The sequence below is a fragment of the Erpetoichthys calabaricus genome, chromosome 3 (genome assembly GCF_900747795.2).
Source record: "Erpetoichthys calabaricus chromosome 3, fErpCal1.3, whole genome shotgun sequence".
In the NCBI taxonomy this organism is placed as follows: Eukaryota; Metazoa; Chordata; class Cladistia; order Polypteriformes; family Polypteridae; genus Erpetoichthys; species Erpetoichthys calabaricus.
This window is the reverse complement of record NC_041396.2, coordinates 219,786,062-219,907,957: the sequence shown is the minus strand read 5'-3', so window position 1 is coordinate 219,907,957 and position 121,896 is coordinate 219,786,062. Positions and strand designations below refer to the sequence as shown.

The window sequence follows — 121,896 nt, the reverse complement described above, 5'->3', positions numbered from 1 at the left end:
ATATTAGATAAAAGGAATCTGAGAGAACACATAACATGTTTGCTTAAATCTATATAAGTTACCTAATAAATAAAGTTATCCAACTGGCACTATATGAAAAAGTACCGGTAATTGCACTTAATAGCTGATTTTGCTGCCTTTGCCTGCCTTGCTTGCAACCAAAGTTTTTAGTTATTCATAGATTTTAGGCAATTTAAACACAGTACAATAATTCACTGTTACATACATTTGCATTATTCTTAATGTTGTTATTAGTATTCAAAAAGCTACCTCCCGTGTATTTTTTTCAAATTGAATTAGCTGTATGACTATAACAATACTTTTTTGTGTTGCCAAAGGATTTATAATATATTAAAAGCTTATATAGTCTCTATTCATGCTGTAGCTATCAAGGGGCTAAACTATTTGTTTTTCTCTAATAGTGTTTCATTTGTTTATTTTGATTATTATTTTTATTATTAAAATTATTATTAGCATTTCTGGGTCATTTATTTCATCAGATGTTTTAGGAAAGTCTCTGTTTTCCCACAACTTTGTAAATGAGAACGTTGATTCACGAAATTACTAAATAAATAGATTATCCATTGAGAATAATTGGAAAAAATATGTAATTGATGACTGCAGTGGGTTGGCACCCTGCCCGGGATTGGTTCCTGCCTTGTGCCCTGTGTTGGCTGGGATTGACTCCAGCAGACGCCCGTGACCCTGTGTTCGGATTCAGCAGGTTGGATGATGGATGGATGGATGTAATTGATGATCTCATAAAAATGTTATTTATTTATTTATTGACTTAGACGACAAAAATAGAAAGCCATCATTTTTCATATTTAGCATAATGTGGTACAGAGATATACACAGTATGTATAAACAGGTATGTAATTTGCTGCAATTTGCTTTTCTTTTCTTCATGATGTTTCAAAATATATATTTATCAGCCCTATCAAAAATATTAATAAAATTACAATCAGAATGATTGATTGTGGAAAAATTAAAGAAGTTTGGTTAGTTATTAGATATTTAATGATATTCAAAGATATTGTCACTTTGCCGAACTGTGAGTATAATATTTCTTTTGCTAATCAATAACTGTTAAATCAGATCTTCTATGTATCTTCATTAATCTCATCTAACACAGGCTATAATAGAATCTAATTTAAGCTGACACTTAATACAATCTCTGTTAATATAAGCACCAGAGACCTGGGCGTTGATCCCAATAGCCATGGTGTTTGCAGAATGTGCATATTCTACCCACAACAGTTTGGAGTTCTTTGTCTTTCCTTCACTTTGAAAAGACATGCATTTTAGGTTGTTTGATGACTAACTTACATTAAGATTTGTTTTCTGCCTTATATTCAATGCTCCCTGTGACTGTGAACTGCAAAATGCAGATTCAGAAAATAGATAGAGGCCCAGTAATTATTATTGCATAAGCAGATAAAGTGCAGAATCATTAAAATTTCTCACTTATTTAGTAGCTGGAAATAAACTGTTTTCTATGCATTTATTCAACAATGCAGGCATATCATGGCTGATTGGAAGTTATTTAGAGTTTTAAATATGAAGGATTATCTCATACAGTTCAATTACTTTCTTGCAGGAAACGAAAGAAAATCAGATTCCTTCCATACTTCAAAATAAGGGCATTCTTGAAACTAAAAATAAGGCTGCCTGCAATGAAATGTCAATGTAGACTGAAATATGCCATATCAGTTTAGGAAACAAGGCCAATTTAAAAGACACATTGTGGGGTTGTTGTGTAAAGACTTACCATTGCCTTTTGGGTGATAAGTCTCACTATTTAGTGTCAATTTCAGCCAGAAGAATTGAGTGAAGTGAAGGAAATTACACATTTAAAACAGAATAGGCAATAAATGTTTTATCAGTAAGTCTTGCAAGTCTGCAAACATAAGGGCAGGACTACTAGAGCCAGAGACAATCTTTGTTTGTGTTAACTGTTTTTTTTTCTGCACAAAGATAAAATCTCTAGTATTGTTCCAAACAGGCAGGATTTCCCACAAGAACATGGTTCAATATAAGGTTTGCTGTTTCTTGAAGCTCACAGTACACAGAAAGTGTGGAGGCTTGCAGATGTTCTACCTTTGACTTGAGGATGCAATATTTTGTGGGATTTGTGAGCATCTTGTTGTTATTCCCACAGAGATCTCGTAATGAAGCCCTGTGTCCAAAGAGATGTGTTTGTGACAGTACAAAATCAGTTCAGTGCTACAGTATTTCTGCGGTACCACTGGGGATACCACTGGATGTGCGAAAACTGAATCTAGGCCATAACAACATTAAGGAATTAAAGGTAAGTCAGAGTTCTCTTAAATCAGATACAACAAACCTTTTTAACAAAGAATTTTTGTATAGCAATAATAATGCTAGTACCACACAATTACAAATAAGAATACAGAAAAAAATATTAGTAGCCATGAAATTTTTTATCTGTTCATATGGACTATAGCTGTCTTATTCAGCAGTTAGAACAAGTAAATGTTATATGACAATAAATACATATTGTATGTGCACTTATAGTTAAATCCTACTTAATCCTATTCAGAATTGTATGGGACACTAGGCAGAAACAAGCATTGGATAAGGTGCTAGTCCATTACAGGGACTGCTTATACACACGTCTACAGCCACACTTAGTCATTTTGAAATATGATAGGAGAACTGGAGGAAATCCAACATTAAGAACAAATGGGCACTTTGTCACCCAGGAATAAAATAAAAGTTCTCTTTTTAAATTATTAAAGGAGAAACAGAAAAAAACTCTTCTTTTAATTTTTTATAGTTTTTATCTTTGGTTGGCTATTAGAAAACTAAGCTAATCCATTTCTATTTTGCATTAGGTGTTCAGTAGAAGAAAAACAAGGCTGCACTGCATTCATTAGTACAACCGCTATTTTTTTTTAAAGAAATTAATTTGACATGCAGTGTTTTCTGGAAAAGGATAGTTTTATTCTTTTAGGGTAATATGCAGCACATAGTATTATTTCAGATTATATAATATTCCACTTTGCCACAATACAATTGCAATATACTGTCACAAATGCTAAAGAAACTTTGCTGAGGGGTGTAACTGTAAACCTACTTTTGCCCACCCATGTGTATTATATATATATATATATATATATATACTGTATACAGTATATATGTATATATGTGTGTATACATATATATGCGTATATATATATATATATATATATATATATATATATATATACATATATATATTGCATTCTTAGTTCGGAATCGTAATCTGATTATTTAGGTGGTTACCTATCAGTCAGCAGACATCTGCCACATCCTTTTAGTTGCGAGAAGCAGCTCATATATATGTGACACAGTATCTGTCAAACATTACAAAGAATACACAACACACACACATATATATATATATATATATATATATATATATATATATATATATGGTTGAAAAATAGTTTACTGTCAAATAAATGCAAAGAGTACACGACACGTGTTTCACCCTCATTCTGGGCTCATCAGGTGTACACACTCCACTGCACTCCCTCTCGGGAATCGAACCTCGGACGTCAGCATCAGAGGCGATGCCCCTAACGTTGCGCCACGGCGTGTGGTTCGTTTATTTGACAGCATGTAGATCGGGGTAATTACATTCATGGCATTCGTAGTCTGTGTCACAATCTGATTGTATGGGTGGTTACCTACCAGGTAACGCTTGTGGTTGGCCAGCAATCTGCTAACATCCGCCACGGTGCCCTCAGTTTGTGAGGAGCAGATCATAGAATGGTTGAAAAATAGTTTACTGTCAAATATATACATACACACACACATATATATATATATATATATATATATATATATATATATATATATATATATATATATATATATATATATATATATATATATATATATACTGTATATACCCTGACCTGATCTATATATTTAGGGTTTACATATTTTATGTAGTATGCTTTTGCTCTACTGGGTAGCAGTATATAAGTGTGACAAATAAACCCCACACAGACATGAAGATGACACAATGACCATGGTAGTCCCAGTCTTCTGGAACAGTACAGATGTAACACTAAACACTCTCTTAGTTAATCAATTATTTTTCTCAAAGTAAAAGGTAATAAAGATAGAAAATGTCATATATGGACTTAAAGAGATACTTAAATAGTAAAGGAACGTCTTAAATGAGGCTGTTTATAGAGAAAGGATCTTATACTGGTGGTTAGAGAGCTACTCCGCATACCTGAACTACCAGAAGACAAAAATACCCTTGAAGAAGTTATTTAAAATGCTCCAAAATGAGAAATGAGCCTATGGAGATTATCATCTGGAAGTTGGCAATCAAAGTGGAACTATTGTAAATGCTTGACTTCCTTGCTAGGCTGTTTATTTAAATAAGAGAATAGATGCAATGGCTCTGTATACTACCAGAGTAAAAGTTAACTTTGTGGAACTGGTATTTTGTAGAATCATCTCTTAGTCTCTGAAGTAATCCCATTATGTTGTTTAATGGCCACTACCTAGTCAGGCTAAATGAGGATATAGATTTAGAAGGTGATTTTTGGCAAAAAGCATCAATGGACAGGGATATAGAGAGGACAGAGTAATAGAGAAGAAAGAAGGTGAAAGGAAGTTTGCTGGTGTCATTCTCAGGAGGAGATACACCCTTTGTATTGGATCACAGATGCTTTCTTTTGTTTTATTTGGTTGATCCTTTATTGCTTCATTTTAATTATAACTCTGTGACGATACGGGTTCTGCTCCATGTTCCCATCGGCTGTTAGGGAGCCCTTGAACCCAACACCGTCGGTAATGTCACCGATGAGCTAGACAGTGAGGCAATAACAATGAGCAAGGGGATGGTTTAAAGTGCTAAGTGCTTTTATTTACAACAAATCTAAAACAGTGTTCAAAGTAAAGTGCTGTGCAGTTCATTCAATAAATAAATAAATAATCCAAAAACATGTGGAGGTTAAAATCAATAAACAAACTCTTCTAAAAACCACGAGGTAAAATGTCACAGGAATTAATATGTTAAAACCAAAAGCCCGGTGTCTTCTGTTTCCATGGCGGCTCCCCTGCTACACCCATCTAGACTGCTCTACAGGAGAGTCGCCTACCTGCAGGATCTGCCCTTCACTCAGGTCCGGTAGCCCTCCGACCCTTGGCTTCGTCAGGCTCCCAACCAGACCAAGACTTTGGACCATTCCCCAGTGGCCAAGGCGCTCACACTGAGGCTACACCAGTCCAAAGCCTCATCGACTCCCGCTGCCTTCTATGGTCAGTCGACTTCTCCACTCGTCACTCCAGCTCCTAAATCGCTCTGCTGGAGTGACTACTTTCTCAGCCCCACTGAGTGTCGGCCAAACACTCCCCTCATGGGCTCTCCTCCCAGCTGCCTGCTTTCTCCCTCGCTCGTTCTCCTTCTTCCTCACACTGGCTCTCTCCACCTGCTTCCTGTCTTCTCCTACTACCTCCCATTCTCTCTTTCCTTCTTTTCTTTTTCTCCCTCCTTTAACCTGCTCGCGCTTCTCTATATATGCAGAGAGGACATGGCAGCTGCAGCCCATTAGCCACAGGAACGATCACGGATGTGGGCAGTCCCTCACCTGTGCACTTAGGTGAGAAACGCCCACACCGCAGATCGCCCTGCGGCTCGCTACAGTCACCACGCCCCCTCGCTACGCCGCGAGCGCGGCGATTATTTATTTAAAACAAAACGGTCTTTGCTGGAAGAGCTGTGGACCCATAACACCACAAACTCCTTTAATTCTTTATTTAATACAGCCACATTTTCTAAAAGGAAATGTAATGTCCGCTGTAGATTGCCTGATACTTTTGGAGTTTTAAGTCAGTCAGAGCAGGATCCTGTATCTTGGCTCATGTGAGGGAAATCCTATAAAGACATAAAATCAATGCAGACACAAAAATCTGGAGTGGAGGAGTGCAACCATCCATTTTAATGTAAATATGATGTCATTTTTTTCTGAATGATCAAATACAGATTCTTGTTTATGCAATGTATAAATCAGCTGTAACACATGCTTATTTTGGATGTACAATGAACAACAGAGTACCTGGAAAAGAATTATGCAGACCTGAAAAGAACCTGCAAATGCCACATAGATATGTGTGTTATAATAGAATGAAAATATACTCTGGAGGCAACTTTTCAATGTTACTTAAATCCTTTCATGATCTGTCTCTTTAAAAATCCATCCACCAATATCCTGAAGTTGCTTATTCCTTTAGAGGGTCACTGTGAGCTAGAACCCTTCCTGAAAACAGCAGATGCAAAATAGGAATTAACAGTGTACAGTATCTGGCTCCGGGCGGCACGGTGGCGCAGTGGGTAGCGCTGCTGCCTCGCAGTTGGGAGATCTGGGGACCTGGGTTCGATTCCCGGGTCCTCCCTGCGTGGAGTTTGCATGTTCTCCCCGTGTCTGCGTGGGTTTCCTCCGGGCGCTCCGGTTTCCTCCCACAGTCCAAAGACATGCAGGTTAGGTGGATTGGCGATTCTAAATTGGCCCTAGTGTGTGCTTGGTGTGTGGGTGTGTTTGTGTGTGTCCTGCGGTGGGTTGGCACCCTGCCCAGGATTGTTTCCTGCCTTGTGCCCTGTGTTGGCTGGGATTGGCTCCAGCAGACCCCCGTGACCCTGTGTTCGGATTCAGTGGGTTGGAAAATGGATGGATGGATGGAGTATCTGGCTCCAGTTCATCATAATGCACTCTGATGCACACACCAACACTAAACCATACCAGGACAATTTAAAGTCACAAGTTAAATTGATGTGCACATGAGCTATCTGTAACAGAGCAAGACAGACACTGAGAGAACATGGTAAATTAATATATACTAGCCAACTCGCGGCATAGCATACACCGCATAATTATTTATTGATGGGTGAACACTTCCTGAAAGACACAGTTATCCAAATGGGTTGGGTTTGAGGATACGACTATGAGTGAATGAAAAGATGGAACTCTGGAGAAAGCAACATACACTTGTCCGTGACTGAAAGCTGGTTTTGACAGATACAGGCATATCTTTTTGAAAGTTTGGCCCTGTACCTTATTAATTGTCATTGCAAAGGCCAATCTAACAGGAAATTGTCTGCGTGTAAAAGTAAAAGGCAAATTTGAATCTGATGGGGTCAGGGATATCTCTAAAGTGAATGGTGATAGTAGCCTGAAGCATTTGGGACATTGCCACAATTTCTGCCTTGCCACCATAAACTCCGGAAGTATTCTTGTAGTCAGCGTATTGTTGAGCAGACTGTATGACTATGCTTCCGTGACTAAGAACAACGCTCTGTCTTGCGTACCCCATGATTTTAGAGTTGGCGGGCGGGGCTCTGTCGTGCGTACCCCATGCGCACTGCGTGCTCATGCCTTGAGAGCGAGGGTGGACACAGGAGGAGGGTTAGAGTTGGCGTGCGTATCCCATGGTCGGGCGACTTGGTGGATTATATATAGAAAAGCAGCCGGAACCGAAAAGAACAATGAAAAGTCAACATGGCTCAGAGGTGCATGTGGACTGTAGCAGAGACGAAAGCGACTGAGGTGGTGTTTGGTGAGGTGTTGCGTGCGGGCACATGAGCAGGCAGTGTGCATGCCTCGAGAGTGAGGGTGGACACAGGAGGAGGGTTAGAGTTGGCGGGCGGGGCTCTGTCGTGCGTATCCCATGGTCTTAGAGTTGGCAGATAGAGGCATGTCTTTTTGAAAGTTTTGCCCTGTACCTTATTAATTGTCATTGCAAAGGCTAATCTAACAGGAAATTGTCTGCATGTAAAAGTAAAAGGCAAATTTGAATCTGATGGGGTCAGGAAATTGTCTGCATGTAAAAGTAAAAGGCAAATTTGAATCTGATGGGGTCAGGGAAATCTGGGGAATAAGGACAGTTTCTGAGGTAGCAGCTGCGGTAGTTTTACACTCCAGTACATTGCGGTGAATGCTGGTAACAGTCAGGCAGGCGGGCAAGCCAACAAAAACACTATGCTCTTAGTATGGTATGAATCAGGTTTTTGTAGACAAAAGTTTTCCCTGTTCCTGCAGGACCATCTAAGAAGCAGCATGTTTGTTGCGGATGGGAATCGCTGTATGCAGCGTGTAAAACAGTTTGCGAGGGTGGACGCGGTCATGCGTATCCCATGACGCGGGAGGAGGGTTAGAGTTGGCGGGCGGGGCTCTGTCATGCGTATCCCATGGTCTTAGAGTTGGTGGGCAGGGCTCTGTGAGTTGGCGGGCGTGGCTCTGTCGTGCGTATCCCATGGTCTCTGTCTTGCGTGCGTCTTGCAGCTGCTTAGTGAATTATTGGTGGGCGGGGCTCTCTGTCTTGCGTGCTATGGTCGGCTGCTTAGTGAATTATATATATAGATTTTAGAATATAATATATAGAATTTACTGTAGTGCTAGAAGTTGTGCTACCATGCTTATTAAAAATGAGACAAAATTAGGCTAAATGTTAAGTTATAAACCAAAAAAAAGCCAAAATTATACTTATCACATCTAGGGCTTCCTTGCTTGCACTTTCCCTCTTTCCATAGTGGGAAACATACATACAGGAAATAGATAAGGGGATGGTTAATTAATTCTTTAGTCATTTATTTTCCATATAAATTTTCTGGATATGGTAAGAAGTTTCATATGGAAGGACTACCAATAACAATCAGTTAAACTTAGCAAAACCCTTTCCACATCCTTCTGCATTTCCTGTAATAGATACTCCGACCTCTGCGCCTACACATTTGACTATTTAAAGTTTGTATACAGTTGTTAATATATACCAAGGAAGTATAAGACATTTGTTTGTGCCTGTCACCTATGCCTATCAAAAACAAAATTATTTTCAAAATTCTTATGTTATATTGCCCATGTAAAAATATGCCATGTCGTTTTCTAAGGGTTGTGGTTGGAGCCTCAATTTCTCATTTAGCATAAGGCACAAGGTAGGAACAAATTCTGGACAGGGTGCCAGTCTATTGCAGGGAAAACACACACAAACATACACACACACACACACACACTAGGGCCAATTTATTGCCCTAAGCTGCACCATTGTACTGACCTCTTGTAAAATATTAAACTTCTTATTCATGTTTTCTTGCATTTTGAAAATGTCTACCAACCCCCCTAGTTTTAATTTCAATTAGTTGATGTTACTTTTTACTAAGGGAAAAAAATATTTTCTTGAAATGTTTTGAGCATGCAAAATTAAAAAGAGAACTGAAATTATGAGTACAATTTCTACCCTACATAAAAAGGTTCCAAATCCTATATATACTTATTTTCTTCTAGATACAGTGCCAGCTAGTAAATAATTTATTTTTAATGTAGCTTATGCATACTTATTTCACTATATCAGACAAGCAAATGTCAAACAGAAAACCTTGTCTATGCCTTTTGTTCCTCTGTCAGAATTTTAAAAATGTGATAGCAATGCTTCAATTTTTTTTAACTTTGCTAAGAACACTGTAATTCAACTCCCACTCCATTCACTGTAAATGGTTGCTTGGCTTGGAGGATATTGCCAGTGTCAAAAGGCATCACCAAATTGGCACTAAACACTAAAAAGCATAATGGTTAAGAAAATATGTCTGTGCGTGCTAATGTGGAAAGATGGGAGCTGTAAGGGGATTGTAAACTTTTATTCATAATGCCATGAAAGTGAAGGGTCATTAAACATGGAAAAATTGAGGGCTGGGGGAAGAGAGGAAGAGGCTGGCACCCTAAGAAGAAGCATGCAGTGTTTCCTCATAATGCTAAAAGAGGACAGCCAAGGTGACTCACCTCAACAAACAGTTGGAGTTCAAGTCTTTGAATGTAGTCCCAGAGAGGCAGTAGGTGCCATGGGTTGTTATTCCTTTTTTACTTTGAGTTGTCTGTAGTCTGCTTTATTTTGTATGATAAACACACAAGTTTAATGTTTTTGGTTCACTTGAAATTATGCAAGGTGTGGAGAGAAATGATATCTCCTTTGGTTGAATGGTTCTTTATATTTTTCTTTAGATAGATAGATAGATAGATAGATAGATAGATAGATAGATAGATAGATAGATAGATAGATAGATAGATAGATAGATAGATAGATAGATAGATAGATAGATAGATAGATAGATAGATAGATAGATAGATAGATAGATAGATAGATAGATAGATAGATAGATGCCGTGTTTTATTATTTTAAGAAAAAGATGTTTTTAAGTAAATCATACAGAAAACAAATAGGATGATTCCATCATCCAGTAAATTGCTGTCTGGGTTTAGGGTACACTACAAATGGCTGGTACTTGAATGAACCCAAACTTCTGGGTTTGCCTCTGTTCATACAGCTGATGTGATGGAAGGGGCAGGACTTCTAAGCTCATTCTGAAATTGATGTCACTTCTCCTCCCACACCTCATCTTCTACCCTATGAAGGGGAAAGGAGATCACGTGAGCAATTGAGTCACCCTTTCCTCTTCAACCAGGTTCCTTTTTTTCATATGGATCTGAAAGCATTTCGTTAATGTAGGTTATAAAGGCAAATTGCTGTAAGTACTGTATAAAGGAGCCAGAGTAGCATTTTCTGAAACACTTCTGATGAATAATTTGTTGGCTGAAAATACTGAAAATAGGATGTACAGCATTGTCATAATGACCCTCAGTTTTCTCTTCATTCTCTCCTCTCCTACTACCAGTAACAGATTGAAAGTGTGTCCCATAACTCAGCTTACCCTCTTGATCAGCTTGTTGATTTGGTAAGTTGCAGACAATTCTATCTGCACACAGAAACAAAGTTCTCAACCAGAGCCCAATACTGTTTCATCTTCTTTGTCAATACATCTAAAAGGGCAGAATCATCAGAGAATTTTTGAAAGTGACATGACCTACTGTTAAATTTACCGTCTGAGATGTACAGGGAGAAAAGAAAATGAGACAGGAGAGATCTTTGTGTTTCTCCAGTGTTGTTCACATCCAATTCTGGGACACAGTGCTTGAACTCCAGATAGTCCATTATTCAGGACACCATAGTCTCATTCACCTGTATATCTCCACACTTACCCCTTAGCAGAAATGGCTGGATGCAAGCAATGTTGAATGCGAAAAGTGAGTATAACCAATGGAAGTTGTTGACTTTTCCAACATATTTCCACAGCCAAACAGTAGATCTTCATGCATACATTGCCTACAGATAAAGCTTAAATACTTAAATAACAACCCAAAAAATTGTCTTTCCAATACTTTATTCAACAAAATATCAATAGATGTAATGGTCTACTGGGGAAAAAAAGTATACCCTTGTCCACAGAACCTGGTATTGTCCCCTTTAGTAGAAACAACTTCTTGTAGGTATTTTGCATAACTAACTAACATTCTCTGACATCATCTTGGTGACAAATTTGACCACTTCTCCTTTTAAAGTTCTTTGGAGGATTTGCTAATGTGCTTCAGATCATTATCATACTGGAAGGTCCATTTCCAGTTCAACCTCAAGTTTTAGACAGATGGCCTCATATTCTCCTCAAGCACACTTTGATATGATGCAGAATTCGTATGTAGTTGACTCGATGACTGTTAGCAGCAAAGAAACCAAAAACCATAACATCTCCATGATCATGCTTCACAGTTGGTATGAGGTTTTTCTCTTGAACTGAGGTCCTAGCCTTGGCCTAGATATTCAATGGCAAACTTTAGTTATGCTCTGATGTTGTTTCTGAACAACAAAGAGTTTTTCCTAGCACACTTTGTATGCAGGTCAAACTTGTGCAGTCTCTTTCTGATTGTAGTTACATGCACTTTAATAAATATAGTATTTTTGCAAGAGTTACTTGCAGATCCCACAATGAAATTTTGGGGTTCTTGAAGAATTCTTTTAGTATCAAATGGGACAGTTCGTGGGCTGATTTTGTTGGGCTGGCCAGTCCTGGGCAAATTAGCAGTTATTTGAAATCAATGCCACTTGAAAATGATTTTCCTTTCATTGAAATGAATGATTTCAAAAAAACTGTTGATCTTTTTAAATCCTTTGCCAGACTCATAGGCATAGGCAAATGAAGTCCATGGTTCCAAAATAGCAGGTAGCCTAAGAAATGAAATCCATGTTCAAAATATATACTTTCAATTAAAGACAGACTGAAAATGTTATTTTTATTTCAATCTGAAAACAAAAGCAAGCCAAAAAAATGAAAATGATTAATACTTAAGTTAAAAACATTCCTAAAGTTGTAACCCCAGTTTTAGTCAAAGTCAAAAGCTGAAAAATATACCTATTCACAATTTACTCTTTCACTTTAATATATGATTAAAACCACATAGTCTCCATTGGAAAGGAGGAGCACCTTCCTAAAATGCTTAGACGAAAGTAGGTAGTCTGCAGGACTACCTACAACACAGCACCAAAAGTCTCAAGAACTGTAATACAGAGCTACACAACTTAATAAACTATTACAAGGGCATGTGTTGTAAATATACTGTAATGTAATTTATTTGTATTGTAACAGATTAGTATATTTGTTCAGTTTTGCACTAAAGTTTTATAACCATTCTAAATATGTCCATATCAAACACACAGCCTGTTTAACATATTTTAAAAATCAGATCATTGCTACTTAAAATCTATATAAATAAAATAAAATCACAAAGGTATAAAGAAAATCTGTGCTTAATAGCAGAACATAGCACAGCGGTTAACACTCTGTTCATAAAAATCAAGATCACTTTTTGTTAGTAGTAAGGACTCTCTCTTTAATTTGCTGGAAACTGGCAGTGTGTCACCACACTTGCAGAGACAAGAGAGTAATTCTATATTGCTGTGGTCCTGCCACCACTTGCCAGCAGTACCTTACACTACTTACAGTATATATAAACAGCTCAAAAATTAATTTTCATGGTCAGAGGCAAAAACCCATAAATTGAAAATGCCAAAATACAAATCTTGAAGAATAGAAAACATTTTACCCCTTTCTTTGCAGACTGATATCAACTTGCATGTAGTAACACTGGTTCATTCCTACATATAGCATGTTAATATACAGTTGATCTGAGCTTTCTTTCAGCAAAGGACATCTAAATCTATTCACTCCATTTAAATACTGTAGAATGGTTTTACGGAATGTCACTGAGTTGTTACTTCCTTCATGACAGCACCCCAGTGCTCTTGGTGCTTTTAATCCTAAAATCCCTTTTAAGTCATTTTGTCAGTGAAGTCATCAATCAGATGTTTATGGGCTGATTCTGTTTTATCTGGCAAAGGCTTGTGGGAGCTGGAACATACTCTGGCAATAACCTTTTAAGAGTATGAACTATCCTTACACAAGTACATTTGTATGCTTTTCCCTCTACCTGCATAATGGTTGCTGATTTAACTGACTATACTGGTAGGAGGGGCTATCCTTCAGAATTAAATGAATGTTTGTGTTTAGTCTCCTTTTGGTTACTACATGGTCATATAAAGAAAGAATAGATTTATTTTCATATATAAATATGTAATGTATTTATTTGTATATAAATACAGTATGTAAGTAGTATCACGCTGCAGTATTCTATTGTGGCTTGGCACCACCAAAACATCTAGCTGGCCTTATCTGACTTATCCATGTGATAAGAAAAGGTACACCTCATTTACTTGATCTTTACTTGAAGTGTGAGTTTAGAAAGTGGGGTGGGGGGCACATACTTGGTTATGATAGGTACATTCTAGCTGTAGTACACATTAAGGCAAAAGGAATTTACTATAGAATGAATCCAGATGACACTGCTTATGATCGATCAGAGACATTGCATAGTTTTGATATTCAAACACTTCTTTGTGCATAAACAAAGGCTAAAACACACAATGTCGCTGTCAATCTATCTGTTACATAAACATAATTCTATTGAACCTAACAGATCATCATCCATCTGTCCATCCATTATCCAACCTGCTATATCCTAACACAGGGTCACGGGGGTCTGCTGGAGCCAATCCCAGCCAACACAGGGTGCAAGGCTGGATCAAACCCCAGGCAGGGTGCTGTTTATATCCATTATATTTAATAACATGAGAAACAGTCTACAGAAGATCTGCCACACCTATTTCAAGAAAATAAAAATATGAGTTTTGTAGGAAGATTGTAGGAACTGCTGCTTGTCAGTATCAGCTTTATCCATAAAAGGTCAATCCAGGTGGCAGACTACAATGTTGCTTATTCAAAGCATTGACACATCTTCTGATCCTAAACTACCTGCTTAGCCTTGTTGTCCTCCAGTTGTAGAAATATGAAAGCAATTGTTTTGTACATGTTAAGTGTCATCAGATAAAAGCATCCACAAAATTAATTCATGCAAATGCATTATAATATTTACCTGCTATTTTGTCACTTGAAGGGGATCAAATTAAACATTGCAGTTATTTATACATGTATATTTTATTCATGCTGCATTTACATGGCAGTATGTATATGTAAATGCATGAATATATGAATGTTTTTATTTATTTTTACAGAAATCTGGGTATGCTGGCCTGGAAGCACTTGAAGAAATAATTTTATCCTCATGTGGAATAGAAGCAATTGAGAGCAACACCTTTAAATCCCAATGTAATCTAAAGGTACTGGATCTAGTGAAGAATAAATTAAAGCATGTTCCTCGAGCCCTTCCACAAAGCCTTGAAATCCTAAAACTAGGGAACAACAGAATCCAAGTCTTACATGATTCTCATTTAGAAGGACTAAAAAAGCTCAGAGTTCTTGACCTACAAAACAATCTTCTTTCTATTATAAGACCCAGCTCTCTTTCATCTCTTGTCAGACTTGAAGTCCTTTATCTGAATGGCAATAACATAGAGTCCATATCTGGTCCCTTCAGGCTACCTCGGCTTAGCAGGCTGAACCTTGAAAATAACAAGTTGTCTTTTATTCAATCAAATGCCTTTAACTTTTTACATACCATTCAAGTGTTAAGTCTGTCTGGAAACCAGCTGGTCAAAGTTCCACAAGATCTCCCTCCAACACTTTTGTCATTGAATTTGGATCAAAATCAGATCAGGGGGTTAAAGGGTAGAGATATCAATCATTTGAAAATGCTCTCTCATCTGTCTCTTTCTTACAACAGACTGTCATCCATTGAGTGTGACCTTTCTCTGCCAAACCTCACTATCCTGCAGCTTTCAGGAAACCAAATCAAAATTATACCCTGCAAGCTTCCTGCTGGACTTGAAAAGCTTGATTGCAGTCATAATCTTATTCAGGAAGTAACCATTTCAGGACTCTCAGGCCTCGGGCAGCTGAAACATCTCTTCCTGGAGAATAATGTCATTCATCATATTGAAGCTGGAGCTCTTAAAAATTGTGTGAAATTGACAGATTTGGCGCTAGAACAGAATCGACTTACAGCTATTCCTCTTGGGTAAGATTTTGCACCTTTAAACAAATGTTCTATCTGAAAGTCAGAATTCAGACCACATGTACTATGCATAAACAGTATAAAAATTAAAAATAAGTTGCAGAACTGCTAGTATCCTTAGAACTAGGTGATTTCAGTCACAATGTACTCTTGATAAATAATTTAAAATATCATTTTCCTATTTCTTCCTGTTTCTACACCCAGAGATTTGCAGAACTGTAAAGTTCCTGTTGTGTGTACTTGTCACTGATTCTTTGATATTCCCTTTCTGTCTAGTATTTTCCAGTAACTTAGTTTTCATACTTCTTAGTGGTGTGAGCAAACTTTATGTAAATATTTGTCTTATGGGATGTCTGTTACAAAGTGAAACGACCAGTGACAAACCACATATATTGAGAGTACTTGTGCAAATTCCACACAGAGCATAAATAGATTAGGAGTCAAACCCAGTTCCATGGAGATAAGTACTGACTAATGTGTACTTGTTGCCCAGATTCTGTTCAATTACATTATTATTACATAATACCTTTCCTACTGGATAAACTCTGAACAGTACACACACACACATACAGTATATATATAAATATTAAATATAATATAATAATATAAATATTATTTCTGCTGAAACCCAAGACCTTATGCAACATACACACATTCATTAATTCATTAATAAACATGCTGTATCACATTGGTCACCATAGCAGTCCGCATTATTGACTAGTCTCTAGTTTTCATAATCTAGTACCTTTCTATTCCTTTCTCACTAAAGAACTAGACAAATCTTTTTAACATTTTCATGATGAAAAAAATGCAGTATAGAAAATCCTATATTACCTCAAGAGTCATGAATGATTGTTAGCATCAGTATACACTTTGTGATTACTGATATTCTATGTACACGATCACAATGAACTTTACTTTCTTTTTATCACTGCTGCTCACAGTCATGCTTTAAACTGTGGAAGGAAATAGTGTAGCTCAAAGGTCTTTATAAATAATAAAAGAAAATTTATATTAATTAATCCCTAGTCTGTAATGAGATTAAATAGTTAAATATTATCTAAGTTTTATGCCAAATTCTACAAGATGTGATGCTGCAGTTATTATTATAGCAGTAGTATCCTTCAACCTTTCAAACATCAAAATAGGCTGTCAAGTACTTTGGCCAGATCGTAGCAGAATACCAGAATGAGAAAACAAAGACAAAGTTATTAGAAACTGGAAAAAACGATAGCAAAAGAACATGGAAAATCCACATAGAAGGTGTCTCTGCCATATTTTAAACACATGTCTCAGCTCTATATGGTGGTAATGCTGTATTTCCACATAAAATATCCAGATATGGTGGACTCCAATATAACCACCACTTCAGAGCAGCGAGCATGTTCCCCTTTTCCAATGCAGTCTCAGATTCTATCAGGGCAATTAAGTCCCCTATCAGCAATATAAAATCTAGCCCTCATAACTGGTTGAGCTAAAAGAGAACTTCCCTAGATTGAACAACATCTTTAGTATATTTTCTAACTCTGCAACATGCTTACTCACTTGAGTCCTTTTGTAAAGATGTCCTCTTTATCTAGAGGCCAGAGGTCATGAAAATGACAGCCTTTATATATTATCGTGCCATGACTCTTTGCATTCATATCATAAATGTATATTATTGGGTTTAATGTCCCTGATTTCAGGGAAAACCCAGTAGGTGGCCATTTAGAGATGAATACTGAAGCCAAAAGCATAATTTCCTAAGAAATCCTCACATTTTGGGGATGTCTAATCCATTGATTCAAACTAACCATCAGATGATGATTGACAATTCAGCACCTCTTTTCAGCAAAGTGTTCAGAATATACAGCCTCATCTCTCAAGACACATACAGTAAAGATGCTTAACTCCAACATTTTCTTCTCTTATTTAGAGTATTATGTTTTCTTGTGTTTGAAAATAACATTCATGAAGCACAATTCATGACTTGTACAAAAGACCACAAAATGTAGAGTCAGTAGGCATTACCTGTTTGACCACTTCACACATCTTACCCAAGAATGAATGATGTTGGTTGGTTGCATTGGCTAAATTTATAATAAGTTATTACCCCCGTGCCTTTCTCATTTTAGCCAATCTTCCTCTCCAATACCTGGCCTACTAGAAGCTTTTTTGATTTCCACAGAAGCCTTGTATTTATCATTTTGTATTTATCAAAATGAGCAGCTTCAGAATAGGAGAAAACTAACCACAATAAAAATATCTGGTTCCAGTGTTAAAGTTTGGTGTAGTAGTACATCTGACTATATGTGGCCAGCACTTTTTTTTCCTTGGATAAGTTTGTTCTGTGCCATACAGATGGTGCCCAATTGCTAAGATGCAAGTTTCCAAAAATATATTCATTCCATTGAGTTCATCCCTTTACTAAATCTTTATGTTTCCCCCTGTATATGATCACAGGGATTTTTGACTTCCCTTGTCTTATTGGTTAAATATTGCTACCTACCTTCCTTGAGACATCCCTCCTTTTCAGGGGATAGTCTCACACACACATACTCAGACGTTCACACATTAGGAGCCAATTTAGAGTCACCAATAAGCCTAAAATATGGGACTTTGTGATGTTTGAGCAAGCCAAAATACAAAAAAACATGAAACCTTCCCATATACAATGACCACAATGGACAACCAACCTAGTCTGTCCAAACTGGAGACATGCCAGTGTTAGAGTCATCAATTAACTTAAATACTTATCTTATTGACAATTGAGCAAAGTCAAATGATCAGATAAAAATTCCCACAAACAAACTGAGAGAGCATATACAAATTCCAAACAGAACACAAACAGATTCGGATTCAAACCCATTTCCTTGGAATTGGGAGTCATAAATACTGACCCCTGTGCCACTGTTTCACAAATTCTGTTCAATTATATTTTTTACTATATAACATTCTTCCCAATGTATCGACTAGGAACACTAAAAACATTTTTGAAAATATAATTCTGCTAAAACTTAAAATGTTATTAAGTTTATTCACATATACCAGTATGTAAATGCACACATGCTTATACTGTATAAACGTGTTGTTCAGGTTTACCAGAACAGTCCAGATTATTGACTAGTCTCAAAATTATTGGGAGCAAAATGGCATGATCCAGAATTCAGCAACTTTAAATTCCTTTCTCTCGAACTACTAAGACAATATTTTATCATTTTCATGCAGAAAAATTACATTGTTTTTTTAAATCCTAGATTTTTTAAAGAGTTATAAAGGAACCTGATTTTTAGAGTAATTATAAACTTTGTGATTACTGTTGTTTCCTAGGCTTCCCGAGACACTTGTTAGATTGGATCTGAAAGGAAATAACATTGCATTTATCTCAGAGGAAGAGGTGAAGAATCTCCAGAAGCTGCAGATGTTGAATTTGCGAAATAACAGCCTGTCATCTCTAAGCAAAGCAGCCGTGGACCTGCTGTCTAGATTACGAAGGGTCTACCTAGATGGCAATCCATGGAACTGCAGTTGTGACCTCCTGAAAGTTGAAAGATTGTTGTTAGCTAGGCAAGTTGAAATACCCAGTGGGCTGTGCAGTGAGGCCAGCCGAAGTCAACAAGAATACAAGAAGATTTCTGTAACACCCTTGACTGGGTGCCAAGACGACATGGAAAAAACAGCCGAAGGCGGTAAAGACGAGAGAAAGATGGATAAAGATAATGAACCGATAGAAACAGAGGATTACTATGATTATGATTGACCGTGAGCACAAATGAGTTCCCATATGACATTAACAGATAAGCTTTTCAGATGACCTCTGATACTTTAAGCTGGTAATTCTGGCTGACAGACCATGACTATATAATTTACTGTAAGGGAATGGTGCATGTGTATTTATTGTCTTTATCAAATAAAAAACTAATTGTTCCTTTCCTTGTTTTTAAGAAATATAGAGAGAGGTAAACACCATCAATTGTACCACAATGAAAGATTTGTGTAATTTATGAATGCATCGGTACAGCAAAATGAACATAATAATTAAAAAGATACTATAAATGCAGGAAACATAATCTCCTACAAAATATTATTTATGTTTTTGTTCTAGTATTAAGTCATATTCAGAGAAAGGTTAATCTTCAGAAATTCCATCTTTACAAGTCCACCTTGTTAATTAGATCTGCAAAAATAAAATATTTTGCCTTTTTCATAGTGGCTTAGGTACAAAGTCGTAAATAATGTTTCATTAGAGTGGCAGAATGTGATTGTGAATGTGAGTGCTGGTCTCTCTTCCTTATTTTATTTATAGTCAAAATATGCAGATACATCTGACATACAGTATATTTAAAATGTGGTGGAGAATATTTATGCAACACAGCAAGTGTTGCTGATGCTGTGCTCCTTAAATGGTACAATTTTCAGACTAGTGTAAAATACAGTGTATTAAATAAAATATTTAATAATGTCATATAAAACACCCAATAATTGAAATCCTCACTGTCACCCTGACGTAAATTAAGATGAGATAAGATATTTAAAATTGATGTTATTTACTATATTATAAAGTAATATCGTAAACTGGTATGGTGCTGCATCCCTCAAGTAAATGACGGATGAAATCACAATAGTATGTATTTAACTAGTTTTTGCAACACCAACAATAAAAGACGATGTTTCAGTTTACTTTCCTTTTTTGTTAATTTTTTGTCTTGGAGGGAACAGGGATGCAGTGTTTAGTACTTCTGACTGATAGCTACAAGACACAAAACTTAAATTCAGCCAGGTTTTTTCTTATTTGCAGTTAACTGCAGTATGTATGTTCTCCCTGTATTTATGTGGGTTTTTCTCCAGGTACTCTCATTTTCCTCCCATATTTCAAAGACATACTCATTAGCATAATTGGTTGCTCTATACTGGTCCTGTATAAGCAGATATGATGGTCTGGTGTTCATGGATGTTTCCTGCCTTTCACCTTATGCTGTTAGGCTAGGCTCAGGCTTCCTTGACGCTGATATGAATTAAGTAGGGTTGATAATGTATGAATTTAGCATTTACTATTGTAATGTTGATTCAATACGAACAATTATCAATGAAAACAATTTTGGAAGTAAAGGTATTGTTTTTGGTGAAAAGCTTTCTGTTGGCTTAGGAAAAAACTACAAAATTCTTGTTGATAAGTCTGACAGCCAGAGAGAAGCATGTGGTGATAGTAATGGTGAATATCATTAAGGTAGAGCAGAAGGAACAGCACTGCTGGAGAAAGTACTGTATGTTCCTGTAGGGACACTTGGCAGGCACAGCAGCCTGAGATAGAGAAGTTTGATTTGGGCAAAACATTTCCCTGGTTTCCCCGGTATGTTAGTGAATACATTTGTTGCCCTGATTACTTCTACTAAGGAATAAGTTGAGGGCAAGGAGGGAATGGCAGAAGTGGTGTAGAGGATACACTGCAGAGGTGGTGATAGCTCCTGGCTGTTTGAGGATACACTGCTACAGAGGGATAACTATCATACTGTGGTGGACCTCAAACAATATATGCAGTTGTAAAGCAACATAATAGGCCTGGCCCTTCAAGGACTGCAGAAGGCTGAGGGGTGCATCTGTCTCAGGTGCTTTTAGAGGTTTAGAGATTCTAGCTTGGTGGCCCTGTAACAATTCCAAGACTAGACCAGAAGTGACTTCAGGTGGGAGTTCTAACCTAGTCTAACCCCAACACTTTACTGAGCTTGTAGTCAAAATATCTGAGCACAGGCTTGTTTGGTGGAACAGAGATGCCAGGTCATTCACAGAGAGCAAAAGAGAGAAAGACATGGGAGGAAGGTTTGGGAGTGCTTTATGGTGCTTTAGTATCAAACCTCCCCAGTAGGTAAAGAGGGCGACAGACCTACAGCATGTAAGAAGATCCAGAGAGCAACGTATTTTGGTTTGGTTGGTTTATATTGCTCTCTCTCTCTCCAATTGTTATATTTTATCTTTCCTTTTGTCTAATAAAGACATTTTTTTCAGTTCTGGCCTCCTTGACGTTATGCTGAGATAAGGGCTTAACAACAGTGCCACCTGTTGTCCACAACTTAAATAAACATTGTTAATGAAGATACTGTGATTTCCTGTTTTTTAATTTGCCAGTTATCCAGTTATGGTCATATCATTCCTGCAATCAAACCAGCAAAATTGGGCTAACCAACTGCTTTTACAAAGACAATAGAATAAGTCTCACAAGCACTCACTTGATTGTATGACTGATGAATGCACAGTAAGCACACTCTTATGCGCTTTAGCAGTACTACAATCATCCTGAAGTCACCATGATCTCACCCTGTCAGTTACTGCCTTTCTATGTTGAACTTTATTTGCAATTCTAAAGTGTAAGTTGTAAATGTAACAGACATTAAAATCAAATCATTTGCACTCCTGAAATTTTACTTGTTAGGCCCATTCAAGTTGACAAAAGCAAAAAGCACCTACAGACAACAGGTTTAAAATTGTCTCAGAATAATTCAGGAACACATCATTTAAACACAAAACTTTGATAAATACTTTTAGCAGTATGACAAAAGGTTTTAACCTATACAGCTTCACCATACTTTTGAAGAAACTCTTCACAACTAAATGTTTACTTCAATGCCCCTGATGTTTTTTTGTTAAATGCCATATGGTACTGGGTGGAAAGTATATGAGGTCCAGTTTGTGTGGGTCTTTAAATTGAATGATTTATTGTAAGGGTTGCGTGTTAACTTGTGTCTGTCATCAGTTGAGGTGATTTCTAGTTTTTTCTACATTGTCTCCTGGAGCACACTTGTCAAGTTATTCACATCAGTTATCATAAAAATGTTACCACTGCTTCAAGGTGTAATGGAGTGTGCTTATTGTTTTCATGAAATAGTACACATACAGTATTTAGGAAAATGCGCCAAAACAGGTTGTACATCAATGGAGGCACTGTTCAGCAATGGTTAGTGCTATTACATTTGATCTCTGTAGATCTGATTCAAGTCTGGGTTCAGTTGCTGTCTGTGTGGTGGTTGTACATTTCCTACTGATCAACTGCTGTTTCTCAATGTACACCTGCTCTACCCAGCATCCTCGAGATTTGCATGTTTACTTTATTGGCAACTGTACTGTAAATTGGCCCAGTGGGAGTGAGTGTGTAGTAGTGCAGCAGCGAACAAAGCTCACTTGTAATTTAGCCTTTCATACTTTAGAATGCTGCATCATGCCTGGCAACCCACTTAAACTTTCTTGAACCTTTTAAACGTTACTGCAGAACAGTGTTGACCTCTGACAGGATTAACACAAGAAAGTTACCATGCCTACTACTGTTCTATGTTCTGTTTTGCACTTGTGTGGCTCTGTGTCCTCCGTGGCAGATACTTGGCTCGAGAGTGCTTAAATTCTCTAAATGATAACAGAAATGTCCTGTCATGGTTCAGTGGGTTCTATAGTTGAATCATTCTGTTTATCTCTTAAATAATATTTTGTAAATATTATTGATTTTACTTTTTTGTGTTGTATATTTTGAGGAACATTTTCTGTATTGATAATTTTGTATTTATTATTTTTTTTGGAGACTTGTTCTTTAATGCTGTAGCTGGGTAACCATCTCCACTGACATTTAAGGTAAAGCAGCTAAGGATTATTGGGGATTATTCCTAATTATTTTCATTGTACTTCTTGTTTTGTTTTTTAGATTTCCTGGATTTTTGACCCCTGCTCTTGACTGAAGGTTCGGTTATTATTTAGTGATTATTGGATTTGTTGGCTTTTTGGCAAAATGTATTTTTGCAATCCTTTTTGAATCCTACAATAAATCTTTAAATACAAATTAACTTTGTGTTGTTCTATATTCAAACTTGAAATCTTATGATTTTCCTCTCTGTATTTTATGGACATTTTGAACTTTTGTTATTTATAAGCCTGATTTCCCAAGTTCTGGAGCCTGCCATTTCTATTGGGGTTAAGCTGCCTGTGGTGAGGCCTAATGTGGTGGAGTCACACCAGGCCTGCACACATTTTTGAGCCTTTGTATGACAGGATCATAACATATCCAAAGTAACCAACCTTTTCGGTACTAATTATGCACTTTTGTACATTGAGTTTAACCACTGAAACATACCATAAAAGATTTTGTTGTATTCCTATTTGGTCTCTCCATGATTAAAATAATGCACATCTGCTGTTAATGTATTGTGGCCTTCATAAGCTTCTGGTGGAAATTATCTTGGTGCTGTTTGCTGTGTCAATGTCATGGTTCAGCCAGCATTTTCACCCTGGCTGGTGTTCAAAGTGGTCTCCCTTGTTTTGTTTTTTTGTTTACTTTTATATAATTTATACATATTAATGTTTTATTAATACTTTATTTATTATATCTGTTTTTCTATGTGTGACTTGGTAAAGTGGAAAGGCCTTTGTTATGTCCCTTGTGCTTTGTGGGTGGCTCCCCAAAAGATGGAGCCACCTGCCAGTCACCGCCAAGAACAGCCTTCAATCCTGTTTTAGGGAGGGCCTCCCATAGTTTCTTGTGGTTCATTGAACGTTTTTGTGAATATCAGTGTTTTTGTTATTGCTTTTGAATTTCTGGATTTTTGAACCCATGCTCTGTTTTTGACCCTGTCTTTGGATTTCATATTGGGACTGTTATTTGCTATTTTGAGCCTCTGATCTGTTTCGACCACTGCCTTTGGATTCTGTATTGGGACTTTGTTTGCTGTGTCTGCCTTGCCTCTTTAGGTACTCCTTTGTGTTCTTGGGAGCTTTGTGCTTGCACAGTCAGTTTTGTGGAAATAAACCTTTATTTTATAAAGATTTGTTCTCGGCCCTTTGGATTCTAGTCAGGGTTTTTGATGGTATTTTCTACCCCACTAGTGGGCAATTTTTTAAAGTGTTTTGTACCTTTGCTTTTGGGACTCCCCGGATCAGAATAGTCAATACTTGATATTCTTTACTTTAACTGTTCAATGTAGGAGTGCTTCTGTGAGCTGTATTTGAAAAAATAAATCTCTGCAATGATAATTTCAAGTGTTTGATTAAAGTATTTCTATGGATGCACACATTTACCTCTTTGTTAAAAAAGCAGTTAAGATGTGCTACTTTCCCATCCTTATTAACATTATCTTAACATCAGCAAAACCAAGGAACTGCTTATTGATTTTTGCCATGCCAAAGAGCATCTATGTCTGGTTACTATTCAAGGATTGGATGTAGAGGGGGTTCACTCCTACAAGTACTTGGTGGTACACATTAAGTGTTGGACAGGTTGGACTGGTCTCAGAATACAGAAGAAAGGGCAGAGCAGGCTCATTTTCCTTGGGAGACTGCTTTCCTTTAATGTGGTTATTGACATCCTTCACATCTTCTACACTGTGGTGTGCTGGGTTGGTCTGTCTATCTATCTATCTATCTATCTATCTATCTATCTATCTATCTATCTATCTATCTATCTATCTATCTATCTATCTATCTATCTATCTATCTATCTATCTATCTATCTATCTATCTATCTATCTATCTATCTATCTATCTATCTATCTACTGTATATATAATCACTTTTAAGATTTAATAGTCTTCCACAATAAATTACTTGTTGAATTTAAAGCTGACAAGTCCAATCACCTTGTAAAGAAAAGGTGGACAAAAGAAAAATATAAAGAACCATTCAACCAAAGGAGATATCATTTCTCTCCACACCTTGCATAATTTCAAGTGAACCAAAAACATAAAACTTGTGTGTTTATCATACAAAATAAAGCAGACTACAGACAACTCAAAGTAAAAAAGGAATAACAACCCATGGCACCTACTGCCTCTCTGGGACTACATTCAAAGACTTGAACTCCAACTGTTTGTTGAGGTGAGTCACCTTGGCTGTCCTCTTTTAGCATTATGAGGAAACACTGCATGCTTCTTCTTAGCGTGTCAGCCTCTTCCTCTCTTCCCCCAGCCCTCAATTTTTCCATGTTTAATGACCCTTCACTTTCATGGCATTATGAATAAAAGTTTACAATCCCCTTACAGCTCCCATCTTCCCACATTAGCATGCACAGACATATTTTCTTAACCCCACAGGAAAGGCTACAGGCCACTTGCATAGTGGGTCTTTTAGCTATGACAGAAAAGTACAAGTGGTCTGGGAAACCTTTGTACTTATTTACAATACCATTTGAACATGTTCATTAGTCTAGGATGGCTGTCCCTTTTTTCTGTACAGCAGCCAGTGTTCAAAGGCATGGTGAATGTTAAGCAATTACAAAGAGATATAGTTCTGACATTGTTGCACCAATGCTGTCCTTCATATTCCAGGATCAATACTCAAGTACAAAGTTCAGTAAATATAACATTTACATGGTCAATAGAGAAGCTTATCTCCTTCTGTCAGTACAGATCCACTTTGACATAATAGTTGGGTTTATTTTCCTAAATACCCATGTTCATGATGGAAAGGAAGAGAGAAAATCTGTGAACAGGCAGCCCCTGTTGGGTATCTCTTTAAGCTGTTGCAGTAAAACAGATTCTAGTAGTGGTGAATGAACCAGATGAATGAAATGAGGTTCTTGTTTCATTGCATTGCAGTCAGTTGTACTTACAGTGATTTTGTACATTAACAAATTACACAATGGAATATTTTTCTAGTGTGAATTAAAGAAGAGGAGTATGTAGATGTTGTCTGTCAAGCCATTTGCAAACCTGGAAATACAGTAAAATGAGCCCATAATAACCAGGATAGGGGGAGGTGCATAATCAGCCACAAAAGTACATTTGTCTTCATCTTAAATATACACTAGAGCTTCATTTTACCTTAATACTTTGCCTTCACTGATGGCAAGGTAAAGATGCCAGTGTAGGGATGTTTATCAGAAAACTGATAAAAAATGTCTGAGATTTTATGATTCCTTTTTAAAGAATGTCCTGCTTCCCAAAAGACTGGATTCCTGGTTCAAAAACTCTTCATGCAGTAAGTGCCTGAGTGGAGCTGTGGCAACAGAATGTCATTTATCCTTATTTCTAAGAATGAAACAAATCTGGAGACATTACTGCTCTAGATTTAATCACCTACTGGGCAATAGCACTATAGCACTGTGGTAATAAGACGTCACCATCAGAAAGAATTTCAAATAATTAAATTTTTAGATAAACAAATGTACATTTTTCTTCATTGAAAAGCTAGAATGGTAAAAATGTACAATGCAACATCATACCATGGACCACTGTGTCAAGATAATAAACAATCTCTGGATGTACAGGAAGATAGAAGATATATTTTAAAAGAAATGCAGCACAATTGCTGCGTAGATGGTGTGAAAATCAGTGTATATCCAGTAGCCTTCTGACTTCTTCTATACCAAGACTAGGTTCAAACTCAAAGTAAAGTGGCAAGCTTCTTACTTACCTCTTTGTGTTCCTGTTCAATAATGCTTACATGGAGTTCAGACAAAAATCTTTTCCATAAGTCAAACGGGGCTCAGTGTAATGGTTGCATCTGTGGGGTTACTGTAGGATATATAATAGCAGCTACCACTGCATAAAGGTGGTGTGAAAAAATTGGAAAAGAGAGTGCTACATTTCTTGTGGTCATTTCAAGAAGACTAGTAGAGAATTAGAGCCTGTATTTTAGAGAGGTGAGAAGTTAAATGCCATTGACATCTATTTTCTAACTCAGTTGAGCGCAAGAGTGCACACATCTGTTGCAAAGATAATAAAATAAATAATAAAACAAATAATAAAAAGTTAATGTGGGTTTGTCATTCACCAGTCAGATACCTCAGGACAGTTATTAAGATGTTGCATATTGTGGAAGCTCAGCCCTGGAACACAGACAGGCACATACCGATGGTTCCTAAAAGCAGTAAAGCACACATTTATTTACAATTTGTCCACACAACACACAGTGTTCCTGCACCAAACACCCTCTTCATGGGCCCTCCAATAGTCCTGCACTGTCTCCACTCCTCTCCACCGAACTCTGTCCTCTTCTTCCCGACTCCAGTTCCTCGACTGTAGGAAGGCAGCCCCTTTTATATTCACCCGGATGTGCTCCAGGTGCTTCATGACATCCTTCCGGCGGCACTTCCTGGTGTGGTGGAAGTGCCGCATGAGCACCCGGAGGTACTCCGGGTGTCCCTGGAAGGTCCTCCACCAGCACTCCCAGGTGTGGCGGAAGTGCAGACATCCCAGGCTCTATGAAGCTCGGGGTGCCCCCTGGTGGTGGCCACGGGCGCCAATGGGGTTGAGCCTCCATGCTCCATTCCCGTGGTCCCCACACTAACCAGAGCGGTTGCCCCCTCATGGCCCGGGGGATGTATAGTCCGTATCCCAGTCCTTCCAGGTGTCCCGGCTGGGTCTGATCCCCAGCCGCCTGCAACAATATTAAAACGTTTTAAGTGCAATTAGATAGCAGATTTAATAAGTACAAGTACATAGTGTGAGTCAGCAACAATGTTCTAAGTGTCCATTGATCCATTTTTTCTATTTTCAAACACTCAATAAGGCAATAAGTAATGGTAGAGCATTTTCACACTTACATCCAGATTCCTTTACACCCTCCCACTGTAGAGAGTCCAATCAACCTAACTACTTAAACATAGTCTACTATTCTCTTCTTTGGTCACCAGGCTACCTAGAGCTTGCTTAGCCCTTTTAACAGTGTGCTGGAGCTCAAGGCTGCAGAGATATCCAGACTGGGTAAGGAGAGTGTTTGGAGAGCAGCTCCAGGAGTTCCAAATAACAATTCTGGTCAGGGAATTTACCACAGAATTTGTTTCTGGCTGGGACTTCAAATCTCCTTCTGGACACTGCTCAAGTAAATGTGCAGTTTGAAGGTGAGTAGATTCAAAACCTGTGTGGGTTAGCACCTTGCCCAGGATTGGTTCCTGCCTTGTGCCCTGTGTTGGCTGGGATTGGCTCCAGCAGACCCCCGTGACCCTGTGTTCGGATTCAGCGGGTTGGAAAATGGATGGATGGATGGATAGATGCAAAATATTGACTGGTGGAAGCAACAAAGGCTAGGGTGTTGAGAAAGGAGAATCTACAGGTATTGTCACACACGTGCACTTAGGAGACAGTTTACGGGCTCAAAAATAAATGTTTCTTGCCTGAGCCAAGGGTGGCATTGTCCAGTAATAGTCTCTCTTCTTTTCCTTCTGTAGACCCTCAAGATGACCTGCCTCCTAATGACATCACTCCCACCAACCAAGATTCCTCCTCTTGATGACATCACTTCGGTTCCAGTTCCACAAGCTCTCACCTCTTCCTTTCTCTGAGATATATATCTGCCATCTTATCCATATGTATCAGTTCTGTTTTGAACTATCTGTCTATAAAGATGTTTTTATATTTTTGCATGTTTTCAAGTGTATGGGGTACAAAATCCCCAAACCTTTATGCTTGACTCTTATGACACTATGCTGATAAGCAAGTGCTCAAATCACTCCTATAGACAAACAGGGATGCAGCCTATAAAAGTTAAGCCAGTTGATTATTTTGAATCTGTTTAATTTTTACTTTGTTATCCCTCCCCTAGGCTTTCATTCTGTGTTTGAAGTACTAGGGTGTTGTACCGTGTTAGCCATTATGAATGTAATGAAAAGTCAAGGAAAATGACACCTTTTATTGGCTAACTAAAAAGATGACAATATGCAAGCTTTCGAGGCAACTCAGGCACCCTGAGTTGCCTCGAAAGCTTGCATATTATAATCTTTTTAGTTTGCCAATAAAAGGTGTCATTTTGCTTGACTTTTCACTACATTCTGTGTTTGAAAAAGATGTCATAGCACTCCCTATCATTCATGCTGGTTATAATTGCAGGTTTTGCTGATTCATCTGGTTAGAAGAACTAGGATATGGCGAAATCCCACAAGTCCTTACATCTGTTTTACCTGATTTAAGCAGTTCAGTCTGGTGGTTAAGGTGTAATGGGGTGGAATGTGTTTTTGTGGTAAAAAAATTTGATTGCTTGATATAATGAAAGCATCATTTCAATCCTAAATATATTACTGGAGGTTAGGTACAAATTTACATGGCAGAAATGTGCCTGTCTGAAAACAGACTAATTCAACAGGATAATATAACTGCATATCCTGAAACCAAGAAAGTCCTAAAATTGTCAAGGTCAGCTTTATTCAATGACCCTCTTAACAACCAAACCTTCGCCAAGATTAGAAATGAGGTGAGACTGAACAAAGTGTTAACTAACAGTAGTGATTCACCACCAGCTAATTTGCAGCAACAGTTGGACATGGCGGAGATGATATGAGCCAACATCCCAGTACTAACCTATTGTATGTTCATATACTTAGGGCTGGACTTAAAGCAAATAAAGAGCAAACTTGATATAAGTAGGTGTAGATTAATATCTGCTCAGTAAACGTGCAATTTTTGAAGATGTCACAAAATGGAATGGAATGCAATGACTGACAATACTGCAAAAACAGTTCAGAAAGACCAGTATAATTATCAGAATTGATCATACACCTGGAAGTACAGTTTCACTTACACAAGTGGAAAGTGCTACGGTGTGGTAAAGCAGTGGTCAACAGTTTTGTCTCACACTTTTGCATAGACAAGGTCTTTAAGCAGTTTGCACATACTACCCACATCTCTTAATATAGGATTCTGTTATTTTTTGCACTTATTTCATCCTCATTTTGAGCTTTTAATTAATTAATAACTATTATTATTATTTTGAGGTTTTTGGTTAATGGAGAATTTATTCTTGTAATTATTAAGTGACTTCTGCTTATTTTTGCATTAGTTATTAATTCATACCATTTTATTTTTAATATATTACACCACCATTTTGTTACGCTGCCCCCTTGTGAAGCCTTGATACTGCTCTGACTATTTTCAACAGACAGGGTCTTCAAATAGTGTTGTCACTGTTCTTTAGTTCCTGCCCTGCCCTGTCCACCCATTACACCAAGCATCTCATAAATGTGTCCGTTTCAGGGATTTCATTGTTATTATATAATATGTTTTTATTGTGAATTAGTTTGGTATGTCTCTCCTTTCACTTCTTTCTATGTATAGACACAAATAGTAATTGCTCATTTGTTTTTTTGGTTTAAATGTTTCCCTTCATTTTGTTTTCTTTTCATAAAGGCAAGCCATTTTATTTGGGTAGATGTTTAACAATGCATAATTTGAAAAATGAATACTGAAAAATTTGGTTTAATTACAATACATAACATTTGTATTATTGTCAGTTTTGACCAGTTCTGTAAAAGATTCATCTGCCATCTTACACTTTCAGTTCTAAAGCTTTTTTGGTTGGTTACACATAATAAAGGAAAGATAATATGAATTTAGCTCCTTGGCAACATCTTGCACATCTTAGGTTGTAAACATTTCATAACTGCAAGGCTCCTAAAAATTTAATATATGGCCCAATCTAACTCTCATTATTTTTCTAAATCTTTTCAATTTTTTATAGACCAGACAATTTTAGATTTAGAAATAAAGTGGAGGGAACAGATCTCTGATTTTCATTATTTGCTTTTTCTAAAGCAATTTTGCTAAAAATCACATCTAATGAAATATTATACAGTAGTTCTATTCTACTTTACAAAATAAAAACACTACTGTGATCACACACAAGGAAGACAGATGCACGCTCATTTTTTTATTATAATGGAATTTTTCTTGAGATTAAATGCTGAAGAATGTAATAAGCAAATCAAACAAATTTAAGCCATTAATATAAACCAAATATGAATTAGCAACCCGCTCAACCTATGACAATCAAAATCTCTATCCCCCCCCCCCCCCCCCCAAAAAAAAAACCTTAGCCTTTTGCAAATAAAAAAATCAGTGGGTGACATTAAAATGATATCTGAGCCCACCAGAGGTGGAGGTGGCATAAACAACCACAGAAGATCCTCACAAGAAAGAAAAAAAGGCAACAGGAGTTTAAATGTGGGTTATTCTTGAGAAAGCAAAACACTGTAAAGTACTTTTTTAAAATGCAATGAGCGCTAATCAGTGAGGGAAAATAAATGAAGAAATCGCCACTACTGTATATAAGTACACACTAATGTTAATCAAAGCTGTACTTGTGGCCTTTGCAACACAGAACATACAAACCTACAGCATTACACTATATTGAAAACAGAGCCACTACATGTTCCCACAACTAGAAAAGATGACATGTAATGCCAGAAGGCTCCTATAGTTACTGTATAGTAAGGCCTTTTAGTAATATCTGGAGCAAATGCTGATCTCAAGTTAACACTTTATTTTTCACATGGAATTAGAGCATTGGAATTCTTATTCAAATTTGCTTCCTCGAAAACAATTAAAAATGTTGAAGAAAACAGATAAAAAGCTTACAGTGAACCAACAAACAGAATACAGGAAAGTAGTACAATGTGCAAAAATGCATTGAAACATTCAATTTACAATGCAAATACATGGCATTTGTCTGACCAGTGTTAATGGATGGCAATCAGAGAGTCAGAGTGCCCTTATAACAAGTGCCCTTTATGGTAAAACTATTTTTGTCAACATTAGTATACAATTTTTCAGTTTGGCCTAGTAGCTAAGGCAACTGTGTTTAAGCTGCAAAACTTCTGGTTTACGTGTAAGTGCCCTTTTAATATCTTCTAATTAAATAACATTCTAAGAGCTGCATTGGAGCCTCACCCGTCTGCATCAGGCTTAAGACAGGAACCAACTGTCAGTCCATTCCAGAAATCCTCTAAATAACTTATTTTATCAAAAGACAGAACAGTCCACTGCAGATCACATTTAAATGTTGTCTTTTGGAAACTAGAGACTTTTTTATAAGACATTAGCCGAAGTACCTGGTGTTTCCCATTTATTTTTATAGAATAGGTTAAGGAAGGAAAGCAAAGGGTCCTTGTGGAAAGTGGAAAGACTGTTGAAGTTAAATTGTGAAGAAAAGCCGACAAAGCAGGAGGTACTCAACCACCCTTTGATTCTCCTTTGTGTTCTGCTGCATTTCCACTTTCGATCAAACCTCACCCAACATCCCCCTGCAAAAGTGCACAGTATGCCTTTTTATATTACAGTAGATAGAAGCAGCATGTGGTGTTGAACAAGTAAGTAATGTTAAGCTCTGATCATTTCATTTGCTAGTCTGCCTTCAGTCTGTTGTGCTGTTTCACTTCCTCTGAGCCAAACTGTAGCACAGAGGAAAAAAAACACTCAGATCCTCAGGGTCAAAATTTTGGGTTCAAAAGTAGTCTGTCTTGTCCGCAAAATTTGGTCCAGATCGGTCAAAGGGTCTATAGGGAACACAGAGACAGACGGAATATATATTAGCTAAAACTATTATGTTTATCTGGCTTCTTCAATTTAGTTAGGGCTGGGCAAGCTCAATATGAAGCTGCATGGTTTTGCATCTGCCAATCTCACCTTAAGTTGTTCTGAGCCTGTGTTGGAATTTAATTTATTTCTACTTTTTATTTACCTATTCCTGCCTTTAAAAATTCATGAGTTAAAATGAAACACAGAAAAATAAATATAGTACTGTGATCTCAAGAAGAATACAAATATGTGCTGACATTTCAGAAAAATGCAAGATTCACTGATTTGCTATTAAAAAAATAAAAAAACAAGTGAGGTGTCAGTAACAGGTATTTACTGATACTTTATCATTCACATCAGTACATTCATCAGAAACTTGCTATTTTTAAGATACTTTCTAAAAGAGACAGACAAACTGAAGATACTAAAATGCATCCATGACCTTAAAAAAGACAAATAAGAAAAGCAGATAAAAAATACACTAAAGAAGTGCTATTAATCAAGCAGCACATTTACAGGAAATATGTGCCTTCAGATGATGAGCCTGAATGAAGAAAAAAAAAAAACACACACACACACCTTGCAGCCTCAATCCCTCAGTGAGCTACAGCCTTTTGTGATATGATGCCATTCACTGGTGAGCCACATCCAATAAAACAGTAGTACTGGTAGCAGTAATATTATCAGGCATACAGGGTATCAACAGTTTGATAGCTACAATTGAGATTTCTTGGCCATCAAAATACAAATGCACTCCCCAAGCTGTCTCCTTCTACATTTCTCTAGACCAATGCATCTCAAGTTCATTCCTGGCTGCCCACCCTCCTTTCCCTTCTCTGTGCCTGCAGGTTTATGTTCCAGTCAGTTTCACAATCAGTAAGTAGTTTTACCTGTAACTGACTAATTAATTATTTAATTAACTGTCCTTTTTATTCTTCTTCTCTTATTCTGCATTCAAAAAATATTTCAATGTTAATAAATTTCAAATTAAATTATCAATTTGTTATATACAATTATACACAGTACAATATGTAGTAAAATGCATAGTTGCTCAATTTCAAGACTGTGCATTAGAATATAAAAAGACAATAAACACAAAATTCTCAACACTATAATATCAGTAAATAACAAAAAAAAATTACATAATTGTATTATTATAAAAGTATATAATACATTACTTAACATAGTAGGATTAGCAATTAGCATCATGTAGCTCTAGGCACTGTCCTAATTTAGGATGTGGATGAACTGTGGAAAAAAGGTCCTCTTTAGCCTTTCTGAACTGGTCTTCAGGCAGCAGTAGTGTTCACCTGAAAGCAGCAAAGAGAAGTATCCGTTGTTTTCTTTGCCCTGGTCTGACATTGTTTGGTATAGATGTCTTGGAAGTTAGATAGTGCAAACTCAGTGATGCATTCAGCTGTCCATTCTGCATAGCCTTGCGGTCCTGCTGCATGCTGTTTCCAAACCAGTGGGTAATACTTCCTGTCAGCATATCTTCGATGATGGATTTATAGAAATTCTTTAGTATCTGAAAGGGCATCCTAAAATCCCTGAGGCGTCTGAAATGATAAAGGTGTTTGCCCCCTTTAGCATTCAGTGTCATTTGCACCTGTGTCTTGTCACTACTTGTCAGGATTTTGATACAATTAAGGGAGAAAATTCCTAAAAAAAAAGGTAAACTAAAAAGAAAATGGTATAAGAAAGTTAAGCATTTAAAGCTATAGGAAAAAAACAAAAGTTTGAATTTCTTTCAAATGTAAATACATTCTAAAATACCTTTCTGAATGCAAAATAGCAGAAGAAGAAAAAAGGTCAGATAATTAAACAATTTTAGAATCCAGCCTGACCCACTGAGTTGTGAAACTGGTTGGAATAAAAACCAGCAGCCACAGTGGTAACTCGGGACTGAATTTGAGAATCATGAGTCCAGACCGTCTTTTTCCATCAATCAGTGCTTCCTCTTTAAAGCTACACTATTTTTCCATAGTCAGGCAAGATAGCTTTCATTTTCCAGCAAACAGCCCCCTTAATCTGCGCCACTATAATGTTGTATTCTGCCCTGGAGATAACGGTGAACTGCCAGGCAAAGATGATTGTTTTCAATATTTAACTACTCATTTCTTGTTTTGAAGTAAGATATTTTGTGTTCTTTATCATTTATCAAGAAAGGGATTAGGTTAAGGACAACAGGCATACAGCTTACTTTACCTGCATGGAGTTTGCATGTTCTCCCCGTGTCTGTGTGGGTTTCCTCCGGGTGCTCTGGTTTCCTCCCACAGTCCAAAGGCATGCAGTTTAGGTGGATTGGTGATTCTAAATTGGGCTTGGTGTGTGTGTGTGCCCTGCAGTGGGTTGGTGCCCTGTCCAGGATTGGTTCCTGCCTTGCACCCTGGATTGGCTCCAGCAGACCCCCGTAACCCTGTGTTTGGATTCAGCGGGTTGGAAAATGGATGGATGTGTTGTTCATTGTCTTCACCTTATTGTAATGTCTCATTTGGATATTCTACACTGTGGTTTTCAGCTTCAGTTTGGGGGATCCCAATGGCTGCAGGTTATTATACCAACCAATTGGATAGTCCTTGTGTTATTCTTTAATTGATCTCATGGTATAGTTATCTTGCCGACAAATATTTGTAAGAATTAAAAAAATAATAATATTTTTTGCTACAGCATTAATACTTTTGTTTCTTTTGCTTTTTCTTTTTAATTTCCCTTTTACTGTAGAATTTTCTGTTAATTAAATATAAATCCTAATGATTGATAACATTGACGATCAACAGATCTATAGATCTATCTCAAAACTCAATCGAAATTACCACTGCTATGCAGATAAGATGCAGCTTTATTTTTCCATAGCCCCAAGATGATCCAAAGGGTCTAGAATGTCTGGACTGTTATTTTAAATGTTACTTTTTGTTAAATCTGTGCCACCACCTTTCTGGACAAACATCCCTGAGGCTGCTGGAAGGAAGCAGGACACGGAGGTCTTCTCCTTGATGATGCCTGCACTGGCTGACTCTCTCTTTTATTCTTTTCTGTATACGACAGGATGCCAGGCAGGGCCTGGGTGGTCTTTTGATTGTGGAACTCCAGAGGTTTTTTTTTTTCCACAGGAGTTTTTTTTCCCTCTGTCTACTGACCATCTGACCATTAGTATAATTATTTTATTTGATTATGGTTCTTCTTTGATTCCACTCACTACGATTTGTGATGCACCATGAATTGGATTATATTTTGTATTCGAAGGCACTATATAAACAAATGTTGTAGATAGATAGATAGATAGATAGATAGATAGATAGATAGATAGATAGATAGATATTTGTTCTGGGTTTGATTCAGCTTTTACAGATGCTCAATCCATATTACTAACCGAGAATGCTAAACCGGATGATGGACGCAGGCACATCCGGCCATGGGCCGTAGCTGCAAAAAGACGTACTGCGCCGGCGCAACAAACAGTCCGCGAGAGTCGGCTGAGGACCCGAGAAAGGCGGACAAAAGAGGGCGAGAGAGGCGGATGAGGGTCCGCGAGAGACGCAGGCGCAAAAACAGTCCGACAAGAGCACAGAAAACAGGAGTGAGCACATACAGAAAGGAGTCACAAAAATGAGGCTCAACAAGCACCAAAATAAGGAAAAAAAACATTACAGAGTACTCAAACGAGGGGAAAGCACGAAACACATTGCACACGAAACTAAACACAACAAAAAAAAAAGAACAGACGAGCGCACAATAGCAAGGCACGACCATACCCCCGCCACCCTACAGGCACGGGACGGGACACACAGCAAGAGGGGGATTCAACAAGCCCATGGAAGACCAAAAAAAAGAACACAAAACCACCCTACAGACCCTACAAGCAAGGGACGGGACACACAAAGAGGGGGAGAGAGGCGGATGAGGGGCCGCGAGAGACGCAGGCGCAAAAAGAGTCCGACAAGAGCACAGAAAACAGGAGTGAGCACATACAGAAAGGAGTCACAAAAATGAGGCTCAACAAGCACCAAAATAAGGAAAAGGCACATAAAAGAGTACTCAAACGAGGGGAAAGCACGAAACACATTGCACACGAAACTAAACACACCAAAAAAAAAAAGAACAGACGAGCGCACAATAGCAAGGCACGACCAAACCCCCCCCCCCCCCCCCCCCCCCCCCTACAGGCCCGGGACGGGACACACACCAAGAGGGGGATTCAACAAGCCCATGGAAGACCAAAAAAAAGAACACAAAACCACCCCACAGACCCTACAAGCAAGGGACGGGACACACACAAAGAGGAGGATTCAAACAAGACACAGGAACACAAAAAGAAACAAAACGCTCGCGCAACAACGATCCCCCCCACACATCCATAAGAAAAAATGTCTCGACTCCAAAAACGCAAAGCTCAACTAAAGCTTCTAACTAACGATGTACCTAAAAGTAAAAACTTTATGAACTGCATTAGATCCTACAATAGTTCATTTGCTTTTGCATATACTGGAGTAAATATCAGGCCACCAAAAGGCAATGGACCATACTGCTTTCGCATATGTGCACAAATACTGCATCGCATTGGAACAGTGCACCCTGAAACAAATCAACAACGCAAATATGCACAAATCTACATTCTAGATCCACATTACGCAATCTATCAATCAAAGTGTTGCATCGCAACAGGCACGGATTCAAAACGAAACACCTCCCGTCTCAGACATACGTTAATGGCAGCGAAGGCTACAACGGGCTTCTCACACAGCACAGGCAAATCGATTACAGCTCCAAAACAACACGTCCCAAATACTACACATGCAACAACGCGCCTCTCAAACGGCACAAGCAAAACATACACCAGGAAAATTCATTCGGATTAATGAATGTCATTTGCAATCATTGTCATTCAGTTCACTTCCCTGAAGAAACAACTGGCAATACAAGTTATACATTTACACGTTGTTGTCAAAAGGGTCAAATTAGACTGCCTTCTTTACATTCATATACTGAATATCTACAGAAGCTTATAACTGACGATGTACCTGAAAGTTAAATCTTTATCAACTGCATTAATCCTACAAATCGGTATCCACTATGAACATTAACGGTGGCACTGCACGTGACATCCGTCTTGAAAAAATGTTGTTTATTGATGAATGTTCAATGACATGAAGTCACTTACTCAACACCATTCATAAACTTCTACAAACGTTTATGAATAATAATATTCGATTTGGAGGAAAGGTACTTTTATGAGGAGGAGATTTTAGACAGTGATTAGCTATTCTTCCAGATGCCATGCACTCAGCTATTGTTCAGTGCACCTTAAAATACGCAGACAATTGGCATTACTTTCAAAAGATACAGTTAGTAAAAAAGATACGATGTCCAGAACCAGATCATAACAATTGCTTATTACAACTGAGAGATGGTACACTCACCAATACAGATGGACTTCAGCCACATATTATTACAATTCCTCAAGCCTTTATCTGCGACGACTTAGTTACAGAGACATTTGGAACAGCAATCTCATTAGACCAAATGCCCCTTTTAACACAACGCACTATATTATGTCCAAAAATATTAATGTGGAAAACATAAATACCCAAGTCATTCCATTACTTCCTGGAGAGACACAACTCTTTCTAAGCTCTGACAAACTTGACTCTGATCACAACAATAGCCATCTTAAATGACCTTACAAGTTCTGAGCTGGAATTACCTTTTACACTTAAACGGCGTGTACAAAGAAATTTTCAAATAAACCTTTACACTGTGCCACACACTTTATTGTTTGATTTCTATTTGCATCATCTACACCGTCACACTATTCTATATCTCATTCATACATCACGCTCTTTGTCATTCCCAACACCAGGGGTTGGCGAGCGAAGCCCACCCCACAGACCCTACAAGCAACGGACGGGACACACACAAAGAGGGGGATTCAAACAAGACACAGGAACACAAAAAGAAAGAAGACGCTCGCGCAACAACAATCCTCACCACCCCCCACCCCCCCCCCCCCCCCCCCCCCCCCACACACACACACACATCCATAAGAAGTGACACCCAAAGCCACATATTCTAAAGTGAATGTCAACACCTTCACACTAGACAGCATAGGTGTCAGCATAGGTGGATCTCCTTACAATAAAGCACTATTAACCGTTCAACTGCAGAAAAGGAAACATATTAACAGTGACTGCGATCCTCCGGAGTGGCAGCAAATCTGTTAATAAATGGTCGTACATGTCACTCAATATTCAAAATACCGGTCCCAATCACAGAGACATCAGTATCCACTATGAACATTCACAGTAGCAATGCCCGAGACATCCGTCTTGCAAAACTGATAATTATTGATGAATGTACAATGGCATCCAGTCACTTACTCAACACCATTGATAAACTTCTACAAACGTTGATGAATAATAATATTCCCTTTGGAGGAAAAGTTCTTTTATTAGGAGGAGATTTTAGACAATGCTTAGCTATTGTTCCACATGCCATGCGCTCAGCTATTGTTCAGTCCACCTTAAAATACGCAGACAATTGGCATTGCTTTAAAACAATACAGTTGGTACAAAACATGCGATGTCCAGATCCAGAATATAACAGTTGGCTAATACAACTGGGAAATGGTACACTCACAAATACAGATGGACTTCACCCAGATATTATTTCCATTCCACAATCCTTTATCTCAGACGACTTAGTAAAAGAGATATTTGGAACAGCAATCACATTAGACCAAATACCCCTGTTAACACAACGCACTATATTATGTCCAAAAAATATTAATGTTAATCACATTAATAACCAAGTCATTTCATTACTTCCTGGAGAGACACAGATCTTTCTAAGCTCAGACAAAGTTGACTCTGATGACGACAATGAACATATAAATTTCCCCTTAGAATATTTGAACACTATTAACCCTGCCGGATTACCACAACACGACCTTGCCCTTAAAAACGGAACAATAATCATGCTATTAAGAAACCTTAACACAAAACAGGGTTTATGCAATGGCACACGGTTAGTCGTCAACACCATGACACACAATGTTATTCAAGCGACAGTTCTTACAGGATCACATGCTAACAATACTGTTCTCATTCCTAGAATTGACCTTACAAGTTCTGAGCTAGAATTACCTTTTACATTGAAACGCCGACAGTTCCCCATTAAACCTGCATTTGCCATGACCATCAACAAATCACAAGGACAAACCATGGACAAGGTTGGCATCTACCTCTCTGAACCCGTTTTTGGACATGGACAACTTTATGTTGCCTTCTCACGTGTTCGCCGTTCATCTGACGTTAAAGTTAAAATTATAAATAATCCATGCCAAGGAAGACTCATTCAAGGACAAGACACCATCTTTACTGCTAATGTTGTATACAAAGAAATATTCCAATAAAACATTAATATATGACAAACACTCTATTTGTTATTTCTATGGGCATCATCCAAAGCTGCACACTATTCTATATCTAATTCATACATCTGACTCTTTCTCATGTCCCAACGCCAAGGGTTGGCGAGCGAAGCGAGCAGGGGGCGGAGCCCCCTAGTAAATAAATAAATAATGTAACAAATAGCGACAGCCCCATTCAAACTTGGCTGAAAATAAAACGAGCAGTCACAGTGCGTTATTTTACATAAAATAACTGACGAGTTACAGAAGCTCGTTAAATAAATAAATTATATAAATAAAGAAGGCAAACGGCAAAAATACAAAAATTTCAGAATCTGTTAGAATACAAATAAAAAAGAACAATAATGAAATCAACTAAAAGTATAAATGATGCACTGATTGTGAAATTAGTTAGAATGAAAATCTGAAACACTGGGGTCTCCAAGGACTGAACTTGAGAACTTTTGGGAGAAAAAAGTCCTGCAAACGGCGACCTTTTACCCCGTACCTTAATCTCTTTGTCTTAAAAGTATGCGAGTGACATAAAAATGTACAAACTAAACTGACTTCCAAGCCACAGAATGGCGCTCTGGGACAGCGCTGCAGTGAACTTAAAACGATGAACACTCAGAAGCAGAGGTCCGGAATGTCTGTTATCTACGTCACAGAAGCGAACCAATAACGAAACTCCATGTAATCATTCTGGATCAAAGTTGAGAGGTGAAAGAGTTTGAAAGATGGCGGCCGCCGAGATGAGGTGTTGGCAGTAGTGCCGGTCCAGCTATCCCGAGTAGTTGTGATTGAAACAGAGGAATGCGGCTCTCTTTGCTGTCGTAGGAAGCGTTCAACCCTCCGTCCTCGACTAGTTGAAGCGTGCTGTTTGCGCTTGTGATGGCGGTGCTCTACGAGCTGGTGCTGCGGTTGCTTCATGCTCTGTTACAGCTCCAGCGGGCAGTGCTTTCGTGGTTTCGGCGCAGAGTTGGGAATAGCAGTAACAGTACCACTAGCAGTGGCGGCTGGAGACCTTGGAATCGCGCAGTGGCTGCGTTTCTTCTGTTGTTACCTTTACCTTTCAGTCCGGGACCTCACAAGCATACTGCCACTCATAAAAAGTTGCCAACAGGAATTAACAGGACAAGGGCCCGTTTTCGAGTGGTTGGAAAGCCTGTGGAGAAGCTGCCCCTCCACGTTGGACTTCTTGTTGCCGGAGAAGAGCCTCGGTACAACGATATCGCTAACCTGGTAGTGTGGTGTATGGCGGTGGGCATTTCGTACGTTAGTGTTTATGATAATCAAGGTAAGGACGGAGCAACATGGGCTTTTAGGGGAAAGGGGTGGTGCTGCCGCCGTTAGTGTAGTTGACTGATAAGTCCAGTTCGTGTAATTGAGTAAAGTGGATGTTTCTTCGAAACACTCTAATAATGGGTATGTCACAGAGGAGAAGCTGTTTTATTCGTTTTTTGTATTTTATTAATATAGAATATCACAGGAACAAGAACCTGTGTCATATGTGTTTAGCTGTGTGAATAGTTGTTCGACTTGAATCGAACAAACTAAATGTAGAGATCGTCTCTATAGAATGGTGAAAATACTACTGACCATTGACTGACAGCGGCAAAACGTAATCGCTCTCCAACAGGTGTGGTTACATGGGACACTTGTCCATTACCGTATTATTGGCAGAAATGTACTAGTGTATAAACCCCAACACCGTCTGCCAGTTCTTACTGCTTTCAGACACCGGGAAGCATTCTAATATTCCTAAGAATTGTTACGCAGCATTTGTCGAAGGGTGATTCAGCGATGTGCTTTCTACACTTATGAACTGACACCAGATTTCTGTCTGCGAGGCTTGTTTAGTGCTAACATTTATTGTGACAATTCACATTTGATTTTTCCCGTACTGCTTGCATGCCATTTTTAGAATTTGCTGTTTATGTATTTCTAAAGTGGACCTTGTATTGCTTCGTTTCCTTTCTGAAGTCATGGTGACTAGGGAGGGGATGAAAGTGGGTGGTGAAAATTTCAACATGAGTTAGTTTCACTTGTACAGGATGAACAATATTGATATTATGCAACTCTATACGGTGTGTCATTTCTGTAGCTGATTTGTCGAATTTAATGAGATTTGTTTGGGTAATTAATTTTGTTTATCTCCATTTCACTGTTACTCAAGTTATTTTAGTAAAGTTGGTCAACTTTAATATATTTCTTCATCTTATTACATGTTTTAGCTAATTCTAATCAAAGACATCCACTGCAGAAATTGACCAGTTGAGCAGCTAAAGGAAAATTATGACAACAACTTTCTGTATAGTGCTCTCTTGAGCGCAGGTGCACTGTGAACAATTCTCAGTTAAAACAGAAGTATAGAATATGCTAATTACTAAATACAGAACTAGTCCACATAAAAGTACAGCTTTGTTAAAACACACGGAGAAAAAGGCAGAACCTGATTAAACCTAAATGGAAACCAACATCTGCCTGTTAATTAACTGATGAAATATAGCAAGTTAACCTTGGCAGAAATTAGACTTGTAAAAGAGAAAGTCAAAGACAAAGTCACAGTCCTGGAGACCTTGGTTAATTAGCTGCCTACATCCCAATGAGCATTATATTGTGAAGTCTGTGCTGTGCAGTTCAATCTGATGAGAGAATCTTTCCATCCCATGATTCTAATGATATTTTAACTGAGGTGATTTTTCCATACATGGGAGAGCAGCCTGACAGTAGAGCAGTGGCAACAAGTGCAACATCCAGATACAGAGAAAATCATGTTAGGTTATGTTTAAAATAAGCATTACACAGGTCTGAAAGTTAAACTCATAAATTGTTTTAATTGTGAATAGTCGTTTGTATTTGCATTTATGAACACAATAAAAAAACTGTCTACATTGAGGGGTGGTGCAGTGGTAGTGCTGCTGACTTGCAATAAGAAGAACAGGGTTCACATCCTAGGTCCTTACTGCATGGAGTCTGCATGTTCACTTATTGTCCACATGGGTTTCCTCAACTCAAGGTTCTCCTTTTTCCTTTAATGGTCCAAACACATGCAGGTAGATTGGCGATCCTAAATTGGTCCTAGTGTGTGTGTGTGTGTGTGTGTCTACACCCAGTCCAGGGATTGTTCCTGCCTTGCGCCCTATGTTTGCTGGGATAGGTTCCAGGTTCCCTGTGACCCTGCTCAGGATAAAGCGGGCTTAGAAGATGGATGGATTTATGTTTCCATGTCACATTTAAGCACAACATTGAAACAATATTTGTGCCATTTATTAATTTCAACAATATTGTTCTAAATTTAACATAATTTAGTCAAACTAATATTTTTAAATACATATTTATTGACTTACATATAACTTATCTAGTTTTTGTCGCTTCTTACTTTCTTTTGATCTAAAAATTTGTTTGGTGGCCTATCTTTTGTACACTTTTTCTGGCTTGTCCTTAAAAATTATTCAGCAGTAGTCCACTGTTGTCCTGACATTCTAAAGTCCCTGGTATCTTCTTTCCATTTCTTTCATATCCTGTTGGAGTCTTTCACCCTGATCTTCACTCACCCCTCCAAAATTTTCAGGGAAAAATTCCAAATGTGAATAAAAAAAGTGAACTTGGAGACTCATGTTGCAGTCCAATTTTTTGAACTTAATTACAATTTTTCAGTTTTTTTTTTTTTATATAATTTGGATCGTTATTGTCACTTTAAACTTAAAAATTGCTTCTCTGAATGAAACTGTAGCCTCTTCCATGTTGTTCATCGCACCATCAAATTCTGCATTGGAAATTGGTTTTCTAATAGCAGGTGTGGCAAAAAATGTCTTCTTTCAATTTAGCCTTAGACCAACCTGGAAATTTTCAACATGGATACATCAAACAGTCTCCATCTTTCACTAGGACTTTGACAAACTGCTTAATTGTACCAAGCTTAATACGAAGCGGTGATGGCAACATTCACAGAGAAGACATGGGAGCGTTCTATGCCCTTACTTGCTGATCCTATAAGGAAAATGGAACTTTCAGGTCCCCGCATATGTATTTATTGTAGTTAATTTTGATAAGATGATTTTCAAAGTTCTCATAGGTTTCTTTCAAATGCACAGAATAAGCATCAGGTGTTGATGCCTATTTTTTACTATTATGAAGAAGTAGTCCTTTTAGGCTTCTTTCTGTTGAGTCTATAAATAGTTTTCATTTTTCTCCATTGTAACCTCTGCCAGGTTTCTTCACTAGGCTTCTTACCTCAGTACAGTAAACCAAGGATCCATCTTTCTTGAAATATGCTGCATTTTTTCTCTAATTCAGTACCAAGACAAAGTTGTCTGAATGCAATACATTTTTTTTTTAAATATAACGCCAGGAGATCTGCAACATCTTTAAGAAGACCTAACTCTCTTAGTAAATCATTAAGTTCATCTTGTGAATAGTTGTAAGTTATTGCTTGAACATGTTGGGGCAAAATAAAAATAAAGTACTGAAATATTCATAATTATAATGCTAAACCAGTAAAAAAAATATAATGGCTAAAAATTTTTTGTGAAAAAAAAGTTATTGAGAAAGATGGCTTACCTTTTTAAATTCGTGTGGTTTTAATATAGTATTGGTCACTGAAGTAATCATTATAGACCTGTGTAGTGAACAGTTGTGCAGTGGTTAATTTGTCATAGCTTCTGAGTAATGAAAAATTGATTTAATGTACCTAATCAGAAATAGGTTAACACAGGGGTTTAGTGCTGCTGTCTTATGTGTTCCAGATTCAGATCTCACTTCTAGACTGTTCGTTTGGAGTTTGCAGTTCTCCCCATATCTGCCTTACTGTATTTCTCCCACAACACCAGCGGTGTCCAGGCTAGGTTAACTGAATACAAAGAAATGGGCCTGTTTGGAGTTTAAACTTCAATTATTAATGACTCATGCATCCCAAATTCTGATGCCATAACAAATTCAAGGAAAGTCACATGCTTGCACCTTTTTAATTAAGATTTCAATCTTGCACTTGGCCTTTGCAAGGACTGTTTATAGAAACCTTATTATTATGTAGGTTAAGTTGAGCATATGGTTTTGTGCCTGTTAGACAAAATAATAGCATTTGCCTTGCAGTTCTCTTAAATAAGTTTGTGTTTAGTTCTTGAATTGACCTGTATTTGAAGGTCAGGATATATATATATAGTTGGCACCCTGCCCAGGATTGGTTCCTGCCTTGTGCCCAGTGTTGGCTGGGATTGGCTCCAGCAGACCCCCCGTGACCCTGTGTTCGGATTCAGCGGGTTGAACAATGGATGGATGGACGGATATATATATATATATATAATATAAATAATATAATTGGGCAAAGTAACCTGTTTACATATTCATTGTATCCCATATAGTTATCGGGTAATTGAGAATGGTGCTACTCTATAATTGTTTAATTACAAATTGGGTCAGAGTAGTTTTATTAAAAGGGGTTCTTTGGGAGCATTGCAGCTAATGTTAAGTGAAAGCCTTAGTATTTGGCTCAGACCAACCCCAACAATTCACATGGTATGGAGAGAAAAATACATTGGCTGCCTGAAAATGCTTTTTTGTGTAAGTGTGACATGCTGTTTCATGTGCAAATAGCAGCTATTTTTCCCATTATGCTTATCATAAAGCCTTAATAGTCAGTGTTAAATGTGTTTATAGGTGTGAAAGAGCATTTGTATTTTAATGACACACTCTGCAGAACATTAATGGATAGTGTTACTTTTAAGAAATTCCTAATGTGGAGAGTGAAATACTGGATTAATGCAGTTTCCATTCTAACCAAATTCACTTAATGTGATATTTTACTGTTGAATAAAATCAAAAAGTTAAACAATTTATTGTTATGAAACATAATACAACAATATACTTGTACTGTTAATAGATTTTCCATAACTGTTCAAATAATTGTCTTAGTTTAGGTTTTTGTGGTGTGGAGACTTAATTCTGCCCAAATGAATCAGATAAAGAATGAAGAGAAAAGACAGTTGCAAATGAAAAGCATTATCTTCTCTGAAATATCATACGTAGTCGCATGAAGCTATGATTTGGATATTGTATATTTTTTGATTTTAATGAATAAATTGGGGCCAATTGAGTATCCATTATAAGCAACTTGTAGACTAAATGCAAATTCATTTATGTTGACAATTGTAGTGTGAACAATTTAAAAGCAGACAAAGGGGGGAAAAAAGCATATCTTTATTAGAGATAATAAATTGTCTATGAATCTTGCTAATGTGTTGAATTAAAAAGTACAGTGTACTGTACATTCAATTACTGCCTAGTTTCTATCTGTACGAAGCATTTTCTTCTAATTGAAATACAGTAGCTTGTTTGAACATGAGGTTTGTCTAACTTATTGCAGTCTCAGTCTGCCTGATTAATTTGTCATTTTTTAGCATGTGTTTGAATCTACTTTTCATCCTATATTTTAACAAGATGGGAGTTGTTTTTTGTGACTGGATAGAATACAAATAAAGTCAAATGCGTTTGCTGTTTTTATTTACTGTATCTAAAATACTTAGTTTAGGTGTACAATTCAAGTAGTCTTATAAATGTTTAACTTGCTTATGATCTTTGATTCTCATTGAACATTGGTTTCTATGATCTACCTCTGTCTTATCCCATTTGTGGTTTCTGTTTTGCCCATTTCCCATGATATTTCTTGCATTTTTTTTCTCCCCCAAAACTCATTCTTTACTGCTCTCTTCTAAGTGTTTCATGGTCGTCCTGTGTTTTTCTTTGCCTAGGTGGATTTGAGTCCAATGAATGTCTTGTTATATTAGTGTTTCTGCAATTTATGGCTTATCCATTTGTTTTCTTCTTTTAATAGTTATTTCCACACTCGTTTTTGTTTTGTTCTAACATGAAGGTTTTCCTTACATCTATGTTGGCTTAAGGATATCACCTTTGATTTGATGAACCTTGCATGTATGTTCACAGGCACTTTATACTGTAGCATAAAGCTACACAGCATCCGGTAAATGAATACAGTGAATATGTAGGTAATAATAACCACCCACCAGAAACTTCAGTTTGGACAACTTGCTTACAGAGTACAGATTTTAAGGCTGATGCAGATATGTGGTTTTTAAAAAGCATATTAATGTTGCTTGGTTTAGAGTAAAAGTTAGTTCTTGATACAGAAAAGCAAAGAAAACCAATTATCAATGAATACAGACTGATTGACCAAAACATTGTGCATTAGAAGCATTTTCTACTTAAAAATATTTAATTCTAGAATGAGTTATGCAAGTACACAAGTAAATATTCAAGAAGCATTAACAGTAACCATAAACATTGTATGTATACATAGGAGCATATTAGTATTCAAGTTATTTATCCATTTTTACATGCTTCATTTGTGCTTACAGTTGTAAGTGCTGTACACCTGTCCAGTATTACAGCTTTCTTACCATGGACGGCAGGATGAGCTTTTACAGCTAGCCGCTACTTGTTTGGTGAGCCGCTATATTTTGAATGTTCTTTGAAGGCACCTATTAACAAATGTTTTCATTTTCTAGGCAATATTTTTATTAATATGAAAAGTTTTAATCCTCTAGAATAACTGTTTTAATATTGAGATTAAAAATTCTTATTTTAGCCTTTGTCTTAGCCTTCTTCACATTCTGTAACATAGAATTTACATTGATGTCCCCATCTGTTCCTCTATCAGTGCTTATTACACTTTATAGATATTGCAAACTTGATAACCTTTTCTCTTTCCACACGATTTAATTCTAGCCTTGCACTATTCTGTGCTATGTTGACACCCATTCACTTAGTCCTACTCAAATTTATTCTTCAACCCACCCTTTTTGCTTCTTGTGCTAATCTATTGGTTATTTTTTGCATATGTTGCTTTTCATGTAAGGGTAGACGCAAGACGCCTGAAGAAGGGGCCTGAGTTGCCTCAAAAGCTTGCATATTGTAATCTTTTTAGCTAGCCAATAAAAGGTGTCATTTTGCTTGACTTTTCACTACATTCATAATGGCTAACACGGTGCAACACCCTAGTACTATAAAACAATTTAAACTTGTAGCTTTTAATTAATGTAAAGTGGTGAACTTCTAGATTTATAAAGGAAACCTGAAGTAGTCTTTCCTTGAGAAACTGTTTCCACATACAGAAGGAGCTATTGCATTGCTCATAAACAATACCATGTGTTTTTGGACTTTGTTGTCTGCTAGCTGCATTGCAGTATTTGTAGTTTAAAAATCAGATGTTTCCTGTTTTTTCTTGAATTCGTATACTTTTACCCATATTTGACCTTGTCATTTAGGTGATTTTACATAGTAATGAATATGTAACTGGCGGCACGGTGGTGCAGTGGGTAGCGCTGCTGCCTCGCAGTTGGGAGACCTGGGGACCTGGGTTCGCTTCCCGGGTCCACCCTGCGTGGAGTTTGCATGTTCTCCCCGTGTCTGCGTGGGTTTCCTCCGGGCGCTCCGGTTTCCTCCCACAGTCCAAAGACATGCAGGTTAGGTGGATTGGCGATTCTAAATTGGCCCTAGTGTGTGCTTGGTGTGTGGGTGTGTTTGTGCGTGTCCTGCGGTGGGTTGGCACCCTGCCCGGGATTGGTTCCTGCCTTGTGCCCTGTGTTGGCTGGGATTGGCTCCAGCAGACCCTCGTGACCCTGTGTTCGGATTCAGCGGGTTGGAAAATGGATGGATGGCTGAATATGTAACTGTCGCATGTCTGCTATATATAGGACATAAAACTGTGGAGTTAAGAGAACTTTATTGCTGAACCTTAAACTGCTAGATGCATGTTTATCTATCCATGTGTCTTATTGAGCAGTATTTAAATTAAGAGAGACAGCATGTGGTACACTAATTTTTTTTATTTGTATATACAGTACAGTAACAAGTATAGATTTGCAAATTCTACAAATCTGTCTTTGATTTTATGTGGAGATGGAAAACAGAAGTTCAACACTGAAGTTTTAATTGAATTTTTAACCTCTTAGCCAAAATTAAATTTATAAAGGAGAACAACTGGAAAACAAAATAGTAAAACCAGAAAAACAAGAGGAAAACAATAATAACTGAATATTAAACTTCACTTTTTCTGTCACTGGGTATCTTGTAAAATTGCTTTATCACCGCTGGACAGTTTTGTCACAAAGAACCAAGGAGCCTTTGAATCTGCAGTTGTGGGATGTTATCCAGTTCCCGCAGAAGGGCCCAACAAAATTAATGTCTTTAAAGGTTGAGATCCAAGGCTTCCCAAATAATGTTGCATTGTCCCAGTGCACAAGCTTTATTGCTTTTGAGAGAGTCTAAAACAAATTGACTATTTTGTGAAAATACATATGCTATAACTGTAGTTGTCTCATTCCAGGACATACTATATACATTTGTTTTTCCATCAGTATATTTCAGAAGTAGTAGTTTTTTATATACTGTAATTAAAGGCTGAAAAGTTTTATTTATATATATATATATATATATATATATATATATATATATATATATATATATATATATATATATATATAAATAAAAAATAGATATACATTGTATATATACACATTTTTTTCCAGTCCTTTTCTTCCTTCATTTGATCATGTTCTGTTTTTCAGTATTCACCTTGATAACATTTGCAGAACTGAAAAAAAAAAAAAAAAAAAAAAAGTTGACCCTTTTTTTGTCATTGTTATTTTTTCAATAGGCATCTTTAGAAGAAACAATTCCAGGTTAATGGAGGAAATCCTGAAACAGCAACAAGAGCTCCTCGGCCTTGACTGTTCAAAATATTCTGTTGAATTTCTAAATAGCAACATTGACAATACAGATCAGCAAGGTGGGTTTACTATGCAGCATTGTGTTTTGTAAACAGCAGTTTCCCTTTTTTGACCTTGGCTGCATGTTATTTAAATAACAAAGATTCTAATTGTGTTGAACTGGTTTGTATAGTTTATTACACAAGAGCTAGTTTGAATTTTTAAATGATCCCTTTAGTTTAAAGCATATTACTTAGTTTTATATTGCATACTTTAAGCCTGGCTTCTGACAAACTATTATTTTGTTAATAATTTATTATTATAATACAAATGTGGCTTTTTTGTCAGTAGCAAAAGATTTACTTCCCTTTTATTTTTAAACTGTTCAGAAAATACCCATTGATAGTTTACTTAGTACGAGGGCATATGAAACATAATGAACATGTTTATTTTATAAGGCAATAAAGATATGAATAGGAAAGTACTACATGTACAGTATATCAGATGTCTATGTCTTGATTTACTTTTCCATGACATACTATTTTTGCCACTTTTGTAAAAATTTAGAATATTTTCTTACAGTATATCTTTCCCATCTTGCATTAACAACACCACACTGCTGTGACTTGTGACTTTTCAATGAGCTTGTCAATGTCTTGATATTTTTCTTTTTTATTTAATACACATTACAAGGAATGAGACAGAAATCAATCCCTATTACTTCCAATATTTGTGTGTTTTATAGTAACAGCAGTCTCATCACTACTGTCTACCCTTCCGAAAGCTAAACGTAACCCGGTATGAAGTAGTTCCTCATATTGAGCACATTGAGACATCAAAAAGGCTAACAGGACCCGTTTTGTTTATTTTGGGAGACCATTAATACAGAGAAATATATGATGAATTAGGGCAGTGGTTCTCGAACTGTGGGGCGGGCCCCCCTAGGGGGGCGCGATGTGAAAAAAAGAAATTAAGAATCGAAAATATGAAAAATACATCTATTGAAACCAAAACAAATTAACTTAAACTACATTCTGATACTAGAAAAATAAACATAGAGTTAGGTAAATGTCGATAAAAGTTAAGTAGGTATAATAAAATATGCATCTATGATATATCATTAATAAAAAAAGAACAAATTGGTATTAGTGGGCTCCTTTCAAAAAAATGTTAGGGGGACGCGATTAAAACTTATGAAAACTTGGGTTGCAAATACTTAAAGGTTGAGAAACGCTGGATTAGGGTAAGATGATGAATGAGTTTTTTAGTGTAAGATGTTACAATTAATTTTCTGTGACAGATTGTTGTCACAACCAGTGTTACTTTGGGTTAATCCCATTAGAGGATATTTAAGTCCAAAACCCTCTGACAGATAGCAAACAATATTTTCCCCCAATAAGATCTGAATGTAAAGTGTTTCCAAAATAAATAACTTAGCAATTTATGTGTTTGATGACTTTAATAACAGTTTTCTTGTCCATGATATATTTTTGAATATTTTTATTAGAGATGTGTGTGTTTGATACATACTATTTACTGTATAACTGAATTGCATTGTGCTTTGCATCAAATTGATTAATGTATTTTGGCAATGGCCAAATTCAATTCATTTTCTGAGATTCACTTTAGAATATTCCATTCATACCACATTTTTGGGATTACATCTAGGAGTGCAATACTTAAAATAAGTAGATAGTGGAAGTGCTGCCTATGCACTTGCTGAACAAATTATTAGGAACACCTGTACACCGGGTTATCCATTCAATTATTAGCCAATCATGTGGCATAAATGCAGTGTAAAAAACATTCAGATGTTCACATCAAACACCAGTTTAGAATAGTGCAAGAAATAAAAAATACTCGGTTAGTGGCAGTTCTGTGGATGGAAACGCCCTGTTGGTGGGAGAGGTCAGACGAGAATAGCCACGCTAGTTCAGGCTGACATAAAGGCTACAGAAACTGATAACCTCTTTGTATAACTATGGTGAGCAGAAAAGCATCTCAGAACTCGCAGCATGTCAAATCATGAGGCGGTACAACATCACAAGACTATGTCTCTCGTCTGTTACAGGAGATGGACATCTGAAGCAGAACTCCGATAGCAGCAGTTATTTTTTTTTCTCTTTATTTTTTTATTATCCCGAGGTATCCTGTATATACCCAACCCAAGGAGGTTCTGTTACAGTAAATGCAAGCTTATATAAACATGAGCGGCAGGAAAGGGGCTCAAAAAGAAACAGAAAAGAAAGCTAAAGCTTCATCCAAGCCTAGACAGGCATCAAGTCCAAATTCAAGGTATGGCCTTTCAGAGACTGACCTTGGAACAGACTGGCAAAAGAACAGATTTCCCAGGACCTGGTAAGGCTGCATCGTCTCCAGCCAAGAATGAATGTGGGAGCGAATGTGTAAGTGATTCGGGTCACAATAGCTTGTCGATTCCAGAAGATTCATTGAAACTGAAAATGGCCTTGCCTTCCTCATTGTCATCTACTTCTCGTGTGCCGGGAGCATTGACTTTAACTGGGCTTGCCACTTCACCCGCGGAGCATGAAGACTGAAACTATTTGTCTAACTGAAGGCAATAATCACCGCAGTGGCCAATGCCCAAGACATAAAGGTGTTCAAGAAAGTAATAAATGATATAAGAAAGGAATTAAATGATATAAGGAAAAGTGGTATAAATGATATAAAGAAAGAAATAAAGGACATACACAAGACAAACGAGAAGTTGCTGCAGGATATTAAAGACAATGAGAAACATGTAATAATAGCTTTGAGGCAGTCTTTAAAGATATGCTAGAAAAAAGGAACAAATTCAGGAAAATGCGTCTAAGTTTGAGAATAAACTGAGAGCACAGTTGGTTAATTTTAAGCAAACATTCACGACTTGAATTGAAATAGCCGAATAACTGGCATCTACCACTGACAGAAAAGCAAGAGCTGTAAATTCCGAATGCAAAATACTCTTGAGACAGACTTGCTGCACTGAAAGATGGATGCAGAAGGAATAATATTAGAATCGAAGGTCTCCCTGAGAATTGTGAAAGTCCAAACCCAGTGAAATTCGTAGCTGAACTATTCTCTAAAATAATTGGAGAGGACGTCAAATCACACCGAGATAGCAACAGCTTACTGCATACAGAAATCCTATACCTCTAAACCTAGGATTCTTATTGTGTGTTTCGAAAAATTACAATCTAAATTACAAATAATGTTACTTCTCAGAAGCAAGATTATATTTGAAAATAAGCACATTCGTGTTTTCCCTGATTTATCACCCTCAACAGCTGCTAAACATGCTACTTTTCACAACATTAAATAGCGCTTACGGAAAGCTGACATCAGATACAGCCTCTTGTATCCTGCCAAACTGATAGTGGACATTGAAGGCAAGCTCTACATTTTTACCTCTACGGAGGAAGCAGAAAACGAGCTGAGAAAACTGAGATGTTAAAGGTCTGAATCACAAATTAAAAAGGGAGAAAATATTCTCTCACCTATCTGGTCTAATCGCTAAAATAGTATTTTTACAGGAGACCCACTTATTAAGCAATGATCAGTTTCGGCTGCAAAAAGTCTGGACTGGCCAAACATTCCATTCCAGCTTTACAAAGAAAACTAGAGGTGTGGGAATTTTTATACATAGAACAGGTGTATTTGCAGTATTAGATGTAATATCTGATCCTGGAGGGAGATATGAGATTGTCATGGGTAATTTATTTAACTGTAAAGTGATTTTGATAAATGTCTATGCCCCCAATGTGGATGATAGGAACTTCATCCAAAATGTATTTGCATCCATTCCCAATGTGAAAAAATTATAATGACTGGGGACTTTAATTGTGTTTTAAATCCATACCTAGATAGGTCTCCTGCCACAGGGGTGATGACATCTAACACTGCAAAGAAAATTACACAGTTTGCAACTGATCACAACTTATCAGACCCCTGGAGATTTCTAAACCCAAACTCAAGAGCATATTCCTTCTACTCACCAGTGCATTATTGCTACTCAAGAATTGATTATTTCTTTGTAGATAACAATTTCTTACCTACAACTAAATCTTGTAAGTACGATGCTATTGTTATCTCTGACCACGACCCCTTTCATCTTGGAGCTAAAATCATTATGCCCCACATACTCATCTTGCTGATGGCATCTTAACCCATTTTTATTAGCAGACGAGAACTGTACAGGATTTATATCCAAACAAATTGATTTTTTTTTAGAGACAAATACATCCTCAGATGTTTCTATAGGAATACTCTGGGAAACCCTGAAGGCTGTCTTAGGAGGACAGATTATCTCTTATCTTTCCCACAGAAATAAATTGGAAACCAAGAAGGTATCTGATCTAATCAGTGAAATTACTAGAATAGATCAAGAACATGCCAGGAGTCCAAGTGAGGCACTTCATAGGAAAAGACACTCTCTATTCAGAACGCAACCTATTAACAACTAAAGAAACTGAACAACTCATTTTTAAATCAAGACATTACTATAAACATGGAGAGAAAGCTAATAAGATCTTAGCTCAACAAATCCACAAGCAGGAATTTCGCAGTGTAATCCCAGCAATCGGAAACAAAATCATTGACCATAACAATATCATGCACACATTTAGAGACTACTATAAATAAGTCTTTATATTCTACTGAGTTTAAAAAAGACAAGACACAATCTAATGCATTTCTGGATGCATTACAGATACCACAAATAGATACTCTCAGTGCATTACTAGATGAATTACTAGATTCTATAAACTCAATTCAAAGTGGGAAAGCAGCAGGCCCTGATGACTACTCTGCCCAATTTTATAAAAAATTGTCAACATATCTAGATCCCCATTTATTATCAACATTTACAGAAGCTAGAGACAATACAATTCTACCTCAGACTTTTCGCCAAGCATTAATTACTGTCTTTCCTAAACAAAATAAGGACTTATTACAATGTGCATCATACAGACCAATTTCACTTCTGAATAATGATGTTAAGATACTCTCCAAAATCCTAGCTGGACAGATTGAGAAAGTGCTTCCTTCGGTAATATCACAAGACCAAACTAAATTTTTTAAAGACAGACCCCTTCCAATCTTCGATGCCAGTTTAATGTAATATATTTACCTACAAAGTCTAACACCCTGAAGCTGTTGATATCGTTGGATACAGAAAAAGCATTTGATATGGTTGAAGGGAACTACCTTTTCATTACATTGGAGAAATTTGGGTTTGGCCCAAATATTTGTGCATGGATCAAACTACTGTATACCAGTCCCGAAGTTTCAGTTTGTATTAACAACATTAATTCAGACTACTTTAAACTAGAACGTGGTACTTGACAAGGATGCCCCATGTCACCACTGCTTTTTGCAATCTCCATTTAGCCACTGGCAGTTCACTCTCTAAATGCTTATAAGATAAAGGGTATTATCAGAGAAGGACTTGAACAGAAGATTTCTCTATGTGCAGATGATATGGTACTGTTTATATCGGATCACAAAAATTACTGTGCCTGTAGTCCTAACAGCACTAACAGAATTTCAACAGATTTCTGGTCTCAGAATTCATTGGAATAAAAGTGTGCTGTTTCCAGTGAATTCTCAAGCACACAATATTCGATTGGACACCTTCCCTTTTATCATTGCAGATCAGTTTACATATCTAGGGTTAAACATCACAAGTAAATATAAAGCTCTTTATCAAGAAAATTGTACCGTCTGTATGGAAAAAAATTAATCAACACTTGCATAATGGTCTACCTTTCATCTCATTTTAGCTCGAAGAATTAACATTGTTAAGATGAATATCCTTCCTAAGCTTCTTTTTTGTTTCAAAACATTCCCATAATCATCAATAAATCATTTTTTAAGAAATTAGATTCAACCATAATGTCATTTATTTGGAATTCAGAACATCCACGTATCCAAAGGGCGACCCTACAAAGACCAAAGGCAGAAGGTGGCATGGCTCTACCTAACTTTCAGTTTTATTTCTGGGCAGCATATATACAAGCCATAAAAACCTGGACATGGACACACATAGATGAACATACACAGGCTTGGTCCGCAATAGAAATAAAATCCTGCAGTATTTCTTTATATTCCTTGCTTTGTTCCTCAATAAGTACAAGTCATTGCCGATTATACTTACAACCCAATTGTGCTTCATTCTCTCAGAATATGGAAACAATGTAGGAAGTATTTTAAGATAGAGAAGCTTTTATCTGTGGCACCTCTGCATGAGAACCACCTTTTTCCACGCTCTGGGATGTACGCAGTTTTTAATGTCTGGAAAACGTTCGGGATTAAATCACTTAGAGATCTGTACATAGACAACATCTTTGCATCCTACGAACAATTACACTCCAAATTTAACTTTCCAACAACAAATTTCTTTCACTACCTTCAAATTAGAAACTTTGTTAAACAAAATCTGCCCAATTTTATTCACGTCCCACCCATCGATCAGTCTTGAGGACTCGGACAGCATCTCCATAATATATAAAACCATTTTACAGTCCCTCCCTTTCAAAGATCCAAGAGTACAGTGGAAAAAGGATCTCTCACTCAACATCTCAGAAAAGGAGTGGAAGGTAGCAATGCACAGAATTCATTCGAGCTCCATATGCGCAAAGCATATAATTATTCAACTTAAAATTATGTATCGAGCACATCTGTCTTGTTTATAATTGTCCAAAATGTTTCCAGGGCAAGATCCGACCTGCAAACATTGCAATCAAGTTCCAGCCTCACTGGGCCACATGTTTTGGGCGTGCACCAAATTAGCATCATTCTGGACCAAAATCTTTCAATGCTTTTCAGACAGCCTTGGTGTCACAATACCTCCTCATCAACTAACAGCTATGTTTGGTGTACTTCCAGATGGGCTTAAAGTGGAGAAGGGCAAACTGTAATTGCCTTTACTTCACTATTGTCACGTAGACGTATCTTGCTCAACTGGAAGAATCCTAACTCTCCTATTTTAAGTCAATGGGTAAGTGATGTTCACTTGGGGGATCTGAACAAAACTTTTTCAGAACCTGGCAGGATCTGATCAGTAACATTTTAGAATAAGCGTTTTAATTGAGGAAGCAGTTTCCCTCCCCCTTTTTTTTTTTTTTAAATTTTTTTATTATATAATTCATTTATATATAGCTCTTTCTCATGGGTGGGGGTCGATTTTGTTTCAAACCTGGTTTTGTAAAACTGGACTTATTTGTATGGAATGTTATTTGATTTTAATAAAATCCAAAAAATAGAAAGACTATGTCCAATTGTACTCCTGTCAGCCAAGAAAAGAAACCCGAAGCTGCAGTAGGCACATACTCAACAAAATTGGACTGTTGGAAGACTAGAAAAACATAGCCTGGTCTGATGAATCTCAGCTTCTGATGAGATACACAGATGGTAGGGTCAGAATTTAGCACAAACGGTATGAATCCATACACCCGATCTGCAGTATGTTAACAGTCCTGGCTGGTGATGGGGTGATGTTGTGGAGAATGCTTTCTTTGCCTACTTTAGGCCTGTAATTCCAGTCAATCATTGCTTGAATGCAACAGCCTGTTTAAGTATTGTTGCTGACCATGTGCATCCTTTTGTGGCCAAATCATCCATCTTCTAATGGTTACTTTCAGCATGCAGATGCACCAAGTTGCAATGTAAATGTCCTCACAAACTGGTTTCATGAACATGATAATGAGCTTAATGTTCCTTTAGTGACCTTCCCAGTTATCGGATTCGGATTCCAGTGGAACAACTTTGTTATGTGGTAGAATGGTCGATTTGCAGCATCAGTGTGCAGCTGACAAATCTCCAGAAGTTGTGTAATGCATTCATGATGTCAGCATTATCCAGAAGCTCAAATGTTTACAACATCTTGCCAATCCATGCCACAAAGAATTTCTTTTAACAAAGTTTCTAATTTACACTTAATATAAGTAGTATGTTACTGAAAGACCTCTATGAGGTGTAGTTTTTCAAAGGTTAAGAATAACTGGAATATATGATTATTCTACACATCATTAATGGACATCATCTGGGTTTTTCCTGGTATCCCAATTTTCTTAAAACATTTTGTTCATCCACCTTGTCTTGAGTTATAGTTAGAATGCATGATGCTTTGACTTTACCATTATCATTTAACAATCATATTTTCATTATAAATATTATGTTACTGTTCTGTTTATAGCTGCAGTCTTTTGACAAGCTCTCCTTCAGTATTTCCTAACTCAGGTTAATACAGTTCTGCTTGTGAAACAATCTCCTCTTGCTTCCTCATGATCAGAGGCTGTCTTGTTTTCCTATTATTGTTTGCACTTGCTTCACTGACCATGGCATACTCTGGGTTTAGCAAGGTGTTACTTGGAATTTAAAACAAAAAATGGAACAGGATAGTAACATGATTTAGAGGTCAGAATCTTTGCAAAGTTTGTTTTCTGATTACTAAACTTCATTATAGCTCTCAAACATGGAACAGAATAAACCTACCAAGAAATGCTGTATACCCATTACAGAGCAATATTAAAGCAGTTTATTGAGCATTACATATATGAACATTCTTTTTCCAAAAAGTTGAGATACATAAAAGTGTACTCTGGTGAGTGTGCCTTTAATCACAACCACAGTCATCACTTTGAGGAAATGATTCACAAGCCAAGATATTCCAATAGGTGAACAGTAATTTTATCCTTTGCAAAAAAATTGAATGGTATGGAAAAATCATTGCATAGTGCAGCATTTCCCTGAAGTTACTCAAAGGTTTGTATTTGAAACTTATTTAAAACTGTTCAGAGGCAATTTTAGTCTCAAGCAGTTGGAAGATGTTGAGCTCATTTATCCTTTAGGATAGGATCAGTGTACTTGTATGTGGTTCTGGCTGTAAAAATATCAGGGCTATTGATAGTTCCATACACAGCCTTAGATGCTGATTTTCTTTTGAAAAACTGACTTGAGCGTCTACCTTTCTAATAACAAAGTGCTACAATCATTCTATACCACTTGGTTAGTCAAAATTCATGCAAGTTTATTCATCGTTGTGAAAATATACCAGCTTCCGGATTTCACTTAAGGTCTAAACTCTTCTATTTTGGAGTAAAACAATTATATCTTGTGGTGATGCATGTTCATGGTCTATGGAATTATGCTGGTTGTTCGTTTAAGAATAGTGTGCTCATGCTCAGGGTTTATAGGTACAGGCGATAGTGTAGCCAAGCAGTCCCAGGGTAGTGATGAGGAAATTGGCTGATCAGGCACTCATTTGCAAATCCAATCAGTTCAGCCAACCCTACCCCACACCCTAATTTCTCCTCTTTGGTACTCTGGAGATTGTAATTAAGGCTCCTACACTCAATGGAGTATGAAAAAAGCCTGCACAAGATAGACCAGGAGAATTAAAAAGGAAAGAGAAAGGTCAGAAGTTTAAATTGCCAGGAAAGAAATTTAAAAGTAAGTAGTGGCAGGATATTGGCAGAGCTGGTGTTGCGGAGAAGCAGCAAGCCGTTTGGGATGATGCCAGATGTGGAACGAATGGACAGAGGTCACTGGGTATAGACGCTTCTAGTGAGCACCTTCTCTCTGTGATCCCATTACCCAGGCTCCTGGGGTCCTGTGGGAAGCCAGTTAATGGTTGATTTCTCTTGCTGGAGGACATCTCCTGTCAGCTGAGAAAACCATTGCGTATTAGTAGAAGAAATCTAATTTTAGATGCATGCACCAAAGCCTGTGATGGTTTTTATGAATATAGACTGACTGTGTTTTAACCTTTGATTTTAACAGTAATTGGTTATTTATTGATTGATTTTTCAACCTCCACTTGAACACTGTTTTATTATGGTTTATGTATTTATTTATTGAGACTGCACTGCACTTTTGCCCATTCAGTTGTTTGGAATAAAAAAGTACTTTTCACATTTGCACCTACATCTGTTGTTCTGCATCCTCATTTTCCCAGTCAGTCTCAGTACATGAAAATTGATGTCTGGATGCAGGAGGAATATATTAGCTGTGATGAATTGGGGCATCACACATCTTTTTTTGTTAAAGCTATGTAATGCTCTGCCTTTTACAGACACTTTGTGTCCTTGGTATTTTAAGTAGGTCTCCATTTTCAAATCTAAGTGTACATTCTGGAGAGTAAGTGTTAATAGGTTTTATAAAGTAAAAGATAAGTTTACAGGTGCATCTCGATAAATTAGAATTGTTTCGAAAAGTTAATTTATTTCAGTAATTCAATTCAAAAAGTGAAACTCATATAGTTTCATTACACAAAGAGTATATTTCAAGTGTTTATTCCTTTTCATTTTGCTGATTATGGCTTACAGGTAATAAAAACTGAAAATTCAGTATCTCAGAAAAATAGAATATTACATAAGACCAACAAAAAAAATAAATTTAATATGGAAATGTTGGCCTACTGAAAAATGTCCATGTGTGCACTCAATACTTGGTTTGGGGCTCCTTTTGCATGAATTACTGCATCAATGCGGCATGGCATGGAGGCAATCAGCCTGTGGCACTGCTGAGGTGTTATGGAAGCCCAGGATGCTTTGATAGCGGCCTTCATCTTGTCTGCATTGTTGGGTCTGGTGTCTCTCATCTTCCTCTTGACAATACCCCATAGATTCTCTATGGGGTTTAGGTCAGGTGAGTTTGCTGGCCAATCAAGCACAGTGATACCATGGTCATTAAACCAGGTATTGGTACTTTTGGCAGTGTGGTTAGGTGCCAAGTCCTGCTGAAAAATGAAATCAACATCTCCATAAATCTTGTCAGCAGAGGGAAGCATGAAGTGCTCTAGAAGTTCCTGGTAGACTGCTGCACTGACTTTGGATTTGATAAAAGACAGTGGACCAACACCAGCAGATGACATGGCTCCCCAAATCATCAATGACTGTGAAAACTTCACACTGAACCTCAAGTAACTTGGATTCTGTGCCACTCCACTCTTCCTCCAGACTCTGGGACCTTGATTTCCAAATGAAATGCAAAATTTACTTTCATCTGAAAAGAGGACTTTGGACCACAGAACAGTCCGTTTTCTCCTTAGCCCAGGTAAGACGTTTCTGACGTCTCTGGTACAGAAGTGGTTTGACAAAAGGAATGCGACAGTTGTAGCCCATGTCCCGTATACATCTGTGTATGTTGGCTCTTGAAGCACTGACTCCAGCCGCAGTCCACTCCTTGTGGATCTCCCCCAAATTTTTGAATGGGCTGTGCTTCACAATCCTCTCGAAGGCTGCGGTTATCCCTGTTGCTTATGCACCTTTTCCCGCCACATTTTTTCCTTTCATTCAACTTTCCATTAATATGCTTGGATACAGCACTCTGTGATCAACCAGCTTCTTTAGCAATGACATTTTGTGGCTTACCCTCCTTGTGGAGGGTGTCAATGACTGTTTTCTGGACAAATGTCAAGTCAGTAAGTAGTCTTCCCCATGATTGTGTGGCCTACTGAACCAGACTGAGAGACCATTTAAAGGTTCAGGACACCTTTGCAGGTGTTTTAGGTTAATTAGCTGAGTGGAATGTGACACCATGAGTCTACAATATTGAACCTTTTCACAATATTAAAATTTTCTGAGATGCTGAATTTTGGGTTTTCATTAGCTTTAAGCCATAATCAGCAAAATGAAAAGAAATAAATGCTTGAAATATATCGCTGTGTGTGTAATGAATCTATATAATATATGAATTTCACTTTTTGAATTGAATTAGTGAAATTAACTTTTCAATGATATTCTAATTTATTGAGATGCACCTGTAAGTCATTTATGAATAAATATGGGAAAAGTATTTCATACATTCACATTATCCCAGGAATTTACTGGTAATTTACCAGGCAAACAGCAAACGTGAACAAAGCTGGAGTTGTATATTTTGGCAAATTCCACTGAGTAATTTCTAGGTTAGAAACCTAGTCTTTCTCTATACTCAGTCCACTCAGACGGAAGCAATGACATTGTCTTAGCAAACATGCAGAGCGTCCCTTTGTTCTATGTGTGAGTCAGACATGACATTAAAAAGGTTACATCAATAGTTTTTAAGAATAACCAAAAATGTTTTTGTAAAAAGTTTATTATATGAAATATTCTTTCAAACCGGCATTGAGTGTTGGTGGTCAACAGAAGTGAAGCAACTGTGAAACAGATGCATGCTACACTTGTATGGTACTTAGACGATTAAGTTACTAATTCTTCCATTTTTTTGGTAATCAGATTTTTACTAGAGAGATGGGGTGAAAAAATATTTCCAGCAAAACAAAATATCCCAAATTTTTTTTAAGTATCAGAATGTAAAATTCAGAAAGTAGTGAAATGGAAGAAAATGGAGGGAAAGAATCTGGGTGCTTAGACAAAAACAAAACAAAAAAAAACACCCCAAATACCAAACCCTGTGAGTGCCGCAGCTGCAATATTGCAAACAAGTGGATGCTGTAAGGGTGCCCAGTTTTTGATATGAGATTCAGCAGAGAACCAGTTCTTAATGTTTATTTTTAAAAAAATCTTGATTATCATGGCTGAAAGTTCAATTACATTTTACATTTTCTTATTATTTGGCCGACTTCTTTGTCCAGAGTGACTTAATAACATTTATGATACAATTGGTTACATTTCATTTGCTTTTTTTCCAGTTGGAGCACTGGCAGGTCCAGTGACTTGCTGATGGTCATACAGAGTCAGTAGTGGGATTTAAACAGACAGCCTCAGGGTTTAAGGTCCAAAGCCTCAACTACTAGTCCAAACTGCCTACAGTTTAGCAAACATTTTTAAAGGAATGATTTCCAAATGTTTGAGGATAGACAATCGGCCTGTTTCCTACAAGAATCTATAAGGCCAGTCTGACAATTCTAGTACCCACATAAAGATTTTCTACTGAAGAGAGAGTATGAACAAAGGTCCAATTAAAAAATGAATATGTAGAGAAAAACACATAGACTACAAGATTTGACAGCTCCAGAACATGTGGAGAAACATACCAGCGACTTTGGAGGGACAGAACATTTAGAAAATTGGTTAGTTCGATATGAACCTGGTAAAAATAGATAAGTACCTTTAGGAATTCAATATTTTGTGTGTGTGTGGTTTTGTTTATATATATATATATATATATATATATATATATATATATTTATATATATATATATATATATATAAAAAAAAAAAGCATTCTTTAATATGATAACTATATTAAGCAAGTGGAAATATGCAGATTTAATACAAAGAGCTTCATCCTAGATTCCAAAATTGTAAATGGCTCTAATAGCCGCTTTTGTTGACTTTTTTTTTTTTTTTTTTTTTTTTTTGTGCGCTTATTATTTATTTAAAGATGGACCTGGCTGAACTTAATAAAAATCAAAAGCATGCTAAAATGAGAAAACAGATTTCACTTATCAAAGTGACTGAGGTTAAAATGCAATATTTATTTACAGTGCATCCGGAAAATTTTCACAGCCCATCACTTTTTCCACATTTTGTTATGTTACAGCCTTATTCCAAAATGGATTAAATTCATTTTTTTCTTCAGAATTCTACACACAACACCCCATAATGACAACGTGAAAAAAGTTTACTTGAGGTTTTTGCAAATTTATTAAAAATAAAAAAATTGAGAAAGCACATGTCCAAAGACATACAGGTTAGGTGGATTGGCGATTCTAAATCGGTCCTAGTGTGTGCTGGTAAGTATTCACAGCCTTTGCCGTGAAGCTCAAAATTTAGCTCAGTTGCATCCTGATTCCCCTGATCATCCTTGAGATGTTTCTGCAGCTTAGTTGGAGTCCACCTGTGGTAAATTCAGTTGATTGGACATAATTTGGAAAGGCACACACCTGTCTATATAAGGTCCCACAGTTGACAGTTCATGTCAGAGCACAAACCAAGCATGAAGTCAAAGGAATTGTCTGTAGACCTCCGAGACAGGATTGTCTCGAGGCACAAATCTGGGGAAGGTTAGAGAAAAATGTCTGCTGCTTTGAAGGTCCCAATGAGCACAGTGGCCTCCATCATCCGTAAGTGGAAAAAGTTCAAAACCACCAGGACTCTTCCTAGCATCTAAACTGAGCGATCGGGGGAGAAGGGCCTTAGTCAGGGAGGTGACCAAGAACCCGATGGTCACTCTGTCAGAGCTCCAGAGGTCCTCTGTGGAGAGAGGAGAACCTTCCAGAAGAACAATCATCTCTGCAGCAATCCACCAATCAGGCCTGTATGGTAGAGTGGCCAGACGGAAGCCACTCCTTAGTAAAAGGCACATGGCAACCAGCCAGGAGTTTGCCAAAAGGCACCTGAAGGACTCTCAGACCATGAGAAAGAAAATTCTCTGGTCTGATGAGACAAAGATTGAACTCTTTGGTGTAAATGCCAGGTGTCACATTTGGAGGAAACCAGGCACCGCTCATCACCAGGCCAATACCATCCCTACAGTGAAGCATGGTGGTGGCAGCATCATGCTGTGACGATGTTTTTCAGTGGCAGGAACTGGGAGACTAGTCAGGATAAAGGGAAAGATGACTGCAGCAATGTACAGAGACATCCTGGATGGAAACCTGCTCCAGAGTGCTCTTGACCTCAGACTGGGACGACTGTTCATCTTTCAGCAGGACAACGACCCTAAGCACACAGCCAAGATATCAAAGAAGTGGCTTCAGGACAACTCTGAATGTCCTTGAATGGCCCAGCCAGAGCCCAGACTTGAATCTGAACATCTCTGGAGAGCTCTTAAAATGGCTGTGCACCGACTCTTCCCATCCAACTTGATGGAGCTTGAGAGGTGCTACTAAGAGGAATGGGCGAAACTGGCCAAGGATAGGTGTGCCATGCTTGTGGCATCATATTCGAAAAGACTTGAGGCTGTAATTGCTGCCAAAGGTGCATCGACAAATTATTGAGCAAAGGCTGTGAATACTTATGTACATGTGATTTCTCAGTGTTTTTATTTTTAATAAATTTGCAAAAACCTCAAGTAAACTTTTTTCACGTTGTCATTATGGGTTGTTGTGTGTAGAATTCTGTGGAAAAAAATGAATTTAATCCATTTTGGAATAAGGCTGTAACATAACAAAATGTGGAAAAAGTGATGCGCTGTGAATACTTTCCGGATGCACTGTATATGCATGCATTTGTCTTTTTGTTTGGGCAGTGCAAGGTAAAATTTGTCATAATCCCAAACAATGGCACTTGATTGTGGAGACTGACATCTTGGGGATTTCTTTCCTTTTTTAACTTCAATCTCAGAGTGTTGTTTTTCTTTCAAACAACCAACAGTGATGATCATTGTTAGTTAAATACAAAGTTGTAATAATCTGCCTCTAAAAACTGTGACGGTTCCTTTTTACAAACTTTTCAACTATATATTTATATAAAAAATAAATATATTTTATTAAGCAGTTTAGGTTAATGCTAACTCTACTATGTTTTTTTTCCATTTTGCAGTTTTGTCATGTAAAGCAACAGTTAATATTTTGTCACCAAGTGATGGAAAGTCCAGCATAGTGAAAGCAGCTCAGAAGTTTTGCCAGTTAGTACAACAGCAACAGAAGAGGCCTTGTGATATAGACGTTAATATGCTGGACAGCTTTCTTCAAGGTAAGTCAAATTGACGAGAATAGTTAGTCTGCTTGTTTCCCTGTCTGTATATTGAGTTAATGGAGTCATCTGAGTTACATTTTACTGGAGAAAAATGTGCAGTGTTTTCCTTGGTAGCTGTTGCCTTCTGTTTATTTCCTATTGAATATTTTTAATTGGTAGTTTTATAGTTTCTTTGCTTTCATAACACTTTTTTTCATTTCTCCAAAACCTTTATAACAGGCCAAACACCACTTAATCCACTATAATGGATTAATGTCATGTTTGGGGGTATTTCTTCCCCATCCATGCAGGGTTTATTTAGGTAAGAACAATGTCTCTCATGCATTATTTCAAGCCTCCTCCTTTTTAGCCTTTATCACACTGACACCACCCACTCCGTTTTTATCTGAAATGAATAGACAAAAAATCTTTATTTTTGTAGGTTGCTATTCAGTGTTTGTTTTCATGATCCAATACAGCAGTGTATTTTTTCATAAGCTTTCCTGCTTATTTTTAAATTTTGCACCAGGGTTGTCTCACCAGCAGGCAACACATTACAGCACATATCTTCAAACTCATCCTTGCTATGACCTCACAAAATACCTTTAGTGCACCATCCATCTGTGGTCATCAGTGCTGCAGTCATTCTTGGTAAGGTCTGTGCAATTCCTTCTGAAGAAAATGTCATCTAAAGAGGCTTAACCATGTAGAGATTAGACATTAAACTCTTGTCCTGTAATTACTGTATATAGAAGCTAAGCATTTTGTCTTTATCTTGCTGTCACCATGCTGTATTTTAACCAGCATCATTTCTATAGATATGTTAGCTTGAAGGTTCTAAATCATTTTATGACCATTTTTCTTCTTAAATATCCCTACAGCTCTCAGACTGGTATATACGTCTACAAGAAAAGAGAAGTTATCACTTCTACCACCACTTTTTTTTATATAGTTTTATAAAGGTACTTTAATATTGGTATGATACAGAACAATGAAATAATACCATGTTTAATCTGAAATTCAATTTCAGCACCATCTTCAACCAAGAACTGTTAAAACCAATAAACCATGTAGTAGTCTCTCAACGATACTGAAGCATGTAAAATGTTAACAAAGGTCCAGAATGTTCTTGTAAATACAGCATTAATAACCCCTGCCAAATTTTTGAAAGTTCCTCAGATGTATCTTTAAATAGAGTAGATTTTTTTTAAATAGAATATTTTTATTTTAAATACTATAGAACATCATTTTCCCTCTTTATTATGACAGCTGTATTAGATTTTCTTTTCTATTAAATATAATGAAGCAGCAGTGTACAGTAGTATAAGAAATCATCAGCATATGATAAGCTGCTGTGATATGTTTTGTGAGACCATCTCTGGAACCACATTAACTTCTAATCCACTTAGAGATATTTGGAGTATTAATTACCAAGCAGATTGACAATATGGTGGGGAGCTGATGGCAACGCTAACAATTGGGGTCTTGACCAGGGTAATTTTAGATAACCTATAGTAAGTCTAGATAAGTGTTGGCAGTGTACTTTTTTCAGTTGGTAGGCCTATACATCTTTTCATTGGCTGAATTCTGCATTAATTCCAATGTAATATATCAGTGTAGCAAGTCTGATTTTTTTTTTTTTTTAATTTATAGAAAATGCTGGACTTTGGAACACAATTTTGTGTTACAAATGCTTTTATACCATGTTTGTGATGAAATAACTTTGACTTGAAAAATACCAGACTTTTCCTTCAATGTCCAATACATTTCCTGGTATTCTTTTGAAACTAATGGATATATTCTGTAAGACATTTTTGGCATATACCTGTTCATGGTATGTATTCAAAACCTGTTATTATTGTTCAAAAGCCATTCTTGTCCTTGGGGCAATTCTAAATCACTTGCCGAAATGTCACCATACCAAAATCTTCAAAGGAGTACTTTTGTCCATAGGTGTATGTTGAGTCCCTCCCTAAACAATGTTGTATGTTGCTGTAGTTGAAATGCTGTTTCTACTAAGCATTGCCAGCACATTTTCTTTCTAAATATCAGCACCAGAGCTTATATGTACTTTAAAATTAAGCAGCAAAACCATGTTTCATGAGAAAGTGCGTTGGGAGTTTGGGGATGGAGGGGATCGGTGGTTGTATGTTAACCCATTTATGATTTGTTTTATATACTGGGCTGTGGAAAAACACACATTATTTTACAGATCAGAAATATGACACTAGAAGTAAAATTCACAACCATGCATTTCTGTAATTTGATGGAAGAAACTTAAAGCGTTAAAAATAAATTGTCCTCCTTCCTGTGACTGACCATTTTTTTTATCATTTTAACAATAATTTTGACATCCAGTTCAACTTTTAAAACAAAGATGTGCTGATTTTTAAAGTTACTAAATAATTTTACTAATAAAACACTGCTGATTTCATGTTTGTCTTTCTTAAAGCACATGTTCATATCAGACTTTGCATTAAGTAACTTTTTTTCTAGAATATACAAATAGAAAACCGTAGTCTTTTGATTATGTATTTGACTAATTTTTTTCTCTGTTACAGAGTGGATGTCAGAATATTATAATAATAATAATGCATTTTATTTATAGGGGCACTTTACATTAGCAGTAATATACTGAATACGTAGAAAGGATACTGTTCTGTATGATGCAGACTTGCTTTATATGCCTTTTTAATACATTTTTGTTTTGGTACTTTTATTTTAAACATAGGAACCTTTTATTCTTGATTTTAAAGCGGTGGAACCTTTAATTTGGAAATAGTGAAATTTCTGAGTTTGAGTAATGTTTTCAACTTTTTTGGAATCTTTATAATGATTACAGATTTTAAATGGAAACATCACAAAGACCAATTCTTCAGTATTAATTCAGTACCAAAGTTCCGAAAATGTAATGGTACCAGCTTTTTTTTTATAGTATCGGAAGGTATGGAGAGAGTCTGTACTGTGCTTATGTGTGACTTTAAGTAGACAACGTACTTCGCAAGGCATAACAATACATGAGTAAAAACTACATATAAAAATGGTTCACGGTTGTTAAGTTACAGCACCATATCAGCACATGTCAAAGATAAACAGAGGTCCTGTCTGGAAATGCTTTGTTATCATGCACAAAATTTCTATGTACGAGTGTAGGAATCATACTTTTATTAAAGAAACGACAAAACACACACAGGCTTGTTGCCACTTTTACCCCATTATGGAGTTAATTCAGAAGCTGATTTGTGCGAGCTTTGAAAGAGAAATAACATTTGCTGATCAAATGAGGTGCAATTATTTAACTTGTATTGTCATGCATTTGTAAGAGGAGATGAAAAGATAATAAGATTAATTTCTTTTAATAGTTTCGTACATAGTCCTGATAAATCAATGGAGGTTTTGCATTCATTCTCTGATGGCAATAAGCACTTCTACAAACGTCCATCAGTCCAAGAATCCGTACAGTTCACATGCAGTTCAATGCCATGAATAGAGGAGGGGCGCCTAGCATGCATCCAGTTACATATGGAGGACTGGCAGCACTAACAATATTTGCAGCATGTAAATATTGATGCAAGACTCGAATACAGTGCCTGTTTGGCTTTTCTACACCAGTGTGAGCACGAATTGCTACATTCGTTAATATCAAAGTAAAATTTATTTAGTGTTTCAATGCCTCAAAGAAACAAGGCACATCACCTTATTAATATGACGTGTAACGTGTTAACAGAGACATGTAGTCACTGAAGTATGCAGAACAAATAAAACGCCATACTTCAAGTTAAATACAAATCTGCAAAAGCTGAATTTGTGTCATTCATTTGGATTTTGAAGGAAAACTACTGTTCATTAGTACAATCTATAAGTGAAAGCACATGTCGTATATCTGACTGGTAAGTTGAAATTATTGCTGCATCAAAGTCATTCATTTTTTGAGTGAAGGTAACGGCTGTCTAAGTAATTTCATTATTCTGGGTTTGCACTCATTCATAAGCATTATCAAAATGTAATCACTCATATAATAAAACTTGAAAACATAAAAAATAAATGATGTTTATAGGAGTTCTGAAATAAAGGATTTGTGTAAAACTGACCAAGTTTGTTTTCCCTTAAATTGGGATAAGAGGTAAACATACGGAACATTTAAAGCACAATGAGTTTGAAATTTTAATTAATTTGTCTTATCTGACCAGTAATATTTTTTAACCAGCTAATGATGAAACTGTAAATCTTACAACAGGAAATGTTACAAACTTAACTAAGTGGGTTTACTGACAAACCAGACTTTAAAAGCATGTTGTTAGAGAAACATAACATATATTCCTATACTAGGCAGGCCAGGGCTGAACAGAAATTGTTCTGGTGAAATTATGCAGTGACATGGAGTAGGTAAGGAGCAGAACTGTCTAGCTATCTATAAGTCATGTTGAGATTATTAAACTGGATCATAGCAGTAGGAAGTCAGTAATAGAAATAAGAGGTATGACACATATAGGGGAATGACCGACGGAGAGAAAAACCAAAATTGCATATGACAATGAGAACTAGTTGATAGCCAACTGAATGAATATAATAAAAGGTTGAAAGATGAAAAAAAGAATGTGGAGAGAAGAATAAGAAAGCTAAAGCTGAGAGGAAGTAATAGTGGTCAGAATTCTTTAAAAAACTGCACTACAAGATGATGGATATCCGTGATAGGTAGGCTGTATTGGAAGCTTGTGCAACTAGTATGAAATTTAAGCGTAAAAATGGAGGGAATAGGAAGTGTGTGGAACAGTACTGTATTTAGTTGGCCAGCAAGAGGAGGCTAATACCACTTCCATATCCAGTGACCTGGATTGAAAAAAACCTATGAAAGAAAGAACAGCTTTTTTTGCCATAATGAAGGAGCATAGACAGAATTAAGAAATTACAAGAAAGGTTATAGCCATAAACCGTTCATACATTTACTTTATTAGAAACTGGGAGTTCTGTGGTTGACCACCACTGAAATAGGAGAGGTGGAAGTGAAATTAAATTAGAGAAAATGGATATTTGCTTCTGACAGTTGGCAGTCATGGTAGCATAAAAAATAATGGGCATGCAATGGAATGCACTCCGTAAAAATGGGAAGGGCATAATTAACCTAAAAGAAAATTAACTATGCTCAGCAGGAAGCAAACTGAAGTAAACAGATTCCAGTACACATTACTACTGTCTAAAATCATCTGGACTGCCAAAGCAGTACAAAAGAATTACCTGATGAATGTATTTAATACAAGTGCAGCATAATAATAAGACCGCCTTATTTATTTTAAATAAAACATTCAGAGAGTACAGAAGTCTCTCACAATAGATCACTACACCATGTGTTAAAAGTATAGTCGTAAACAACATAACATATATTTAAGATATCTGAAGCACTACTGAATTATGATTTCATAGCCAAGTTCTGTTTAGGTAAAAATATGATCTCCTTCAGTTTTGATTTTGTTGGTAACATCTAGCTAAGACCTGTAACAAAAGGAATGTAAATTGTGTCCTCAACAGATGCCTTAGGCACATTTGAGTATTTTGTGTGTATTTTACATATAAGTAAAAACAGAATTGAAAATGCATAATAGAAATAGTTCTGTCGCTTAATAAACTGTGTTTTTTTAGTATTCATTTTAAATGCATAAATTTGCCTTTTTTCCCCATCAGTCTACATAAACTTAACCTGTAAAGACCAAATGAAAACATGTTTAGGAAAGTTTTGCAAATTTATTAAAATCAAAAATCTCATTTATTCAGATCTTTTGGTGTCACACTCCAAATTGTGGTGAGGTGCATCATGTTTGCTTTAATTATACTTTTGTCTAGAACTTAATTGGAGTTTACCTGTAGCACATTAAATGGACTGGACATACTTTAGAAAGGCACACACCTATGTACATAAGGTGCCACAATTCACACTGCATCTTTCGATAAAAACCAAGCCATGAACTCCAAGGAACTTTCTGTGGACCTCTGCAACAAAATTGTGGTGAAGCATAGATCAGTGCAAAGGTATAAAACTATTTCTAAAACTTTTGAGTGTTCCCAGGAGCACAGTTGCCTCGATGGAAAAAGTTTGAAGCCACTAGGATTCTTCCTAGAGTTGGCCATCTGGCCAAACTGAGTAACCAGGAAAGAAGGGAGTTAGTCTTGGATGTGAATGTGACAAAGAACCCAGTGGTCACTCTTACAGAGCTTTGGAAGCCATCTTTAGAGATGGAAAAAATGTTGGAAGGATGACCATCTTAGTAGTACTCTTATCATTTAGGTATTTATGGTAGAGTTTGCCAGATTTCATTTAAAGGATTATGAGAGCATAAGGGAAAAGATTCTCTGCCAGGAGGAATGGAATAAACTGCCCAAATCCAGATGTGCAAAGCTAATAAAGACTTACCCAAGAAGACTTGAAGCTGTAATCACTGCCAAAGGAGCATCTGTGAAGTTCTGAATGAAGGGTCTTAATACTTACATGAATGATTATGATTTCAGCTATTGACTATTAATACATCTGCAAGCTTCATTTGGTTATTGAATGTTGATTAATGGTCAAAAATTGAACATTTCTCCATTCAAAATTAAATCTGCAACACACAATGTGCAGAAAATGAAGTAGTGTGAATGCTTTTTGAATACACTGTACATCAAGATATTACTTATTGATTATTTCTGTAACTGCCAACACAGTTTTCCCCCTAGATGGAAGCCCAGTGTACAGCAAAAAGTCTTGCTTGCAATTAACGTACTTGTTGATGTTATTGGTTCCTGGTATTAGTCTTATTCAAGGTATTAGTCTTATTTGTAATAGTTATGCCTTCATACAAAATATATATTTTCTAAACAGAAATGTAGAGATTATCACCATTCGGTTATCCATATTGCATATTTCTTCAATACAAGTTCTGATGAACTCTCCAATTTTGTTTGTGTATATTTTCAGGTCCAAAGGGTTTTCCAGATCCTGACTTAGTTCTGAAGTTTGGACCTATAGAGAGCACGTTAGGATTCCTTCCATGGCACATCAGGTTGACTGAATTCATGTAAGTTGCTTTATTTCTTTACGTTTGTTTTATTCTGTATTGTTTTCTAAATATTTGAAAACAAACCAGTGTGCTTAAAGGGCACCTGGTTACATCATCATTTCTTGATTATAAATTGCATTTATATTAACTTTCATGAATACTGGGCACAATAACTTACATTATTATATTTTTTTTAACAGACTGCATATTTTTCAGGCTTGAATTGAAACCCATGTTTTATTGTGTGAATTTTATTTTGTTGGAATTGGAAAATTGCTTCTAGGCTATATACTGTATACTATCACAGTGGGAGACTTACTTTGATTACATATGTTTTGCACATACAGTACACCCCCAAAATTCGCAGGGGTTACGTTCCTAGAGCCCCCACGAATTGTGAAAAACCGCAAATTTTGGATGTGGTTAAAAAAATGCCTATTTTTATAGTTTTAAACCCTAAATATGCCCCCAAAACACTTTAATTTCAAACTCAACTTAATACATTATCTAAAAATAAAGAATGTAAAGGTAAACCTGTATACTGTACTGCTATGTCTCTCTCAGTACTAGAATGTAAAATACAGATGTTACCACTATATGTACTGTAATTCATGCAAACACATTTTCATTGCCAGAAGCCTTAGAAGTTGCAGGGCGTTTCGGCAGCATTGTGGGGCTTTAACCCTTACCCTGCCACATACTTGGGGGTTAATGCATCCCTGGACGCCAAATACTTTTTTGCTGCACTTTTTAAGTAAACGTCACAATTCACAAAGAAAAAGTGAAACTTAATGGAACACATTTTTTTCATGCAAAGAGCATCACAATTACTGCAACACTGATCATTTTACACACTGCTAATGAACTGTAACAACAATTTTAAAAACTACTGGAACAATATGTACAAGGTGCAACTGACGCTATGGATGAAATTCAGTAAATCACTGAGCCAACTGCGCTTGAACTGGCTGCACACAAGCACACAGAGGTAAGCGCTGATGCTTGCAGGCTAGTCTAGTGCAGTGGCGCAATCCCAGGGACAGTGAGGCTGCAGGGTGTCACGCTTGGGTCACAGAATTACACAGAAACACAGGAGATTGTAGAGACGGGAACATTATTCAAACACTTCAAACAAACATGTCTCTTTCAGAAGTAAAACGAGCTCAGTATGCAGTTAGTTCTCGATTAAAGAATAGACAAACATCATTGGGGAGCACAACGGGAGCGGGACCCCCAACAGGAGCAGAGGATGTCTAGGGGAGGAGAGAGAAATAAAGCAATCAGCCAGAAAGGACAGGCACTGTTCAGGCTTTTAAGTATGAGTAGCATTGCGCAAGAAGTATGTCACGCGACAGAGCAGCCGCAAGTAAGAGACCAATGTGAAAGTAGTCTATCAGCGTTTTTTAAGAGGGGTTTTTTGAGGAGCGTCCGTGCCTTCTAGGGGTGCGTTCATCCCCCCTACTCACAAGGGGCTGGCAGTGGTGATGAGATGGCTGCTCAACTAATGTACGGCACTGACTGATCAGCTCCTGCATGCTCGCAAATGGCACTGGGAAACGACTATAGCCGGTTGTGGCGGTTTAACGGTTAAGAGGAACAAAACGGAAAACACAAGAACACTCAGCTGGAGATGCATCACAGACAATCAGCAGCAAGGAGAAATGAGTAATGCTGTAGCGATCCGGTGCCGCTAAGATTCACACCGTTGAGAAGATGGTGATTTATTTATTTTTATGGTGGAGATTCCAGGGACACACCCAGCCTTGGCCAGACCCGCACACACTCACAAACAGAGACCAAAACAAAGCAAACCAGGAATAAAACAGCAAATAAAGAATGTAATGAAAATAAATGAAAAATAACAACAACTATTCCCCTTACGACGCTTACGCATTAAATACAACAAAGCACAAACAAAACACACATAGTAAATCATGAAAAACAGCAACGGATGAAATGTAATGAACATATATAGGCCAGAGATCCGCATGTTGAATGGGAATGTAAAGTCCTACCGCTAGTTCCTGAAATGGTGAAGACGGGTGGACGGGTTCAGGAGCGCTCCTTTCTTTGCAGGATGACCATGAATCCACTTACAGTCCTCTTGTACACAGCCAGACGGCCGACAATCCAGATGCCAACCACAAAACGATCCAGGACAAAACAAATAAGTGCAGGTAACCCAACAGAAGGCAGACGGACAGGACCTTGAAATACAAATTACAAAATCTTTTTTTTTTTTTGCTTTTGGTCACCGGCTCCTTTTTTAATGGCCGCGCTGACATCCTTTGACCCCAACCGCCCCAGCACTAAAAGCAGAAGACCAATCAGCCACTGCAGGGACTGCTGGGAGTGGCAGTTTCAAATTGTATTGGCTACTTTCACCATCCCAAGCCGTGTTTTCCTGTACAGTTGCTTCCTGTTCTCTCTACAGTACAGTATTGCCACAAAAAAAGCCATAAAAATTGCGGAGGAGATTTGCGGTTTCCGCTAACAATTATTAGATAGGTTCTAAAGAAAAATCTGCGAATGACTGAGGCCGCAAACTCTGAACCGCGACTTCACGGGGGTCTACTGTATTCTCAAGTCAATATTAAAGTTTAGTAAAAAATATCTTTTGTAAAAAAGTATTGTTTTCCAAAAGTGCCTTCCTTTAGCAATAACATTTTTACACAGTTCAGAGGGCTTTACATCGTCAGACTAGCTAATTCCAGTTCAGTTCAGGGCTTTGTCAAGCTGAGTTTGTCACAGAAACATCAGGATGGGCCCAGACTTTGGATGGTATCAGTTTATCATAGAACCCAATCATGCACTTGCCCTCAATCGCATTGTCCAATTTAGAATCATTAGATTAGCTCACTTGGAGAATAGGCTAGACCTCTAGGAGGAAGACCCACACAGACACAAGGATAATGTGCATACTCCATAAGAATAGTGCCCACATGTGAGATTCGAATCCACATTGTTTGATTTCTAAGTTGGCAGCATTAACCACTGCAACACTGTGCCCATTTGGTTCAAGTTAATGACAATGTTTACATCACGTCTTATTTGTAGCCAAATCCTTTTCTGTGATCCTTGAAGTGATGACAATTCATAAAACTTAGAATAACAGACTTCTGCAGTTATTAAAATTTGTCTTCTTTTCTCTTTACATGATTTTACACTTTTTAGTCTATATTTATCAAACCATCTCAATCAAATCATTTTTCTGGAATTTTTAATGCATACCAAACATTTTAAACTTGTGAACCTGTAAGCATGGGGCTACTACTAGTTTGTGGTATTTATTTTGCATTTATTCATTTTTTTTTCTAATATAAACTGGTAGTGTAGTCTAGGCTTTTACATGTTACCTGTTTATTGAAAACACTTGCAGATTGCTCACAAACTTGGACATCTGTCTTTTTAAAGTTACTATTTGCCTTACCTTCCACATTTCTGCAAGTACTTCAGGCAGTTTGCAGTTCCACGTTTGTCCAAGAATGTTGCTGTGTAAATCCTTAAAGATTAAGTTAATTATTTTTCAAGTCGGTTATTTCTTCACAGACCTGGTATATATGCATTTGCAATGCAAAGTGTGTTCTAAAATTAAGCGTTTTCTATAAATGTAAAAAAAATATAGTCCTGTTGTTTTGCAATGGGCACAATTTCATGTGGCAAATGCATATATACCATGTTCATGAAGAAATAACTTTGACCTGAAAAATACTAAACATACAGTATCAGTTAAACTGATGAATTCTTGCATATATAGACTTCTCTGTATCACCAGGACTGACTTGTGAACCAACAAAGAAAAGAAAGGTGTACAGTTTATCAGATTGAAAGGAAATCCATTTACTTCCATACATTTACTTTTGAAAGTACAGGTAGTCCCCAGGTTACGGACATTCGACATACGAATGGGGCCGCAGCTGCGTTGCATGCGCATCAGTAACTGCCGCTCCATCATCTTCGGCCTGTGGACACTGCAAGCGGTGGCTGGACGGAGGCTGGAGGGGGGCAATTTCGCTGCTCTCGCAGTGTAGCGTCCCTCCCACCCACCCACCACATGGCTGCCCTGTTCGTTCTAGGTGCATGGCTGGTAATGCTGCAAGTGGTGATCTGATCGTGGCTGAACGAGGCAGCAACGGCATTGTAGTATGCCTCGGATGGCTGCGTGTTGAATGGGGGTGGTGGTGTTGTGTACGCTGTAGGCAGCATACTGTAGTGGAGGTGACAGTGAGGTGGGCTGGTGATGAACCGCCCCTCGCTGCCCCCATTCATTCTCAATAGCAAGCCTGCTTGTACTGTTCCGCACATAGCAGGAAGTTGTCTCTTGTCACTACAGGGTGGTCCATATCTAATTGTGCAGATCCAGATCATCTGGATGACATTGATTTATGCAGGGACGATTCCAGTTCGGCGCGAAGACGATTCTTCATGTTGTCAGTTCGCACACTTCTCGATGGTCCGGGATTTTTCAGGTGATTTTCTATGTAATAAACTGAATAAGTTATAGTGTAATGTAAATTGCATAACTAGATCTGGACCACCCTATACAACAGACATGTTGACGACTGTTGCCTTCCTGCTGTGATAGCTGTACAGTGCTGTGCAGAAGAGCTCATCTTAACCTTTTGTCTTCACCCTTCAACAATGTCTCTGAAACACACATCTGATGCAAGTGCTGGTGATATAGTAAAGAAGAGAAAAGCCATCCCCATGGAAAATAAAGTAGAAATAATAAAAAGGTCAGAAAGAGGTGAAACTCCATCATTCATTGGCAGAGCACTTGGTTACAGTCGGTCAACAATAGCATTTGTTAAAATAATGTACCTGTTCCGACTTACATACAAATTCAACTTAAGTACAAACCTACAGTCCCTATCTCGTATGTAACCCGGGGAACTGCCTGTATTAAGCCCTTGTGTTGAAAGAATTTTTTACTAATATTCACTCAAAAGAGCAAACTATTTGAACAGCTATAATTCCACAGCTATCTCCAGCTTCCCTTTGTGACACCAAGAAGTTTACAAAAAAATTTTGTTCCAATTATTTTGGATGGTTTTTGGAATATTATGTTAGCAAATCACTTGAATAGAATAGGATACTTGTTATGTATTGTTTTGCTGTTTTTGGCTAATTAAGTGAGATGATTAATGCATTTCTTATATCAGGATAACATTTAAAAGTGCAAGTAATTAGAGTTTTTTGTATTTTATCACACAATGCTGGTGGTACATACTTCATAAGTACTGCTTTTTGCTAATATTTATTGATTCAAGTGAAGCTAGTGATTATATTACACCACTGAGCAGAACATCCTAAAGCTATCAAAAGCACAAACAGTACTTTGTGCAGTGAATTGACTTTGTTATCAAAAGTAACATTACTGCTACAGGATAATTCTCTTGGCCCTGAACTGAATAAGTGATTTAGAATATAGGCAAATGTTATCAATATAAATAATAAAGGAAAAGGTACATCAGCACTACATCAGAATGGCCAATAATAATGATGAATTTAATAACAGTCCTCTGTCTCTTTTATTCTAACCTTATATTTTTAGTTTGATATTAGGAACATCTAAAACAAAATTAAGTAAAATGTCAGCAGTGAACACATACCAACAATGATTTACTGTTTCACTTCAGGGGCCAATAATACCTAGCTTCAATATTCTAGCGAGATTTGTGTAACTTTTTTTTTTTTTTGTACCTGTATCCCAGGCTTAGCTTCCTTATTCCGAAATTGACTTTTGAAGGAGCAGCAAAGTGTAAAAAAGTACCACTATATACATTGATAAGAGAACACACATGAGTTGCAGTTAAAAAAAAAAAAAAAATTGGCTGTGTCTTATTTTTTTTAATTCACTTTTGTAATATGAGGAAACTTGTGACAAAATGTTCTATTGCATACTTGTGTGCAGCTTGCATATGTATAAGAAGTTGAGCTAGAATTTACATGCTCTGTGCATTCCCTGACATTTTAAAAAGCTTATTTAATGACATTCAGTGAATTACATTTGAATTGAGCAGTCTCACACTGGTAACAGCCTTCAGGCTGATTATTAAATCTGTTAAAAGAAAACATACTTTTGGAAGATGTAAATTTGATTTTTGTTGTTCAGTAATCAGTTAATTAAATTTTTGTTTTGGTGAATCAAAAGAATGCAACATGTTTGACTTACAACAGTAGATCTATATTTATTAACATTAGAAGAGCAACAGGAAACTGTTTAATATAAGTCTACATACATGTTAACAGTAGTCTAAACCTGCGTACTAAATGAAAGCTTCAGCTTTTTAATCTTAGTCAGTCACTTTTGAAGATGCAGCAATTTTTTGCTTTTTATAAAGCATTTATGCAAACCATACATAGTAGAATTCTGCTGCATGCTGATGACAGAATAAGTTAAACAATTCACTGCTTCCCATGACACTTAGTCTTTAAAAAAAAAAAAGTGTTAATCAAAAAATTAAATCATTGTGTTATTTTGGGTGAAAAAAATCCTGCTGCTGTCGGTTTAACATCATGCAAACATGTGACCCAATTATCTAGTAACATTTAATGAGAAAGGGGTTAAAGCACATGCACAGCATGTAATCAACTCAAAAGTTGTATTCATATTGTAAGGATTAAAAGGATATAGAAATACAGTAGCTTGGTCTCTTTCTGCCTCTCTCTCATTCACATATATATATATATATATATATATATATATATATATATATATATATATATATATATATATATATATATATATATATATATATATATAATAATATACTGTATGTATATATGTATAGTGAGACTTTCCCGGACACCACCAGTCGGAGACCACATCTTTATAAAATGCACACATTTATTAAACATTAATAAACACAGTTCCACACAGCAATAATCACCCTTCAATAACTCTCTCAGTCCTTGGCCGCCTTTACTCTCCTCCTGGGAGCTTTGTCCTTTTCCCACTCCTGACTCTGGCTCCCCGACTGTAAGGAGGCGGCCCCTTTTATTCCTGCCCGGATGTGCTCCAGGTGTCCGATGACGTCTATCCGGCAGCGCCTCCTGGTGTGGCAGAAGTGCTGCCCTTTGAACCGGAAGCACTCTGGGCGTCCCTGGCAGGTTCCTCCGCCATCTTGCGGAGTGTGGCGGAAGTAACAATATCCGGGTCTCCAGAGGCTTAAAGCGCCCCCTGGCGGTGGCCACGGTTCCCAATGGGTCAAAGCCTCTTTGTCCCTTTCCCATGGTCCTCTTTTAATCCAGGGCAGCTGCCCCCTTGTGCCCTGGAAGCTGTTAGTGCCCCTTTCCGGTCCCTCCAGGCATCCCGGCCAGGTAATGATCCCAGTCCTCCGTGACAATATATATAATATATATATACATATAATTGTAATTAAAATGTTAAAAAAACAAACAAAAAAAATTGCCAAGAAGAAAATAGGATGTATAATTACGGCACAAGTCTCATTGCGAGTGGATCAAACAGCACGTAAGATCTTCTTTGACTTGCTAGGACACGATGTGGCTCACAATCGTATTTCAAAAAGTCTCAGGATCAATTTTCTTAGTTCTTTTTTTGCCTTCAATGACCACTTCCAATTTAGCAGGATACAAGAGGCTGTATGTGATCTCAGCTTTCTGTAAGCACTGTAATTCTGTAAAATGAGGCATGTTTAGCAGCAGTTGAAGGTGAAGTAGCAAGCCTAGTTGGAGTCAGTATTGCTGGTTTGCAAAGGGTAGTTGACAGTGTGGAAGGTAAGGCTATTTTCAGTTTCAGTGAACCTTCTGGAATCGGCGAGTACTCCTTCACCGACTCTCTTGCACATTCACTCCCACTTTCACTCTTGCCTGGATATGATGCAACAGTGTCAGGAGCCAGGAGATCTGTGCTGTAGCCTGTCTGGTCCAGGTCAGTCTCTGGAAGGCCGTACCTTGAGCTTGAACTTGAAGCTTGTTTAGGCTTGGATGAAGCTTTAGCGGTCTTTTCCATTTCTTTCGGAGCCTTTTTTCTGCCCCTCATGCTTATATATACTTGCATATACCGTACTTGAAGCCCCTCGGATTGAGTAAATACAGGATACCTGGGGATGATAAAAAAAAAAACCAAAAAAAAAACCAGATGAAACCAAAACAATTGTAAGTGCCAACGTAACAATATGCTGAAGTTTACTGAAAAAGCACAAACGCGTTTGATCATAATGGAGCACAAAATATTGGAGGGTGGGGGGATCTAGGGGAGGAGAGATAGAGAGCAACCTATTTCTATCCTTTTCATCCCCGCAATTGTAACACAATGTTAACACAACAATAGGCTTCATAGCCATAACTCCTGGCAATATTGGAAATTAAGTTTAAAGCTGTTATATGCAATAATGGACAACCTTAATTTAAGATTATAAAGTGACAACAAAAGTTCAGAAGGAATGTCTCTATGACCAAACAGTGAAATTTGTGAGCTGGAATGTCAAAGGTCTCAATCACGAATTAAAGAGAAAGTATTCTCTTACCTAACAGGCCCTAACTTCAAGATAGGTGTACAAGTTATAAAAAACTGGACACTGACACAAATTAATGAACACGCACTAGCTTGGTCTACAATAGAAAAGACATTCTGCAGTACCTCTTTATATTCCTTGATTTTACATCAGAATATGCAAGGTATCGTCAATATACTAACAACCTAATTGTCCTTCATTCACTCAGAATATGGAACCAATGTAGGAAGCACTTCAAGTCAGAGAATATTTTATCTGTGGCATGTCTACATGATAACCACCTTTTTCCATCCTCTTAAACTTGCACGGTTTTAATGTTTGGAAAGTGTATGGAATTAAATCATTTAGAGATTTGTATATAAATAATGTCTTTGCATCCTATGAACAATTGCATTCTAAATTTAGTTTCCCATCAACACAATTTTTCCACTATCTCCAAATTAGAAACTTTGCTAACCAAAATCTGCCCAATTTTCCGCACCTCCCACTTATTTCTATTCCAGAAGGGATGCTGATCAGTCTTGAAGACTCAGACATCATTTCCATAATCTATAAAACCATTTTAAAGTCTGTTACTTTTAAATATCCCAGAGTACAGTGGGAAAAGGGTGTCTTACTCAACATTTCAGAAAAGGAGTGGAAGGCAGCCATGCACAGAATTCACTCTAACTCCATATGCTCAAAGCATTCAATTATTCAACCTAATTTTTTTTATCGAGCACATCTATCTTGTGTAAAATTGTCCATAATGTTTCCAGGGCAAGATCTAGCCTGGAAACTTTGCTATCAAGCTCCAGCTTTATTCTGGACAAACATTTTTAAATGCCTATCAGACAGCCTTGGTGTCACAATCAGTCCTAACCCATTAACAGCTGTGTTTGGTGTACTCCTGGATGGAATTAAAGTGGAGTAGGACAAATAAACTGTAATTGCATTTATTTCACTATTAGCACGTAGACTTATCATGCTTTACTGGAAGAATCCAAACCCTCCTTTGGTAAGTTGGTGGGTATCTAATGTTATATACTATTTGAAATTGGAAAAAATCTAATTCTCTTCTAGAGGATCTGTTCAAAACTTTTTTTAAAACCTGGCAGGATATCTAATCAATAATATTTTAGAATAAACATTTATATTGGGGAGAAAGACTCCTTCCCCTCTATACTAATCTCAGAAGTTTTACTCTGGCTGTTGGCTTTCTGCCCTTTCTCTTCAGTAGGGTTTGAATAGAATTTTATTTAAGTTTGATTAGATTTTATAAATGTTACATGCTTTAAATAAATTAAAGAAAAGTTTAAAAAAAAAAATATATATATATATATATATATACAGTGGTGTGAAAAACTATTTGCCCCCTTCCTGATTTCTTATTCTTTTGCATGTTTGTCACACAAAATGTTTCTGATCATCAAACACATTTAACCATTAGTCAAATATAACACAAGTAAACACAAAATGCAGTTTGTAAATGGTGGTTTTTATTATTTAGGGAGAAAAAAAAATCCAAACCTACATGGCCCTGTGTGAAAAAGTAATTGCCCCCTGAACCTAATAACTGGTTGGGCCACCCTTAGCAGCAATAACTGCAATCAAGCGTTTGTGATAACTTGCAATGAGTCTGTTACAGCGCTCTGGAGGAATTTTGGCCCACTCATCTTTGCAAAATTGTTGTAATTCAGCTTTATTTGAGGGTTTTCTAGCATGAACCGCCTTTTTAAGGTCATGCCATAGCATCTCAATTGGATTCAGGTCAGGACTTTGACTAGGCCACTCCAAAGTCTTCATTTTGTTTTTCTTCAGCCATTCAGAGGTGGATTTGCTGGTGTGTTTTGGGTCATTGTCCTGTTGCAGCACCCAAGATCGCTTCAGCTTGAGTTGACGAACAGATGGCCGGACATTCTCCTTCAGGATTTTTTGGTAGACAGTAGAATTCATGGTTCCATCTATCACAGCAAGCCTTCCAGGTCCTGAAGCAGCAAAACAACCCCAGACCATCACACTACCACCACCATATTTTACTGTTGGTATGATATTCTTTTTCTGAAATGCTGTGTTCCTTTTACGCCAGATGTAACGGGACATTTGCCTTCCAAAAAGTTCAACTTTTGACTCATCAGTCCACAAGGTATTTTCCCAAAAGTCTTGGCAATCATTGAGATGTTTCTTAGCAAAATTGAGACGAGCCCTAATGTTCTTTTTGCTTAACAGTGGTTTGCGTCTTGGAAATCTGCCATGCAGGCCGTTTTTGCCCAATCTCTTTCTTATGGTGGAGTCGTGAACACTGACCTTAATCGAGGCAAGTGAGGCCTGCAGTTCTTTAGACGTTGTCCTGGGGTCTTTTGTGACCTCTCGGATGAGTCGTCTCTGCGCTCTTGGGGTAATTTTGGTCGGCCGGCCACTCCTGGGAAGGTTCACCACTGTTCCCTGTTTTTGCCATTTGTGGATAATGGCTCTCACTGTGGTTCGCTGGAGTCCCAAAGCTTTAGAAATGGCTTTATAACCTTTACCAGACTGATAGATCTCAATTACTTCTGTTCTCATTTGTTCCTGAATTTCTTTGGATCTTGGCATGATGTCTAGCTTTTGAGGTGCTTTTGGTCTACTTCTCTGTGTCAGGCAGCTCCTATTTAAGTGATTTCTTGATTGAAACAGGTGTGGCAGTAATCAGGCCTGGGGGTGGCTACGGAAATTGAACTCAGGTGTGATACACCACAGTTAGGTTATTTTTTAACAAGGGGGCAATTACTTTTTCACACAGGGCCATGTAGGTTTGGATTTTTTTTCTCCCTAAATAATAAAAACCATCATTTAAAAACTGCATTTTGTGTTTACTTGTGTTATATTTGACTAATGGTTAAATGTGTTTGATGATCAGAAACATTTTGTGTGACAAACATGCAAAAGAATAAGAAATCAGGAAGGGGGCAAATAGTTTTTCACACCACTGTGTATATATATACACACACACACTAGGGGTTTTCGTTCACTTACCCCCCCCCCCCCCCCAAACTGCTCTACACGCCACCCACTTCGCGTCTCTGCTGCTTGCATATGTAGATTTCACTTTCACCAAACAACAAATCTTAATTCTCGTGGATACGCCTCTTCATTAGGAAGAAACACTACTTTTCCCTGATGGTAACAAGAATTAGATGATCTACAAGTCTCCGACTTAAATTTTAAATCCGAACAATATATTCAATCTCTCTTTGCTGTTCCGTTATTTCACCGAGTAATAATTTCTGTTTGTGCAAATGCAATCTTTACTATCATTTTTTTGTGACTTTTGAATTTTGATACTTTCATTATCTCTAACCTGTTCTGCATGTGTATTGCACACATGTTTTGGAAACTCTTTACAATGTTCTACTTTGTCAACTACTCTTTGTCTTTTATTCCTGGCCCCGGGGATGGTTAAATCTCTTGGCACAAAGTCTTGTCTCATGGGACTTGAAAGTATCTCTCTGAAAAAGAGACTTCTCGTCCCAGGCTAAAAAGTCTTGTCTTGTCCCACCACTCCTTTGCAATGTGCTCAGTCACGCAGCCAAGTAGAAAAGTGTGTGCAACATGCAATCCAATAACAAAATCTTTATTAATAAATATCTGTTTAATTCTTCACCAGTTTTTATTTCTAGATATTTTGAAACAGTGTAATCTGGTTGGTGGCGGTCTCCCTTCTTACCCATCAGTGCATTTATGGACATGCCCCTCTTTATCTACAGGAACTCCTTACCCCTCATAACTCCTTACGTTCCCTCCGCTCTGTACACACTAACACTCTTCAAGTCCCCAGAACTAAGCTCAGCAGCATGGGTGACAGGGCGTTTTCATCGGTGGCGCCGAGGCTGTGGAATGCCCTCCCTGATTACCTGAGAGCCCCACAGTCGACTGAGGCCTTTAAGCGAAACCTAAAAACTCATCTTTTTAGAAAGTCATTTTTTTAAAGTATTTTATAGACTCTTCTGTTTTTTGTTTTTTATTTTTATTTTTTTTTTTTATTTTATTATTCTATTTTTACTCTGTAGCACTTTGGGATTGCTAAAATATAAAGTGCAATATAAATAAAATTTATTATTATTATTATTATTATTATTAATTTTCAATCGGGGGCTCGACCATGAAGAGGCAGAGACTACTTGTAAAAACTTTTCAGAAATGGTCTTTTTTATTTGTTTATTTACAAGCATTTTATTTTACCTTTGATTTCAATGGTGTTTGGCTGAAAACACTAACTGCTGCATGCAGGAGTTTTGTGAACCATTCTAAGCCGCTCACTGATAAAACATTTAAGCGTAAATAGTATTGTTGAAAGTAGTGGTAAATAAACAAGTTGTTTAGGAGCATTCTGGTCAACTAGCTAAACACTAGAAAAATGCTGTGTTAATAGGCCATTAATTTGTCATATTAATGCTTTCCTTTCAGAACAAAATTTACAGCTTTCTCATTTTACAGCAATAATGGTAAATGTTTGTTTATTTTGGATTGATTGTATTTGTTTCTCTTTTGCAGTTCTTTACCTACTCATGTAAACATCACTTATGAAGATTTTTTCAGCGCACTTGAAAGATTTGCTGCCTGTGAACAACGACTGGGAAAATGATTACAATTATTGGATTGAACTTGAATGTACTGAAGCTGCAGAAATAAACAAAAATCTGTTCCTTGATATTTGCAAGCACCCAAGGGCAAACAGTGGACAAAAGCCAAACTGGCTTTTTTTGTCAGGGACTACAGTTGTCTCATTGCCTCTCTATGTTTGTCGTTAATTGCCTAATGTGATGTGTATGAGAGCCAAGTCTGGTTTTTCAAGGTAAGCAAAGCTGCCTGGTTGCTGCTCATCATTTTGTAATATTTGAATGACTCAATCAGATGAATTAGCACTGAATTATCATAGCTTTCTCCTCTTTACTTTTACAGAGGGTGGTTCAACAGTTTTGGAATAAAATCAATGCCATTGCAATTCTAATTGAGATTTATTTATCCACAATATTTTCCATGTGAATTTCGGTAACTTCAATTTTTTTTATTCTTTTTTAATTTTGGTAGTTTTTAAACATGTTCTGAATTTTAACACATTTTCTTGCATTACTGGTGTACCATTGCCAGCACCAGGCCTCAGATGTCCAAAGCTATTATTTTAATCAGTGAGAGTAAAATTGATGATGAGAGTATATTTATAATTTTCTTTTTATTTTAAGTTGTAAAGTTCACCATGTTAGAAACCTGGTTACGTTGTATTCAGTTATAGATCAAATGTTGATATTGGCAGGTTGGGCTTATTCAGGAGCTAAAGCAAAAGTTAATGCAGTTCCTTTGAAAGATCAGTTCTAAAATGTTAATGCAGTCAGCCCTATGGTTTTGGGGAAGTTAAATTGGACTGTTAAAGAATATGATTATTTTTAAGCATGAGTGAGCTATGAAAGTGGTCTGTTCAATCCAGCAGTCAGTAAATGCAGAATTCAGAAGATGCATATGTCGGCACACTTCCACATGAAGTTTTTTGTGGCTTGATGTTCGCTTAATGTTGTGGATGGTATTATGTAAATGACAGAAGACAGTTTTCTATTAAATGGATCTTCTCTGAATTCATACTTGTGTTGTCTTTGTTTATTTTTTGGCAAGATGAACAATTATTGTAATTCCTTAAACTCTGCTATTGTTTTGCTCACAACTGTTTTAAATTCACTTGGAATGCATCTCTATATATATATATATATATATATATATATATATATATATATATATATATATATATATATTGTAAAGTATTAATTAGAAATCAAAGCAATGTGTAATATTTGCAAAATGTTTTGTTTAATAAACTGTACTATCACTGATCGAAGAAATATTTGCAGTCCTAGTCAAATCAGTAAGCCAAAATAAGTTTTTTTTTCTCGGCCAAGAATTTTTTTTTTCACACTGTATACAGTTGGTCAAAAGGGGTATACTGAAGTTCTGCCTGAATATGAACCATTTTGTATTGTTTAAATATCTTCACCAAATGTTGTTGTCTGTTTTTGTTTTAGTTTTATTATAAACTATTGAGCAATATCACACTAGTTTTGTCTTTTAAGGTAAAGCCAAAGGTATCTGAATAGAAGTCTGTCTTCCCAATTACAAGTGAAAGTAATCCTTTACTAAAGTTCACAAAGTTATCTTCGTTTTGGAAACAATGTAATATTGAAGCTTGAACCTGGGGTTAATATCAACAGTTCTGTACTCTGTATACCATACTTTTTAATTTATTTTTAGTCCAGAAAAATTGACACTTTAAGAATTAGATGTAAAATTTTTTAAAAATTATTTGTTTTTAACAGGTGAACTAAACTTTAAAACTGTATCATGCAGATCAACCATAAAGATAATAGAAAATATTTCTATTATCATAAAACTGAAAATAATCCTATCATTAGCATTATAAAATGTAAAGGATATGCATTATATTCTTCACCTTAACATTTTGGATCCCAAATTCTGTTATCCTTTACCTTCTGGTATCATTTACAAGACTGCTTTAATTATTAAACACTCCGCAGTGTTGTGTTGGATTTCCAAAATAAACAAATCTTTTGCATCAAAAGTCCTTTTCAAGATTGCTTGCTACCTTGTGCTCTGTGTTGCTAGGTACAATTCAGCTCCCTGTCAATTGTAACGGTAAAACTATAAAAAAAAAAAATAAACAAAAATTTTAGCTTATTTTAACAACGTTTGTTAGCTGTATGTTGAGCAATATGTTACTACTGGCACCTTCCACTGTGGTTAATGTTTTATGCCAAAAGTATTTTTTTAAATGAAACCAGATTCTACAGGATTGCAAAATTTTAGAATATGACCACTGGTACCTGGCATAACACTTTTTTTTACACACCACTGTGGCCTGGAAAAATTGTATCGGCGCCCATTTTTGTGTTTCTCAGTTTGCATATGTATGCAGTGTTTATTTGTAGTTTGCATATGACATTGATGCAAATTTTGATGTCATTTCTTCATCGATAGCCAACCCTTTTTATCAATTAACAATTACTCATTTTTAAAGAAAGCCATCATTCGTTGTTTGAAATTTTTTTTTTTTTTTAAATGTACATGAAAACCTGTCACAAGCCGTCTCTTTACATTACTGAGATAGAAGCATATTGTTATGGAATCCCAAATGTGTCACACAAAACCATTTAACTGTTGTCTCACAGCTTAAAACCTGCTCTGATAGCACTTTTATTCCGAGTGTGCACAGGTAAACTTTTGCTATGGTTTAAGACTCCGTCTGTCATTGTGTCCTGAAATGTGCAAACTGGTTTATGGGTAAGAGTGAACTAGCAGCCACAATGTGTTGTGTGTTATCATGAACACATGCACCCACTCTGCCTAATTTCTCAGCAAGGCTTTCAGCTCTGTCACTTGCTGGAATATTTCTTGCCTGTAGTAGTAGATTACATCTAACGGTCTTCATATGTGTAATGATGTATTAGTGATTTAATTCTCTGTTGTTAATAAGTGCAAATGTGAGTTACAGGTGGTAGCTTATTGACTATGACTGGCATGTTTTCAGGTTTTGTGTTGGCTTGGTAGAATGGTTCATGATAATTGACGGCTCTTTAAAAGTGTTTGTCAACCACTGAGGTTGGTAGCAAGTCTTGTTTCATTGTACTGTTGCTAGTGCTGTCACTATAGTAGTAGGTTGCCACAGTCTAACATCCAGGCTTGTTTGGTTATACAGTATTGTAGATGTGCTGCTTTCTTTGCTATTTCAACACAATATTTCACACCTTGCAGCAAATCCTTGTCACATTTCTGTTTAAAAACTCCCAATCTGAATACTGCCCTCATGTGGCTATTTAAGTGGCCATCGTGTATCAAAGTAAGCCTACTAGGTGTTTCAGGGCAGCAAGGCAATTAAATTTCCCAGGGCAAAAACAATCGATAAGTTAGTTTGGTTTAAACACTTAGTTGAACAAGTTATAGCAAGGGTATACAGTAATGTGCAAATGTCTTAGGCCATCTGAGAAAATTAAGGTATTAAAGCTACAGTAATTGTCTGCATAGTATGGTTACAACAATGACTGTCACAATGTTTTATTTTTAAAAATATACATTTTGCAAATATGTAGGGTCTAATTGATAGCACTATGAGGTTTACACTGCAAAAGTGATTAGCCTTAAAGTTAGATTAAAATTAGGAGATTAATAGAGCATTCTTTATACCAGCAGTTTTGGGAGCATATATAACATTTTATTTTAGGAGTTTTAAGATGGACTGCAATTTTCAGTCACAATGTACACTTTGAAATGAAAGCATTGAGTAAAAGGGGTCAAAGCCATTTATAGCTTTATATAAAACCTATTTCTGTGTGTCTCTTTCATACACTAAAAGTATAACAAAATTACATTGCTGTGCAATACATTAGTATTTGAAATCCCAGTGATTACATTTATTAAAAATGTGGTATTCATACACATGAAAAATGCGTGCATTTTTTTTCCACAAACAAATTGACACATTCATTCATTGATTCATTAAAACATAAGTAGTGATAAGTTCTCACATTAGCCTCAGTTTGTGTGTTTTATTTGTGTGTCTTGTAGTCCTAATCCCAGTTCATTCGTACAGAACTGTACATTGTTATATCCAATATCATGTACTGCAGATATCTCCATTAATGTTGATTGTGAAACAGCTTTGCTACTTTGTGCACATTAGTGAAATTGGAAAAATACATTTTTCATTGAATAAATTTAACATTGAAAATGAATATTGTAGCCTTCATGTAAAGCTTCTCAGGGGGTTTATATATCACAGTCTTAAGAGAGTGGGTTAATACAGCTCTGCATTTATCTGCAGCCTCATTGTAATGCTAACATTTACATTTGTATGGACTTGTTGAGCCTGTTTACAGTTACAAGAAGAAAATTAGAAATTTATAGGCAGACTTTGCTGTGCTAAAATGTGAAATACAGTATGTTTTGTTCCAGAATTCCCTGCATCTTCTTGTTTTGGCTTAATTTCTTCTTTCAAGCATAGACACATTTTACAGTCTGTTTTATTAATGAACATGCTGCGCACTTTAAATATCTACCTGTAGAGGTCACTATAGAAGCACATTTTGCTTATCTCTCATTCCTTTTCATTGTTAATGTGGAGTTTGCCATCCTACTTTGTACCATTCCTTGCTAATGAATTTCATGAAAATGCAGCTGCTAATATTGACCCTTTTTCTTTTTAGCATGTTGTATTTTTTCTACAGCAGAATTGACATTTAGCATTATCAAAAAAATGAATTTACTTTGAAGTCATTTTATTAAATTTAAAAGAAATCTGTTTTAAAACTGGAACATTTACTTGTTAGCCTTAATGGGTGCAAGGATTCACTTTAAAACATGCAAATTCTTTCCTATATTCAAAATTCATCATTAAAGTTTTTATTTTTGTTTTAACATTTGGCTTGTAAATTCAAAATTGACTTGCATTATTGTAACATTTAGCAGTGCCAAGTACTCGTGGTATTTTCATAGTGTGAGGGATCAGGAATGTGTGTGCTTCATTAATTATGAAGTCGTAAGACAAGATTTAAAAAAAAAAAAAGATTAGACAAGAAATACGTCATAATTTAATACACTTTAGTTTATGTATAGGAAGCATGTGAAATAGTTGATGAGGAGTATGTGCAGTGCTTTTCTTATTGGTGAAGTTAAAAGTGTTATTTTTGTTCTTTGCTACGTGATTCAGATTTGAGATGAAAATTAAATATGTGTGTGGCAGGAGTACCTTGTTATTTTTAGTGTATTTTAGTTTAATGTCACTTGTGTCAAATGAAGGTGTAGGTGTGACGAAATTGACATTCTCTCGTAGCAACTACTAAAAGACAGCAACTATGAGCTAAGCACACTACAGCACCTAATTTTATACAGAATTACTGTGGAAAAAGTATTGATGTTTTTCAAAATCTCATTAATTAATGTGTACAGCTCTATCTCATAAACCCACCACTCTTAAATCTTAAATATAATATACTAGCCGTCCCCCGCGGCTTCGCCCCCACATAGTAGTGAACCAGTACAAACTTCAAAAATCAATAAACAGACCGATATCACTAGCTAAGTGTGAGTGAGGAGGGCCCCCCCGCCCGGCTCACTACTCCTGATGTCATGCTTCCCCCTCCCTTTGGCCCACAGCCTCTGTCTCGGATTACAGTGACTATATCGCTCCTACAGCCAAACTATGATTCTTAGTGCGAAGAGAGAAGTCGCATAATCAACCGGAATGTTGAAGCAGATTATAGAAAAAAACCCGATCTAAATCTGTAGTTCTCTTGTATAAAGTGGAAAGACATACAGACAGAAGTTGGATTTAATTTATATAATATATATATATATATATATGTGTGTGTATATAGCATGCCTGGCGTGTTTAAGCAAAGTATGAGATATCCGAATTATTTGAATATTATATATACTTTCCCTTGGCATTGCATGTAGTACCTAGGCGTTATATAGAATGACAAATGCTATTTAGGCAAAGTATTGTGGGATTAATAAAGTATCTATCGATCTATCGATCGATCGATCGTCTTTTGGCATTGAATAGAATGCCTAGGAAATGCATGACATATTAATCGTTTCATACTTTGACATCCAGTTTTTGGCATTCTATACAATACCTGCATTTCATATATAATTAATATGACCTGTACAGCCAGTCCCACATCCTTGGGTGCAAGGCAGGGGCCAACTGTAGGAGGAACAACTGTCCATCAGAAGGGATCCTCACTCAGTCCAGGCTATTTTAGAGTTGCTAGTCAACCTAACATGCTCCCCTCTTTGTGTAATATAGGGTAAAAAGTTGAAGACTCATATCAGTCCAAGAAGAAGAATGGAATTATTAACAAGTATACATTAGTAAAACATGTGAAAGTGAGCATTAAAAGCAAAAAATACAGTTCACAAGTAGTCAGTGTAAAAAAAATTCTTTTATAAGGAAAAGTGAAAGGTAAAGTAATAGTTGTTAGAATACCTGAAAACATCCACCCATCTGTCCATGTTCTAAGCCCACTTAATAAAAACCTTTGTTCATGAAGTGGTGTAGTCTGTCGTACCCAAGGCAGGAACCAACACTGGACTGGGTGCTACTCCACCAACTATATTCATTGTAACAGTTGGTACATCATTATGTCAGTTGTGACTGTTACAGGTCACTCAGCAATTCAGGACACAAAGTTCTTAAACATATTTTTCAGTCTAGACTTGTTAGGGTTGGTTATTTTTTCCTCAAAGAATGAATGATTGAATAAAAGCAAGCCTAAACCAGGTACCTGCTGTTGTCTCTTTTCCCCCTCAATAGGTAGAAAGAGGTAATAAAAATGGATAAATATCTACATCTGTTCGCAGGGTTAAGCCCATCTTTTCATCACAAAGGTGGTGACATGTCCTCTCTGGCTGAAACTAAGTGAACTAACTTTGTTTCTCGGTTCCCTTTTATACTCGCCAGAAGGACACATGTGAACAGTGGGGGTAGTCCTTGTTCTTTGACTTTCCTTAGTTTTCTTTGGCAAAATGGAACTTCTGGTGGACTTTTAGGGCCATGTCTTCTCCCTTCTACTTCATTCATCTCATGCAAAAGAAGCAGAAACAGGCTTTGAGGCGTCACGATTCGCATGGTGAAGAAGAGCAAATTCTGAGACTGACTTGTATTGTGTTTCTATCTTAGTAGTGATACACCTAAACCAGAACTATGATCTGTGTTGCATTTCATTTTTTTAAATATTGAAAGTAAGAATTTCATCCTTCAGTGGTCCTGTATTAAAAGAAATAGTTTTGGTTTGGTTAGTCTGGTTCATTGTGCATGTAGGCAATTTAAATTCTCATCAGTGACAAAAATTGGAAGGTGACTGTTTAACGTGCATTTCACAAAGCAGTGTAGTAAATCACAGGTATGATTTTCCACCTGACACTTGGATGGATCATGTAGTGAATAAATTCCGACAGTATATTTGATCACTGCAGCACAAAGTCGGCATGTGCTTCCCATACGATGTGACAGATGCGATCAGTATGTCCCTTGATTTAATGACTGAAGTAGAAGGAATTCCCACATTACATATTGAAAAGACTGGCAATTCTGCTCCATCATTATTTCCCTGCTGCTTATTTTATTTCCTCCTGCCAGGTCAGACCATTCATTAGGAAGATGTAGGTTACTTTGAATCATACTAGTATCTAGTAATTCAAGTTCATGTTTGCTTAAAACATAAGAAAAAAAATGTTGGTAGAGGCTTAAACCCCACACCCAATACTGAAATAAAAAATATGTAAGATATGAATTTCTTAAAAATACTAACAGCTCACAAACTGTTACCACTCAGCTCTAAACTTCATGAATTTAGTTGTACTCTGATACATTAATTGATCATTAGTGTGTCAAATGTCTTGGCAGACATCATACCATACTCTGTACATGTGACAATGACCATATAATCGGCAGCATCAGAATTCTTCTTACTTTGCTTCCAAAATTTTTCAAGCACCCGATGATCTGTATCTTTTGCTTATATCTCCTTCTTGTATACAGTGAATACAACTATCCTTAGTTAACACTGTATTCATATTTTTGGTGGGTTTGTTTTGAAGGGTGTTCTACATGTCATGGACTACATTGCTTGACTGTAACATAATTAAAATATCTTGCGCCTGATACAGACACACACGATGATACTACAGTTATGAAGCCTCCCCATACATTTCTTTTTTTTGCAAATACAGAAAATCCCACTCTCTGAAGAGAGCTGGTCGTTTAGGGACTCCAGTAAAAGAGGTGCAATTTAAGCAAATGACAATTAAGAGATGACATAGTGTGAAGTTTTTAAAAATTGTGGCAGGACACTTGTACAGTGAATCGAGGCTGTTACTATAAACTGAATTTAACATGAACATTTGCTAACTTTTATAGGGAGAACTACACACAAACTTTAGAGAGTTTTTTCTTCATACACAGAATCATAGATACACAAAAGAAGTTCCTGAGTAGTACATTCCAAACTCAACATTGTTATTTTGGAGAAATTAAATGAATCGGATTGGTAAACCTTGTAGGGCTGAATGGCATGTTCTCATCAAACTTGTTCTAAAATTGTTTTTCTGCTGCTGGTGTTATAGTAGTCATGTATAATATAAAGTGAAAGCTGGCCAAAGCATGATTTATTCCACGGAGTGTTCCTTTCACCTGTGTCAAGTTTTGCATGCTGCGCTTTGCCCACCTTAACACTTGTTATGTGTCTGATTTTTCTGTCACCTTGTCCTAAAAGGCTCCCTTTGCCTTAATTAACCGTAATTTTTTTTTTTTTTCCTCAATCATTGCAAGGATTATTTAAGATGCTTGTCTGTCTAAATTATCATTCCAGGTTATTATTGATAGTAAAGGCAGCATTTACATTCTGGTCTGTTTTTTTTCACCTCACTTGATAATTGGCATTGTTTGACTGCAAATGATAGTTCTTACCGGAAGAAAAAAAATAAAATCAGTCGGTGAAACTTAATTGTATAGTTAACACCGAGTGTCATTCCAGGATAATTTGGAAATCAAATGAATAGCATACAGGCAAATTCAATAAAATATTATACAGTTCCAAATGTAAATAGTCAATTTTGTGTGTTTTGTTTCTATTTCTGTTAATTGTTAATACAATTACTACTTAATGCTGTTTATACTTGAAATATTCTGGTTCTCAATGTTTTATCCACCTACCTAACTTGGATTATTTTTATTGATTTGAAATTTCTGAGAAATTGTTTTTATGGTACATTTTTGTGACATCTCTCTCTGTCTCTCCCTTTTTATCAAAATTGAGCATATATAAATGCAAAGAATTATTATTATTATATGTTATAGTGCATATTTCTTAGGCTACAGTTTCCATCATAAATATATGCTGTGAAATCCAGTTTCATTTGCAGGGAGATGGGAAATTAGTAAATCTGAAAGTCAAGTAAAAGTACCAAATGTTGAGGCAAAGGAAACTTGAAAGCAACAGTTCCTCTTTACTTTACTATTCACATTATTAAAAAAAAAAAAAACTGGAAAGAACAAAAGCTACAGATTTCTGTTTTGGGGTCCAATGTTTGTCACTTTGTGAGTAAACCCCACTTTTTGGTTGCAGAAGCCGCATGTGGTGCCAGGTTCACTGTGAAACACTATCTGTCGAGCTATTAAGGTATTTCCGTTTGCCCCCTGGCCATGTGTGTGTGTTTGTTTTTTTAATTCTTCTGTATTATGTAAACAACTACCCTGTCCGTTGTTGACACTGGTTCATTTCTTTGTGTAAATAATTTTTAAATAACTTTTACAAATGATTTAGAGTTTAAAAGCATTAAAAAAAGAGTAATGTAAAGTGAAAAAATGGAAGTGTCAAATTATTAATAAAAGGTCTTTTGTGAATCTTCTGTATGTTCATTGTTGTTTGTTTGTTTTGTTTTTTTGACAAATTAGCTTTTGTTAAAACTTTGTGATTAAATTATATCTGTTTTCTGTAGTAACATATTGTACATAGTCTGTGTCAAGTCATATTTTTGCCTGGACACACACAGCTTACAGTTACTGTAGTTAGCTCAGTTTCAGTCTGGATGAAATGTCATCGTTTTAATTTAGTGCCAGACTGTTTAACACTCCTGGAATGTGGGCTTTAAATTTTAATATTTTTGTAGTTCGTTATAGCAAAGCCTTATATCCATTCACCCATCCATCTCTTTCCTAACACATTTAGTAAGAGACCCAGTGCCCCTGACCTGGATATCTTGGCAACAACCGGCCTTGAATGGGGCACCACTCCATTGCAGGGCACACCCACACTTGTTCAGTTTTACTAACTTACCCTACAACACACATTGTAGAAATGTTAGGTTGTCCTTTTGTCAATATTTTGTTTTTTCAGCCTACTAATTCCAATTGCAGTCCTTGAGCTGAAGCCTAGCCCCTGTGAACTGCCTGCAGGGGTTAACTGTGTCCATTTATTGGTGGTAACTGCAGTTTATTTTTTTAACATTACTTAACAAATCTAATTTTCATACACTTGACATAAAAAGTCTTCTTTTTACAGTTTTAAAAAGAGGATTTTTAAGCCTTGCGACTCGTAAATACATTCATGAAAAAGTAAGTACACCCTGTGGAATGTTCTTTCCTTTTTTAACATATGTGGATATATCATGATTTGATCTTTATTTAAACAGTATCTATAGATAAAAGTGATATAAAAACATCATGCCATGTTTATATATTGTAGTCTATTGTATAATTCAAATAAACATATATTCAAATTTCTCATTTGAGAAAAGTAGCTACACTTGTACAGTATATTTAACATTACCTCATGTACCTAAAATTAGATTAGGTACAAATGAATAGAACATCATTAGAGAGATTTGTGTCTAAACCAGTCTTTTTTTTTTTTTTTTTTTTTTTAACCTCAGATGTTTAATTTGATTTGATTTTTGTTGTTTACGTGTGTGTTGTCACAATGCTTAGATTGACAGAGCTCTCTGAGGCCTTCAGAAAGAAGGTTTTGGATGCCTGTAAGTCTGGGAAGGAATTTAAAATGAAGTCCAAACAATTGGAAATCAACCATTCCAGTGTCTGGAAAGATTATCTACAAGTGGTAAATATGTCAAGGAACTGGCAACTTGTTCAGGCCAGGCCACCCCAACAAGTTCAACTCAAAAGCAGAACACAAGATGCTGAAAGCAGTCACTAAGAACCCCATAATTTCATCATGGGGCCTACAGGTAGCTCTTGCCACTGTTGACGTCAAAGTGCCTGAATTTACCATTAGGAAGGGACTGCAGAAATTAGATGTACGTAGTAGATGTGCCATGAGGAAGCATTTGCTGTCCAGGAAGAACCTCTGGGCAATGCTCAAGTTTGCCAATGAACACCTTGACAAGGACCAGGAGTTCTGGAACAGTCTGCCCCAGACAGGCAAAGCAATAATAAAGTGATTTGTCCACAATAATAGAAGGCATGCTTGGTGGAAACCAGAGACAGAATTTGATCAGAAGAATGTAATACCAACTATAAAGCATGGTGGAGGAAATGTTACAGTTTGGGGCTCTCTTGATATTTGTTAATAATTATGTACTTATTTGGCTGACACCTTTATCCAAAGTAAGGTAACAACATTTGTGAAGTGACTTCTTCAGGGTCAGACATTATCAATACCAGGATCTGAGCCCACAACCTCTGATTTTGAAGTCCTCCCTTTACTACATCAGAGCCTTAGCAGTCACCATCATAGAATACGCTAATAATTCTTCATTGCACTAGAGGGTGCTTGAGAGTATGGTGAGACCATCTGACAGAAGATTAAAGCTCAGCCAAAAGTGGACTTTGCAACATGACAAAAACCCTCAACATACCAATACATCCACCAAGGAGCAACTGAAAAGAAGGAACTAGATGGTTCTATGGACTGGCCAAGTCAAAGACCAGATCTGAATTTCATCATAATGCTGTGTGGGGCTTTTGAAACTGGCTGTGAATGCAAGGCATCCCTCAACCATCACATACTTGGAAGACTTTGGCATGAAGCCGTGGTAAAGCTTTCTCCTAGTAGATGTCCGAGACTGCTAGATGGTAATAGGAAAGCCAATTTGAGTGTTCAGCACCAGCTGTTCGAGCCAAAGGTGGTCTTACTTTTCCACAGACAGAAATGGCATATCTGTTAATTTATCATTGAATAATGTAAAGTAAAATTTTCATTGTTTTTATTTTTTTATTTTTTCTCTTCTCAATTAAATCACCTTGCTCTATAAACACCGTTTAACCTCCTTGGTGTTAACCCAGAGCTCAAGCTTGGAATTATGGTTATTCCCAAGTCCCAGTGACAGTAATGATTCATTTTTACAGTGTTAAGCCCAAACAACTCTCAGGATGGTATGCTGCTGCCATCTAGCGGATAAAATAACATTATGCTGCAAAAAAGTCATAAATATTTCTATGCATTTTGCTGCTCTAAGGTGACTCGTAATATTCATGAATGGGGCGCAGCCTCCACCCAACACACAAAAGCATGTAAATGAGAAGCTGTAAAGCCAGTTTTAGAACAAACTAAAAGTGAACCATCGGTTGAATCAAGTAATGTGAATGTTGTAAGACATTAACACAAGTAATGAAACTGATGCATATGGCACTTCACGACCGAACCGCCATGGTTCATGAAGCTGCCACAGGCTGAAAGTACGTGTGTAGGGAAAAAAGGCAAAATGATTGTGGTCAAGTAGAAAGACAAGGAAGATGTTAGCCCCTAAGCAGCACTGTTAACAATTCAGCTACTGTCATTTATGTCAGGGGCAATGAGGAAGCCCAGAAGCATCGTGTGAATCAGGCACTGACATTCTACAATCTCATGTGCAAGCAACAGATAACATAAGAAAAGCGCACAAGAAAACTCTTCTACTCTCCTGATGGCGAGCGACATCAGGCTGTGCATTGGTGACTCTCTCAAAACGTACCACATGATGGACTTGTGCTGAATCTGTGCCAGTACAGCAGTGGCCACTATTCATACTGTACCTTTTCCTACTGTATTTATGTTGGCATTTTGGTATTTACACATTTCTGTTACATGTAATAACATTTCCTCTTTTAGAAAAAATGTCCATGTTTTTGAGTTGTTTTTCTGGGGTTAAACATAACACTAAGGAGGCCGGGTAGTACTGGATGAGTCAGCGGTTCATGCAAAATTAAATTTGTAACAAGACATATAGTTAAGCTATGCAAAAGAATTAATGTAACTATGGTGCATGACAACCAGTGAAATTTGTAACATTGAATCAGAAAGTTATGTGTTCTTGCTTACTTTCTGTCTGAAAGCCTGGGCAAGCATAATGACCCCCAAAGCCCTGTCCAGTAGCCAGTTATGAAGGGTCAGGTGTATGAGGCCTAACACATCCTTGTGTAACATGAGGCCTACTTGCTAGTGTGCTCTTCTGAGTAGCTACCAGGACATATTTTTGTTGTATTCAGGGAGTGTGTGTTGTATTTGAACAATTCTGTGATGGGTACAGTGTTCATTAACCCAAACAGCCATATGAAGGCTAATACATTGTGTTCCTTGTCAGTTCTGGGGTGACAAGCTTGTTTAGTGAGTTTCACATGCTACACCGCACATGAAATGATCTTTAGCATCCATTTCATGAAATGAAACTCCACTGTTTATCTGATCACTACCTGGTAGGGAACCAGTAGGAATTACTGGGAGTAGAAGTCATACATGTACCTAATAGATTAAGAATTAGATTATACTAACCAACCCAAGGCAGAAGTGAAGTCTATAACTGTGTCAGGAGGTTGTATGGGTTTTTGTCATGGAGTGGTAGAACATATGCATTTAGAGAACTTCCTGGAAATTAATAGTCAGAGGCAAGGGGATGTTGTTTAATAACAGCAGTCACTCACTCAATTTGTGTAAGCAGGAAGATCCCCTACATTACACATGCTAAGTTCGTTGGTGGACCAACTATCTGAAGGTTGAATGTCATATTAAAACTGTGGTAGGTCTTAGGGCTCATAGAAGTTCCACAGAGTGTTCCAGACCCCACACATGGTTTCCATGCTGTAGCTGAAAATCCCCTTCTGGTCAGAAGCCCATCGAGCTTTGAGTTGGGAGGGTTGGCAGGATAACAGGTAGAGCACTGGGTTTAGGATCATAGAGAGATGAATAGCTGTTGAAACACAGAGCAGGGCAGGAGAAGAGTGAAGTGGTTGTGTGGCGCTTCGGTGGGAATTGGACCAGTCATCACACCAGGTAGACGGGAACTGTCCTGTGTAGGCATTCTCTGTGTTGCATCAGAATGTGTTGTCTTCTGTTTTTATCTTCTATTACACATTCTTTTAACTAAGGGCAGCTAGATGTTAGCCCACATTAAATGCTAAGAGGACAAAGTACTACCAAAACAAGGTGTCTTTTATTATAAACTAGCTGTCACCCGCGGTTCCTCCCCCATAGAGGTGAAACAGGACAAACTTTAAAAGTCAATAAACAAACCGGTATCGCTAGCTAAGCAGAGGCAAGGTGCTCTCCAAAACGTGGCCAGAGGTTTACCGATTCGAAAGGAGGCTGGTGTATGAGTGAGGAGGGCCACACAAAAGTTGCAGAATCAACCAGAATGTTCCAACAATTATAGAAAAAACCCAAACTAAATCCGTTAAGTAGTTCTCTCGTTCGTGGAGAGTGGAGGCAAGGTACTCTCCAAGGCTGGTGGTTGAGTGAGAAGGGCCCCACCTGGCCTTGGCCCATAGCCTCTGTCTCGGATTAGTGTGGATAAATCAATGCTGCAAGCGAACTATGATACATAGCGTGATGACAGAAGTTGCAAAATCAACCGGAATGTTCAAGCAAATTATAGAAAAAAACCCAATCTAAATCTTTTAAGTAGTTCTCTCATGAAAAATGGGCAGACAGAGAGACAGACATAGGATTATATATATATATATATATATAGAGAGAGAGAGAGAGATAAACCAGACGGGGAAGGGGTTAGCCCCACGGTCCTCAAATTCAGTCATGAAGGACTGCAACGACTGCTGGTTTTTGTCTCAACTAAAGTTCTTAACTAGAAGCCAGTTGTTTCCAATGAAGCAGTTTGAATGCGAGAAGCATTTTGTGCTTCATTTTAGGTACCTCGCTTGTCGAGATACTCAATAATTACTTCTTTTAGTCTTAAAACAGTCACATTTTTGGTTTTTAGCTGTGTCTTTTTTTCTTAACCATCTGCCAATTACAAATGAGATGCACCGAACAATGAAGCCAGCAGCTCACCATCTATCCTGGTCCCATTACACCACTGCATGTTCATAATGAAGTAATTGTTTTAAGAAATGAAGTATCTGGAAATAAGTGAATGAGAAAAAATGGTTGTGCTGGGAATTGCTAATCTTCTCCAAGACAAAAGTCATTTGGCTTAAATCACTGGGAAGGAAAAATCAGCAGTATAAGAATGACCTGACCTGACCTGACTTGACATGACAAAATGAAAACATTTCAAAGACATAAAAGTAAATAATTTGGGTTATCAGCAAAGATTGACTTGTAATTAAGGAGCCGAGTTGGAACAAAGTCCTGCAGGCCTCCAGCGCTGAATGATGGGACAACTTCTATTAACCCCTTCCCTGCCTGGGTAAGTTATAAATAAGCCCTCTTGTTTAGGTACTCCATAGTCTTCGTAGCATTCAAAGTGGGTGAAAATCCGGCTGCCCTTGGCCAAGGTTAAAATTATGTTTGTTCACAAATGACTGCTCCATAAAAATAAACAACTCTAGAAAAAGTAATTTACTACAAGTCAATCCAAAATAATTCAGTTTACACTGTGGGGAAATTAAACTAATTGCTCCTTTTAACTAAAATGCACACCTTTCAGATGGTTTTTTAATTAAATATTGATTTTTACATGATCGGCTCGCTGGCAGAATTATGTTGTAGTTAATATATTCCAGAAATTTACACCTTGCCTCAGAATAAAAATCAATTTTAGACTAGTAAGACACACAAAATGTGACCTATCATTGTCAAAGCCCCTTGATCCAGTTCAAGGTCAGGGGGCCAGAGCCTAACCTAGAAGCACTGAAAGCAAGGGCTGTCAGTCCAACCCAGGGAAGTATAGCCATGTGCTCCACAATTTAGGCTGGCATGGGGATTCTCCAGCTTCCTTTGAGCTCCCGGAGATGCGGATGCAACACAGACTGGGTACTACATTTCTCTGGTTCTTTTATTTTATAGAAAAAGAGAGAGAAGGGAAATATAATCAACCACAATGAACTGGAAGCCCACAATGGCAGCAGGTTTTCATTCCAACCAACTTCTGCTTATAGTTTGTCTCCTACTTTAGTTAAGCATTCTACTATGTGCTATTTTTTGCCTTTGTTTGCGTCAATCAACAATTTACAAAAGAGTTTTCTGAAATGTTTATTGGAATGTATAACAGCACTGCAAACTGGTCTTTTTTTCCGCAGCAGCCATACAACCTGCACCTGAAAACCAGTCATCCACCTGAAGGTAAGGATTTTTGGGTCCACCCAGTTCTTAGATGGGAGACCAGCTAGCGAAAACTGGTTGCTGCTGGAAGAAGTGTTGATGAGTCTATCAGGGTCCCTGATGGATCCCGATGCCCCAGTGCAGTGATAGGGACATTGTGCTGGAAAAATGCCGCCATCTTTCGAATGAGACATAAAATCGAGGTCCTCACTCTCTGTGGTCATTAAAGATCCCTGGGCATCTTTCAAAATATGTAGGGTTTATCTCAATGGCCTGGCTAAATAAGACTGAGTGAGGAGTCTGAGTGTCTGGACTTGCGAGTGTCCTGGATAAAAACCAAGATCCAGGCCTTTAATGACCTCTTGGGCACAGCTGTCAGCAGAGAGTCTGTCTGCAGAGAGAGTGTCGACCTTGTCGAGAGGTTTACTTACCTCAGTAGTGACATTCATGTCTCTGGTGACTCTACCTATGAAGTCGGTAGATGGATTGGGACAGCATGGGAGGTCATGAGGTTGCTGAAAAGGGGTGTGTGGCGCACCTGATATCTATGCAAAAGGACAAAGGCCTAAGTGTTTCGAGTCCTGGTGCTTCCTGTCTTGCTATATGGTTGCGAGACATGGACGCTATCCAGTGACCTGAGACGTAGACTGGACTCCTTTGGTACTGTGTCTCTTCGGAGAATCCTTGGGTACCGCTGGTTTGATTTTGTGTTGAATGAGTGGTTGCTCATGGAGTCCCGAATGAGGCACATTACCTGCATTGTGAGGGAGTGTCAGTCACGGCACTATGGCCATGTGGCGCGTTTCCCCAAAGGTGATCCAGCTTGCAGGATCCTCATTGTTGGGGACCCAAGTGGCTGGGCCAGGCCAAGGGGACAACCACGTAACACCCGGCTGCAGCAGATACAGTAGGGGTCATTTCCGGAGGGTGGGATTGGACCGTGTGTCTGCCTGGGGGGTTGCCAACCAGGATCCCAAGCTGTTTCGTCATGTGGTGGGTGCAGCAACTCACTGTACTATTGCATGCTCCCCAACCTGACCTGGCTAAATTGTCCTCCATGGCCTGGTCAGTGAGGCCCCCTAATCAGTCATGTACTTGGCTAACTATGTCTCTGACCCCTTCACCACCTAGTGGCTAATGTGTAATGAGTGTACTGGCTCAAGAATGGCTGTCATTGCATCATCCACATGGGAGCTACACATTGGTGGTGATTGAAATGGTTCCTCTTTGTCTATGTAAAATGTTTGAGTAAAGGGAAAAGCGCTATGTAAGTGTAATTAATTAATACAAATTATTATTATTGTTTTCTTGTCCTACATTTTTAAATGTTCTGATTTTTTATGTGGCGGCCATACAATGTGCACATAAACAGTAGCAACACTGATGTCCCTATTCTCCTTTAGGTGTCACTTGTACTCTTGTCTTCTCCCCATTTGCATTGATGGTATTTGGATTAAGAAAGCAAACTACCCAGCAAGAAATGAATTAAAATAAATAAAATGACAAATAGAAACTTTAAAGTAAAAGCTTTTACACAAAATGCAATGTAAGATATTACTATCAAACTCCCTTGCTCCAATTCAAGGACACAGAGGGGCTAGAGTCTATTCCAGTATGAGGTGCTGGTCCATCACACAGCCCAATCACACACCAACACTCTCTCATGGTCAGTTCGAAATGGGCCCACTGCCTCACTTGCAGGTCTTTAGTGGTGTAAGAGGAAGACCACATTATGCAAACTCCACAAGAACAATAATAAGGGTTAAGATCTCTAAGGCAGCATTACTACCCACTTTACTACCCTGCTGGCTTATCATGTTCATTTTAAACCTAACATGGACCTCTGTTGCCTCAGTGGAGCACATTCTTGAACAGAGAGGACAACAGACTTGAACAGTTTTGAAGCGGTGCGCTGACTCCACAACTTTCACACCCCACAAATGGGCAAACATTTGGGCTTATGAACACTGTAAGAGAAATGCTGCAAGTCGTTCAGTCCAAATAGGGCGAAGGCCTCAGTATTCCCAGACTACCATCCACCTCTCTGAGTGAGAATATTCCTTTTAATTCAGAGTTTAGACTACTGTGGTGCTAAAACACCACAAAACAAAACCCTCATTGCTTGACTCAGACTTGACTATTGGCTGTTGGGAAGCCCACCTCTCCCCTCCACTTATTCCCAAGTCTTTTCTTAATATTTTCACCTACCTATTCCACCTTCACCTATTTTTTTCTGATATTTATTTCAAGTCAACACCAGAATCGGTTAGAAGCTTGCTGGTGGTCTGTGACTCCACTGCACCCATGACTTAAACTAAATGGTGCCTAACACTGCTTTTCACATGGATGACCTTTCCAGGGCATCAGAAGGCATCAGTAATTTGGACATGAGAATGCCTGTTGATAGGGTAAGGTGACCTACCAGACCTTGATAAACCTCCCTAAGCATATGACCCTGTTTGTGGGCTCCCTACATCTCCTAAAACCCCATCATGGCTCCAGTGACTGCTCCTCTGGTGGGGTGGTCACTATTGTGCATCCTACAGTTAGAATCCTAAAGTGATGTCCTGCGACCACGAGGGCAAACTGGGGCATCAGCCCCTTAGCTAAACTGCCCAGCCCCACTCAGGTTGGGATGAATTTTGAACATTTTCTCTTACTTTTGACACCCACTGCATGCACAATCTACCTGGAAAGGGGTCTCTCTTTGAACTGCCTTTCCCAAAGTTTCTTCCATTTTTCCCTACTAGGTTTTTTTTTGGGAGTTTTTCCTTGTCTTCTTAGAGAGTCAAGGCTGGGGGGCTGTCAAGAGGCAGGGCCTGTTAAAGCCCATTGTGGCACTTCCTGTGTGATTTTGGGCTATACAAAAATAAACTGTATTGTATTGTATATTGTACTTAACTTGAGCCCTACAACTAGCTATAATGTGTCAAAGGTTAGATATCTACACTAACCCCTAATTTACAACAAAAGTGACATGTCGGCACAATAAAATTGCTCATCAGTCCAATTCACACCAATTCCAGCTCTGTTCTGTATTTCAGGACTGAAAGTGGGAACAACAACAGACAGTTTTGTATTTTTGTACACATCTTTTGAGTTGATTTCTTAAACAACACTTAATGGGGTAAAGTGCATTAGTGGCAATAAAGTCAGCATTATTTATTTAGTAAGTCAATTGGACTTTTTGATTACAAGAATTGTGGATATTCCATGTATAGGGCTTTTATCTTGCATTAACATTTATAAATTAGTTCAGTCTTGAGGACCCAGATAGTATTTCCGTAATATATAAAACCATTTTACAGTCTCTCCCTTTCAAAGATCCAAGAGTACAGTGGAAAAAGGATCTCTCACTCAACATCTCAGAAAAGGAGTGGAAGGTACCAATGCACAGAATTCACTCAAGCTCCATATACGCAAAGCATACAATTATCCATCCATTTTCCAAACCGCTGAATCCGAACACAGGGTCACGGGGGTCTGCTGGAGCCAATCCCAGCCAACACAGGGCACAAGGCAGGGAACCAATCCTGGGCAGGGTGCCAACCCACCGCAGGACACACACAAACACACCCACACACCAAGCACACACTACGGCCAATTTAGAATCGCCAATCCACCTAACCTGCCTGTCTTTGGACTGTGGGAGGAAACCGGAGCGCCCGGAGGAAACCCACGCAGACACGGGGAGAACATGCAAACTCCACGCAGGGAGGACCCGGGAAGCGAACCCAGGTCCCCAGATCTCCCAACTGCGAGGCAGCAGGGCTACCCACTGCGCCACCGTGCCGCCCGCATACAATTATTCATCCATCCATCCATTTTCCAACCCGCTGAATCCGAACACAGAGTCACGGGGGTCTGCTGGAGCCAATCCCAGCCAACACAGGGCACAAGGCAGGGAACCAATCCTGGGCAGGGTGCCAACCCACCGCAGTACAATTATTCAACTTAAAATTATATATCAAGCACATCTGTCTTAAAATTATCTCAAAATGTTTCCAGGATCCAACCTGCAAACGCTGTAATCAAGTTCCAGCCTCACTAGTCCAAATGTTCTGGACCTGCTCCAAATTAACATCATTCTGGACCAAAATCTTTAAATGCCCATCAGACAGTCTTGGTGTCACAATCCCTCCTAATCCACTAACAGCTGTGTTTGGTGTTCTTCCAGATGGGCTTAAAGTGGAGAAGGACAAACAAACTGTAATTGCCTTTACTACACTATTGGCATGTAGACTTATCTTGCTCAATTGGAGTCCTAACTCACCTATTCTAAGTCAGGGGGTAAGTGATATTATATACTATTTGTCAGTCAGTCAGTCATTATCCAACCCGCTATATCCCAACAGAGGGTCACAGGGGTCTGCTGGAGCCAATCCCAGCCAACATAGGGCGCAAGGCAGGAACAAACCCTGGGCTGGTAGGGGCACACATACAAACATACCCACACCCACACACACACACTAGGGACAATTTAGGATCACCAATGCACCTGACCTGCATGTCTTTGGACTGTGGGTGGAAACCCACGCAGACACAGGAAGCGAACCCAGGTCTCCTTATTGCGAGGCAACAGCGCTACCACTGTGCCACTGTGCCGTATATACTATTTGAAATTGGAAAAAATCTAACTCTAACTTCGAGGATCTGTGCAGAACTTTTTCAAACCCTAAACATTTTGTATCCTTTCATTCATTTGCGTGAACGTCAACACTGGAAATCAGGATAGCTGCATGTGGCATTAAATTTACCTATCTGTTATATTTAGAACCACCACTAGAGGGCTTGCCTCACAAGTCCACATCATGGTGATTTCAAGACACTTGAAATATCACGTCAACACGACGAAAAACACACCTTGAGGACACATTTGTTAAGCATCCTAACAACTGAATGAGGCTGAGACGCACCAAATTATTCATCAATACAGTCTGCCCTGGTATAATGGAACATGCTGGGTACTATGAATACAACAGCAGGGTGATGCTGGTGTAACTGATTGCAGGCAGGGTGAAAAGCCTGTGGGGAAGGACTTATTAAAACAACTCCACTGACATGCCATTACAGTGCAGGCATAAAGGCTCGTATACATGTATAGAGGTGTGTGGTCTGTGGATTCCTGGGTAATGCCTCAGGCCATTCATGGCAGGTATCCATTACATCTTATAGCTGAAAGGAAGGATTCCAAGAATTAACAAGCTTGGGATCTGCAAAAGACAGTTGAAGTGGCCAAAATGTTAAGTTTAAATAAATCGGTTAAAATACTGATGATAAAATAAATATACATCCAATGAAATGATTTTTCTTTTTTTAACATATATGGACACCTCAAGAGTTGACATTCATTTAAATAGTAGCTATAAATAAAGGTTGTACAGTATAAAAAAATTCCATGCCACATTTACATTTTGATGTCCATTGTATAATTTAAGCAAACATTAATGCAAATTTCACATATGGAAAAAGTAAGAATCCTCCTACATTTATCACCACTTTAAATTACAATCAGGGGCAGCAGATCAGGTTCAAATGTTTAGAACATCATCAGACAGGGCTTTGAAGGAACCTGTTTAATTTAATCCTCAGACATTTAGTTTGGGTTGGGGGGTGACATGGTGGTAGCACTGCTGCCTTACAGAAGGAGACCAGGCTTCAGGTTCTGGGTCTTCCCTGCATGGAGTCTGTATGTTCTCCCCATGTCTATGTGGGCTTCCTCCCACTGTCCAAAGACAGGCAGGTTAGATAAATTGGCCCATTTGTGTATCTGTTTGTGGATGTGTGTGTGTTGTTCACCCTGTGATGGACTGGTGCCCTGTCTAGGGTTTGTTCCCGTCTTGCACCCTGTACTAAATGGGATAGACTCCAGTCCCCTCTGTGATGGTGGTCTGGATTAAGTGGATTAGAAAATGACATAACATTTAGTTTGGTTTGCTGTTTGCTGTTGACATGTGTGTTATGCCTGGGTCTAAAGAGCTCTCTGAGGCCTTCAGAAAGAAGATTATTCAGATTGAGAAAAAGTAAGTACACCCCATGAAATGTAATTTTCTTTATTTTAACATACACTATATGGACAATTCAGGTGTTTCAATCAGACCTATTGCCAACAGGTGTATAAAACCAAGTACCTAGTCATGCAGTCTCCATTTACAAACATGTGTGAATCAAAATGGGTCATTCTGAAGAGTTCAGTGATTTCAAGCGTGTTACTGTGATAGGATGCCACTTTTGCAATAAGACGGTCAACCACTGCTAAGGTGCATGGTGCATAAAAGTCAACGCTCTGCTGATTCCATAACTGAAGAGTTCCAAACTTCCACTGGTATTAATGTAAGCCTCATGGAATGAGCTTCCATGGCCAATGACCAAGTCCAATGCCAAGCATCGGATGGAGTGGTGTAAAGCACATCGTCATTGGACTGCGGAGCAGTGGAAACATGTTCTATGGAGTGACACTTCTCTGTTTGGCAGTCAGATGGGCAAGTCGGGGACTGACGAACGCCAGGAGAACGTTATCTGCCTGACTGCATTGTGCCAACTGTGAAGTTTGGTGGAGGAGGAATAATGGTGTTGGGCTGTTTTCCAGGGTTTGAGTTAGGACCCTTACTTTCAGTGAAGGGCAATCTTAATTCTTCATCATGCCAAGATATTTTGGACAACGCCATGCTTCCAACTTTGTGGAAACAGTTTGGGGAAGACCCTTTTATATTCCGGCATGACTCTGCCCCAGTGCCCAAAGCAAGGTCCATAAAGACATGGTTCAATGAGTTTGGTGTGGAAGAATTTGACTGGCCCGCACAGAGCCCTGACGTCAACCCCATCGAACACACTTGGGATGAACTACACCTGACCTCATAAATGCTCTACAGAATGAATGGGCACTAATTTCCACAGAAACACTCCAAATTCTTATGAAGAGCCTTCTAAGAAGAGTGGAAGCTGTTATAGCTGCAAAGGGGGTACCAACTTCATATTAAAGTCTATGTATTTGAATGCAATGTCATTAAAGTCCCTATTGGTGTAATGGTCAGACTCCCAAATACTTTTGTCCATAGTAGATATATCAAGATTTCATCTTTATTTATATTGTATTTATTTATAGTATGCAAGGTGACAAAAATGATACAAAAAAATGAACAGATATGTGATTTCTATACAATAAAACTTATTTTTGTATAGCGCTCTTCACTGAGTACAGGCGCAGAACACTGTGAATAAATTCTCAGGTAAAATACAACTATCGATTATATTAATTTTAATTACTAAATCAGAATTAGTATGTTATAAAAATGTATTAAAACACAAAGTAAATAAAGATCAAAATTATTAGCATAATTGCAACCAAAAATATCTGTCCATTAATTAAATTTTCATTTCCATCTCTGGTAAAAGTAAGTGCTTCTTCGTCTCTAATAGCTGGTATTGCCCCCTCAAGCTGGATTTTCCTAAAACTGCCCACCAGTCTCTGACATCAACTGCTTGAAAGTGTTTCCCACTCCTCCATTCAGAATTCTTTCAGCTGTGCGATGTCTGAGGGGTGTCTTATTTGCAAATTCCATTTCAAATCTCCCCACGGCATCTTGATGGGATTCATATCCAGCCTTTGTCTTGGCCATTCCTGAACCTTCCAAGTCTTTCTTTTCAGCCATTCAGGTGAAGGAGCAGTACAGGAGAAAGCTGGAGCAGAGGTTGCGGAATAACAGCATGAAGGAAGTGTGGGATGGGATGAAGATCATCACTGGCTGCAGCTCGAAGCAGGGTGCCACCATCGAGAGAGACATGAAGAGAGCAAACCAAATGAACAACATCTTTAACAGGTTTGACCACCCTAACCCACTCTCACTTTCACCTCGGAGTACTGCACCCTCCACAAATCCTTCTGCTGATACCAGCATAGGAGAGATGTCCCCACACACAATTACAACAGCACAGGTGAGCAGAGAGCTGAGGAGACTTCGTGCCAGCAAAGCAGTGGGTCCAGATGGAGTATCGCCATAACTGCTGAAGGTCTGTGCATCGGAGCTGGGGGGTCCTCTACAGCGCATCTTCAACCTGAGCCTGGAACAGGGGAGAGTCCCAAAGCTTTGGAAAACATCTTGCATCACCCCAGTCCCAAAGGTATCACGTCCTAGTAAGCTGAATGACTTCCGGCCTGTTGCTCTGACGTCACATGTGATGAAGACCATGGAGAGGCTGCTGCTTCACCACCTGAGGCCACAGGTTCAACACGCCCTCGACCCTCTGCAGTTCACATATCAGGAGAAGGTGGGAGTGGAGGATGCCATCATCTATATGCTACACCGATCCCTCTCCCACTTGGACAGAGGCAGTGGCGCTATAAGAATTATGTTTCTAGACTTCTCTAGCGCCTTCAACACAATCCAACCTCTGCTCCTTAGGGACAAGCTGACAGAGATGGGAGTAGATTCATACCTGGTGGCATGGATCGTGGACTATCTTAAAGACAGACCTCAGTATGTGCGTCTCGGGAACTGCACGTCTGACATTGTGGTCAGCAACACAGGAGCGCCGCAGGGGACTGTACTTTCTCCAGTCCTGTTCAGCCTATATACATCGGACTTCCAATACAACTCGGAGTCCTGTCACATGCAAAAGTTCGCGGACAACACTGCTATCGTGGGCTGCATCAGGAGTGGGCAGGAGGAGGAGTATAGGAACCTCATGAAGGACTTTGTTAAATGGTGCAACTCAAACCACCTACACCTGAACACCAGCAAAACCAAGGAGCTGGTGGTGGATTTTAGGAGGCCCAGACCTCTCATGGACCCCGTGATCATCAGAGGTGACTGTGTGCAGAGGGTGCAGACCTATAAATACCTGGGAGTGCAGCTGGATGATAAATTGGACTGGACTGCCAATACTGATGCTCTGTGTAAGAAAGGACAGAGCCGACTATACTTCCTTAGAAGGCTGGCGTCCTTCAACATCTGCAATAAGATGCTGCAGATGTTCTATCAGACGGTTGTGGCGAGCGCCCTCTTCTACGCGGTGGTGTGCTGGGGAGTCAGCATTAAGAAGAAGGACAAGAAGGATGCCTCACGCCTGGACAAACTGGTGAGGAAGGCAGGCTGTATTGTTGGCATGGAGCTGGACAGCTTGACATCTGTAGCAGAGTGATGGGCGCTCAACAGGCTCCTATCAATTATGGAGAATCCACTGCATCCACTAAACAGTGTCATCTCCAGGCAGAAGAGTAGCTTCAGCGACAGACTGCTGTCACTGTCCTGCTCCACTGACAGACTGAGGAGATCGTTCCTCCCCCAAACTATGCGACTCTTCAATTCCGGGGGGGGGGGGGTTAAACGTTAACATTATTCAAAGTTATTGTCTGTTTTTACCTGCATTTTTATTACTCTTTAATTTAATATTGTTTTTTGTATCAGTACGCTGCTGCTGGAGTATGTGAATTTCCCCTTGGGATTAATAAAGTATCTATCTATCTATCTATCTATCTATCTATCTATCTATCTATCTATCTATCTATCTATCTATCTATCTATCTATCTATCTATCTATCTATCTATCTATCTATCTATCTATCTATCTATCTATCTATCTATCTATCTATCTATCTATCTATCTATCATTCCTTGGTGGATTTACTGGTATACTTTAGATCATTGTCGTGTTGCAAGGTCCACTTTTGATTCAGTAAAAATGTTTTAACAGAATGTCTCAGGTTCTCATCAAGCAACCTCTTGTAGAATGAAGAATTCATTGTAGCTTCTCTGATGGTGAGTTGCCCAGGCCTTGGTGCAGCAAAACGGCCTCAAATTATAATATTTTCACCACCATGCTTTACAATTGGTATCAGATTCTTCTGGCCAAATGCTGTCTTTAGTGTTCTCTCTCCAAATAGGTCTTCTGGTGCTGTGGCCAAATCTCTATGTCTATCTTTATCCAGAGCACATTGTTCCAGACGTTCTGGTCTTTCCTTTGGTGTTCATGGGCAAACTTTGCTCTTGCCCTGATGATTTTTTGTGAACAGCAAAGATTTTCTCATGGCACACTTACCTTGCAGATTTAGTTTCTATTACATTGACAATGTCAAAAGCTGTCTGGACATCCTGAGATGAAATACTGGGGGTTCCACCAGCATTTTGAATTTTGTTCTCAGGCTGAGCTTGCTGGGTCAGCCTGGCCTGGACAAGTAGTCAGTGGGTTAAAATCTTCTTCATTTGTAGATGATCTTCAGGACAATGGAGTGGCTGATTTCCAACTGTTTGGAGATCTTTTTAAATCCGTTTCCAGATGTACAGCATCCAAGATCTTTATTCTGAAGGCCTTGAAAAGCTCGGACGATTTTAGAATTGTATTAACACACACTTCCCAGACTCATAAGCATCTCCAGTACTGAAAGAAAGTAAGTACACCTCCTGAAAGATGTTGATTCCTTGAACATATGCAAACATCTTTCAATCTGACCCTCATTTTAAGGCTTTCAGTTAACTAAGGTGACCTTTTTTAATAATCAATGTAGAAAGCTTGCACTTTGCAGCTATTCAGATTATAACATTCACCAAAATCAATTTCTTGGGGTGGAAAAATGTGAGTACACCATCAGGTTATTCATCACCTAAATGGTTTAGGGTGTGCATCATGCTCACCAAACCAAAATGCACATGAGTATCAAGTCATAGTAGCAGCTTGAAAGACCTTGCCTTAATCTATCTATCTATCTATCTATCTATCTATCTATCTATCTATCTATCTATCTATCTATCTATCTATCTATCTATCTATCTATCTATCTATCTAATATACAATAATAATAAACATTAATAATAATAAGACATAAAGGTTTCATAGATATTCGATGGTGACACTTGTGATTGTTCAAAATACATTTTTTTAATCCTTTAAACACCATTTTGGAGTAATGTTCAATGTTAAAGAGAATGTGCTTGTTACTCATAAGGAAGCTCCAAGTTCTTAGTTGAACATTTCCAATTATATTTTAAATGCTGCATATGGCTGATATTTCCTATGACATCATAAAAAATGTGTTATAGATTGAGTGTGAAAACAAGGTCAGGAGTTTATTCTCACACCAGCTATTTCTAGCACTTACCAGTCAAAGATGTAAAGAACACAGATAACAAATTCACATATGATCTTATGTAATATGAATGAATAAATGCAATCACTCCATACTTATGAAGCATTCATATAAATCTCTTTCCTTTTTGGACTAGTAGATTTATTTTAACATATAACAGCAGTTAAAAAAATCTATTCCATTTTTTATAATTAGCAATACAATGCAAATGTTCATGTATTATTATTATACATCTTTACATTTTTTAATAAAGAATAAAATCAGAATAATTAAATAGTTGAAATCAGAATAATTAAAAATCAAAACAAATTCAGATGTATGAGTAACAATGATAAATAACCCTTTGACTCTCTAGAACACCCATTTAATTTCTTTTCCTACTGTTAACATCAGAGTGCACGTCATTTGATCGTTGGATCAGCGTCATGTAAGGTCAGGGTCGCTGGTTTACTCCTCACTTTTGACTCGCTGTGTGATTATGGGCAATGTATTTGACCTGTAAGGGCTCCAGTTCTAAAGAAAAACACAAATCCTTCCATCAATTTAATGAATGTCTTTATCCAAGCAGGATGTCAAAGTCAATCCGAGGAGTCCTCCCCTCACAATACACATTCACACACCCACCCACACTCATTCACAAGGGCGCAGCCTAGAGCAGGGGTGGCAAACTCCAGTCCTGGAGTGCCGCAGTGGCTGCAGGTTTTCATTCTAACCCTTTTCCTAATCAGTGACCAGTTTTCACTGCTAATTAACTTCTTTTTCCCTTCATTTTAATAGCCCTATTTTTAAGGATTCAGTGCTCTGAATTAATTATTTTCTTCATTAAATGACAGCCAAACAGAAATCAAATGTGAAACAAGTCAACAGTTGACGAGCTAAATTGGGACTTTAAACTCCAACTAATTTCACTCCAACCAGTTTCTTAATGAGAAGCCAATTCTTGCTGTTAATTAAACTCGTTATTTAATTCTATGGCTTGTTGCTGCTCTCACTCTGACACAGCAGACATTTCCATAACTGTTGATTTTCTGTTTCTTCTAAGAATGTTTTGGGGACCTGAGAGATCAACCTTACTGAGACCTTCACCTTTCTTTATTTTCTGATATTGTGTGATGGGCACGGGTGAGCTGGTCATGTGACACAACTAAGGGGCCTGAATCAAGTTAATTAAAATTAAGGCAAAAGAAGTTAATTAGCAGCAAAACCTAATGAGGAAGAAGGTTAGAATGAAAACCTGCAACCACTGTGGCAATCCTGGACTGGAGTTTGCCACCCCTGGTCTAGAGCCACCCATATATTTAAATGTGGAAGATGAGCCTGAGTACCCAGAGGAATAAAGAAACCTGTAAACACAGGGAGAACATGCAATCTCCAGAGCATGATTTGCACCCGAGCTCGTTGATTTGTGATGCACTAAGAAAAGTGGCAATGTGCCACTTTTGACTTCTCTTAATTCTTTTAGGCAGTTTGTTACTGGTTGGTTAACTGATGGTAGCATGAATGACCGAACATAAAACCTCTTGCAGGAGTTACTTCTCTGACTCTAACCTAGACAGTCATAAACTGTTGACTACAGGATGCGATTGCCATATTCTACGTGTGCACATCTTAGTAATCAAAAGAGGCCACCCAATATGGTAAAATGTTTTGATTTTTTTCTTCATTTATTTTCATCACATCAATGTTTATCATGAAATTATTTTTATAAAGGCAGTATTTACCTCATGTGAAAAGCAAAACAATGACAACTTGTAATTTCCCCTTGGGATTAATAAAGTATCTATCTATCTATCTATCTATCTATCTATCTATCTATCTATCTATCTATCTATCTATCTATCTATCTATCTATCTATCTATCTATCTATCTATCTATCTATCTATCTATCTATCTATCTATCTATCTATCTAATTCAAACAGTAACAGTAGCTGATTAGCATGTGAAGTGGTTCTTTTTTAAATTTTTAAATATTTTTCTCAGCTTATTCTCAAAGTTATGTCATTTTATGATGTGTTACTCTTGCTTGGTTAATGTGCATAATTTGTGTTTTGGGTGGCAACAGGACAAGAGGTTCCAATTGCCTGTCATCTGAGCTTAAAATAATAATTAAAGATAGCCTCTCCTCTATAGCACATCAACAAAAATAGAAATCAAAGCAATGAAAAATTTCAAGTTTCCAAATTCTGCTTGAGTTCTCATTTATCTACCTATCTACTGTACACTATCATATAATGTCTATTCTACTGTAATTATCTGTCCACATAATGTATTGCCTTTTGCTTTTTATCTATTTATCCAAAAAAAACCCTCAGGTCTCCTTAATTCATTTCAGTGTTGTACTGAAATATACAACCCCTCCTCCAGACCAAAAGAATAAGGGGGCATCTAAAATGCTAGGGTGGGGGCAGGCAGTATGGTGTGATAAAGTCCTAAAAACCAAACATGTATAGTACACCTGACAGCAGGACTGCCATATTAAATGATGCCACCAGAGGCATGGTATGTTTCTGCTGCCCATTCGCTACTAACACTAGCAATAATAGGCATGAGATGATACACTTAGCTCACATTCAAAACATATTGTTGTACAGGCTTTGCAAAAAGGGCATTCACTGAACATTGGGCAAAAAATAATAATAATTATGAGTAATACTTTTTTTGGGAAAAATGTAAAACATTGAAAAAAATAGCTTAGATGAGATATACCGTATATACTCATGTATAAGTCAGGTCTTGAAAACCGAAAAATCGATCATAAAATGAGACTCCGACTTATACGCCTGCTCAAAAATGCGACACCACTTACATTTTTTTATTTTTTACATCTTCTTGCTCCCTCCAATCTCGCAGCAGTTTCTCAGATGCATTGAATTTTGTTGCAGCAGCGCAGTTACCAATTTCTTTTGCTACTTCAACGACGTTTAATTTAAAACAAGCTTCATATTTTCTTCTGATCGAAAACTCCAATCGTAGATATGGGATGCTCTTAAGAGAAAGGTGTATGAGCGCGTGAGATACAAAAAATACAAAATACTGCAACCGCCGCTTCGGAATAGTTCGGGTATTATCGTGTGGTCACATAGGCACAATACATAGATAAAAAAAGGCAGTGTGCTCCGTGGTTACTCTCTCAGATGGGTGTTGGCATATCATAATCTTTTGGATCAATACTGTGAGTTTTCCGGATTTTACTTTTATGACTGACATTATAAAATACTGGAATTTATACGGTAAAATCAAGCCCCGACTTGTACACGGGAGAACTTAAACACGAGTATATACGGTAACAGATATCACTTACCTATCTGTTTGCTAAGTATTATAGTTCCAATAGGTGGTGTTTTATTTTTGACTGGTTATTGTCTACATGATGATGTGTCTGTAAAGTACTTTAATATTTTTCTCACAGCCCGAAGACATGCAGGTCAAGTTGTTTAGTGACTATAAATTCATACTATTTGAATATGTGAGCGCGTTCTTAATAGTGCCTTGTGTTTTATGAAATAGATACAGTACAATATTCAGTGGGATAGGTCAAGGGGACTGGCAGTCCAGACTTTGGATAGTTCATGCCTGAGAGGACTGGCATCTGTCCAAGGCTACCCTGAACTGGACTGGGCAGGTTCAACAATGGATAGAAGGCTATCTCTCTCCTCTCCTTGCTAAGACAATAACGATGTGGATCACCCAAAACTGTCCTTTAAGCAAATAAGAAGACTGGATATTTATGCAGAAAATCACAATACCCAAGTATCAATAACGATGCAAAAGATTTTAAAAGTGTTTTATTGTTATTAACAAATGTTAGTGTCCGTTTCATAAGATGTATGTGAAATATAACCTGTTTCACTCATCACTATCAAGTAGAGTTAAGTGGATGCAAAAATGTTTGGGTCACTTCTTTAGAAAAGAAGGCTCCCTACAGAAAGCATGAAAGGTGAAAAACAAAAGTGGGATCGAGACCATCATTCAAGATGGTGAAATGCAAGATCAGCATCTGAGTGAGATCATCATAAATTGTGAGAAACCATTATCTATTGGTCACTAACAATGAGAAATGTCTAAAATGAGATTAAATTAAAGATAACTCATTATGAGGCGATGCAGGCAAAAAGAGGTTGATGTAGATGTATTTGGGATTCAATATATACAAATGCCACTGAGTTTCTACCCCTCTGGGACATGAACTTGGATGAGTTCAAAAAATTACTTACTTTGTGACCATTTCAGGTTTTGACTATGGAAACTCGTCCTGTAACAGACTCAGCTTCTCTTAAACCCTGTAAGACAAGCAATACATATTTAGGAATATATAAACTTCAAAATGGACAACTCTGTACAGAGTGCTGTGATGCATTTCCCAGACATCAAGGGAATGGCAGAGACCAGGGCAGGGACAGAACCCAACAAGGTCCTAGGAAGAAGAAAGGCGCAAGCTAATGTGATTATCTGTACATGATGCTTCAGAATAGTTACGAATAAATGCAGGTGCTTATATTTCCATAGATTAACACTTTATCCAGGATAGGTTCCTGCATTACCCATGATGGTACTTGTAAGGGAATCAGTATTTTCAGGAAACAGAAAAGTGGATAAATGCTTCATTTCCACCGTGAATGTTTTTTAGACATGCTACAGAGGACTTACATTTTTGCACAGCTTTGTTCCTCCCATCAACACTCACAGATGTTTCCTAAGAATACAAATTTCAATGCAACACCACTTTCCTACTACTAGAGATCTGCATAACGTGTGACAGTGCCAGCGCAGTCCCGGGGTTCCATATTACCCTCTGATCACCATGTGATTATTGTGATGAAATTGCTCTCATTTCACACTCAAATCATTTTGTAAATGAGTACTCATTTTAAAGAGACGGTTTATCATGCAAAACTTTCACATACAAATTTCAACAAGGCAGCTCTCATTTCGTGACTATCAGTTTTGATTTACGTTTATAGACCTTTGGCTGCGTAATTAGGCACAGAATAAAATGTCAGTAAAATCAAATCATCTGTGAAATATGCTCGCCCCATTTGTCATGCAGACATGGTGCAGTTTTTGTTTGCACTGATACCTTTTGCTTCACAAATGTGGCCTCTGCGGCAGCACTGGAAAAGTAATCAGTTTGCTCGAAAATGAAAGATGCAGCCTGCTCCTCATAAAGAGTAAGGATTTATTAATCCCTTTGCCCTCATTTTTGGTACAAGAAGGCTCAGACCTAAGATTTTTACTTCTGCATATAGTTAAAAATAGAATGCAGAAAATGTGAATGCCAGGGGTCCAGCAAATGAAATTACTTCAAGCAAGATTTTACAATTCCCTGTCTGATATCTATCACATCGGCTTTGAGAATCAGGACCTTTTATTGTGCTACCTATAAATTGTTGAGGGGATAAGAATAGGGTGCATCCCAACATTACCAGATGTTTGTACATCCATGATATTCACATGATTAGCAATTACTGTGACCCAGGCTTACATTTTATAACTATATGCACATATTTTACTGCCATTTGGTGCCAAGTTTTGAAAATTCTGAAACAATCATTACATTGATCAATATGAGATATAGCAAGTCATTTTAGTCTTTGCATTTCAGTGCTGTGCACCTTAGGAAAGAGAATAATTTCTCTTGACAGCTCATCATATCGCTAGGGTCATCTTAAGGTGCATGCTGCATATAAGCAATACTGATGTCAAATCTCCGGGGGCAAAGGCTTTATGAAATAGATACAGTACAATATTTAGTGGGATAGGTCAAGGGGATCTGCAGCATTTCTCTGCAGCTCCTTAGACGAGCTGGCTGAAGACTGCAAATGAAAATCATTAAAAATAAATCCCTATTCTTACATTAATTTAGTACTTATGGTAATTGCTGATGCTTAAAGGAAGATGGTGAACAGCACTCAAATGTTATTGTTATATCTTAATCGGCTGCAAAAGGATTCATTAAAAATGTCTTCACTTTTTTTGAAATAAAAAGAAAATAGTCAGGATTTGGTTAGCAGCTATTGAAATCGAAGGAAAAAATGGCCCTTTTGTTTCTTTTAGTTTTTATCTGATAATTAAAAATACCTTTTTTTCCACTTCTTAGACCCATTTATCACATATGTGAAGCTGAAAGTTTTACTGTCTGTCTTTACTTTAGACTTCACCTTTTATTATAGTGATAACAGGTATGGTTAATGACTCCCTACATTTTTATATAAAGATCTCAGAGTTCTTTGCACAGATAAATTGTCTTCTTTTCTTCAAGACAAGGGGGCTCTGCCCCCTGCTTGCTTCGCTCGCCTACCCCCGGTGTTGGGTAACCCGAAATACATTGATGAATGTATGAGATATATTGGAGTGTAAAGGTGCAGATGACGAACAAAGGAAGTATATTCATTAATCCTAATGAATGTCCACTAATAGTGGACTCATTACAGAATGCCTTGTCAGCTAATTGGCGGAATTGTTTATCGGCTGTCTGTCGTTCCTTTCTTTGCCGTTTATCTATTCACTCTGCTGTTTGAGAGGCGTGTTGTAGGTGTCTACATTCATTAATTGTATTCAGGCGGGCTCGCTTCTGTATGTATCTCCGTCAGTTGTGGTCGTTCGTTTTGAACCCATGCCTGCTTTGTTTCAGTTTCAGACGCGCGTTGTAGGCATCAATGTACATTGTATTTGTCCATGCGGGCTCGTTTTTGCAGCTCCGTTAGTCGAGCTGTTTGGTTTTGGAGCTGAGACAGTTTTGCTTCCGCGGTTTCAGACGCGCGTTGTAGGCGCCCACGTCTATTGTTTTTATCCATGCGGGCTCGCATCTTTGTGGACCTGTGGGGCCTCCGTAGGTGTGTTAGAAGCGCGTGGACCATGCTGTGTAGTGTGGCCATTTAGTTCAGAAGCGCGTTGTAGGCGCATGCGCCTTTCGTACTTTCACGCGCCTTCCGTACTATCTTTGTGGACCTGTGGGGCCTCCGTAGCCTCTTCCGTTTGACTCTGGGGTGCAGTGGCTGTGTCGTTACCTATGGGTGCGTTGCCTCATTTCTTATTTACGTTAGTTGAGCTCCTTCGTTTTTGAGCTGTGACTCCTTCGTTCTCAGTGGATCAGACTTCGCTCGCTGTTGGCGCCTGCGCACTATGTCTCCTGCGTCCATGGGCATGCCATGTACCTGCGTCCATATCCGGTTTACCATTCACGGTTAGTAATATGGATAGTACCTTGATTTGTGTGTAGAAAAGCAAAACATTACAGTTTTTCAAACAAGGACATCCAAGCAATGTATTATTAATCAAAGTAAATGGACTGAGAATATATGCAATAAAAAATATATACTGTATATAAGCTGATCAAAGACAGGAAAAATTTACAAACAAGAATACAAGTAGGCATGCAGCAGAGAGACTTCACTAAATGCAACTGGGATTCTGCTGCCTGAAAAACAAGAAGTTTTCTGGTCCCTTAAAAGTATCAATTAGAGCGCATGAGAGCAGGTTGAACAGATGACACTCTTTTCTGGGGGATCTGTGAGATGTTGGGTCATCCTACATCCTAAAAGTGATTCCAGGCCTTGGTCCAGATGTAATCCTAGCATGTGGTTTAAAAATGACCTCTATCAGGGTATCAATTAAGCATCAGGTCAGCAGATGAACTGGACAAAGGTTCACTGGTAAGACAACAAGAGTTAAGTACCTGGGAGGTAAGAATAGGTGAGTGCTTGATGGTACATAGGACTGGGGTGGGGGGGGATTTACCTAGGACCTTTATGGGAAGACCAGATAGTCCAGCAGGTTTATGCTTAATCTCTGTGGTTGTCATATGGTATCTTAATGCACCCACAGATGTAGGATTACATTTAGTACAGCCCAGCAGCAGCAGCCAAAGCGGTGAACTACAACATGGTGTGCGGTCTTGTAAAGTGCAACTGGTTGTGTGAAGAACTTTGTTTATTTCAACAAGGTATTGAAAAAGACAATCCAAAAAGCATAAACAAGAGGGAGGCAGAAAGACATGGACAGCAAATCCAAAAGGGCAAATCATATACGCAGTCCAAAAAAAGTAAAAGATCAAGACTAGAGATGATAACAAGAAAAAGTCACCAGACAGAATTTGAAATTCAAAAACAAACAAACAGCCAAAACAAAGTTAAGGTCGAAAGCACTAAGTCTATAAAAAATATAGCTACAGTAAACAGCTAAACAAAATGGAGCTGTAGATGGGCTGCTTTTAAAGTACAAAGTGCAGTGTACATGTAAAAATTCCATCTCAGCTTTCACAATTTGTGCCCTTCCTTCCTGAGAGTGCTGTACAGTATCTGTTACACAGACATGAGGGGCTGACAGGACGCAGAGCTAACAGTGGAGCCTCAGTCCATTCCCTGTAGTGGTCATCTCTCCCTTCTCGATTGGAAGAATGAGAACCATGCCTGTTAGCACCAGCAGTAACAAAGCCCCAGGGGCCTGGTGTCTGTATGAAGTACTGATTCTTTAGTTTCTTCACAAGTTAAACCTCTGGGGTTTACTGAAGACTAAATTAGCACAATACAACCGAGCATGGGTGTGTGCATTTGTATGTCATGGACTAGGAGTCCCAAAGCATGTACTGTAAGTCCTGCTTTTAAAAATGCCCAGTAGATAGAGCAATCCCATGAAAACAAAAAAACAAAAAGAGATGTGCAGAATCTTTATAAACTGAAAAGGTTTATTTCCACTAACTTCCTCAAGACACAAAAGAAAGCTCCATGGAGCACAAAAGGTAAAATGGAATTGCCTGTAACACAAAAGCAATCCAAAGCAATCAATTCCCCAACCAGATTTCAATAGCAAGGTCAAAAAAGCAGAGCAGAAGGTCAAAAAAATCCAGAATGAAAAGCACAAAGAACAATGAAAGACACAAACACACCATCTCCAGAGCATATTCACAGTGAACCACCAGAAACCATGAGAGACCATCCAGATTTATCAGGGGACAGTAGATCCAGGTTGCCATTGGCAGGTGACCCTA

The 121,896-nt window shown here is 37.7% G+C and overlaps 2 protein-coding genes across 2 annotated transcripts; both read left to right on the top strand.

The window, feature by feature from the left end:
* Window positions 1-2,056: 2,056 nt before the first annotated feature.
* Window positions 2,057-20,676, top strand: LOC114648655 (nephrocan-like). Its single transcript, XM_028797805.2, has 3 exons — window positions 2,057-2,311; window positions 14,473-15,374; window positions 18,681-20,676. Exons 1-3 carry the CDS (start codon window positions 2,114-2,116, stop codon window positions 19,108-19,110), a joined length of 1,530 nt encoding a protein of 509 aa, XP_028653638.1. The 5' UTR covers window positions 2,057-2,113; the 3' UTR covers window positions 19,111-20,676.
* A 20,044-nt stretch (window positions 20,677-40,720) lies between these two features.
* On the top strand, window positions 40,721-86,406 carry nus1 (NUS1 dehydrodolichyl diphosphate synthase subunit). The gene is made up of 5 exons (XM_028797804.2): window positions 40,721-41,309; window positions 49,686-49,817; window positions 65,169-65,321; window positions 72,253-72,352; window positions 85,327-86,406. The coding sequence occupies exons 1-5, from the start codon at window positions 40,904-40,906 to the stop codon at window positions 85,415-85,417; spliced, it is 882 nt and encodes a 293-aa protein (XP_028653637.1). The 5' UTR covers window positions 40,721-40,903; the 3' UTR covers window positions 85,418-86,406.
* The last annotated feature ends 35,490 nt before the right edge of the window (window positions 86,407-121,896 follow it).

Bases quoted from the DNA above. Each gene is read 5' to 3' on its own strand.
- nus1 (XM_028797804.2), top strand. From the start codon at position 40,904: ATGGCGGTGCTCTACGAGCTGGTGCTGCGGTTGCTTCATGCTCTGTTA. The intron at 49,818-65,168 runs GTGGGTTTACTA...TCCATTTTGCAG, and splicing joins TGACAATACAGATCAGCAAG to TTTTGTCATGTAAAGCAACA. The intron at 72,353-85,326 runs GTAAGTTGCTTT...TCTCTTTTGCAG, and splicing joins ATCAGGTTGACTGAATTCAT to TTCTTTACCTACTCATGTAA.
- LOC114648655 (XM_028797805.2), top strand. From the start codon at position 2,114: ATGCAATATTTTGTGGGATTTGTGAGCATCTTGTTGTTATTCCCACAG. The intron at 2,312-14,472 runs GTAAGTCAGAGT...TTATTTTTACAG, and splicing joins ACAACATTAAGGAATTAAAG to AAATCTGGGTATGCTGGCCT. The intron at 15,375-18,680 runs GTAAGATTTTGC...GTTGTTTCCTAG, and splicing joins CTTACAGCTATTCCTCTTGG to GCTTCCCGAGACACTTGTTA.